Source organism: Neofelis nebulosa, chromosome 12, assembly GCF_028018385.1.
Source record: "Neofelis nebulosa isolate mNeoNeb1 chromosome 12, mNeoNeb1.pri, whole genome shotgun sequence".
NCBI classification, from domain to species: domain Eukaryota; kingdom Metazoa; phylum Chordata; class Mammalia; order Carnivora; family Felidae; genus Neofelis; species Neofelis nebulosa.
The window spans coordinates 48,057,766-48,201,944 of NC_080793.1; the positions used below are offsets into that span (position 1 = coordinate 48,057,766).

Below are 144,179 nucleotides of genomic sequence, written 5' to 3' on the forward strand. Positions count from 1 at the left end.
GAATGAAAACAGAAGCTCCCATGAGTTTTAAGGTCTGAGCTCAAAACTGGTATAACCTCAATTCAACTAAATGTATTTTCAATGCAAGTCATAAATCCAGCATAGATTCAAGGGAAGGGAGGGACAGACGCAACCTCTTGTGGAAGGAATGTCATGTGTCACTTTGTGTCATCTTTGTCCATAATCTATCATAAGAGAATTGACAGAGTTCTACCAGCAGAGAAATAGATGTATGAATTGTGTGATATTAACACAGATGAATAAATACATCTAAATGAGCACTGTTCTTTTTAAGGTAGTCAATTTGGAACCAATGCTTTAAATTTTAGTATTATATCAATTCCCAAAATATTGAGAATTACAAGGTTGTACATAAAGTGTTTTTCCCTTATTATGACTCTTCATTTTGTGACTAAAACAAAGCAAGCAATTAAAGCATTAAACCTTCCAAAATCGTCAATGTGAAGAAGAATATGCTTCTGAGCCAAAGACTCTATAGAAAAGTGATAACACTTATTTCTTTTTCAATTAATTTTTCAGCTAGAGGGGGTAAAAGTCAGATTTGGGTATTTTTGGTGAAAGTCTAGCAACAGGTAGAGTCTTAATAAAAACGAGGAATAAAAACAAGATGGTGACAGAGAAAAAATAACCATGCATTTCTCCTTACCATCTTGCTTTTCCAAATATGTATTTTCTGCCTTTGTTCCATGGTTTAAAAACAAATCAAAGAGCTAAGCACCCGAATGAAGACAATCAGAAGAACAGAACCAAAGAGCTGTGAGTAAAGAGCATAACCAGACACAGCCAGAAATATCTAGGGAAACTAGACCACGGTGTCAGAGGACACGCAACAGAGAAATTTGGGAAGCCGTAACAGAAAGAGTACGTATTTCTTTCCCATTTTTTCTTAAATTTTTTTTTCAACGTTTATTTATTTTTGGGACAGAGAGAGACAGAGCATGAACGGGGGAGGGACAGAGAGAGAGGGAGACACAGAATCGGAAACAGGCTCCAGGCTCCGAGCCATCGGCCCAGAGCCTGACGCGGGGCTCGAACTCACGGACCGTGAGATCGTGACCTGGCTGAAGTCGGACGCTTAACCGACTGCGCCACCCAGGCGCCCCTCCCATTTTTTCTTAAGGTGAAGGGGGATCCTTTATATATTTGGAACTGATAGCATGAAATATTTTCATTTTCTACATTTTATGTGCTGAATGTAGATGCTTGGTACTTATTTTTTTTTTAAGTAAACTTCTTTCTGAAGACTTTGTGTCTAAGGTGCTAGCAAGGGGAAAGTACCAATTCCTATTCATCTCTTATAGGCATCATTCTCTGCTATCCTACGTAATGGAAATATGCTGGCAAAGGCAAATTCTTAAGAAGAGCTAGGACTTAAGAAACTGAGAACATTTATTCAGAGTGAATATCTGAGATGTGAACCTGAAGAAATATGTCTTAATCTAAATTTAATAAAAAACATTTAAAATTTTGAACTCTTTGGGCAAACTTTTCTTATTGAAAATTGATTACATATGTATATTTTTGTTTATTTTTGACTTCTAAGTAGGATTTTATGACTCTGAAAGAAGCAAAGTCTCCGAAGCTAAGGATGATATTCTTAAGTGTCCTCCTGAAAAAACAGAATCCTGAACTAACACCCCTACTTGTCTAGATTGAAATGTTGCATATGAAGGAGACTCGTATACTTTATTTATTCTTAGGGTGAGCTTTTGAACCAAAATCAAATTTAAAACCCTTGGATATATGCCCAACCATACAAAAGGCAGAAATATTGGCATATAGAAGATAAAAATTTGCAAGATGGCACAATGCCTAGAGAAAAACATTACAAAATCTGGGCTCATCCCCAACTTCATTGTTGACTTTCTGCATAACCTTGAAGTTTATCATTTAACTCTTTCAAAGCCTTGTTTTTCACAACTCTGTAAAATGATACTTAAGAAACTAATTTATTTTATTCATACGTAGCTGAATGTACATAGAATGTCTTGCAAGGATACAGAAGAACTTGGCAATACTGGCTGCTTCTGGAGACTGCTCACTGGTTGCTGAGTAACAGACATGTAAAGTGTTTCTAATTGTATATTCATTTACTCCTTTTGTATTTTGGAACCTGTGTGTTTTACACACAGAGATAAGAAGAGGAGAGGGGAGAGGAGGAGAGGAGAGGAGAGGAGAGAAGAGGAGAGGAAAGGAGAGGTGGGGAGAGGGAAGGGAAGGGAAGGGTAAGGGAAGGGAAGGGAGGAGAAGAAAGAAGGGGAGAGGAGGGAGAGGAGAGGAGAGAAAAGAGAAAGAGGAAAGGGGAAGGAAGGAAGGGAGGGAGGGAGAAAATTGTGGCACTATTTACATTCATAGATAACCCCAAGTCTTTGGCTAACTGAAATTTATTTTATTTATAAAATATTCACCTTATTTTGAGAAAATAAGATATTTATAATATGCTTTATCTTTAATATCGTTTGGCATGACTTTTTCATCTTCTATTTTAAATATTGCCTTCCTTATTTTATCAGTGTAGTTTTTCTGCTTCTTATCATCCCACCCTTAATCCAAGAAACAGGGTGCATAGTGCTCCATAAAGTGATCACCATGAAATGAATAGGCATGATGTCATCCTATTATCTATTAATATAGACTCATCTGTTATCTATTAATACTATGTTTCCTATGTAATACCATGTTATCTAATAATATTCCTTGGAATCTTAGAGAACCTTGAGGGAATTAGGCATGCATCACTTCCTAGCTCTCCATTTCTTGATGATGTCACTCCACTTTTGAATACAGGGTGACTCAGGCCAACTCATTTAAGGGTAGAAAGAACAGATGGATGCACACAGGCATCTTAAAAGGAGAACTTAACTCCTTAGGAGAACTTAACTAGGAGAACTTCCTATATCAAGAGGAAACAAAAAGAGAGGTAAATCAACATATGCTGCATATGCTTTCTGTTTGGATGCCGAGGCAAAAAGACAGTGGTGCCTCTAGCAATGAGGAAAAATAGGCAACATTCTATTAAGGTTACTGATTCTGTCTGTGGCCTCTAAATTCACCTGGGTATGGAAAATGTATAGTTACTTGGAAGGAAAGATTGCAAGAAAAGAAGTCTTTGGGGGGCAAGAATTTCCATGCGTAGAAGCCACTACACTTCAAAGACAAGCACCGAATTTGAAATGTTGCTGCACTGAGGCTCACATGTGTGTGTGAGATACAAGCTCAGCCCTCCTCAAGCTTTTGAAGAGGAAGCAACAGGGGGCAAACCAGGAAACATCAAAGTGCCTGCCCTGGACTGCCGGGGAAAGGTAAAACTCAAGTGGCTCTCTTAATCGTGCTCTGTGAGGTGAGGCCACGGCCAGTGGACTGCTTGGAACACAAAGGGCTCTTCTCATTAACTTCTGCTTCTCCTTTTGAAACCTCCCAGTGGACAGCAGAGTTCTGTCAATGAGCTTGCACCCTTATTCCTTAACTGAGAATCACTGGCTGTGCATTGACTACCATTTCATGAGTTGATGCCACACTAGGAGGAAACGTACTGTTGATATCTTCTCGTGAGCTTCCTTAAGAAAATTTCAAAATGCTTTCGACAATTCTTGCATCGCATGCGGTGATAAAAACTCCAAACCCTTTCCCAAAACATTGGACATGATTGTTGCAGTGGTTCACGCAACATTGTTATTTTCCAGGCTCTTACTCTGTGCAGTGCATGTTAAAAGTTTCTCTAAATGTGGCATCCAGGGATGTGACCATTTTAGAAGATCTGGAGTATTTAGCACTGAATAAAGCTGCATGTGGGATGACCAGTGGTCCTGAGGGTCCATGATCAACGTCGTGTTTTTGATTGGCAGCTTATTCATTTATTGTTATTGTATTCATGACTCATTTCCTGAAACCCACTATCTATCTCACACTGTCCTAGCCTTTGTTGCTACAGCAGTGAACAGATAAGAATACAGTTTCTGCGCTCAAAGAATGTTGAGAGGTTCTGATAAAATAGTGACTGTATCCCAATCATTCCATGCCGACTTTGGTCACATGTTTTGTCAATATTCCAAAGTTTCGATATCACCTCCTTGATCTCTATAGCTCTAGTTTATTCCTCTCTCAATTTATCCACCTCACCGCTCCCTTCACAAGATCATGTTATGCCCCTAGTTGCAAAGAAAGTATCAGTTCAGTTCCCATTAGCTAGAAAGAAAAATGCAAAATGCTTGTTTTGCCTACAAACAAATGGGATCTTGGCTTTTCATCCAGGCTTTCTCACCATATGCTCTAGAAGCAATGGGATATTTTGTTTCCTCCTTACTTAACTCCTTCATTAGTGCTGTAGCCCCTTCTGAAAGCCTTTTCTTATGTTTCCTTAGATGTCCATGTGATCCAACTCTTCCTTAATCACCTGTCCAGGTCCGGTCCTCTTTAAAAATTTCCAAATACGTCTCTCATTCCCTATCTGGGAGTATTTGCTCCAGCACCTGTATTCCATTTCATTTTGTTTATTTATTAATATTCTTTTGAGAGAGAGAGAGAGAGAGAGAGCAAGCACGAGCTTAGGGGAGAGGCAGAGGGAGAGGGACAGAGAGAATTTTAAGCAGGCTGCACATCCAGCCCAGAGCCTGATGCAGGGCTTGATCTCATGACTGTGAGATCATGACCTGAGCCGAAATCAAGAGTCAGGCACTTAACCAATTGAGCATCCAGGCGCCCCTATTCCATTTCAGTTTAAAAGATAAAGGCACTTGGCTGTCCTGTAGATATTTATTTTCCTGCCATTTTTCACCATTGCCTACTGAACCCCTTGCAGTTATAGTCACAATGGCTTACAACTGTTTACAAAATTAATATATTGGATTAATTCAATAGATTTGTGTTTTATTGACTGTAACTATGTTTTCAAAAATCAGTCTGCGTCATTATCAACTATCTCCAAACCTAAGTTTTACTTATATCCAAGAAACTATATCCAAGAAACTATTGTGCAAAAAGTGAGCACTATTAATTTCTGCAAGAAAGTCTGCTGCAATGTTTCAACCATTCCTCTTCAATTAAAAAAACCAGTGTATATGGGTAAAAAGTATATGAAACTATTAACAAAACAATGAATAAGTTAAAGGGCAAACAGACTGGCTGGAAGGAGTGGACATCAAAGGGTTTCTACACTCATTGCTCAGGACAGCTTACAGTGTTCGGATTTGTCAGTTTATCGTTTTTGCTTTACTCTGTATTCTGCCATGACATAGCAGAAATCTTGTGTTGCTCTCTGAATATCATTGCTTTCAGAAATAAAGGAAGGGATCTTCCTCTTTCAAACTCCACAATTAAGACACAACATAAAACTGGCTCAACTGTTCTTATAACATGGATCAGAAATGTAGGTTCACTACTTCCCAGCTCACTTTGGCCCTTGCTCTGCTGACTTTTTAGATTTTCTTAAGGTGTTTCCTGAGTTTTACATCAGTTGAAGTCTAGCCCTATAGACCACACAGCAGTTTCATTTGAGCATCCATTGGAATGGCAACAGAGAAGCTTCAGTGTTCCTAGGAATGAAATCTCCCTACTCCGAATCCCCTTCCACGATTCTAAGAATGTATAATATACATATAATTCCTTTAAATAAAGGAATCTGATAAAAATGATAATCCGTATTTATTCAGTTGTCAACTCCCTATGCTGATAGAGGGGGCATCAACAAATTTCAAAAACAGTTGGTTCTGACACTCAACTTATAAATCATATAATGTTCTAATTCTATATAAGTCCTGTGTATACTTAGATAGATTGGTTTACTTTCACTGTTGGCTAGTTTATAAATATTTCTGAAACTGATACAAAATGAATATTATTTTGACTTTAAAACAGTTGTTTTCTTTAATGTTATCCACATTAAATTCAGTAACATTATTTTCATTGGTCTGCAGGTGAATAGACAGCATTCTTCACTGTCAATGATTTAAGTAGTTGGTTTAGATTTAATATTCAGTGATTTAAAAAAATTTTAAAGGAAAATGGTAAGTTCTGTAGAATATTTACTATCACTTAGGCACATGGGGAATAACAACCTTCAGTGAATCTGTATAACATAGAGCTTGTAGCAAAATGCAATGACTAAAATACCAGAAACTATATGAATATGTGTTTGAGAGAGAGAGAAAGCCCCTGTATCATACTTCTCAGTACTTTCTTTTCAGATCTTCCTGTTAGATTTTCTGTATTTTATTTTTATCCATGCCATAGTAATCTTGATGAATGTCAATGAAATGACAAGTTGTTTTCCATCAATCAAAAATGTGAATTTTTGAGGGAGGTGTTAACAAAATGCCAACCCATCTTTTAATATATATGAATATATATAATATATAATATATAATATATTTTTTGTAGATTGAGTCACCCATTTGCCATTGTATTTTGATGGTAACCATGACTACACTATGTGATTTTGACTGTCAAATATCTGCTCATCTCATCTCATTCTCTTCCTATTTACCTCAAGGAGATGCAAAAAACCATTTTGATATAACAGTGCAAATAACAAAATACTGTAGTCAGAGGGATTATAAAAATAAAGGGCCCTCTTCAATCTTCTGTATCCCACGGATTATTTGAAGACTAATAAAAACTCATGGCTTTCAAAAATGATATAAAATATTACCATAAGAAAAAAGAGGCAATAAGACAGTATCTAAACCAAATGATGAATGAGTTGACACATTCAAGTTACACATCAAAAATAAAAGCAACTGATCAGAAACAAAGCAAAACAAAACTAATACCACTTTCAACAAATGAGAGTCCTTCTAGCACTTACCAACATATGGCAAAGGAATATGACTGATTTTTAAGCATGAAAACAGCAAAAAATAATAATAAAGCAAATTTCAAATAAACTAGTATGCAGTAGATCTCATCTCACAGAAACAGCTCTTCAAGGAATGATACAATTTTGAAGTAGAGCTCCTTGCACATCTCAGAGTCCAATTTAAACACTGAAAATGAAGTCAAAATAGCATCAGGTTTAATAATAACCATTCATTTAATCAGTCAACCAGCATCCTGAACCAGCTCCTGCCAACTATTACAACTTGTAAATATCAAAACCACCAAACAATTCAGTGTCTTGAAACATTATTCCCTAGTCTACTGGATTCAAATCCTGTGTTTTTTACTGGTTTTGTAACTGTGGGTACATGATTTTAGTTATTTTTGCCTCACTTTCTAGATAGTTTGATCTCTTTGCATATTCTACAAATCTCTGATTATAAGAGTAAATTATGAATCTGTTCAGGATCGCATAAGTATCTTACATTTGACTCATGATCCTTTCTTTAAACACTTTGGAAAGATAAAACTTGGGGAAGAAGAAAAAAAAAATGAAAGAAAGAAACATATACTTAGAGCTACATTTGCTAGACTTCGCAAATAAAGTTATAAGATGCAAAGTTACATTCAAGTTTCAGACAAACAACAAATGATTTTTTAAGTGTAACTATGTCCCAAATATTACATGGGACAACCCTGCCTTATCATCCTACTTAGACCAGAAATAGAATGAGAATTAAAAGCAGGTAAATGGGATGAAGCCTGGGTCTACTTGTCACTGTTGTCTGGAAATAGGTGGAATCAAGGATTTTGGTACTAACTGGACAAAGGCAAATAAAAGTTTCATGTAAAAGCAAGGTCAAATGCATTCAGCATGAAGAGGAGAACACAGAGTTCAAAAATAATAAGCCAAAACAATTCCTGTCAAAATTCGCCTCCAATTGCAAAGTAAGTGAAGAAATATAATGTAGAGATTAAAAAGACCACAGTTTAAACACTTAGTATATGAATTTTATCAGAATAAAATTAATTTAGTGTAACAGTCGAAATATTAGAAACTATTTTGGAACAATTATTATTCTTAAGTTATACACACACACATACACACACACACACACAGATGCACACACACATACATACATAGATTCTATTAAAGAGGAGTAGGACATGATTAAGACCAAAATAAAAGACCAATAAAAGACCAATAAAAAAATTGATTGTAAAAAGAATCCATTATTGGGGTACCTGGGTGGCTCAGTCAGTTGGGTGCCCGACTTTGGCTCAGGTTGTGATCTCGCAGTTCGTGGGTTTGAGCCCCATGTCGAGCTCTGCACTGACAGCTCAGAGCCCAGAACCTGCTTTGGATTCTGTGTCTCCCTCTCTCTCTGTCCCTCCCTTGCTAGTGTTCTGTCTCTCTCTGTCTCTCAAAAATAAATAAGCGTTAAAAAAAAGAATCCATTATTAACATACTAAAAGCCATTGAATTATATTCTTTAAATGAGTTGTATTACAAATACATATACATATAGTGAGAGAGAGAGAGAAACACATTAGAAAACTAAAAGAATTATCCCAGTATGCAAGACAGATAGATAAGGAGATAAAAAAATATTGAAGACCACGTACAAGCCACTTAGAAGGGCATGGGTGATGGGTATTAAGGAGAGCACTTGTGATGAGCACTGGGCATTATATGTAAGTGACAAATCACTAAATTCTACTCCTAAAAAAAATAACATAAAAAGTAAAAATATAGACCAAAAAAATTTTAAAAAAGAAGGGCATTCTGATATCTCAAAAGCATAGCGAGAAAAGAAGGCAATGAAATAGTATCTTCAACAATTCTGAGAGAATTAACTGTGAACCTTGGATTCAATACACATACCTATCTATTTAAAGAAAGATGGCCAGAGAACGCTTGGATTTCACCAAAACCTTGTTCATTCTCCTACGCACATAGCTAGACTATTACCCCCTTGCTTGCTTGAAATTAGGTGGAACTGTGTCTGAGTTCTGGTCAATGAAAGGTGGTTTGGCTTATATACATCACTTCTTGGTATAATATGTAGTTAAACAATCCTTCACTCTTATTTTTTTATCCATATGCTTTCATGAACTTGGAATCCTAGCAAATGTTAGAGACACAGGATAAGAAGGAATACACAAATCACCAAATGGAAGGCTGCTTGTTGAATACTCAATTCTACTTAATATGAATGAGAAATAAACTTCTATAATATTAAGCTATTGAAATTAGGTTTTGTTTGTTATAGCAGCAGACATAACAAAAACATTCTAGGATAAACAAAAGCTGTGTTTACATCCAAAAGGCCTGCACTAGGAAAATCTAAAGAACAAACTTCATTGAGATATAAAAAGAAGAGTGAGCAAAGAGCAAGCACATCTATTAATATGTGGACAAATCTCTATAAATATTGATTGTATATAACAATAATGCCTAATATAAAAGTATAAAGGCTTAACTTAAATAGTGGATAAAATCCATATGTGGGAGCATAGAAATCGGAATAAAAGCATATTAAAATCTTTGTATTACCGAGAAGGAGGGTTAAGATATTGCCATTATACATTGTTAAATATACATGTTAAAATATCTGGACTACTAAGAAAAACAAGAGACATTTTGTGTGAAATTTCTAAACATATAAGAGAAAAAATGGGAAAAAGAGAGAGAGTGACAAAGAAGGAAAGAAAAAAATCCATTCAAATAAAAACAAGGAGAACACAATTGATGAAAACAAATAAAAATTACACAATAAAATAAAATAGTAAAATATATTTGCATGCAAATGTAAATACAACAGATTTAAACCTAAAACCTAAAGAATATAAAAATAAAATTTGAAAAATCCATCTCTATATTATTTATGGAATTCACATAAAACAAAGGTTACACAAAAAAATAAAAGCCAAAGTATAAGGATATGCATATGTCAAGAAAATGCTAAAAAATATTATGAGAGATCAATTGATAGTATAAGGAAAAGGCAAACTAAAGACGGGATAGGTCACTTAGTAATGAAAACAAAGTTTCAGTTTCCTAGATCGATTCAGTTCACCGTGATGACCTAAATTAAGTAATTACTTAGTTAAATTTTTATGGAATATGACCCCTTAAAATTAGAGAACATACATAATTTTCTAACACACATGCAATGTTAAAAAACTGAGTACGTGCATGACCACAAAGCTCATTTTATCAAAGTTCAAAACAGTTGTATTTTGAAAATGATACGATTATACAACAATGCAATTAATTTAAAATAATATATTTAAAATTTAAAAACATAGTTCTAACATCTCATGCCTCAAATAAGAAGTCATATTTGAAATCAGAAACATATAGAAGTCAAATAAAGCATATAGAAGTCAAATAAAACATATAGAAGTCAAATTGGCATTGTGGGATGCCAATAAAGCACAAACAGAAGGAAATAAGAAATTGCATAGAAAATAAGAAAGGATCAAATTAATTAGCTAACCTTGGAATTTAATGAGTTATGAAAGAATAAGAAATCAAAAAAAGTAGAAGAAAATAATTTAGATAAAACAATTGCCTTAAAAAAATTTTTTTAATGTTTATTTATTTTTGGCAGAGAAATGGAGACAGAGTGCCAGCAGTGGAGGGGCAGAGAGAGAGGGAGACACAGAATCCACAGCAGGCTCCAAACAGGCTCCCGGCTCTGAGCTGTCAGCACAGAGCCTGACACGAAGCTCCAAATCATGGACCGCGAAATCATGACCTGAGCTGAAGTTGAATGCTTAACGGACTGAGCCACCCGTGCCCCAACAGTTGCCTTTTTAAACATTTTATTTATTTATTTTAAGAGAGACAGAGAGAGCATGAGCAGGGGAGGAGCCTAGAGAAAGGGAAAGAGAGAGTCCCAAGCTGGCTCTATGCCCAGCGCAGAGCCCAAGAGGGGGCTTGATCTCACAACTGTGAGATCATGACCTAAGCTGAAATCAAGAGTTGGGACACTTACCCAACTGAGTCACCCAGGTGCCACAGAAAACAATTTTCAATTACATATTCTATAATTCAATTACACAAATCAGAGACAATCAACAGTGAGATATATAATATGAGGAAATTGGTAAAAATGATACGTTTCTGCAAAATTAAGCAAGAAAATAAAAGAAGACATAAATAAATGGTATCAGGAATGAATTTTTTATAACCACAGATACCGTGCAGATTAAAACAAGTAGATATTAGGAGTAGATGCTACCGTCTACCATAAGCAAATGGGTTTAAAGTATAAACAAATAATTGATAGGAAAGTAAACATCTTACTTCAGTAAAATGACTGAGATCTAATGAGTTTATAAGAGAGTTTCACCAATTCAATGCAATTTCAAAATTATATGCTCTTCTAGAATATATAAAAAGAGGAGCTATTCCCCAACATTCTCATTTATGTTAGTTGCAAAACTTTATTGCCAAACTAGAGAAACACAGAATAGGAGAGGGAAATCATAAGGAATTCTCATTGGTGACTATAGATACTAGAGATAAAGAAATTTTAAAGAAACTATTAAAAAAGTTAGCATAATAGTGTTTATTTTAGCTTGAAAACTTGATTTCATATTAGGTAATTGATAACTGTAATTCGCTATTAAATTAAAGGAGAAAACCCATATACTCTGCTCACTAGATGCAGAGGATATTGAATAAAACCCAAAATTAACCATGATTCATAATAATTTTAAAAGTCCAGGGGCAGTTGTGTGCCTCAGGCTGAGCGGCCAACCCTCGATATCGGCTCAGGTCATAATCTCACGGTTGGTGACATGGGGCCCCTAGTCAGGCTCTGCGCTGATGGCATGGAGTCTGCTTGGGATTTTCTATCTCCCTCTCTCTGCCTCTCCACTGCTGGCACATGTAGGCTCTCCCTTTCTCTCTCTCAAAATAAATAACCTTAAAAAAAAAAAAAACCTTTAAAAGTTCATTTAGCTAAATAGATATAGAAATAAACAGTTTTAGGGACGCCTGGGTGGCGCAGTCAGTTAAGCGTCCGACTTCAGCTCAGGTCATGATCTCGCGGTCCGTGAGTTCGAGCCCTGCGTCAGGCTCTGGGCTGATGGCTCAGAGCCTGGAGCCTGCTTCCGATTCTGTGTCTCCTTCTCTCTCTGCCCCTCCCTGCTTCATGCTCTGTCTCTCTCTGTCTCAAAAATCAATAAACGTCAAAAAAATTAAAAAAAAAAAAGAAATAAACAGTTTTAAACTGACATTTGCCTACAAAAACATCTGACACTATAGATACAAATGATGAAACAACAAAATCATTTCCTTTAAATAAGACACAGATGCCTGCTTCCTCTTTCTATTCAACATTCTAATACAGCTGCTATTAGTTCAGAAAAATAAGACCAAAAATTAAAATTATGGCAAAGGAATTATTGCAAAGAATTGTTACTTGCAATTAATACATTTTTTTTTTCTATGTAGCACATTCAACAGAAATTACAGATTAGCTTAAAAAACATTTAACAAAGTTTCTGGGTATGTAATCAATATAAAAGTCACTTGATGTTTTATTACAAAACAAAAATTAGTTTGAAAATTTATTTAAACAATAAAAAAATTTTACCTTGTCAATAGTACTCCAAACTGTGAATTATCCAGAAATAACATTAACAAAAGATGTTTAAGCTCTTTAGTAAGACAAGTATAATAAAAAGATGTTAGGGAAAACCTAAATTAAATAAAAAACACACTGTTAAACAAAAAGCCTCAATATTGTAAAGCTATCATTTCTTCCCAAGTTATTCAATAAGTTCAGCATGCTTCAAAGAAAATTCCTAATATTTTTCTAGTGGCACCTAAGTTGATTCTGGAATTTTTATAAAAATAGACTAAAAATAAAAACATTCTGAAGTAGGACAAGACCTACTGAAATCCAAGGTAAATAATTTAGTATATTATTATTATACTATATTATACAAAGAATCAGCAGGTGAAATATCATGGGGATTTAATAGGCAAAGCCATTAATTTATGAAAAAAATTTGATTTTGATAGAGTAGACTTTACAGTACAGGGGGGGCTTGATGTATCATTCACGAAGTGGCCATGGGAATATGTGTATATATGTATAAATGAATAAATAAATATCTTTACCTCACACCAGACACAAAAATGATTTCTATGTAGATTAAATATTTAAATGTGAATGCCAAAAGTATACACATTTAGAAGACTGTGTATAGACACATACACATACATATATATTTATAATCTCATGATTCCATAAATCTCATAAGGAAGGAGTTCTTAAACAGGAAAAAAGAAAAGAGAACAAAGGAAATAGTTGACACCTTTCATTAACTTAGGTGTCCAAGAATGTCTTAGAATTCTAATTTTCTTGACAGAGAACTTGAACAACCTTTACTACATTTATTCTAGAGTATTTATTGCTATTAGAAAATGTAGGTTATATTTTCTTTTCTGTAAGTACATTTTCTACTGTTTGCTGTATTATAAAGGAAACTAGAAAAAGGAAAGCTAATTAAATACAAAATAAGCAAGAGAAAGGAAATTATACAAAAGAGAACAGAAATTGAATAAATAGGAAAAAAAAGCATAACAATGGGGATGATTTTTAAAAATCTGAAGCTACTTCTTTGAGAGGAACAATCGAATGGATAGCCAAAGTGATTAGAATAAAAAAAAGAGAAAATTCAAATTATCAATATCAGGAATGACAAGTCCAGTATTGTTAAGATGTCTCTTATCCCCAGTTGATATGTACTTTCAACTCAATCTGAATCAAACCTGGCAGATTTACGATTCTACACCTATATGCAGGAAATAACATGATTTTAAAATATAGAAGCAAAAAATCAACAGAACTCTAAGGACAACTGAAAGAACGCACAATCGGAGTGCGGGTCTTTAACATACATGCCTGAATAGCTGATAGGTCAAACAGAAAAGTAACCAGTATGAGGATTCAAAATATAAAAAATACTATTGATCAAACTGACCAATACAAAAAATAAAGATTTGAAGCACAAAGACTTTGAAAATAACATTTTAAGGATTTACAATAGCATGAAAAAGATCAAGTACTTTGTGAGAAGTCTATCAGACTGAAAATTACAAATGTTATGGAAGATATTTAAAAGGACTCAAAAGGAGAGATAAATCATCTGCATAGATTGGAAGATTAAATATTATAAAGATTTCAATCGCTTTCAAATTTGTTTTTACATTCAAAGCAGGATGATTTTGACTATTTCAGAGATAACATCCATAACATTTAGGACCAAACAGATGTTAAGTAAGATGGAGAAAGATGTGATCAGATTTCTGAGGTTTTAAATCTGAATGGCTAAGAAAATAGAATGACACTGTATCATGTTACCTGTCCCTTTCCCAATTTGAGGTAAGAAAATGCTGACAAATAGAATTATTCATACACTTGAGGTTTCCATACAGATGTCAAAATTATTCTGAGAAATTTTGGAATGGGACAAAGATTCTGAGGTAAAATCTCCAAACATCGCTGCCCCATTGACAAGTTAGTAGAATTTGGTTGCAAATCCAATCCAGAGTTAAGTCAGAATTTTCTTTATAAAATATACCATTAATTGAAGCTCACTGTTCTATTAATTTTACTAACACCTCAAAGAAAGCATCAAATGCCTCACCAGGACTTTCCTAACAAAAATGCAAAATCTAGTTGTATTGAGCAATTTGAAATTTTTAAAGTATTATTCTATCTGTCATGGGCAAGACATTTTAAAAAAATAATTAAGAAAATAATGGTTGATGGAAACGGGAGAATACTGAAGAAGTTGTTAAAAATTAGAGTTGGGTTGATAGAGTTTCGGAATCCATTTGTGCACATGATGTTCATCTAGCACTGCTGTCGTTTTAAAACTTTTTTAAATTTTAACATTGATTTATTTTTTGAGAGACAGAGACAGAGCATGAGCGGGGGAGGGGCAGACAGAGAGGGAGTCACAGATTTCAAAGCAGGCTCCAGGTTCTGAGCTGTCAGCACAGTGCCCTATGTGGGGCTCCACCTAGCGAACTGCTAGATCATAACCTGAGCCAAGTGGGATGCTTAACCGACTGAGCCACCCATGCACCCCTAGCAATGCTGTTTTTGACTCTCAAGTAGCAAGGATGCCTGAACAACTGTGGCTTTATTTGTCACAAATCCCGTCCATATATTATGCATGGATATATTTATACACACACATTAACATACATATATTTTATGGGTATATATACACATTAACACACATTATTATATATAAGTATTAGATAAACATATATACATCATCTCCAGTGTATATGGTATAATCTTTTATTACATAAGGTTTTCTTTTATTTAAAAAGTCATTCACAGGGCGTGTGGGTGGCTCAGTAGGTGAAGCATCTGACTTTGGCTCAGGTCACGATCTTGCAGTTTGTGAGTTCGAGCCCCGCATCAGGCTCTGTGCTGACAGCTCGGACGGAGCCTGGAGCCTGCTTCGGATTCTGTGTCTCCCTCTCTCTCTGCTCCTTCCCCCCCCCAAAAAAAATAAATCAACATTAAAAAAAAATTTTTAAGTTATTCACAAAATACTGTATCCATCGATTAGGTTTCTGTCATATAGCTTAACATGTTAGGTGTGTGGGATTCCATTCTTCCATTTAAAAGTCAACTGGATTTCCCAGAAGTTTAGATGAATTTCTTCTGTTCTTAATCTTTTCCACACGGAAGATTTAAGTAAGTCATCTGACGCAGCAGGTTGGATTACAACCACATAATGTATGCCTTTCTAAAGTACTGGTGTCACACACATGGTTTTTATTTCAGAAGCGAACAAGATGACAGGTCAAAGAAAGGAAAGGAGGGAGAATTCTGCAAATTGCCAAGACCTTGTAACAAAGACAAAGTAAGAGAAGTCAAGCATACCAGCTTGTGATGAACTACTATTTAAGCACATTGCACTTCACGGGCCGAGCTACCCTCAGCCCTCTGGTCCTGCTGATGAAAGTTTCTTCACTCTAGGCCCCTAGATGCTGGCTGACCCTGAGTTGCTCCCAGTGAAACAAACTAGGATTCAGATGATAAAGAATTTTAAAATTGATCACAATAGACATCCAAGCACAAAAGATACGTGTGTGTGTCGGGGGGGTGGGGGGTATGTGTGTGTCTGGATCTATGAGCAGGCACGCAATAGTTCAATTGAAATGCTTTGTCATTTAGTATTCCTAAATTCATGGGACTTTCTGTCATGCTTTTTCTCTATCAATGATATTATAAGGGTTAATCCACAATAATTTTATATATCATTACGATAGATATTTTATGACCAAAAAATGCTGGGAACCGCAATCTAGAATACGATAATAATTGATCATATTAATGAGGAAAGTGTTTTACAGTGGATAATAATTATGAACTTTATATTAGTAGATAATCCTTTAATGATTAATGTAAAATCTCCTAGGTTTTACAGTCTACCAAATGCTTTCCCGTGTGCTTTCTCATTGGATTTCCAGCTAACTTAGGAAGTTTTATTATAATTTTATACATTTGATAATATACATGTGCAGAAAACAAAGTTCGGTGAGATTACACAGCTTACTAAAATATCATACTTTCTAAGTCTCTGACTTAAAATTTTTTTAAATATTTATTTATTTTTGAGAGAGACAGAGACAGAATGAGAGTGGGTTAGGGGCAGAGAGAGAGGGAGACACAGAATCGGAAGCAGGCTCCAGGCTCTGAGCTGTCAGCACAAAGCCCGACGACGTGGGGCTCGAACTCATGAGCTGTGAGATCATGACCTGAGCTGAAGTCAGACACTCAACTGACTGAACCACCCAAGCGCCCCTCTAAGTCTCTGATTTAAAACCAGGTTTCAAAATTAGATATTCACTCTACACATACTTTGCTTTTTTTAATACTGTGTGTTTTTATGGTATAATGAAGACATTAACAGGTCTTTAAATTTTATCTGTAGGAAGATTAACACTCTATCATGCCAAGGTATTCAAACCCTTTAAATTCTATTTTAACCCAAAAATGGGGTACAGAGGGAGAATTGGATTAGTTGGTAATGGTGGCATATTCTGACCATTTTGTAATTTTAACAATCACCCCTAGCTCTAGTTCTCTCTTGGTCTTTTTTTTTTTTTTCCACAGTAAAATATCCTAGGCTCTTGAGATGCAGTGAAATTTGAATGTAGGTAGAAAATGGATTTGTGAAAGCAGTGTGGAGGTTCCTCAGAAAATTAAAAATAGACCTACCCTATGACCCAGCAATAGCACTGCTAGGAATTTATCCAAGGGATACAGGAGTACTGATGCATAGGGGCACTTGTACCCCAATGTTTATAGCAGCACTCTCAACAATAGCCAAATTATGGAAAGAGCCTAAATGTCCATCAACTGATGAATGGATAAAGAAATTGTGGTTTATATACACAATGGAATACTACGTGGCAATGAGAAAGAATGAAATATGGCCTTTTGTAGCAACGTGGATGGAACTGGAGAGTGTGATGCTAAGTGAAATAAGCCATACAGACAGAGAAAGACAGACACCATATGGTTTCACTCTTATGTGGATCCTGAGAAACTTAACAGAAACCCATGGGGGAGGGGAAGGAAAAAAAAAAAAAAAGAGGTTAGAGTGGGAGAGAGCCAAAGCATAAGAGACTGTTAAAAACTGAGAACAAACTGAGGGTTGATGGGGGGTGGGAGGGAGGGGAGGGTGGGTGAGGGGTACTGAGGAGGGCACCTTTTGGGATGAGCACTGGGTGTTGTATGGAAACCAATTTGACAGTAAATTTCATATATTAAAAAATAAAAAAATAAAAAAATAAAAATAAAATAAAATAAAATGGGATAATAATAGAGCATACTTAAAAAAAAAAAAGAAAATGGATTTGTGTGTGTGTGTGTGTGTGTGTGTGTGTGTGTTATTCACAATGCTCTGTATGAAAATATCCTTAATGAAAGAGGATCAGAGTTTTTCACATCATTATAACAAAACAGAGCATTTATGCAAATATATCCATTGAGTGTTTCCATTATCAGACTATTCTTCATTGATTCATACAACAACAATATCAACTTGATACCCTAATGACTTAAAAAGAACACTTTCCCTTGAGCAAATAAAACTCAGTGACTTGTTTTGTTTTTGTTTTTATTGCAGCAAGATACTCTGGACCCTCTGGCTGTTCTACAGCTGTTTCCATTCATAAAAGTAAAGAAAGGTAAACTAGACCAGAGGTACAAAAGATACGGAGTATATTCTCTTGCTTCATTCAGTATGACATGTCAACAGAATAAACGTATGCAATATCAGCTCTACGGTTGTTGTAAACGTCAGCTCAGTTATTTTATGGTGAAATTCTCTTGTAATTCATAGATTCATTTTAAACCATTTATTGAGGTGCAAGCCATTGTGAGCTATAAAGACTTCATAAGATTTAGAAGACAGTAAGCAAATGACTGAATCATGATATAGTAAATCTTATAATAGAAAAGTATACAGCACACAAAGTGAAATGAGCACAGATATTTAAGGGGTAGGATCAGTGTTTCTCAAAGGAGGATGTATATATGCTTTGTCGTGAAAGGTCAGAAAGAGGAAGTAGCATGAGCTTGGAAGCATTGAGGTTAAAAACATAATCTAAATCGGTTGTGTTGTAATAACTGTACATAAACCACTAAGTCTGTTAAGTATGTGTCGCCATGACGCGAGGCAAAGTCATGAGATCAGCAGAGGTCAGATCATGGAGTTATATGACAGGCTCAGGAATTTCGAGAGGGAAGAGCAGCTGGTTGAGGAGAGTCAATATGGATTCAATGTGGAGAATGGAAGGGTGAGGAGAGAATAAGAACAATGAGAATCAACTTGATCGTTTCAACAGCACAGGTAGAACATACTGTAGACCTAAACTAAGGTGATAGCCATGGGCAAGGGAAGAGTGGAAGGAGATAGAAGTATCAGGACTTAGAAACATGAAATCATTCAAGTGTCCATGGAAGTGGTATTTGTAGATTGGAGTTTAAATATCTTGAGTTTTCTTGTTTGCTTCTTTAGTTGTTGTTGGATGGTGGTATTACAGTACATTGTAATCCTAAAGAGGGTAAAATTTGACTTCATACTTCCTCCCATTTTTCCAATATTCTGGCTTTTCTTTTGACTTGCTGCCTACTTAGTTTTCCTCAGGCTACCGCTGTATTTCTCAAGACTACCCCTAGCGACCTGAATGGTAACCTAAGCTCATAACCGTCTTTCCCCCTTTATCACTTTATTTTTGTTCCAAATGGCACCTCCATGATGCATGGACATTATTAACATGCAAAATCAGAGATCTCCAAGATTGATTCACATGAGAATCATCTGGGTTACTATTGTGAAAGAATAAGAATTAGAGAAATGAGACATATAACCAGGCATGGGCTTTATATGGAATTTATTTTTAAAATTTTCAGATATTAATTCCCCAGCAGGTTCCTGTGTTTTAAAGATAATTATTTCACGAAAGTAAATGCAGGCTTACAAGCTACTTTAATACCTTGGTTGCCACTAAAACAGTCTTTTTCATTTTTAGTTCAGTATTACTTGTTAAGGAACACATAACTTATAAGAAATATTTTGTAAACTGAGGGAAAGCATCTTATTAAGTTTAAAGTACCAGGCACGAAAGCACTTTATCGTTAGGCATTTTCTCTGTGGGAGGAGAAAGGGTGCATTGGATTCTGCCACCTCACATTGTCCTTCATTATTGTTTCCATCTGTTTTTAGTGTTAAGATCAGCTGCTCTGTCTTCATTGCTAAGGCTTCTTTTCTACAGTTGATCTTGTGTGTCCTCCATTCTTAACCTCAAATGGCTCCCATCTAGAACCTTTTGTGTAAGAAGTTGGGTATCAACAACTGTGTGATTAAATACAGAATCACAGTTTTCTTTGTTTCCAGAACAGGTAATGCTCTCACTGAGGATAATTCTTCAGTGAAGAGCCTAATCTGTTGCTTTTCAGATTAGATATTCAGTTGAGGTGTTACAATAAGAAAACCCTGGAATTTTGAAACATTATCAATATGCTTTGAGTGAAACAGGCATATGTTTTTATTATCAGCATTTGTACCACCTGCAAAAGATCTACTTAGGCTTACCCATCCACTAAGTATATGTTCCCAATTCAAATCAGTCGTTGCTAATTATGGAAAACTAAATTTAATCTGCACACTCAACTTAGTTTTCAGAGTAAATACTAACAAACTCAAAGCCATGGCTTTTACCTTACATGGGAGAGAAAGGAAATATTTAGCGAGGGTCAACTGTGTTCCTACCATATACACAAACATGTTGGGCAATACTATTACCCTGTTTATCAAATACAAAATTGGGGCCTACAGGAATAAATATTCTTTTCTAAAGTTGCACAAATCATAAAGCAGTGAGATTTGAAGTTTCTCCAACTGCAAATCCATGTCCTTTTCATCAAACAGCTGTGTGGAAGCCCAGGAGACATTAGTCAGGTGGCAACACCCTCTTTCTCCAGTTCCCATCGCCCGGCTGTTCTTGGGATCATCTACATTCTGATCTTCTCAACCTGCTCCTCCACTCTCCCCCAACCCCACAATGAGATGACATCTGCCTAGGAATTGCAATGTGTGCTTCTCACTGTTTGGATTCAGGGTAATGGCAGTGGGAAGTGGCACAAGGTGGGGAAGAAAGAATGGTCTCGTCGTTTGCCACCAGCACCCATATTCCTGCAAGATTTCCTCTAACCCCTCTTCTTCTGACTTAGTACCTTTTCTGCTGATATGCTGATAAAACAGTGCTACATTACATTCTGTACCCCAACTATCTACTTTTCGGCTAATCGTGACAACGCCTAAGACAAAAGCAGTATGAAGACTTGAACACAAAAGCATTTTTATATAGTCGCTAAAATAAATGGTGTAGTATTAACTAGCTAAGCATAACTGAGGAAAGAAAAACCATTTACTTTAGTAAACTATACTATTAATTTTTTCCTGTTCAAGAAATGTAATAGTTATTCTGCTTATCCAAATGAAGATGGGAACATAGATGTCTGCACGAATTTATTGTCAATTTATTTATTTTCATGTCTAGGTAAGCTTTCATTGAAAACAATGAACTGAATTTTAGATACAATAGGACGAGCCCCACTCAAAACTAATTAAACAAACTGCTGACCACTTGTACTCCAAAGAAAATACGTATGATCTTTAGGGATTTGTAAATTCTCTAGGGTCTCAGGAAAGTCATGATAAATGTACTTAATAAAGGATAATTAAAGTGGAAGAGGCAGAAATGGATGACCTATCTGGTTTTAAAATAAAACTTACCAGTTACTTGTCGTTTAATTATTTTATAGAATTATTGGATACTCATCTAGTCAAGTTTATCTTGTATATTGCCTCTTCAGTCCTTCCTTCCTTCCTTCATTTAATGATATGACACACACAAAAAATACCTGACATAAAGCAAACACGTTTCCTATGTGTCAGGAACTGTGATAGTAGTTGGTTATAGACTGATGAATAAAACACATGTGTTACCCTCATAAAAGCTGGAGTCTGGCTAAAGAGAGACATTAAAGGAAATGATGATGTAAAAAATTTTTTCCTTATAATTGTTAGAAATGTCATGATGAAAACAATCACTAGATGCCATAATGGGGAAAAGCAAACATTAAGGCTATTGAATTGGGCAGTTTTATGTGTCAGGACTGTGATGGGTGCTGAAATATCTGAGAGATGCAAGATGAAGCTATTTTTAACAGGGAATCAAATAAATAGAATACCGAATGATCAGCATTAGGACAGAGTTATGTATATATATAATCAGGCAGACACTCACAGGGGGAATACCTGACTGAGAATAAGAGGAATAGGGTCCCTATGGATGCCCTGAAGAACAGTATTTAGCCATGTAGAGAAGACTTAACAAGAGGCACAAAGGTAAAGCAAGTCACCGTTAACAGCGAACTGTAGCACAAGTGCTATTCACGGAATTGGCAAGTAGCACAAATGGAGAGACAGGTAAAGCCAAACCAAAAAGAGTAAGAATCTCAATGTCCTTCCTGACTGTGGACACCAGATATTATCGGTCTTGCCATATAATCAGAGTTGCACCATGTGCACTCTAATACATGGGTCCCAGAGGGCACTTAAAGACAGGCTTTTCACAATGACTCTAAATTCCCTAGCATATTTAATCTTATCAGACACTCATCTTGGTATGGCAGAGATTTCAGTGTGTGGAGATACAAAGCATTTGGGTTTTTTTTTTTTTTTCCTTTGAATGTAGCAGCTACTTACTGCCACCATGTGGAAGCCTAAGTTTACTTAACATGAATATCTAAATGCAGGTTGTTTTAGACCTACAACTGGAATGTTAATTTCTACAGAGATAAAGGAAAATCCAGAGGGCCTTTCAATGAAGATCATCTGTGTCCTCTGTGAGTCTTAGATTTAAACCTTATGGCATTAGATTATATATTAGGCTATTGCCATCTCTGCGTTATAGTGCATTGCAAGTTGGGCTTAAGGTTGAATTTGTTGTGCTAGTTATTAATTGTCTTGTTTTCTTATTTCAAATTACGTAGCTTCTTCTATATAGTCTAACACTGAATGCTTAGCAACTTCCCATTCCAGTAGTGTGCCTCTTTTGTTTTTCAAGTAAGAGCTGATTTCTTGAAAATCTTTATTTAGTGCTATCTCCTCTAATATAATTTTAACTGTTTTATTTCCTATAAATACTGAACTGTGTAATCATAAATTCCTTTCATCGCATTCTGTGTCATGTACAATCCCTGTTGTGGGAGAAACACAGCTAGTTGAACCTAAGGTGTTATTTGACCACGGGTTTAATCTCTTGAAGGTTACCAGCCCAAACTGTAACTTAAAAAGCACACAGATAAAAAATAAGATCATTTAAGGGCTAATATTGTATGTATGTGGTCTGTTTATTCTAGGACCTGAATCTTACAACTGCAGTTAAATTAAGCCTACCATGGGGTGCCTGGGTGGCTTAGTCCGTTGAGCCTCTGACTCTCAGTTTAGGCTAAGGTCATGATCTCATGGTTTGTGGGTTCGAGCCCCACATCAGGCTTCACGCTGACAATGCCTGCTCGGGATTCTCTCCTTCTCTCTCTCGCTCTCGCTCTCTCCCCCTTACTCTAAATAAGTAAATAAATATTTTTTAAAAAATAAGACTACCTTGTCTGGGAATCCCTCTGTATCAGTTCAGCCATGGCTGCAAGGTAGAATCACTGGGAACATTCTGGTGCTGGCATCGGTCACTTCTAAATATTCCCCAAGTAATTCTAATATACAGGTAGAGTTGGGAACCCTTTTTCTGTATCAAAAAGTTTCTTTAATTTGGGACATTAAAAAACTAAAAGATTTTATTGAAAATAATTGGGGCTCAAAAATATTGAATGATACTACATATAGCTCAATATTCAGATAATGAAAATATGCACATGCAAAATGTAACAAAACATAAATTTCCTACTTTTCCTTCCAAGAAATTGGAGAAATCCCTCAGGTAGATGTAGCCAGGAGGATCGACTCAGTTTCAAAATATTCCAGGTTTATCTTATGATTATGATTCAGATTCCATTGTGCTTCTTCACTGAGTTTTAGGATACTCCAGCATCACAGCAATCTATAGCTGAAGAATTAGTTCACTATATCAAGGTGTTCATTTCCGCTTCGAATCTTATCTTTCTATAGTAATTCCAAGTTTTATTTTAATTAACAGAGGGTTCATCTAACAGTAAGGCCTGCTTTCTCTATAATGAACTTCCAACATAATGAACTTCAAAAATGTCAGCTCCTCTTTTTATACAACTGAGGCATCTTTGGGCATATTTTTAATGTACATTCTACATTCAGTAACCTCGGTCATATATGGGGAGGGGGGATCTTACAATAATTCTCCCTTTTGCAAGGATCAAAACTTCTAAATTTCAAGCTGAAAATGAAATAAATTTTCCTTCCCTATTTCGTAGGATGAAACATGGTGGCCATGATATTTCCTTTATGATGTAATTTTGAGTTATCCATGGCTGCAAATATGCAATTCTCACTATTTACTGGGATAACCAGTAGATTTTTCCATTTCTAACTTAATATCAAATCATCGATTGTTTGCCTTTGGAATTTATACTTCCTTTCTTATGGTCCTTTAATCCCTCATCCCCTCTATGTATGTCATTCTAGATTGATATTTTCAAAAAGTGCTGGTAAACTGATTTACATAAAATATTAGCAGACAATTAAATCCCTCCTTCTTCCAGTGGCATAATGGACTGTTACAGACCAAGGAAACTTTGATTGTCCAAATAATGAATCTCTGGGAGTAGGACGTACTTTGGAATGGCAGGTTTGTTGAAGCCAGGAGAGCAAATATTTTGTGATGAGATTTCATTTCCAAAACTTCTCAAATCACTTTATTTGCTTATAAGACTTGCCTTGCTCTAACTCAAAGTTGGGTTCTCAAACATTTATAGGTCATCTAAAATATGACCTGGGCTGAGAATCTGTAACATAAAGCCCTCTTCTTAAGGGCATATATGTAAAAAGATAACTCAGAAAACAATGTGATAGAGATATGGCTCAGGTTTATAGGGGTCCATGTAAGCACATACATGTATGCCATCTAGGGTTAGGGAAAGATTCTTGAGAGAACATACCTAAAGTGACCTTTAATTTTTTTGTTTTAATTATTATTTCTTTTTAATTTGAGAGACAGTGTGAGTGGGGGAGGGGCAGAGAGAGAGGAGGAGAGAGGATCCGAAGCGGGCTCTGCGTTGACAACAGCAAGTCCAACGTGGGGCTCGAACTCATGAACTATGAGATCATGTCCCAAGCTGGAGTGGGACATTGAACTGACTGAGCCACCCATGTACCCCCTAAAGTGGATTTTATTTTAATTAATTAATTAATTAATCTATCTATTTATTTATTTATTTATAATATATGAAATTTATTGTCAAATTGGTTTCCATACAACACCCAGTGCTCATCCCAAAAGATGCCCTCTTCAATACCCATCACCTACCCTCCCCTTCCTCCCACCCCCCATCAACCCTCAGTTTGTTCTGAGTTTTTAAGAGTCTCTTATGCTTTGGCTCTCTCCCACTCTAACCTCTTTTTTTTTTTTTCCCTTCCGCTCCCCCATGGGTTTCTGTTAAGTTTCTCAGGATCCACATAAGAGTGAAAACATATGGTATCTGTCTTTCTCTGTATGGCTTATTTCACTTAGCATCACACTCTCCAGTTCCATCCACGTTGTTACAAAGGGCCATATTTCATTCTTTCTCATTGCCATGTAGTACTCCATTGTGTATATAAACCACAATTTCTTTATCCATTCATCAGTAGATGGACATTTAGGCTGTTTCCACAATTTGGCTATTGTTGAGAGTGCTGCTATAAACATTGGGGTACAAGTGCCTTAAAGTGGATTTTAAAAGGCAAATAGAAATTACTCCTAAGAGGAGAAAGATTATCCAAGTGAATGAATCAATTTAGCAAAAGCAGAAGCAGCAAAGTCGGAAACACATGCTACTTTTCCAGAGCTACAACTAGTTTGGCATTTCTGAAATATAAAATGCAAGGCAGAAAGTTCTAGATGTGAGGCTACTGAGGAGCCTATAAGAGTTACCGGCCATATTAAATATCTTGAAATATAATCTTCTGCCAGATTATTTTCAAATTGTGCCTTGTGGTAACCTCTACAGAGACATCGGCAAAATAGTGAAATGTGTTCTGGTCTCACCTCTTTTTCAACTAGAACAGCTTGGTTTTTATTTATTAATATTTATTTACATTAACACTTTATATTTCACTTAAAGTCTTTTGAGGCTAAAACCAAAAAATCAAACCTATGCTGTGTACTGTAAGGAACCAGATTTTTTTTTAATGTTTATTTATTTATTTTTGAGACAGAGAGAGACAGAGCATGAGCAGGGGAGGGGCAGAGAGAGAGGGAGACACAGAATCCGAAGCAGGCTCCAGGCTCTGAGCTGTCAGCACAGACCCCTACACAGGGCTTGAACCCAGGAACCGTGAGATCATGACCTGAGCTGAAGTTGGATGCTTAACCAACTGAGCCACCCAGGTGCCCCCAGATTTTTTTTTAAGCAGAGGATTATCATGATCATATTTAGGTTTTAAATAGATCTTTCTGATATTCCTTGTGAACTCAAGGCTAAGCCTAATGGCTGGGAGAACTGTTAGCAGGTCAGGCCTAGAATATTAAGTGACTTGCCTGAAGTGACTGAGATTACAACAAATAAAAAGTTGAGATTACTTTGTTGATTAATTACTTGATTACATCCCTACATCTCCTTCCCTTTGTTTATAAAGGATATGCCCCTAGTGAAATCATAACTGAAGCAAGATAATTAATATACATTTTAATACTGTATATTTGTTTTTACATTTCTGAAATTATCAAATTCCCATAGCCAGTAACTATACTAAGAACTTGTCTTTGATTCCTACGTTTGCTTTTACAGTGTTGTCTGGGTCTGTTTGGTTCTCTTCTGAAGAGTTGACTTGTGGTTGCCTGGGGCAATGGGAGAAACTGGGCACATGTCTCTAGCACTTACGAGGATAAGCCCTGGTTTTTCACCTGGTTCAGGTTTCCAAACAGCACCTGCGATTAAGTCCCAAGGCACACGTGCATTTTAAGCTTCTCCTTGCATCAGATTTGTTCAAGTCCCACTGACCAAAGTCAAGTTACATAATCAAGCCCAGATTGAAAAGGTAGAGGAAAAGACTACACAGCTTTAAGAGTCACATTGCAAAACAAATGCATTTAGAAATCACAGGAACTTGTGGCCAAATTTTTTGCATTCTACCACGAAGAATGTTTTGACCAAATATTTTATTTGAAATTACTTCTTTGAAAACTCTCATATGATTGTCTCTTTGATGTTTCTTGAGAGCACCTTAATATCCCTTGATATGTAGATAGTAATATCACTACTATGGAGGCACTGATATTCATAGACTATTCTGACTTGAACTGGCTTTTCTTGGTTTCTTTACATTTTGTCCATGTGTCTTATAGCTGCCCTTAAATCAAGGGCCATAAACAGAGAGAAAAATTTACTCTTTTTGAAACTAACTTTATTATGTCTAGATTAACCTACAATTTTGACTTTATCGAACACTATGCTCAAGCAATTGAAATAGCTGTCTTAAACTGACTACAAATATAAATTATGATTAGCATCATTCTTAATTATGATTTTTATCTCTTATAATCACAAGATTGCATTCATACAATATCCTTTTTTAAAACTACTCAAACTGGCTTCTTTGCTGGGATTTTTGGGAAGTCAAACACTGTCTTCAAATTATATTGTTTTCTAAATGTATCATCTGGGGCACCTGGATAGCTTAGTAAATTAAACATCCAACTCTTGATATCAGCTCAGGTAGTAATGTCACGGGGGTGGGATTAAGCCCCACATTGGGCTCCATACTGAGCATGGAGCCTGCTTGGGATTCTCTCTCCCTCTCTCTTAACCCCCATCCCCAGATTGCATGCTCACTCTTTCTCTCTCTGTCTCAAAATAAATAAGCATTAAATATATCATCATCTAATTCCCCCGCCCCCAGCCCTTAGCCTAATTTATCAGTTCATGCTTATGTTAAGTGTTCATGGGATTAGTAACTTATTGATTGAATGTTAAACGTACAAAAAATCTTAGGTGTAACATAACCCAAAATCCTATTTTTTTGATGTAAAAACTAAGGTTTAAATAACTGATTTCTCTAAAGTTATACAAATATTTATAGAAGATGCACAAATCTACTTTGGCTTTCCTATTTCCCTAATATATATACACATATGTGCTAAGATATGTCTCAATAAACAACTATATTTTATATACTCTGCTTTTCTAAAAAAAGATGCTTCCAAGGCATGGTTAAATTTGATGCTTATTTCTTTGTAGTTTATAAAATTAATCTTTGATTTTAAGCCATTTATTTTAAGGCATATACTTAATCAGGCTAGAAGTCTTATAGGATTTTCTATGCTCCTATGTATTCTTTGATCTCTTAAGTATTTCAATTTTGCTAAATAAAACAAATCAGTTTCTGTGTTGCAGGTATTAAAGTCCATATTAGGTAACATATCTCAATGTGTGGTCCAATTATTATTGAATGACTCACTGGAAAAGTGGTCATTGTGGGGAATTATCTTAAGAACATGTAGGTCACCTGTCCCTCTGGATAGCCTATAACCCATTGTTGGATCAAGCCATACCAACCAAAAGGTAAGGGTTGGGCCATCTAGTCTTAGAGCCCTGCAGGACTTCTTTGATAACTTGCATTTTATTTTATTTTATTTATTTTATTTTTATTTTTATTTTTATTTGATAACTTGCATTTTAGTGAGAAGTGAGATTTCTTGGAATGTTACTATAAGATGACATTTGTTGTTCTTTGCCAAGTGATTGTTCATTATCTTCTATGGAGCATAGTGTCTTATTGATGGGCTATTAAAAAATGATTTTAGAGCTAACTGCAAGGAAAGAAAATGATATAATCTCTTGGAATGACTAATTAAAACCATATAGCTAAAAATGCTTCCCTTTTTCACTTTGATTTTCAGGAAACTGAGAGCAAAATATATGACTCGGCTATATGATTTACATAAGTCCTTAAGACTTGTTCAGTTGTGTATTGTTTATGTCCCCTTAACATGGCCTTTATTTTCTGATATATAGTTTTATTACCCCAAACTGGATACCACATTTTTTAAATTAGTTCTTATCAGCTGTTCAAAGTTCACTATAGAACAAAGCAAAACTTGTAAGTATGGATTGAATAAATGAATGGATGCACACATTCATTAAGTGCACATGTTTTGAATAATTACTCTAACCAAAGTATTTTCTTATGCTATTATGTTATTTCTTCTCCACAGTCTTATAAAATATGTACTGTCACTTTAGACTACAAAACTGGAATTTCAAAGGTTCAAATTGCTGCCCAGATTCAGGTCAGTAACAAGAAATCAATCAACCAACACTAAAAATCAGGATTCCAATTACAATAGTTTTATTTTTATTGTGCCATGATGCTAATAAAATACCCTGTGAATCAGAGATAAAATCAGATGCTGAGGTTGAATGCTCTAAGAAAAATCTGCACACCACTGTGAACAGAAGGTGGGTTTCTACTTTCTTTGCATAGAATTAGATATATATAAAATTTTTATAGACAATATATGATACTATAAATTTTATTCTGAAAGTTCCATAGCTAAAGTTGATTTTATGGTGCATGTTTCTTAACATGCCTGTGGAAAATATGCTACCAACATAGTTCTATTCTTAAAGGAAAGTACATTAAATTATTTTGTGATTTTTTTGCAGCCTACAGATTTACTGTTCAGTCTCTAATCTTGTATTTAAAAAAACACTTTTTTACTTTAGACATCAAGTTCTTGCTGATTAATAAATAATAATAATATTTAAGTTTATTTATTTATTTTCTTTTGAGAGAGAGAGAGTGTCAGCAGGGAAGGGGCAGAGGGAGAGAGAGAGAGAGAGAGAGAGAGAGAGAATCCCAAGCAGGTTCCATGTTGTCAGTAAAGAGCCCAATGTGGGGCTCAAACTCACAAACCATGAGATCATGACCTGAGCCAAAGTCAAGAGTCAGACGCTCAACTGACTGAGTCACTCAGGTGTCCCAACTACAGTGGTTTTAATGGTAATAATAATAGTTACAGTTTTCTTCATGCCTAACTATCAATAGGCATGCTGTTTGTCATTTCAAAGAAGGGAAACGGGTTCAGAGTGGGTACGTATTGTTCTGAGGAAGTCTCACGCATACAACGAAGAGCAAGGATTTGAAATTGCATGTGCCCGACTCTAATTTCAATATTTACTATATTACAACTACTATTTACCATCACCACCAAAATTTACATAATGCTTACCCTAGCTAGATACCATCTTAGAATATTTATGTACATTATATATATTTATATATATCAACTCCTTTAATCCTGAACACAATCTCAGATGTATCCCCACTTTAGAGAAAAGGAAATAAAGACTTAAGACTTTAGATAACTTGTGCAAAATTACAACTAGTCCCTTACACAATCCATACTCTATCCCAAGCAAGCTGACTTAAGAAGATAAACATTGATCCTCCATGTTAAATTCTCTCTACTGCAGTTATTGCTTCTGTAGTTTATTGTTTATGTTGTGGTTTAATTTCCAGGAAGGAGTGTGTTCTCATTTCATGTAATGGAGCCATTTAAGCTTCATCTGATGCATTTACCCCGAAATTCCTCATTTTTTTTCTTGTTTAGTGGTCATGGCAAGTTTATTTGTAAATATTGTAAAAATGTCATGGAAAGAACTTGAAGAAGCTGCATAGCTTCTTGTATACTTTTGTTAATAGGAAAGTACTCTCTGCAACACTATGATTTATTTTGCTGAATTTTAAAGGTCACACTGTACATTTGGCAAATGGTAGGTTTCCAGTGAATATTCAAGGTTCACATTTTTAAAGTATTTTCCAGGCAGAAAATTAAAAAAAAAAAAAAAAACCACTTTATTGAAGGTAGACTGGCTGTTGTTTAAATGTCCCAAACTTTGATATGAAGAAAACCATAAATTAATTTGGTAGCCAAGAACACAGGATCTCAAACATGGTCCAGATACAATTTCAAATGATTCATGTTTTTAAAGGTTTTGGGGCTTTGATAAGGACTTTTTTAATATAAATTATAATTTGGGAAATTAAAATTTGTTACTTAAAATCAACCCACGAAGTACTGGGTGATGTATGGAATTGTTGAATCACTATATGTACACCTAAAATCAACATAACATTGTATTATAACTATGCTGGAATTAAAATGAAATAAACTAGGGGCGCCTTGGTGGCTCAGTCAGTTAAGCGCCCGACATGATTTCGGCTCAGGTTACGATCTCCCGGTTCTAGATTCGAGCTCATGTCTGGCTCTACACTGACAGCGCAGGGATTCTCTGTCTCCCTCTCTCTCTGCCCCTCCCCTGCTCACATGTGTGCACACACTCACTCTGTCCCTTAAAAATAAACATTTAAAAAAATAAAATGAACCCAAGATTCTTATTTTTTGTCACATCTGATCTCTTTTATTTATTGATTACAAAGAATATAATCATGGAAAGAAGGGTAATGATTGATTTAAAGCTGAGCTAAAAATGAAAAAGTGCTATCAATTATACAAACAAATATTGAAAAAAATACTTGGAAGGAAATTTGCTTAAATGTATAGTGAGATTTTTTTTTTCCTAGATGGTAGGATTAGAGTTGGTAGTTGATTGTTTTCTTCTTTACACTTTTCCGATTTATTTACTTTTCCTACAATAGATATGTATTGTATTTAGAATCAGAAAAAAAAATCATGTCTATTACTTTAGATGAAATGGACATTTCACAAGCTAAGTTGTACAACTGCAAGCTAAGAGTCTGCATGCTATTTCTAGAACCAGATCCTTTAATATATTAAATAAAGTGGTAATTTTATCTTGATTTCACACTGGAGCCTAACCATATAACCCCTTGCTGTAATTATTTTAAAATTAATATATATTATGAGATATTTTAAGAATAGAATAGTACAGGGACAATAGATCTCATGTGCATACTTCCAAGGTGTAATACATGTTAATATTTTACCCTATTCACTTTATTTTCAATAAAATCTTCTAGTTGGAAAAGGTGCCTCCTGAGCTCCATTCGATTTGTCTCCTATTTCATTGGCTCTCCAGGGAATATAAAATGCATATTTAACTTTCAAAATCTAGTTAGAATCAATATTGTATCACTTCAGTTGCTATGTGGAGACTTACCACCAACTCAATTCCCTTTCCCTCTCCACACAACGTTGTAATTGTCGTGTATGTTACATCTACATATGTGGAAACACCCTATCAGTTAATGCTATACACATTTCGCTTTAAACTGTCAAATGTGGGCAGCTCTTTCTGCCCATGGGTCCTGCTCTGTGCTTTAATAAAATCACCTTTTTGAAAAAATAAATACATAAATAAATAAATACACTGCCAAATGTGTTTTGTAAAACTCAAAGGAAAATAGTTTAAATTTATCTAGTTAGTATTGTTTTTTGGTTTTTGGGTTTTTTTTTTTTTTCCTATTGCTCTTCATTCCTGATTTTCCCAGTGTCCTTCTGGTATCATTTCTCTAGGGCCTAAAGGTTTTCCTTTAGCAACTGTTTTCAAACAAGTGTGATAGGTATAAATTATCTTAGCTGTTCTTCACCTAAGAATATTATTTTTCCTTCCTTCCTGAAGGACATTTCACCAGAAATAGAATTATGGCATGGCAGTCCTTGTCTTTCAATATTTTAAAACTAATGTACCACTCCTCCCTTCAGTCTCCATGAGAAATCTGCTATTTTGAACCATTGTTCCCTTATTGGTAGTATGTCACATCTGGATGCTTTCAAGACCTTTTCTTTATTTTGTGTTTTCAATATTTTGATTACTATGCACCTAGGCATGAATTTCTTTGGGGTTATCCTGTGTAGGGTCCTCTCAGAACCTGTTGAATTTAGAGGTTTACGCTTTTGCGATACTTAGGAAGTTCTCAACAATTATTTCTTAAAACTATTTTTAGCACAACACTTTTTTATCACTCTTTCCGGGGGCCCTGAAGACACAAATTTTCATCCTATTATTATTGTTCAACAATTCCCTCAAATTGTGTTCACGTTTTAAGATCATTATTTCTCCCTGTTTTTCAGACTGGATCATTTTTATTGATCTAACCTGAAATTCACAGACGATTATCTTAATTTTGCTATCGAGTCCTTCCAGTGAGCTTTTTATTTTTGTCATTGTAATTTTTAGCTGGTAACTTTCCATTTGGTTCTTCTTTATATCTTTTCTATTTCTGCAGCTACATTTTATTTCAAATCTGTTTCAAGAGCGTTCATAGTTGCTCACTCAGCATTTTTAAGATACCTGCTTTAGAGTCTTTATCAGATAATTCTAATATCTATATTGGGTTGTCATGGGCATTTGCTGATTATCTTCTGTGGCACAAGTTGAAATTTTCATGATTCTGTGTATGTTGAGTAATTGTGAATTGTGTTCTAGAAATTCTGAATAATAAATTATAATACTGTGGGTCCCATTTAAATTCAATAGATAATGTTGATATTTTTGCAGGCACTTCACATGGTTAGATTCAAGCCACGATATCCAACTCAATGGTGTGGGCTAGGTTTTAACCATCACTTTTCCAAAATTTTGTCCTGCTCTTCAGATCAGTTGCCCATATATACCACCCAGATTTCAACCTGAGGACTGTGTGGAGGTATATACATTAGCTCAATATTCTAACTTAAAAACATTTTTTTAACGTTTATTTATTTTTGAGAGAGAGAGAGAGAGAGAGACAGACCGTGAGTGGGGGAGGGGCAGAGAGAGAGGGAGACACAGAATTTGAAGCAGGATCCAGGCTCTGGGCTGTCAGCACAGAGCCCGACGTGGGGCTTGAACTCGGGAATGGCGAGATCATGACCTAGGTCAAAGTCTGACACTTAACTAACTGAGCCACCCAGGCACCCCTCACTTTTCTAATTTCTATGCCAATTAGGATCAGATCCACACATTTACAGGTCAGGGTTACTTTCAGTTTTCTGGCTTTGGGTAGCTGGAGGCACTTTATGTTGCAATCAGAGGGAGAGAATGGAAAAAGGGGAACATGTTTGGTTTTGTGTAATGAGAAATCTAACAAGTTAAATTCACATGATGAAAGCAAGAGAACATGAGTATGTAGAAGAGACATCAAAGTGAAAATCTCCATTCAGCATTTGGAATTATAAGTATGTCTCTTAGGAGAAATCAGTGTTACACGTATTCTCAACAAAGCTAGATTCCTAGAAGTATACAGTAGTCTTTTATAGCCAACTCTCCACGTTAAAATCTGTGATTTGGAGCGAATATTTTCATGTGTTCTTCAAGTGACCAATTTGTAAACAACGGCAGTAATGTATTTCCAAAGTCCCTTTTAGGTCTTAATGAGAGGGCTTATAGGCTTGCCAATAATAATTAATACATGTTTCTTTGACTCGCCACCCTTTGGGAAAAGAAATATCCTGTCCTTTTACAACTGTGCTACTGCTATGCTTTTGAACCAAATGGTGCATATCTCTGTAAGGGCTGGAGGACTTACTATGAATCTCAAGGGCCCTTGTTCACATTTGGCTCCTTTGAAGTGCAGGACATACACACGCACAGCAGGCACAGTTACTGGACGGAGACCCTGCTGGGTAGTTAAGTCTCTGCTTGCTGTGTCTAAACCATTTGGCAGGCACAACGGCCTTCTTTTCCTTCACAAGCCTAAATTTGTCCCATTTGGAAAGCAAATAGTAGACCTCTATCAATGCAGAAAATCACCCAATCATGCTTACGGGCAACTAAAACAATCATGCAAAAGTATGAATCAATTTAGTATCTGAAATTTTATTTATAATCATTGAGCGCTTATCTCCTTTCTTTTTCAGACCATATCTAAAAGATTAGATATCAAGGAAAGGTGAGTATCCTAGCGGATAATACCTAATGTATTTTAGCAATGAATACTTTCAAAACCTAATTTATCTTATTTGGTCCTACACATCACTGTATGGAAGATAGGAAAGTCATCCTCCAGAGAACTTCAAAAATTATTTTTTTGAAATGCCAATCTGACCATAGTTTTTCCTTGCCCACAAGAATTCAATAGCATCTCCATAAGGCCAGCTGGATAAAGTCTACATTTATTTGTATCATAAAGAATCTTTCTATTCAAAGATCAACAGTATCACCTAGGAGTTTGCTAGAAATTCAGAATACCAGGTGCTTCTACAGACTTTTGCAATCGTGGTCTTCTTTGGAACCAGAACCTTAGGTAACTCGCACACATATTGAAATTTGGGAAGTACTATAGGACTCTTTGTAACATTCCCCCAGTCTGATACTTCTTGCCTGGTATCTAGTGATCTTTCTTCCCATTCTCCAGCCAAGCCTGAGTGTCCTAAAGTCCAGCCACACTAAAATCATTTGTCTCTGAACTGCCCTTTCCTTCAGGATCTACTCCTGTTTCTATGGCAATCTCCTACACCTTCATGCCAAGTTCAAATGTCACCTAACCTTCTTCATGCCAAGTTCAAATGTCACCTGACCTTCCTCTGAAAGAACTATTTTCTTCAGGTTCTATATGCTCTGGCACTCTTGTCCTCTCTCTGTTATTGCTATAGGATTGTACTAATGCATGAGAGAGCCAGTATGGCATGATTTTGTAGAGTTAAGCTGTGATATCAGAGTCCTGAGTTTGCCCTGCAACACATATTAGTTATGTGACCTTAGGGGAAGTCATTAAATGCTCTCAGTTTCAGTCTTTCTGTATACAATACATGAATAATAATAGAATATATTTCATTGGGTTGTTACAACGTTTAAATTAGATCACGAATACAGGCTCTTGTCCCTGTCACATATGGAGCACTGAACAAATGCTTCTCACCATGACTATAGATTTACATGTTTATTTCCTCACCCGACTACATGGACTGTGCATTGTTAAGGGCAAATACTACATGTTAGCCATTCTGTTAACCATCTTACCCTCTTTCCAGTACATAGTAAGCATTTTTAAAATGAAGAAAGTGAGAAACCAGTGACTTGCCTAAGAATACACTGTGAAGTTATGAATAGCATCAGGGTTAAAATTCTTGTCAGTATATTTCTAGTGTGGACTCATCCTTCCGTCTAGTCTCCCCCTACACATCTTATACACAGTGCCCACATTCACATGCATACGCATACATGTGTGCATTTACACCAACACATCCATACACTCTCCAAAAGTTTTAATGTGGATACTTTAGAATTATCTAAAGGCAAACAGACATTTCAACATATTTGCATGAACTAACAAAATGGTCACAGACAGATATAAACACATGCTCATAAGAAACAATAAAAACTGGAGATCAAAAAAAAAAAAAAATCCAGGGGCGCCTGGGTGGCTCAGTCAGTTAAGCATCCGACTTTGGCTCAGGTCATGATCTCACAGTTTGTGAGTTCGAGCCCCGCATCGGGCTCGGTGCTGACAGCTCAGAGCCTGGAGCCTGCTCCAGATTCTGTATCTCCCCGTCTCAGGGCCCCTCCCATGCTCATGCTCTGTCTCTTTCTGTCTCTCAATAATAAATAAACATAAATAAATAAATAAATAAATAAATATCCAGGAAAGTCCCCAGGAAGAGCTGAGATCAAGTTACGAGGGCTTCAAATGCCATACCAAATGCAGTCTATCAGGGAAAGATTCAAATTAGGATTTCAGAGACAAGAGAATAAATATAGGTAAGATTGAGGCTAGAGTCAAAGCACAACAGGAATAAGAAAAATGTGATCCTAAGATAACGCCATTATTTGATGCTCACTGTGTGCTCTGACACACACAGAAGTGGGGCTAAACAAGTTGGGACTTCCTTAACTGGCAAGGGCTTATCGAACTTTATTTCTCTCTATCCTGCAAACCTCAGTGTAGACACGGAAGTTTGCATGGCTGCTTCCATCTCAGACAATGGAAGGGATACTTAAAGAAGCACTATTTGCTGACAGCGCTTGCAAAATCCTAGATAGAGATGGATATGGAAATTATTAGTTAAAATGGTATCTCCTGACAAACCTCAATGACCCTCCAGCCCTGGCTGAGACAGGTCAGGAGGACCCATTCTCTCCATTACCACCACCGTTTCTGTCTAGCATTGTTAATGTACCGCATGTGAGAAGACTCTTAAGCAAAGCGTTTATGCATAAATGATGTTTTTCCGGCTTGAATCTTAGTTGCTCTTTCTCAGTAGGATATTTTAGTAATACACGCAAAACTGAGGGGATAATAATAGCTCGCCTTTGTTAAGCACTTACTAGAAGCCAAAGTGACTTGATTTTTTTTTTTTTGGACACATAATCTGTAACTGTTTTTTTTGTTTTTTAAAACCTGAGCTCATATTGATAATCCCAATTCAAATTCAGGAGCCCAAACTCACCATCCTCTAATACCTTACTTCAGGCTGAGAAATCTAAGAACTCAGCAACATAACATAATTCATTCATTTTGTTCCATCAAACACATACAATAGTCTCAGGATAATAACACTAACACCACACCTATAATATAATTACTGGAAAGAGTTTAAGAGTTTTTTTTTTAACGTTTTTATTTATTTTTGAGACAGAGAGAGACAGAGCATGAACGGGGGGTCAGAGAGAGGGAGACACAGAATCCGAAACAGGCTCCAGGCTGAGCCACCCAGGCGCCCCAAGAGTTTTTATTCTACTCTTTCCACTCTTAGGATGTACAGGTGAATTACATATCTTAAAACGCTTGAAATGACTTCTTTCTGTGTGATCATGCCACCAAATTGAATGATAGGCTTGTTTATCTCATTGGAGGAGTTTCATTTTATGGATTGCTTGTATACATAATTTTGTTGTCAAATTATTCAAAACATGTATATGGTTCCAGAGTCAAATCTACAAATCAATTAAACTCAGAGAAGTCTAGCTTTCTCTCAAGACTTACTATCCATTTATTCCTCTAATATGCAACTGTATTTTTTCCCCAATAGAAAACTACTTCTGCTTTTGGCTTTGTATTTTTATTATTTTAAAAAAGGTAATATCTTCTCCACACAGAGACTCACCCTTGAATTCTTCCCGTCATTGGATAAACCTTAGATTATTATACACATCTTTGTACATCTTATTTTATTAACCTTCTACACCCGATTTCCCAAAATGGGCAAAATAGGCATTTAACTCTTATTAATGGGTCAATGTGGGAATCAGATGAAATAATGTGCAAAGAGAAGCAAGCCTAATTGCCATATAATAGTCATTCGGTTACTGTTGGTAAAAGTTGAATACGGAAGGAGACCGTATGTCCATTTTTGACATGGCGCATGAAAAATCGGAAGAGATAAGCAGTAACTTTGTCTTCATATTTGGTGTGTGGTCTTGACAAGCCTGACAAGGGCTACAGGGTATAGGCCCATCTGGTAAAATTGAAAATTCTCAGGAAGCAATCCATCCAAGTGTGGCTTTTACAAACTGCATGGAAGTACATCAAAAAGCTAGAGAAGAATTTTCTGTGTCTAGTTTCTGCAGTACTTGCTGTGTCCAAATCATAATCTTTAATCTGTCAAGACGTGCATCACGAAGAGTCATCAGACTAGAGCCGATTTCTTGGCAATAAGATGAATCTTATTTTCAGATAAGAATGCTTTTATCCTACAGACATCGCATTCTCTACTTGCCTCGGCATTTCATTTGAAGAGTTCATAGCACCCATATTTCTCACACAGCAGAAGAAAGGAAGGTCCAAAGGGTGGAAGGAAGGGAGAAATGGAGGGAAGATAGGGAAGAGGGGAATAGAGGAAGGTAGACGGAAGAGAGGCACGGGGAAATTTATCAGTTACTCGCTGTGGTCAACATATCTCATTCATTCCTAGATTGGCTAAATAATGATTATTGTGGGCTTACTCTGAGTCAGATACTAAATCAGATATTACAGACATACCGGCATACGTGATAAACATGGTCCCTACCCTCAAATTGCTCATATTCTAGTGCTGGCCACACACATGAGACAAAATGAACAGGTTATGTCACCATCCCTTCCAAAACCTTCTTGCAATTTTGTTATAATAATCGAAATAAAAGTAATATTACCGTGGCTTCGAGGCCACACTTTACCTGGTCCCTGCTTAATCCACTGACATCGTCACTTATTGCTCTGTCATTCCACCCACTCCAGACATACTGGTCTCGCAGACACAAACACATCAGTCTCATTTCCCACTCAGTGTCTTTGCATTTGCCTCTTGCTTCTTCCTTGCACGTCCTTTCTCTAGATATTTACATATAACACTTACTTGCTTCTGTGGTAAGCATAATAATGGATCCCATCTTAAAAGATGTCCGTGTCCTCATCCCTGGACCCTGGGAATATGTTATGATCCAGGGCAAAGGGGCTTTGAAAATCTGAGTAGTATTAAAGGACTTGAGATGGAGAGTTTGTCAGAGAAAGCTAGGACGATGGAGGAAGGTAAGAAAAAGGTGATGTGATAAGACTTGATCCATTCACTTTGAAGATAGAAGAAAGGAGCCCTGTGCTAAACATGTGGACAGCCTCTAGAATATGAAAACAATGGGGAAACAAATTCCTCTGTGGGATCTTCAGAGGTATGAAAGTCACCTGACACTAATTTTATCCCAAAAACACCCATGTCAGACTTCTGACCTACAGGAGTGTGAGATTCTGTATTGTTCTAGGCCACTAAATTTGTGGTAATTTGTTATAGCAGTAATAGAAAACTGACAAAACTTTATTTAGGTCTCTGGAAAACATCACCTCCGTAGACAGGCCTTTTGTAATATATGTATCTACAACAATCTTTATTCTATTACTCTAACAATTTGCCCCTCTATTTTTCTTCTTCTTCTTCTTTCTTCTTCTTCTTCTTCTTCTTCTTCTTCTTCTTCTTCCTCTTCCTCTTCCTCTTCTTCTTCTTTCTTCTTCTTCTTCCTCTTCTTCTTCTTCTTCTTCTTCTTCTTCTTCTTCTTCCTCTTCCTCTTCTTCTTCTTTCTTCTTCTTCTTCCTCTTCTTCTTCTTCTTCTTCTTCTTCTTCTTCTTCTTCCTCTTCCTCTTCTTCTTCTTGGAAATTTTATTTATTTGAGAAAGAGAGAGAAGGTGCAAGCACTAGCAGGGGAGGGGCAGAAGAGAGGGAAAGGGTGAATCCAAAGCCAGCATGAGCAGGGGAGGGGCAGAAAGAGAGGAAGAGAAAGAGAATCCAAAGCAGGCTCCACACTGTCAGAACCCAGCCCGACATGGGGCTCGATTTCTCGAACCCCAAGATCATGACCTGAGCCAAAGAAATCAAGAGCTGGACACATAAGTGACTGAGCCACCCAGGCACTGTAACCCCTGCTTTTCTTCTTAATGACTAGCATTACTTAAGATTATGTGATCTGTTGCCTTTCTCTCTCCCGGCCATCGTGGCAGCTGCTTTTGGTTGGGTCCCTCCCGCACCAAAGGCAGGAATATGGTGGCTGCAAAGAAGATGAAAAAGTCACCGGAGTCCATCAACTCTAGGCTCCAACTCGTTATGAAAAGCGGAAAGTACATGCTAGGGTACACGCAGACTATGAAAATGATTAGACATGGCAAAGCGAAACTGGTCATCCTTGCCAACAACTGCCCAGCCTTGAGGAAAGCTGAAATAGAAAACTACGCCATGTTGGCCAAAACTGGTGTTCATCACGACAGTAGAAATGATACTGAATTGGGCCCAGCATGTGAGAAATACTACAGAGCATGCACAGTGATGATTATTGATCCAGATGAGTCTCGTATCAGTCGAAGCACACCAGAACAGACTGGTGAAAAGTAAATCACGCAGAATTTTTCTTTAAGAAGACCAGAGCTTGTTTTAAAACAAAACAAAATTATATTATTTGTTTATTGTTTCTCTCTCTCTTCAACAACATAATATAAGCTCAATGAAGGTGGTGAATTTGTTTATGATTCTGGACGCCACCCACAACCTTGAACAACGTCATGCACATGCTAAGTGGCACTCAAAATAACATTGCACGAACGAATGAATGAATGAATTTCAATTACATAAGGATGAGTGCCAGGTACTCTAGTGGTATATGACAAGATAAACCACCTTGTCTGAAGGTTCCAGAAAAGTGTCTTGGGGTTCAGTAAATTTTAAACTGCTTTGAGTATTTTAATTATGTATTTATAAGCTATCCTCCACAATAGATTATTAAGCTAATGACAAAGACTTGGTTTTATCTGTCCCTGTATCCCCTGCCCACAGTAGGCTGTGAGGAAATGCCTGTTAAATGAATGTGCACTTGCTTGACAATTTTTGAGGCAGTCACAGAGGACGTTGATAAATGTTTGTGTTTCAGCTGAACATTACTACCTTCATAATGGATGAAATAGTTTGCTGTTTTCTGCTACTGATGATGTGACATAAGCTGGTTGAAAAAGGACATTTTTCCAGAATGGACAAACACATCATTATATCAATGTCAATAAGGAAAGAGAGAGAGAGAGAGAGAATACACCCAATTCAGACAAGCACTCATTTTTTTCTCTTGAAAACAACACCAAAGTTATTTGTTTCAATATTTTTTCAAAGAAGGAATCCAAGTTTTTCATAAAAGACCAAGAAGTAAAATGAGGTGTATTAAGGCCAGACTGAACACATATAAACTGACTCTCTAATAACCATCTGGTTAACACTTTTCTGGAACAGTTGCCAATAAGTGGACTCTTTTTCTTAGAAAGGTGTTTGGGATCACTGTGACCTGATTCTGGCCATGTGCATTAGGTATTTACTTTCTGCAGATTTTTCTTCCGTCACACTGCCAGGCTCCATGTTTACTGATGGGCTAAATGCTGGGCTCTGTGTCTGAGCAATTGCTCCTGTTCTTCTGCCTCACTCATTCCCACTCTTCTTGTTCTTTTCCCATTTACTATTTACTATAATTTCTACCGCTCCATGGTAGACATGTGCTTGTTAATTACGCCAGAAGAGAGCTCACTGTCTATTTTGACCATGCATGGCAATCATTAGCAAAATTAACTGGTTTGTATTGACTTGATACTGTTTTGTTAATCACGTGTTTTGTGACTTATGTTCTCTGACGGCACCATGTGGCTGTCCTTGGGTCTGTGCTATTTGTATTCACACACAAAACAAAAAAAAATCATTTTTAAAAGCACCAACAAAATTCCCTCCAATGTGTGCATATGTAATCATTTTGAAGTCACTTTGGGCATTTTTACAACCATGATGCAGTTACTTAGATATTTTATAATACCAAGATTTTGTAATTATTTATTTTATTGGTTTTGGAATATCTATAAAAATAACCTTTATCTCTCAAATGTCAAGGGAACAGGGAAGCTTGAGAGAGCCTATTTTATTTTAGTAGACAGGGCTCTGAAATGAACTCACAGGAGAACATCTTGGGTGTCCAGTTGATTTCCTGGGACTTGAACAAATACTTCATTTCATAGAAATGAAACCTGAATTAAAGATCTTAAAAGACAGGAAATATAATTTCCCATCTGGTCTGATCAGACACTATTCTTTACAAATAGGCAAAGTAAACCCATTAAAATATAGTTAGAGCATGTATTCTGTCTGCCGTCTGAAGGCTGACCAGTTCACTCACAATAACAGCCTACATGACTTTGAATGTTATGTGCCCACCCCTGCCTCCATCTGTCTTGCCCTTACATATGTGACCTTGTTTCTTACCAGTCTCACCCCAGCCGCGCTGGCCTCAGGGACATGTGAATACACTAAGCTGGATCTCCGGTGAGGGATGTGTATTTTCTGTTCTTACTGCACACATTTCTCACTAAGATATTTTCTCACTCTCATTGATGTCATGTCTCTGGACAAATGTCACCTTATCTGGGAGACTTTCTTTACATGAAATAAGTACAGCAACTTCATATGATTTATCTCACAAGGATGTAAGTTTTCTTTAGAAACCCCTTTCTGAGGTAGCTTTCACAAAAAATAAAATGTATGATTTTTAGATCATATAATTTCATACTCAATTTGATTAATGTATACATCTTTATAATCATCAGTATATAATCATAATGTACAAGACTTTCAATCACTTCTCAAAAAGTCCTCTTCTGACCAGGGGTGCTCAAACTCCACTTCGGGACCCAGGCCCACTGATCTTCCTGATAACATAGATTAGCGTTCCCTATTCTAGAAATGAATACTAACGGATTCATAGACTAATCGCTCTCTTGTATCTTGCTTCTTTTCCTCAACATGTTTTTTTTTTTTTTTTTAATTTTTTTTTTTCAACTTTTTTTTTTTTGTTTTAATTTTTTTATTTTGGACAGAGAGAGACAGAGCATGAACGGGGGAGGGGCAGAGAGAGAGGGAGACACAGAATCGAACAGGCTCCAGGCTCCGAGCTGTCAGCACAGAGCCCTACGCGGGGCTCGAACTCACGGACCGCGAGATCGTGACCTGGCTGAAGTCGGCCGCTTAACCGACTGCGCCACCCAGGCGCCCTCCTCAACATGTTTTTGAAAGTCATCCATGTTATTTGTGTACCAGTAATTTGTTCGTTTTTATTGCCAAACAGAATTCCATTGTATGGATTTACCACAATTTATTTATTCATTCATCTGTTGAGGTATTTCAATAATTCCCGATTTTCATGATCATCAATAATACTATTACGAACATTGTATACAGATCTTTCCATGGACATATATTATCCTTTTCATGGGTAAAAGTGGAATTGATCAGTCATATGATAATTATTACATTTAACTATTATTTAATTAAACTGATTTATTTTGACATATAGAGTCACATAAAATTATAAGAAATAATACAGAGATATCCCAAGTACCTTTTAGTAAATTTCTCCAATGGTAACTACGATACAATATACAACCAGGAAATTGACAATGATATAATCCATAAATCTTATTCACATTTCACCAGCTTTAAATGTACGTGTGTGTGTGTTTATGTAGTTTTATATGATTTTATCAGTTTCAGGTATGTGTTTCTACCACCATATTCAAAACAAAACACAGCTCTATCATGACAAGGATCTTTTTTGCTGCCTCTATGATAAAAACCACCTTCCTGGGGCGCCTGGGTGGCTCAGTGGTTAGGCGTCCGACTTCAGCTCAGGTCGACCTTGCAGTCCGTGAGTTCGAGCCCTTCATCGGGCTCTGGGCTGATGGCTCAGAGCCTGGAGCCTGCTTCCGGTTCTGTGTCTCCCTCTCCCTCTGCCCCCTCCCCCGTTCATGCTCTGTCTTTGTCTCAAAAATAAATAAACGTTAACATTAAAAAAAAAAAAATTAAAAAAAAAACCACCTTCCTTCCCCAATCTCAATGTCTATCTGATCCTTAGTAACCACTAATCTGTTTTCCATCTAAATAATTTTGTCATATCGAGAATATTATATAAATAAATCCATGGAGTATATAACCTATTGATACTGTTTTTTTCTCTCTGATAATTCCCTTAAGATTTACTCAAGTTGTTGGACCACCCTGGGTGGCTCAATCGGTTAAGCGTGTCAGGTCATGATCCAAAGCTGGTTCAATGGTTCAGGCCCCATGTTGGGCTCTGTGCTGACAGCTCAGAACCTGGAGCCTGCTTCGGATTCTGTGTCTCCCTCTCTCTCTGCCCCTGCTCCACTTTGCACTCTGTCTGTCTCTCTCAAAAATAAAGAAACATTAAAAAAAAAAAAAGATTCACTCAAGTTGTTGCTTATGCCATAATTTGTTCCTCTTGATTGCTAATTAATATTCCAATTGTGGTATGGATGCACCGCAGTTTCACCACTTACAGAAGAACATGGGAATTGATTCCCATTTGCGTTTATTATGGATAAGACTGTTAAGAATGCTTTTGTGTAAATATAGTTTTCATATCTCTGAGATAAATGCTAGCATGAATGCCAATTGCTGAGGGGCGCCTGGGTGGCGTCAGTCGGTTAAGCGGTCCGACTTCAGCCAGGTCACGATCTCGCGGTCCGTGAGTTCGAGCCCGCGTCAGGCTCTGGGCTGATGGCTCGGAGCCTGGAGCCTGTTTCCGATTCTGTGTCTCCCTCTTCTCTCTGCCCCTCCCCGTTCATGCTCTGTCTCTCTCTGTCCCAAAAAATAACAAAAAATAATAATAATAATAAAAAAAAAAGAATGCAATTGCTGAGTCATATATGGTAGTTGAATGTTTTATATGAAATATCAAATTGTTTTCCAGAGTGGCCTTAGCATTTGTCCTCCCATGAACATTGTATGAGTGATCCAATTTCTCCGTATCTTCCCAACATTTTTAAAAAATTTAGCCTTTTGGATAGGCATGCAGAGCTATTCTACTGTGGCCTTAATTTGCTTTTGGCTGATGGTAATGCTGAACATCTTTTTATGTGCTTATTTGTCATCTGTATATCCTCTTCAATAAAATGTCTGTGTATGACTTTTGCTCATTTCTATTTGGACTGTTAATCTTATTGTTGAGATACTTTTTTTCTGTGTATACTCTAGGTCCCAGTCTTTTTTTGGATACGTGGCTTACAAATATTTTCTCAGTCCATAGCTTATTCTCTTCGTACTTTTAACAAGGTTTTTGGCAGAGCAAATGTTTTAAGTTTTGATGAGATCCAATTTATTAGTTCTTCTTTTTATGGGTAATGCTTTTGATATCAAGTTTAAGAGCTCTTTGCCTAGCCCCAGAACCTGAAGTTTTCTCTTATTTTTTTCTAAAAGTTTTACAGTTTTACATTTTACATTTAAATCTGTGATTCATTCTGAGTTATCTTTTGTATAAAGTGTGAGGATTAGGTCATGGATTTATCTTTTTTTGTTGTTTCATTTATCTTTTCTCTTTTATTTTCTTACTTCCAACATTGTTCTTCTTCAATATTGTATTGGCCATTCTGGGTCTTTATCTCTCCATATAAATTTTTAGAATCAGTTCCTTGACCCTCTTGCACTGTTGGTGGGAATGCAAATGGTGCAGCTGCTCTGGAAAGCAGTGTGGAGTTCCTCAGAAAATTAAAAATAGACCTACCCTATGACCCAGCAATAGCACTGCTAGAATTTATCCAAGGGATACAGGAGTACTCTGATGCATAGGGGCACTTGTACCCCAATGTTTATAGCAGCACTCTCAACAATAGCCAAATTATGGAAAGAGCCTAAATGTCCATCAACTGATGAATGGATAAAGAAATTGTGGTTTATATACACAATGAATACTATGTGGCAATGAGAAAGAATGAGATATGGCCTTTTCGTAGCAACGTGGATGGGAACTGGAGAGTGTGATGCTAAGTGAAATAAGCCATACAGACCGAGAAAGACAGACACCATATGGTTTCACTCTTATGTGCGATCCTGAGAATCTTAACAGAAACCCATGGGGAGGGGAAGGAAAAAAAAAAAAAAAAGAGGTATAGAGTGGGAGAGAGCCAAAGCATAAGAGACTGTTAAAAACTGAGAACAAACTGAGGGTTGATGGGGGGTGGGAGGGAGGGGAGGGTGGGTGAGGGGTACTGAGGAGGGCACCTTTGGATGAGCACTGGGTGTTGTATGGAAAACCAATTTGACAATAAATTTCATATATTAAAAAAAAAAGAATCAGTTCCTTGATATCTACAAACAACTGCTGGATATTTGTTGGGATTGCACTGAATCATGGATCATCGTTGCGAAGAACTGACATCTTGACAATATTGAGTCTTCCTATGAAGCACATGAAATATTTCTCCATTGATTAAGTTCTTCATTTCATTCATCAGAGTTTTATAGTTTTGTTCATATATGTCTTGCACATATCTTTGTTAGACTTTATACCCAAGTATTTTAATTTTTTGTATGCTAATGTACATGATATTGTGTTTTCAATTTCAAATTCTACTTTTCCATTGTCGGTATATAAGAAAGCAATCGCCTTTTGCATATCTTCGTATCCGGCAAATTTGCTATATAATTGCTTATTATTTTAGGAGCTTTTTTTTAATCCTTTTGAATTTTTCTATATAGATGATTATGTCATCTGTGAACAGACAGTTTTATATCTTCCTTCCAGTTTGCATACCTTTTATTTGCTGTCTTGAATATTGTATTTGGCAATAATTTTATTATGATGTTAAAAAGAGTGATGACAGAGGAAATCCTTGCCTTCTACCTAATCTTAGTGTGAAACTTTCAAGCTTCTCACTATTGTATGATGTTAGCTATAGGATTTTTGCAGATAGTTTTTATCAGGGTGAGAATATTCTCCTCAACTCCTCGTTTACTTAGAGTTTTTATCATCAATGGAGATTTAGCACTATCTTTTTAGATTATCATATTGGTCTTCTAAGTTGTCTTCCTACCATTCTTGATCCTCTTTAATCTATTTTAAAATAAGTGCAGGGGTGCCTGGGTGGTTCAGTCGGTTGGGCATCCGACTTCAGCTCAGATCACGATCTCAGGGCTCGTGAGTTCAATCCCTGCGTCGGGCTCTGTGCTGACAGCTCAGAGCCTGGAGCCTGCTTCAGATTCTGTGTCTTCCTCTCTCTCTCTCTCTGCCCCTCTCCAGCTCGTGCTCTCTCTCTCTCAAAATAAATACACAATAAAAAATAAAATAAAATAAGTGCAGAGTGATATTGGTAACATTTATATCAGAACTCATTAATCAATACACCCCAATAAATTCCCTCTCTAGAGAAAAGCCAAACACCTTACAATGACCTACCAAAACCTAAATGATCTGGTCCTCTCCCTAGTCTTACAAGACTTTGATATCATATCTTTTTACTTTTTCTAGCACATTCTAGATCTAACATCACTGATAGCCTTTCAGTTCTTCAAGTATTTCAGCCATTCTATTTACTCAGGGCCTTTGCCTCGGTGTTCCCTATGCCCAGAATGGCATTAAACCAGACACCTGCTTGGCTTCAGATTTTTACATCAGATTTTCCCTGAAGCACTTCTGGCCATCTCTCCTACCCCCAATCTTTGCAACCTTGTCTCTGGTTTACTTTTTCCCTTTTGTCACCTTCATTGCCTATGTGCCACACGTGTCCATGATCTATTGCCACAATAATGCTGCATAACAAATGACCACCAAGACTCAGTGGCATACATGAGTCTGTGGGTGGCCCAGATAGCTCTGCTGATTACTACTCGACTCAGTGTTCTTGGCTAAACTAACTTATCATCTGAGTCTACCTTTGGTTTGGATAGGCGCATCTTAGTCTAGGATGGTGTCTCAGCTTATTCTCATGGAGAAGAAATATTCAGAGACAGAGTAGAAATGTACAAGACATCTTTGGCCAAGGTGTGGAACCATCACACTGTCACTTCCAACACATTCTGTTATCCAAAGCAAGTTTAAAAACTAGCCTGTATTCAAGATGTGTGCAAAGCCACATTGCAAGGAGGCTTAGATAGAGTAAGATAATTAGTTAAAGTCAAAAAATCTGGTCAATCTGCCACATTTCACGATTATTAATATACTTTGCTTATCACCTTCTGCCTTGACAGAACATAAGCTCTAAAAATTTAGGCAAGAGTTTTGTCTATTTTATTAAATGCTTTATCCAAAATGCCTATCATTTTTTTTGGCACACAGAAGGAATTCAATAATTATTTGTTGCATAAGTGGATAAATGGAGACCTCTTTGATCTACAACCTTAACCACCTTTACAGAGACTGTAAGCTCTTTGAGGCAAATACTCTGAAATCATTTTTTTTTTAATTTTCAACACTTGAAACAAAGGAAGGCATATAAAGGGTATGGAGTAAATTTTTTTTGGATAAACAAATGAGTAATAAATGAGTAGGTCCTAGATGGGAAAATGAAATGAAAGGGAAATCTTCTAATGGTATTAGTTTGTTCTTTTAGATGAATTTTTCCAAGTGTTCTCTTCCGATTTTAAATAACTTTTTGGAAATAGTCTTTCTAATACAGAATGGAGGTCATGGCTTTTGAAATCATTATGGCAGTCTTCAGGTGTATTTGGCATATAAGATTAGAAAGAAGCATCTGCATAAAGCTATGAAGAAAAAACATGAACATTAAGATGTGTTATGTCCACCTAACTGTGTAGATTAACATAACTGTAGAAATTAAACTATGATTTGGGTGAGGACTATATCAAAAGTTTCATTATGATTAGCATGACTTTCTCATGATTGACTTTACCATCAAGGTTTTGCCAAACTTCCAGACAGAAGAGCCTACTGGTTTCATTTAAATCCACTTTCAATTAAATCCAGAAGTATCATTACTTCTACTCTAAAATTACCCCAGAGATAATCTCAATCTTATTCACTCTTTGACTCTCATGTTAAAGGACGCAGTTTGGAAAAAGTATACTTAGAATATTCCTGCATCTTTATCTTTCTGAGAGGTAGATAATTTTTTTATAGAATGGTTTTAAAAATCCAAAGTGTTAGAGCCATGTGCACTTCCATAAAAGGCTCACTGAGCCATGCATTCTTGATTTCTATACTTCTATATTTATGTACTTTATATATATGTACCATACTTTCATAAAATGCCTATTTTGAAAACTATATTTATGTGTATAATCTTACTTAGGGAAATTAAAACACTTGAGAAATACTACATCAAATTTTGAAACCAATCAGAAACATAGATCTGTTCTAATTCCTATACCTCATAAAATCTATTTATCAATCTGGACTTTCTTATATTAAATTAAGAACTTGAATACATTTTCAAACATGCCCTACTTTTAAAAAAGGGACTTAATCTCCTTTCCTCTGAGTGTTATCTTGGCTTCCCACGTCTCCTCTTAGCCTCTTCTTCAGCCTAGTGAAAAGGTTTGTGGTATAATTATAGATTTCTTCATATACCCAGTTACTTTTTCTACCATAATAAGGAACAGAAATTAAATCAAAAGTTCATTATTGGGACACACTCGTTTTATTCTTTGTACTACCTGCATTTAATTCTCATAAATGCTGATATATTTACATTTTGTAAATCCACATTCTACATTATTTGAGGATAATTTGTATATATTCCCCATACATTTCAAAATCAGTTTGTCAGGGTGGGGGAAAACACAATACGACACATAGGATAAAACACTAGAGATGACTCCAGTGTGATAATATTTAAACATAGTTATTGTCCATAGCTATATACAATATCTCTCAGTGAGAGACTAAATGATTGGCCATGTAAAAGTGCTGATGAGAATCACTGCATATAGAAGTTAGTTTTAACTGACTGCCAATGTTGTTACTTTAAAGTTGTAAAAAGGCAGAGTTTCAGGAGTGAATTCAAAAAGGGCTGAATTCATTTGACTGCACTGTTTCAATGGCATAAACATGCAGCCCTCTTATTCAGGCCACTAGCTAAGTTCTCATTTCACGAGTTAGACATTCCAAGACAAAGCAGAAAGAGATGTCGTTAAAGATTAGACTTGCAAATTTCAGAATGCAGAGTGTCAGTCTAGTGATGTTAAAACATCCATTTAGAATAACTCACAGAGTAACTGCAGCATATTACAAAGTGGAATCATGAATATGCAATCAGCAAATGGTTCTGGAGCCTGATCACCATCTCTTGTCAATTACAGTAGTCACTTTCTGTGATGGTACCTTGGCACTTTGACAGTGATTATACGTTTACATGATGTATTGCAGATATTATGCTTCAGTTGTTTACAGAATAGAACCATATCTTACTCTTTCACTGTAAGAATAGGAGTGTTTAAGTAAGGAAAATATTCCTCATAATAAATCTTCCATTTAAGTCATTCATGCATGATCAGACTGGGAATAGTCACATGATGACCACTACCACATGACAACAGCAACCCCCTTGCTCCTTCTTCGTGCTATGCCTAAAAGTGAAGTAACCTGCGAGATTTTTCAGGTTGACTAAAAAGAAACGGCATAGAGGATTAATTCACAACATAGTGCCCATCACTCTAGAAAAGCAACCTAGTCAAAAGAGAAATCTGTTTTGAAATGTAAAGCAAAGTTATAAGACAGACATATAGCTGTCAGTCAGGGCAAAATTATCTGGATCAGATATATTTTGGCTGATTCTCTTACCTATGAAAAATTGCTTATTTGCTTATATGTAGGTATCAAATTCGCCTAAAAATGCAATCTCAATTGGTTTGCTTAGATAGTAATTTTCTCCAATGCTTAGTTGCCTAAACTTCAGGTGAAAGTACGAGGGAGACTGAATAATCAGATAATTTCTCAATTTGCCACTTAATTGTATCACTATATTAATATAAATTTTAAAACTTCATTATCTTTTTTAAGTGTTTATTTTATTTTTGAGAGAGAGAGAGAGAGAGAGAGCAAGTGGGAGAGGGCCAGAAAGACAGGGAGACAGAGGATTCGAAGTGGACTCTGCTCTGACACCAGAGAGCCCTATGTGGGGATAGAACTCATGAACCATGAGATCGTGACCTGAGCTAAAGTCCGACACTTAATCAAGTGAGCCACCCAGCACCCCAGAAACCTCATTATTTAAGACTGCTTTAGGGTATGTAAACCTATCCATTCATATTTCTCTTAAATATTGAGGATTTTGCTATTCATATATATGTTATGTATAAATGTTAGACTTAATTATTTGTAATTTTCTGCCCACATAAAGTTTCACAGATTCAACAATTTATGTTTAGCTATTGACTCAGGAAGTTCAGAAATTCACAGTTATGGAACACTATAACTAAAATAAACTGTGGAAGTCATATTGTTGAAATCACTTTACTCTCATCACCTTCCTGTGCAAACATTTTTCAGATAAGAATGGAATTTGGTACAGGTCACATAGCTAAGGTCAAAACCAGATCTTCAAATCAGAACTCTGGTTTCACAATCAAGTATCATTTTTACCACGCCACAGTCTTTTTATGTTTAATGGAATGGTATAAAGGAATAGAGGGAGAGGGAGATAAAAGGGAAGAAGTAAACTGTAGGACAGTGTCTCCCTGGAAAAACTAAAGCCTTAGATCTAAACATAGAATTGTGGAATGATCTAGATCTTGAAATGTCCCCTCACAATAATGGGATATTCCTCACAGACAAGATGAACTAAACTGTGGTACAGGACATTAAACAAAACCTTAGAAAAAAGAACAGAGTACAGAATTTCTAAAAATAAGTACTAGCATTTCAGCTCATCTTTTTCTGTAACATTTCTCCACAGTCCACGTCCATCAGGCTACATAAGAGGTTATATCACACAAAATAACCGCTCACAAAATAGTGCTCATTTTTGGGAAATTGTTTCATATCCAATGGGAAAAGAAGTTAAAATCACCAAGACTGTTTTAGAGAAAAGAGGATCTGAGAGCTGCTGTTCAAACATGAGTAAAAAAAAAAAGAATGGTAGACAATTATTCTCCATAGGTATGAAATAGGAAAAAACAATAGAGCCTGGTATGGGAAAGGTAGACAAAGTGCCCAGCTCTGGAGGAAATATTCATGAATTGAAATGATTTTTCCCTAGTCATTTTAAAATATAGAACAACTTGTTCTGAATAATTCAATAATATTAAATTTCAAACATGAAATTAATTCAAAGGCATAGTTGAGACTGTAGACTAACAAAAACAGAGAAGGACACAAAATAATAATAATCTTAAAGTGACAGGTAAATTAGAATCACCAATGAACATCACAGTCATTATTAAAATTGAATCTTTTCATAGAGGAAAAGACTGAAATAACTCTGTCCAATGTAGGCAAAGATATTAAGTCAGAGAGAACCCAATAATAAGGAAAGCAGCTAGGCTCAAGGAAAAGAGGTGTGTCTGAAGGAGAAAACAGATCAAATGAAATGGAAGATACATTAAAATATTTATGAAAAGCTTAATACCTAAAGTGAGAAAAGAACTAAATCTGTAAATTGAGAGAGTATAGTATTCTAGGAAAATGTAAGATTGGCCACAAAACACCAAGATGTTTTATTTAAGCTACTGGTGAAAGATAATAATCAGCAAAAGGAACAAGACAGACTAACATCAGAGTTACCATAGAAATCACCAATGCTAGATGACAAAGAAATATTTACCAATGTTGCTCACAACATTGTACTTGAAGTTCTGGCGAGCACATTATGCCAACCAAAAAAAGCCAACTGGGAGGAAGACATACAACTTTTTCTTTGCAGATGGCATGATTGTCTATGTAGAAAATAAATAAATAAATAAATAAATAAACAAACAAATAAATCCCAAACTCCTAGAACTAAGAGTGAATAGAACGAAGTTGAAAGACACAAGACTCATATAAAAAAGTTAACTGTTTTCCTATATACCAGTAATGAACAACTGGAATATCAAATTTTAAAAATTTACAATAACACAAAAATGAAATATTTAAGTAGAAATTTAACAAAACAGGTGCAGTATCCAGCTGTGGAAAACTTCAAGATTCTGAAATCTTGAAAGAAATGGAAGAAAATCTAAATGAAGAGATTATCCATGTTCATGGATGGAAAAACTCCATTCTGTTAAAATATCAGTTACTCTCAACTTGATCTTCATGCCGTCTCAATCAAAAAGCCAGTAGCCTATTTCACTCATACTGACAAACCAGATCTAAAATTTTTATGAAAAGGTACCAGATTTTAAGACCGCCTCTAAGGCTATAGTAATCAAAACAATGTGGCATTGGTGAAGAACAGACACTTAGACTAGTGGAACAGAATAGAAAGCCCAGAAATAGACTCAAAGGAATAAATTCAACTGATCTTTCAGAAAAGACAGGCAACGCAACAGAGAAACAATAGTGTTTTCAACAAATGGTGCTAGAACAATTGTATGTTCATATGAGGGTAAAAAATCAACCTAAATACAAACCTCACACTTCACAAATTTACCTCGAAACAAATCATAAATGCAAACGTAAAATGCAAAACTGCAACACTTGTAGAATACGTATGAGAAAACCTGGGCAGCATTTATTTGGGGGGCAGTCTTTAAATATAAAACCAAAACACGACACATGAAAGAAAAATTAATAAACTGGACTCTATAAGAATTAAAAACGTCTGTTCTGCAAAAGACGGAAGAGAATATAAAGAAAATGAAGAGAAAATTAAAGAGAACATGAAGAAGAGCTACAGACTGGAAGAAAATATCTGGCAGTACATATCTGATAAAGGATTTTTATCCAAAATATACAAAGAACACCTGAAACTCAATCAGAAACAAACAACCTGATTTAAAAATTTGAAAAACGATCTTAAGTGACACCTCATCAAAGAAGATATAAAGAATGAAATATACGCGTGGGAAAAGATGCTCAGCACTATTTCTCTAGGAAATTGCAAATTAAAACAACAATGAGGTACCAGTACACACCTACTCAAAAATGAAAGTCCAAAAAGCTGACATTACCACTTCCTGAGAAGGATGCCGAACCACAGGAACTCTTAATCATTACTCGTGGGAATGACGAATAGTACAGCCACTTTGAAAGACAGTTTAGCAGTTTCTTACAAAGCCCAACACCGTCTTACTATCTGATCTAGCAATCGTGCTCTTAGGTATTTACCCAACCGATGGGAAAACTTATGTCTACATAAAAACCAACATGTAAATGTTTATAGCAGCATTATTCAAAATCACGTACAAAAAACTGAAGGCAATCAAGATATCCTTCAATAGGTGAATAGTAAACACACTGTGCTAATATGCATACAATAGAATATTATTCAGCAATTAAAAAATGAGCTATCAAACATGAAAAAGGCATGAATGAATTTTAAATGGATTATGCTAAGTGAAAGAAGTCAGTCTGAAAAAGCTGCATAATGTATGATTACAATTATAACATTGTGGGAATGGCAGAACTATATAGAAGCAAAATGATCAGTGAATGTCGGAGTTGGGAGGAAGAGGGAGGGATAGGTGAATCACAAAGGATTTTAAGGCTGTGAAATTATTCTGGATGATACTAGGCATTTGTTTAACACCTGTAATGACCGACCACAATGACATTGTACGCTTGTAAAAACCCATAGAATTTTAAAGCATAAAGAGTGAACTTAATGTATGCAAATTAGAGAAAAATCATTTAAAAGATTAGGGTCTCCTGAGAGGAAACACAGAATGTGATAAAATTATCTATCTGCAGTATAAAGGTATGAAGCAAACTCACCTAACAGGGTGGGGGAATCATATACTTAAGTAACTTTGGAAATGAATGGAATTTGTAAAAATGAGGAGAAAGGAAATTGTACATAAATCCTATACTCTTGTTCATTAAGTTGTTTCCCACAGGGTACAGGTTAATGATTCTGATCGCTGTACATAAATACTAAGATTGAACAATTAAATAAATGGACAGTGAGTGGTGGGTGCCAGCTTTCTCCTCATTGGAGGGAAGTCCAAAGTCAGTGAGGAGAGTGGGCTCAAATGTTTCATCTGGTAATGGATTAGAGTTGCAGCTATCAGAATGCGCTCATATTTAGTTTATAGAGATAAAGAAGTTTATATACATACATTTGCTTGCTCTTTTAGCTGAAAGGTCCCAGAAGCAGTGACACCCCAACAGCAATGAGCACACCTAGTATTCAGATCTTGGTTTCAAATACCAAGATCTTCTCCAGAGAGAATAGAAGGGAGGAAAAAAAGTATTATACACTAAGGTTCTTAATGAGGAAGTAAAATGTTATTGGAACGTGGGATGTGATACATTAACAATATATATATTATAAACCTTAGAGCAACCCACAAAAAGCATAAAATAAGAGATACAGTGAAGAAACTTATGATGGAAATAAAATGAGATAAAAATACTAAAGCCAAAAAAGGCAGGGAAAAAAAAAAAAGAACAGATGGACCAGCGTAAAACAAATAGCAAGATGGTAGATTTAACACACAAACCTACAAATAACAAACTATACGGGCGCTTGGATGGCTCAGTCAGTTAAGCATCTGACTTCGGCTCAGGTCATACTCTCAGAGTTGGAGCTCTGCATCGGACTCTGCTGACAGCTCAGAGCCTGCAGCCTGCTTGGGACTCTGTGTCTCCTTTTCTCTCTGCCCCTCCCCCGCTCATGCTCTGTCTCCCTCTCTCTCTCTCTCTCTCTCTTTCTCTCTCTTTCTCAAAAATAAACATTAACATTTATAAATTAAAAAAAATAACAAATTACATAAAGATTGATGACTCTAACTTAAAATCAGGGATAGAAAGAAAAATTAAAGGAGCCCAATCCAACTGCACGCCCTTTAAAGACACACATAGAAATACTTAACAAAACCAAAATGGATACATTATTGAAGAGAAAATTGCAATAATAGATACATACATACATACCCATATGTAATAAAGCAAGTAGAATAAGACATTAAAAAGTTACATTAAGGAGTCAGTTGCATGATGTTAGACAAATAGGTAAATGGAAGAGAAAAGAACACCTAGAAATAATCCAAGAACACACAGTCACCTGAATTAGTTACCTGATTAGTGGGGGAGAAATGCCCTTTTCTACAGTGATGTTAGAATGACTAGTTAACCATATGGAAAAAATTACAATCCTTAAGATTTATATTAGACCATACTCAAAAATGAATTGGATCTCGGTCCTAAATATAAAATTAAAACAATCAAACTTCTGGAAGAAAAACAGAAAAATATCTTCACAACCTGGATGTAGGCAAATCTCTCTTGAGCAGAAAAAAAAAACAAAAACAAATATAAAAATGATATACTGAATTTCATTAAAATTAAGAAGTCTGTTCCCAAAAATCATGATTAAGAAGTGAATAGGCAAGCCAAAGATTGGGAAAGATATTAAAATACAAGTATGTGATAAAAGCTTTATATAAAGACTGTATAAAATTCTCCTACAAATCAACAAAGCAAAGACAAAGAATCCAAACTTAAAAATGATGATCAGTTACTTCATGAATTAAGACATTCAAATGATGAAAAGGAATTTGAAAAGGAACTCAACATCATTACTATCATTACTCATCAGAGAAATACGAATTAAATCCAAACTGAGATTATGATTATGCACTCACCAAAATGTTTAAATAAAAAATGATAATATTAAATATCAGTGAAAATATAGAGAAAATCCAACCCTTATGCATTGCTAGTGGGAAGAAACATTTTTACAACCATTTTTTTAAAAACACTGACATCATCTACTGAAATAGAAAATAGGCTACTATGTGATATAGCAATTCCTCTCTCCTTGGTACATACTCATAGATATGTGTATATGTCCACAAAAGCACATGTATAATAATGCTGATATTTTTATTCATAATAGCCAAAACCTAGAAACAATTCAAGTGTCTAACAACAGAAGGCTAGATAAAGCAATTATGGTATTTTCATACAAAGTGATTCTACACAATGATATTAAAGAGAAGAAACTACCAATATAGGCAATAACATAAATGATTTTCTAAAACAAAAGGTGTGCGAAAGAAGCCAGACACAAAAGAATGAATATATTATTCTTCCATTGATATAATATGAAAGGCAGGGAAAAATCACCACATTCTATGTGGCCATGCTGTCTCTAGTTAGGAGCCCTCTAGAAGGATCTGACCCTGGACTCCAAGTCTCTATTCATGTCCAGATCAGCAACTACCCCTGGTGGGAAAGTGGCAAGAAATCTTAAGTTATTCCATCACTGGGGCACCTCGGTGGCTCAGTCAGTTAAGTGTCTGACTTCGGCTCAGGTCATGATCTCGCGGTCCGTGAGTTCCAGCCCTGCGTCAGGCTCTGTGCTGACAGCTCAGAGCATGGAGCCTGCTTCAGATTCTGTGTCTCCTTCTCTCTTTGCCCTCCCCCACTCTCTCTCTGTCTCTCAAAAATGAATAAACTTTAAATTTTTTTTAATTTAAAAAATTTAAAAAAAATTAAAAAGTTACTACATCATTCCCTGGAGAACTTGTAGCTCCTCTCTATTGCTCCCACGGACCCTTTCCTAAATGGGTCTTTTCTTCCTAAATCCTATGAAACTATGAATCCTATGAAATCCTAGGAATTCAATTATACTTTTCGAGGTTTGGGCTTCATTCTTTACACTCTCACCCATCCCAGCTTTACAATTAAACAAAAAATCTTGAAGGGCAAAATGTCTCTATGTTTGATTCTTCTCAACTCTCCAACTGTGTTACTCTTCGCTGTGGGGTCTTGAAACACTCCCCTAGTTTCTCTGTCTTTCAGTCAGTGCCCTCTGCATGGCCTTCTCCCAGATTCTTAACGCACACTAAGGATTAGGCTGACCTCAGAGGGATGCAAATCCTCAGTTCACACCTTAAAATTTCTTCCTTCTTGGTAAATTTCACACCTTGAGCACTCCTTGCTTCCACAGCTTATTGATGTTTTAAATTATTTATCTGTGTGTGTGTGTGCATCTGTGCGTGTGTGTGTGTGCGTGTGCATCATTTAGGAGGTTTTTCTATTATTTTTGATGGCAACATTCTTGTCTTCCCCCACCACCATGAATTCCCACACTTAATAATACAAAAGGTTTGACCCTGTTTTAATACTAAAAACAAAATTATGATGGCCTCTAGCCCTTCCAAGGATATTTGAACCTGAATAAAGAGACATCTTTCCAAAGAGCTTCGCAGCAGCTGGGCCATACAGGAATGGGGATTTGCTTTAAGTAAATCATTTATAACTAGCAATTGGAGAGAATATCTTATTCCCAAAACAATGTGCTGCACCCGTGTTGGTGAACGAAGCTTAGGGAACTGTTACAAACAGTTTTCTGTAGCTAAAGATAGAAGACTATGAAATCCAAGTGACAGCCTGCAGCTTCATTACAAATACCACCTGATTGAATCATTTTGAGGGGCCGTCTGTCTTCAATACTCACGTGTGCTATATCTTAGACTGAAGAGGGAGAAAATTAGGGAACTTTCAGAATGAAAACTGATTTCATAAATTACAGCCCAGAAAATAACAAAAAGAGCTGTCATGCCCTTTAGCAGCTTTTCCTTTAATTTCTGCAGAATCTTTTGTCTTCAACCTTTGAGCCTCGCTATTGTCTCCATTGTACTCAAACCAGGGCTTTTTTCTTCAGTGCAAGTGCTGGAAAAAGATACATGATGATTTTTGTGCTGATTAGAGGGGAACTTGCATGTACAGATAACTGTCACAAGACCACAAATTGCACAAAACTAAATATGTAAAAGCCCAAGAAACATGGAAGCAAAGGAAGGACTATTAGCAAAAATATGGTTATATCATCATATTATATAATAAGCATATGAAACAAAGACCTGATCCATTAAGCTGTCATCAGAAGGCCAGTTATGTAAAACTGTGGCCAAATGTCAGGTGTTTGGATGGGTAGGAATTATAGTGTCTCAAACTTCATATTTAAAAGAGCATCCCATTAATATAGAGAAGATTTTGTGACTAATAACCTCTTAAAGACTTGTGTGATAAAGATTTTTATTCAAGGTATATCATTACTGTTTGGTTTATTTTAAAACATGTCTTTTGTCGAAACCCATACAATAAAAGGGAAAGTATATATTGTTGTTTAAAAGTTTGAGCTATGCATTTACATACACCATGTACATCTATGCAACAGGCGTGGCAAGGAATACAAAAAAGAATAATAAACGCCATCTACCTTGAAGGAATTTAGGTGACATGTTACACACATTGAAATGGACTTGTTTCATTAATGAAACATGCTGCAAGACAGGAAGTCCAGGATGTAAAAGCACAGTGAAATTACTTGCCATCAAATATAAAAGATTTTAAGGAAAGAAAGGCATCTCATATGTTTTTATGAATGATTCATAATAATTGCAGTGGACTAACAGTGCATTTAAATGACATATACAAGTATAATGAAGAAAGTAAATAAAAATATTGCCCCAAAACACATATCCAGGAAGCCAAAAGAAAAAAATCACTGAGAAGTGACCACTCTTCTAGGACTTTTTTGGTGCATGTATGTATATACATAAAGAGATGGATATACAAATGATATTTTCACTGGCTCTAAAGAGCTGGGTTATACTTTAAAAACCTGTTTTCTGGAGTGACTGGGTGGCTCAGTCAGTTAAGCTGATCTCAGCTCAGGTCTTGATCTCAGGGTAATGAGTTCAAGTCCCAGGTTGGGCTCTGCTCTGGGCATGGAGCCTACGTAAAAGAAAATCGGTTTTCCTTAAGAATCCATTCTCTAAATACTGTTGTGGAGAGGTAGGGGGTAAAGAGCAGACTTCTAACAACCCCCATCCCAAACCAATTCACTTTCCTTCCTGCGTGCCTATGGAATTAATTTCTTAAAAAATTATTCCTTAATGGTTCAATAATGTAAGGAGAGAATGTTTTGGTTTGCAATATTCAGCATTAACGTTTTTTGGATCATGGTGTTCTTTTTTGATCTTAAAATCCAGTATTTAATCATTTCAGAGATTATTTATTATTTTATTTAACCTTTGAATCCATTATAATTTTCTTTTCATTCATATAAACATCTAATCCAGTGATACAAACTATCTAATACTGGAATAGGTATTTTATTGATTTATCTCTAATTTCTTTTGTTTTTGTTAACACAAAAACTTCTTCCTATCATAATTCAACTTTAGTTCCTTGATGTTTCTAATTTATTTTTTAAGTTCTTTAATGATAATTTTTTCCTAAAATTTATTTCTTTAGGGAATCAATACCTTATAATGTAAATATATACTTACATTACCTCAACTAATTTCCCCTTTGAGAATAGATTTCCTATGCCCTTTCAAAGCATATGACATGAATGGTCCTTTTTCTTCAGTTATATTTTCTTCAAGACTGGCCTTTTTTCTTCCCTATAATGGTATTTTTTTTCTTGAAATTTAAATTTTTATTTCACTTTACCCACATGTTCTTACTAAGTAACAGGGTATTTCTACATTGATTACGCCATATCCTTTCATCTTTTTTCATGTTTGAGTGGCTGTATTTTCTGTTCTAGTGTGGCTACATTCGTGACTAATTTTCTACTGCATTGGGTGCTTGCTTTTGTGTTTCTTTTCATTTCGGTTTGCAAAAGAAAGATGGCTTCTTTCTAATCTTTTTCCCATCCAGAGTGTATGTAGACAGGCTTATCTGAGAATTAAGAATTTTTTGTGGCCTACTCTGAATTATAAGGTATTGTTAAATGCTGTGCACTAATGCTCACTCTTCTTGGGAAGACTGGGATAGTCCTCTTATCCCATTCAGATGATAGGAGGGGGTGGTGGATAGCTCCCCAGACAATGGGGACAATGGACACTTCTCTCACCATCCACTTGCCAATTTTTATATATTTCTCTCTAGCAACCATTTCCATCACTTCCCAGTGAAACAAGAGAAAGATAAAAGTAAAAAAAGAAGTTCTGCTTCTTCACTGCAGTGTTGGAATATTCTTTAGAAGGTTCAAGATTTTATACTCATTTCAACTTCAAGGGGGAGGGTGAGCTCTGTAAGTCAAGCCATCATGTATTCCTCAGTTCTGCCCCAAAGCCTAGGTCCTATTCCTTGCCCCACTTCAACTGTAATTGCTGGGAAACTTTATTGTTTTTTATCTTGCTTTGGGGAATTTATTTTGTAAATGCATTTTGGGCAGTGGGGTTCACCCTCAAAATTCTTTCAGTAATTCTTTCATTCGGGTTATTATAAACAAAATGAAGATTTCTGAAAATGATTAAATGATACGCCATGGACATAAAATGATGCATCAATTACTAAATATTTATATTAATAATAATTAAACAGAGAAAAATACTAATACTATAGAATGGAGTTCTCACATTAAGGAACCAGAGAAAACTTTCCATTAAATGACTCAGGGAAATTAGTTGCTACTGTGTATGACTCAGTCATCTTTCCATAATAATATCAACCTACTTTCCTTTTGGAGAATACATGACAAACAACCTTACATAAAATATATATGGCAAAATCCCTGAACAAAGACAGAACATGGTCATCTAATTTCCTGGCCATTATAGCACTCAAGGCATGTGGCATACTGAACTAGGAAGATCAAGTGGAGAAGCAAAGAGAGGTATAAAATACTATGTTTGTGAGTTGTGTCACAAGAACGAAGGGATTAGCTTTAAGAAGAACAAAGAGCCACTATATAGATTAATATATTTTTGTTCTTAAACAAAATGTTTATTCATATTTATTTTGAGAGAGAGAGAAAGAGTGTGAGCAGAGGAGGGGTAGAGAGAGAGGGAAAGAGAGAGAATCCCAAGTAGGCTCTGCGCTGACAGTGCGGGGCTCAAACCCACAAACCGTGAGATCATGACCCAGCCAAAATCAAGAGTCTGATGCTCAACTGACTGAGCACCGAGGCACCCCTAGATTAATGTATTTTTCATTTCTAACGCATCCTATGTCATCAAATGATGCTTGAAATGGGAGAAATCTTAAATCATAAAAGCAAAGGATACTTTTAAATATTCAACTTGCAGTGAGAATTCAAACATCATCTGTGTGACCCTGGCCACTTTGTTTATGCTTTCTGAGCATCTCTATCAGAAAGAGTAAAATGTCGAGATAATGACGCTTATCTTACAGAAGTGTGATGAAAATGGAATATGATATAAATGTGAAGATAGGAGCACAATGCTGGCATATAAAAATAATCAATAAACCATACCACATAATAGTAGTAAGAGAGGTGGTTGAATGATTCGTCACTACAACTACTTGTATTAATATTATTTGACCCTCTGAATAAAGTCAATAATTTTCATTTTTTCCCCAGTTTTGTCAGCAATGGTTAATTCTTTTTTTTTAACGTTTATTTATTTTTGAGAGATAATTTGAGATATTTGAGATATCTTTTATCTTTTTGAGAGATAATTTGAGATATTTGAGAGAGACAGAGCACGAACGGGGGAGGGTCAGAGAGAGAGGGAGACACAGAATCTGAAACAGGCTCCAGGCTCTGAGCTGTCAGCACAGAGCCCGACGCGGGGCTCGAACTCACATACCGTGAGATCGTGACCTGAGCCCAAGTCGGACGCTTAACCGACTGAGCCTCCCAGGCGCCCCAGCAATGGTTAATTCTTGACAAATGGACGGTGGGAGACACAATGTGGCAGGTGGGGGCTGGGGCTAGAGTAGCCTTACTAAAGCAGTATGTTTTGCAGTCCATCTTCATGGAGAATATGAATAATTTAACTACTCAATAAAATTACTATCGAAAATAAAACTAATAGGCAAAAATTAACCGGAGAAAGTAAAGAGATAAACTAAAATCCACTCCCCTCCTAAGTAGACTTGGTCTTTAAAAAAAAATTACGTGTCATCCTGGATATCTAGATCCTAATGAGGATGCTTCCTTAGATTATCAAAAAGTTAGAAAGCAGAACTGAGTATCACTCAACTTTTGCATGCTTACAAAGATAATATATACCACTGGTTCAGCAAACCACCTTTCTTCCTGTCGTATAGTATAAGGATGGAAATCATTTGTTTTGAAACTCGGGCTACAGAGTCAGCCGTAGGCAAAATTGCGAAAGAAGTCAAGATTTTCTTGCCTTAACGTCTTCCCTTCTAGTTTTGGCTCATTCCATTATGTTCTATTCCTATATGTTCTTCAGTATCTAGCCATTTTCTCCAGTGAGCCACACAAGCCTGGCCTTCCCAACACTCTAAACGTGGGATTCTAATAATGCCGGTTTTCCTTTCCTTAATTTGAAAACTTGTTTAGATCATTCTTGTAGAGCCTTGCCCCTGATTTTCAAGGTAACAGCTAGCTAAGGGAATCATTTATTAATTAGAGTTTTTTGTCTGCTATCCATCTTTGCCTCCCCCCCTTGCAAGCTCTATGATGGGAAACATCTAATTATTTAGGACCTAAGTGACAGCACTTTGCTTGGTATGTTTACATTCATGATCTCATTTTATTCTTGGAATAAACCCTAATTATTTTATATATGAGAAAGCCAAGGCTCAGCAATGCATATAAACCTCAAGATCACACAAATGCTAAATGAGGTGGTTATGGACTTAACATAGGCTGGCTGATTCAAAAGTCCAGAGATCATCTATTATACGATGGTAATAACCTTCATGTGTCCAATCAAAGGATGATACATAAATGACTGAGCCACATGGCAAATAATTCAGAATGTTCTTTGATAGTTATTTTCGTCTTCAGATTGCCAGTGGCTCCTTTTATCAACAGATTAGGCAGTGTACATCCACATATCGATATTAAATTAGATAATGATCAGAAATTCTTGGTGCTTATTTTGTTTTGCTTCTTTTGTTTTGGATTTTGGTCTCGGTTTTGGTTAGTTTATACTATTTCTTTCCATTTCTCCAAGTAATATACATTTCTACTAAGACATTCTATGAGGGAAGAAATGCTTTATCTTTAGTCATTAAAAATATTATGCTAGAAATACTGGCACTCCAAATCTTTTTAAACTAGAATAAATGAGTGCGATGTGGAATAATATTTAAAATTTCAAAATGTTTTGCATATTGATTAATACATGCCAGAAAAACAGAAGAGTTTTGGCTGGAAAAGTAAAATCATAGATATTTTGGACATTCCCCAATATAAACGCCCCACTGCCTTTATCATGGATAGAATAAATATGATCACATTTGCTTTGGAAAGGAGAATCTTTCTTCTCACTTGAGAAATTATAATTTTTTTTAAACATAGCTGAGTTTCTTTTCCATTAGTTCTAAACTCTTAATAATTCAATTTTTCACCAACTGTCTCTGAAATGAGTACCCAAAGGTTTCTATACATAATAAATGGCTTCCATGTTCACAGTTGCACCAGCAGATTATGATGTACTATTACTTCTTTCTTTACTGGTATGTTGTTGTTGTTGTTTTAGTAGTATTTTGTCCTTGGAATTAATCTCACAAAATACCCAGGGAAGTTTTGGGGTTTTGTTTGTTTTTGGTTCGGTCTCGTTTTTTCCTTTTTGTCAAAAAGCATTCTGTCCATTACTTTTTCTTAAAAGGAAAATAAAAATCAACTCAAACAGTATTTAATATGCACACATATTTCCTATATTGGCCTCTTTACTGAAGTAAAATTTATACATAGCGAAATGCGTAGATCTTAGGTGTTCAATGAATTTAAATGAATACATTCACTCTTGTAACTAACTCCCAATCAAAATATAGGATTCATGAAAGTTCCCTCATGATGCCTTCCACTCAATCTCACACCACATAGGCAGTCACTATTCTGGTTCCAATCACTGTAAATTAATTTTACCTGTTTTTGAACCTCATATAAATGGAATCCTAAAAAACGAACTCTACCCGGCCCATCTTCTTTCACTCAATGTAATTTCTTTGCAATTCATCCATGTTGTTGACTGTGTCAGCGGTCCATTCTCTATTTACTGCTGAGTAAGTATTCTCCTATTTATGGGTTGTTTCCAGTTTGAGCTTAGAGGAAATTAGCATATGCCACCACAAAATATACCACTTCCACATAAGTATCATATGAGCTGGAGGCAAATGAAAATCAACGGATGCATATCAAAGACCCCACAGCTTCCCTATTTTGCTAAAAGTAGAAAATTTTGAGAAATGAAGACTGCAATAAATCCCCTCTCCTGAGGAAGTTTTATGGCCACAAAAAAGATGGAAACTCAGCGCCTGTCAAGATGAACTCACGCAAACAAACCTTTCTCTTGTAGTTTACTTCACAGCTTGCCACCCTGGGAAGTCCAAAATCCCTGTTTCTTTGTCTAAGGATGGTATACAAGCCCAAGTTCTAACCACCACCTTGAGTTACTCATCACGAAGGTTTCTTTCATGTGATGTGTGACACATTCATTAACAAATTCTGTTTTCTCTTGTTCCTCTGTCTTTTCACAGTCTAATTTGCAGGGCCCCAGGAGGAGAATCTAGGGGGACAATGGGGAAAAAGAAATTGTTTTTGCTAGAGACTGTTGTGTTTAAAGCTGCTATAAATACTTTTATACTAGTCGTTTTGGGCACATATGTATTCCTTTCTCCTGGGTAAATACCAAAATGTGACTCAGTCTTGGTGTGTATTTACCTTGAGAAACTGCCAACAAATTGTCCAGAGTGACTGTCTATTTTATACTCCCACCAGCAATATATGAGAGTTCCTAGTCATCTTATACCATCACAGGCATTCATTGCTGTCTTTTAAGTCTCAGCTGCTCTAATTGGTACGAGGAAGTGTCTCAGGGTGGGGAGTAAATTGTATTTTCCTCGAGCTCTCTTTACCTGGAAGACATCTTCATTAACTTATTGCAACTTGTATACCTTCCTTTACAAAGTCTCTTTCTTTTAAATTGTTTTGTAATGTTTACCATTTATTTGTTTGTTTATTTACTTTTAAGAGAGAGACAGAGTGTGAATGGGGGAGGGACAGAGAGAGAGGAAGACACAGAATATGAAGCAGCTCCAGGCTCTGAGCTGTCAACACACAGCCTGACATGGGGCTTGAACTCACGGACCATGACCTGAGCCGAAGTCAGACCCGTAACCAACCGAGCCACCCAGGCTCCCCTACAAAGTTTCTTATAAAATTATGTAGCATTGTTTGACTTATCATTGATCTATAAAAATTATAGTGTGGTTACAAATCCATATATACATATAATTACATATAATATTATAATTATATAATTATAATATATTATAATTATATAATTATAATATTATATAATTATAATATTATAATTATATAATTATAATATTATATAATTATATAATTATAATATATTATATATATTTATATATATATTATTTATATAATATTTTATAATTATATAATTATAATATATTATAATTATATAATCATTTTTGGTATGATTATGCATCCGTTGATTTTATAATTATATAATATTATATATAATTGAATATAATTATATATAATTATATTCAATTATATATAATATATAATTAAATATAATTATATATAATTATATTCAATTATATATAATATATATAATTATATATATATAATATATATAATATAATATCATGCACAGGAAGCACTGAAGAATCAGAGATGCTAAATATATTATATATATATATATAACAAATTTTTCTCCAAGTCTGTATCTTGCCTTTTGTCTTAAAAATGTTTTTAATGAGTAGAAGTTTTAATTTTGAATAGAGTCCAGTTTATCAACATTTTGTGTTTAGTATTTTTTACATCCTCCAGAAAGTCTACATATTCCAAGTTCATTAAAGTGTTCTCCTGTGTTTTCTTTTGGAAACTTTATAGTTTCAGCTTTTACATTTAAATACCTAGTTATTCTAGCACTAGTTGCTGAAGCTCTTCTTCTGTCCCTGTGAGATTATCTTGTGTCTTGCCTACGTGTAGAATCTTTGCTCTGTTCCATTGATCTGTCTGTTCATAAGTCTATGCAATACTGGCCTGATTACTTATACTTAGATATGAAATTTAGGCAGTTAATGTCTTTCTATGTTATTCTGTTTTTCAAGTCTGTTTTGGCTATTTAAGGTCTTTTGCATTTCCATATAAATTTCAGAAACAACTTTCAATTCAATATTAGGACTTTGACTCCAATTGCACTGAATCTAAAGATCAGTTTGGAGATAAACAAATCTTCACAAAATTGACTCTTCTAATTCATGAATGTGATATGTATATATATGTTAGATCTTTAATTTCACTTTAGCATTCTTCTGTAGTTTTCAATGTGTAGGTTTTATATAGATTTTATTGGGGCGTCTGAGTGGCTTAGTCGGTTAAGCATCCGACTTTGGCTAGGTCATGATTTTGCGGTTTGTGAATTCGAGCCCCGTGTCTGTGCTGACAGCTCAGAGCCTGGAGCCTGGAGCCTGCTTCAGAATCTGTGTCTCCCTCTCTCTGTGCCCCTCCCCTGCTCATGCTCTATCTCTCTCTGTCTCTCAAAAATAAACAAATGTTAAAAAAAATTATATATCTTTTATTAATTTTATTCCTATTTTGGTTTTGATGGTACTTTTTAAAATTTCATGTTCCAATTATTTGCCGTTAGCATACAAAAATGCAAATGACTTTCATATATTGCCATTGTACCTTGTGACCTTGCTAAGTGTAAGTGATAGTTTTAGTATTAATTTTTGACATACTTAGAATTTTTTACATAAGCAATCATGTTGTCTGAATAAAACTCATTTAATTCTCCCTTTCCAATATGTATTTATTTATTTATTTTTATTGCTTGTATCTGCTGGCTGTGATCTCTAATACAATGTAAACATAAGTAGTGGAAGAGGGCACATTTAGCTTTTTTCCCAGTCTTGGGAAAAATGATTCAATAAGCAATTATTAAACGTGACATCAACTATGAAGTTTGGTTTTTTTTCAAAAAAAATTTTTTTTTGAGAAAAAGAGAGGGTGTGCAAGGGGAGGAGGGGCAGAGAGAAAATCCCAAGCAGGCTGCACACGCAGCACAGCACGCACAACTGTGGGGCTCAATCCCGCAACCATGAGATCATGACATGAGCAAAAATCAAGAATCAGATGCTCAACCGACTGAGCCATCCAGGTGCCCCATAAGTTTTGTGGATGTTCTTTTATCAGGGAGAGGAATCTGCCTTCTAATTCTAGTTTGATGAGAAATTATATCATGAAATGTAAAACTTTGTCAGATACTTTCAATAACATTTTTGGTATGATTATAGGATTGTTCTCTGTTAGTCTACTCATTGGTGGATAATATTGATCAATTTCAAATATTAAACTAATTTTGCCTCTCCTGATACATTCTACTTTGTCATAATGTATTTTAATTTTTCTTCTGTAAGATCTTCTGATGTGTGTTAAGTTTTCTTGGAATGTAAATTCCTGCTCTCAGACTCCCAACTTTAGTTAAGCAATATCAACTATGTTTTCCAACCTGGGTCCAGAAGGCACGTAACTTTGCTTAGCACATCAGGGAGAGTGACATCCCATCTGTTCCCCCACCACTTTCCCCATCCTTGAAATTAGGCAGGACTACATTACTAGTTTTTGATCAGTGGGTTGAGTAGCAGTCACCTGTGTCATTTTCAAGCCAAAGCATAAAAGAGCTGATGCATGACCCTCTAGCTTACTTACCTCTCCTCTGCAAATAGCGAGGCTGGAGTTCTCAAGCTCCAGAGGGTACAGTTATAAGATGATGGTGTTATTCTCAGCCCACTTTCCAAAAATCCATGTGGAGCAACCCCCATGATGGCTCATATTATGTATGTACCCTCAACAGAAAATAAACTTTATTCTATGCAGCCACTGAAGTTTTAAGGTTGTTGGTTACTGCAGAATAAGGCAGACTATTTTGATAAATACATTAGGGAACTTTGTTATATAACATTCCTGTCACAAATGAAATTAAAATAATTTATCTCTGAATAGATCAATGAAGGATTTTTATAGCACATGGGTCAGAAATGTACCCTGAATAAATATCAGCACCAGCAATGAATGAAATCAAAAGCATAATGATGGAAATAAAAGTTTTATTTAATTGTTAACATTCATGAAAGTCCATAGATCTCAACTTTGATGCAGTAGTAAAGAAAACTGTCTCCAAAAAAGCAACAGAAATAAATTATTTTGTTAATTTTTTTCATTCAACATGTATTTTGACTGCTGACTGTACTCCAGATTATTCTATGAACAAAATAGTTAAGTACCCTTTCTTGCTTATGAAATGCTTAGTGATACAGAATTATTAAAAAAGGAACATCAGTCCCAAAATGGAGTCTCATGTCCCCAAGATAGCAAACTAAGACTTAACTGCAGTTTTTGCCACTTCTAGAAATGTGACCTTTAACCAGTCTCTTGAAATTACCTGATCAACACTAGTAAGGTTTTCTGCTCAATAGACCCTGGCCCTTCTAGCAAAGAAGGGTGAGCTTGTCGGAAATAATCCTTTCTTTTCTCTATGACTTCCTGTCCCATCTCCTCTGTTTTAAAAAACCTCCCATTTTGGACAGCTCCTTTGAAGCTCCCTTCTATCTGCTACATGACATGTTGCCCAATTCATGAATCCTGAATCCAATAAAGCCAGTGAGATCTTTAAATTTTCTCAGTTGAGTTTTGCTTTATAAATGATATTGATACATCTGCACTTAAAGGAAGCTCAGTATTTACCTACAGTGATATTATGGATATGAAATATCCATTCACAATTGGCTTCACTGTCCCCTCTCACCTTATGTTGAAATATTTCACCACTTTATTCCTCTTTCCTATTTATTTATGTAATCTCTACAGCCAACATGAGGCTTCACCTCATGACCCTGAGATCAAGAGTTGCACACTCTTCCAAATGAGCCAGCCAGGTGCCCCCTATTCCTCTTTCTATAAGCAACAGTTCTAGGTCCCAATGAATTGTCAAAAGCCAGGGTTCCAAAGGTGGAAGGGAGACAATAATGGTTAGCACTGCTCCACTGTGTAATCAGTTCTTTAAAAAAATCCCAGAATGGATTATAATTTGAAAACCTGCATTAAAAAATGACCTGCTACTTATATGCAGTCCCCTCAGCCATTTGGGAAAGAGTACAAAAATCAAGAATAAACTTCCACATTTTTTTGTCTTCTTCAATGACCTTTACATGGCTTAAACTGCACCACATAGCAGGGGAGAAAATAAACACCACTGGTTAATAACTAACCAGGGTTACCTTTTGGTCTCAATTCTAGCTCTAATCCATTAATGGAGAAGGGAAGGCAACAATTCCAGAAAATAAAATGCCCAAAGGTAAAAATGACGCTTTTCTTTGTTATCACTCTTAATTCACTTTATCATTGATGTAATTTAAAGGTACAGAGCGTCATCTGGACCTGCCACAATGCTAGATAAAGAAAAGGGCTCAGGGGTGCCTGGGTGGCTTGGTCGGTTAAGCATCCAACTTCGGCTCAGGTCATGATCTCACAGTCCGTGAGTTTGAGCCCCCGTGTCGGGCTCTGTGCTGACAGCTCAGAGCCTGGAACCTGTTTCAGATTCTGTGTCTCCCTCTCTCTCTGCCCCTCCCCTGTTCATGTTCTGTCTCTCTCTGTCTCAAAAATAAACAAACATTAAAAAAAATTTAAAAAATAAAATAAAAAGGCTCAAAATATGGCAAACGTAAGAGACTAAATCTATCCAAACACTCTTGCCGCTGGTTTTCAAATTATAGATATGCATCTGCTTTTGACTTTGTTAGCTGCCTTGGTAAAGGCACTCTGCATATATACAAAATCTATATTGGTGCCTCGCTGTGAGCTGTCAAATGATGTCACACTTGCTAATTCATGGACTATTTATCTTGGTGTTTACGCTCCAAGAAAATGATGGCTGTTTAATTATACCACAAATGAGTTTTGCCAGTCAATTGTACGGCAGATGTTATTTACTCCCGGAACAACTGTCAAAAGACCAAAACAGCCATCTAACAAATCAAAATGTACTGTATTGAGTTACATTTCACAGGCAGCACCTCTACCATCTAGCCACAGGCTTTGCATTATGGTAAAGATGGGAGGGGCAGCATCATCCAGGATAATAGCCAGCCAGAAACCCACTTGTCAAAGTAAGTAGGATTAAAAGACACGTAACAGAGTGTAGTCGACCTGGAGCGGAAACAGGGAACTGTCAATAAACATTTATAAAACCCTTCAAATGTGCTTAATGTTATGTATTAGAGCGTTCACCAAATCATTCCATGATGGCAGATGGGAAAGAGGAAACACCCATCTTCTCTATTCCTCTGGTGACTGAACTGGTGTCAATGAAATATATGTCCCCTCCCCAATTTATGACGCTATAAAGGTGGCAAGAATGCCTCTAGCTGGATGGTTACCATAACTTGAATCTAGGAAGCATGCTACAATAAACTTGTTCTGTGTGTTGTCTGAAGTTTTCTAAGCTTGTGGGAGCATTTTATTATGCCTAACACTTGCTTCAAATAAAACTTGCCAGTGAGCTCTGCTGTGGCCCTCTTTTATGTAGTGTACTGGTATCATGCCAAGGTTTTTAATAAGGACAGAAAATAAGAACTCTTAAAAGTTTAAAGCCCAATAATCTAGGAACTAAAATCTGATTAAGTACAAAATAAACTTTCTACAATTAAATGATTCAGTGGCAGATAAAATGGAAGCAGAGCCCAAGAAGTAACTCTTACCAATTTAATTTTGCATCCTCCACCAAACTGGGATGATGTCTTTCTGCTTAGCACAGAAACATTGAGGCCAAAAGTGGTCCTCGTTTCTTTCAGCCAGAATTACAGTCCATTGAGAAAGATGAACGGCATGGCTCTCTTACTGGGGGTAATTTGAAAAGGGTTTCCTACGTGACCCCTGTCCATAGCTCATTTCTATGTAGCATATTGGTGTTCGTAAGAGAAGTGATTTATAGACCACTAATGTGCTCCCCTATATCTAATGTATTATAGATTCTGCCCAGTTCGCCTACCTCTGGGAGCAAGCAAAATGAAAGTCTTGTTCAGCCAGGAGACATAAGCTACCTAGTTTTGTCTCTTCTGGTACTTCATGCGGTAGGAACCTTGTGTCTGAGACACAGCATCTGGCAGCTTAGAAACACAGTCTGGCAGGGAAATGGAGCAGCTAATAGCAGAGCTGAGAGAAGCTGTCAGATTTTCATGCATTTATTTTTACATTCTAAACCAAAATGATGAGAATTTAGTTAAGCCAAACTCTTACCTTGGCTTCCTTCTTCCTCCTTTTTTTCCTCACACATGTCTCTCGTTTATTATTATTATTTTATGGCAAGGACCTAGTTTGCTAGCTACTAATTCCTATAGACTGAAACTATGCTGGGATTATGGGAGAGAGAAGTTACTTTTTTAACTTTGCTGAGGAACAAGGTGCTACTAGAGTGAATATTAATAAAAATATTAATTATGCTCTGATAATACTGATGAATGAAACTGGCACTTATAAATCACGTTCTTGCCAAAAGGAATCACGCCTTCACAATCATGTTACACAGGCCACTGTGTTTCTCTGAATTTACTAACCAACCTACGTCTCCTCCTACCAGATGGTGTTTTTTTGTCAACTTCAGTTGATATAAACACGAAATTTTTGATAGCTGCGATCTCCTTTTCCTTTTCCTTTTCATTCTTTCCTCCTCACAGCAATAATAAATATGCATAAATATGTTGTATAATACATCCGTGGACTCTAGCATAAGGCAATAGCTATACAATAGCTGCTTGAACTTGGAAGCAAATTATAAAACCCATATTGTTAGCCGATTAGTTTCAAACCCTCTATCATTCAGTCTTAATATACCTTTGACTTAACCAGTATTGGACACATAATAGGCTCTAAGGTAGTATCACGCACAGGGGGTTACAAGAAGTAAGCATAATCCCTACCACTGGAGATCTTACAGCTAAAAACACGGCAATATAAAGATATAGACTAAGTAGTGAGCCAAATATGGTTTATCTTCTTGAAGAACAGATATTGCTCAAGTTTAAGGAATTATGGCTCAAAATTGGAAAATCAAATAATTTCATTACGGAAGATGTTAAGACATTTGTATGTTAAAACAAGTGTGATATGCTTTAGCATGAGGAAAAAAGGTCTTATTGAAATAGAATATCAGAGGTGAGTCAGAAGTGTCTATTTTTTGAAGCTCCACCTATGATTTTAATGCACAGTCTACTGTAGAACATGAAATTGAAGCAAACATTTATGAGACAGCACAAGACTAAGAAATTAACTGCTGATGGAGAACTAAACATGGCATTATTCCTCTGCCAGTAGAAAAGTCTTCTTGGAGCTGTCTGAGGAGAGTTGACTATTAAGTATGTTTCCAAAAACAGACCAGCATCCATTTGATTTCCAGTTAAATTAATTCCTCAAGACAGAGCACTGAAGACACTTGGCAGAGTTAGAAGAGTCCAGACTTTGGTATGAGACAGATCTAGGTTTAAATTTTTTCTTTGACTTGCTGGTTGCATGGCTTCCGTTAGATTTTTCAGACTTTCTGAGCCTCAGTTTCTTTATCTTTAAAATATGAATATCCTTCCTCCTTCAAGAAATTGTAATGATAATTGAATAAGATAGTGTTAAGTGGTCTATAAGTTACTCTAAAATACTTCAACATATATAGCGTGATAAAACTGTTTCTGTATTAGTTTAACCCGTATCTTCGAGACAGTTAGATATCCTAATCAGGAAAATACATTTCAGGGATGGTTAGCTAGCATTTAATCAAAGCTTTCTGGAAGATTTTCACTCAAAAAAATGACCTTGTGATGAAGTCTTCTCTTCTTAACTTTGCTTCTTTTATGCCTCCCTGCAAAGGACCATTGATCAAGTGTTCAGCAATATACGAAAGGCAACTTAGAAATAGAATTCCTGAATCTGTTCTTCAATAAGATGACAAATTCATTGAAGACCACAGAACACCTAATCCCAAAATCAGCTGAATATTAAATCATTGGACACTGCAACAATACAGTTAGTATGCAAATAGTACAAATAGGACATAAGGGCTCAATTTCAATTTCCTGTTACTGAGCACTCAGTATGGATCAGGTTACAGTTTAATTCCTAGAGTTTACAATAATTTGAACTGATACTGTCATTGTCATGAGAAAAAAAACACTTTTGCTTAACTGTGTTTTCCAAGCTTTGCTTAAATAAAACCATCCATATGTTTGGGAAGTTTTGCCATTTCATTAGTATTAACCATGTAAAAAATCCATGGAATAACAGACATAAGACAATAGACATAATGTTTTTTTTACTCTTGAAATACAGATACCAGTAAGAACAGCATATTCTTCCATCTTCCACATATGTGAGGTGTACTGGACATGTATAGAACAAATTTATCTAAGAAGATAATTACTCAAGTGGTAGAAACATGACCCAACACTCAAACTATCAGGTACTAAAAGTTTGTTTCCATTATAATAGGAACTTTATGATAATCAAATCTGTTTCAATGCGCCATCAAGAGATAGAAGTAAAATCTCCCTTTGTGTTTATTTAATATGGATTTTTTAAAGGATATGCAAACATGGGGCACCTGAGTGGCTCAGTTGGTTGAATGTCTGACTCTTGATTTCTGCTCAGGTCATGATCTCACAGTCTGTGAGTTCAAACCCCACATCGGGCTCACCGCTATCAGTACAGAGCTGGCTTTGGATCCTCTGTCCCCTCTCTCTCTGCCCCTCCCTCCCCTCAAAAATAATAAACATTAAAAAAAAATAAAGGATATACAAACATGAACTGCAAACATAGATTAAATCACTTTTATGTATTACTAATTATTTTTCTCAAAATACTAATTAGCAAGAGATGGGATCCATATAGAGAGAAGGGAGCAGAACAAATGCTTTATATACAATCACACCTCTTAAAATTGACCTTCTTTTATTTCCAAATGTCTATCTGATATCTACACTCGAAGTCCCTGGCCAATCTCATACTTAGCAGGCCCAAAGAGAAATCTGCTATCTTACTCCTGCAACCCTAAACCTAGGATTCATCTAAGACTCTTGTGCATATTCCTTAAATCTCTCCATGTCATGTTATCTAATCAGCTTCCAGGTTCTGGTGATTCATCCAATTTCACATTTCTGGAATCTTTTTTCTCTACCTCATCCCACCTTGCCACTACTCTTTCAAACCCTGATAATTTCTTGAGAGGTTTATTATAACAGTTTCCTAATTGACAGTCTCACCATCCATCAGTTCTTTAAACTTGCAAGAGGCCTTACACCCTTTCCTGTCACCCTGACTCTTGCTTACTAATACAAACAGAAATGTATCTTGCAGTCACCACCTAAACCAAATGACAACAGGGTAGCATCAGCAATAGTGAGATAACGTCATAATGCAATGCAATAAAAAACAGCATAGTAGTTTTGTTGCCAAAAATATATCATCAAAACCTAATTGTGAGGAAATAATCTTTGAAGTTCAGAATGAAAAAAAAAATAATAATAACATCAGGAAAAAATCTAATCTCTGTATTGTAATTGGCTGTTTGCCAAGAAAAGGGGCCATACAATTTGCTTTCCCCTTTTTGTTCCTTGTTCAGTCAACTCTTGAATGTGAATTTCATTTTGTGAAAGGTATTGGGTTAAACATCTTCAGAGATATGCTGGGTGTTTGGCACACAATACTTGCTGTTTGGAGGAAATGCATCCCTGGTAGCTTCTCGTGGGCAGAATGCACGGCAAACATTATCCACAATGAATGTTCTGTCACAGGGGGGACTGGGCAGGAGCATCTGTTAGAGTCTTTTATGACAGATCAGTATATAGGCAATGTTGCCAGCAAGGGTTTTTCTCCATTATAAAACAACAATCTTCTGTAGAATTGGAGTCACTAAAAGCAGGAAAACAGCTTGCTTTATGAAAGATGCTACCTTTTCTGCAGCCAAGAAATCACCGATCTGATGTTAAGTTCCTGCTATTAGTCTTTCTTCAGCTGTGCAGGTGGCAACTGTTCCGTGTTCCAGTTCAGCTCCCCAAGGTTACAGCTGTGAACTTGGGTAATGGTTGTGCTTATTCTCTGCCAGCCTTAAAAGTCTTCAGGGTAAAGCTTTTTTTTTTTTTTTCTTTTTCTTGCCGCTCATTGAAAAGCCCTTCTGAAGCAGATGTGTCTCTCCCCATCTTCTGCAGTTTCTGTGTTTCAGATTAAGTTTAGCATTTTCTGTTGTTGTTTGTGGGCTTATTTTCTAACTGCTGATGACATAGCCAATTTTGAAGTTAGTTTCTGTATATCTGATATCTCTTGTCTTGTCCCTAGTGAAAAATATTCATGGTATACTTGATGTCAGATAGCTTTGGTCCTGAGCATCACAAACCACTATTGTTTATACAGTAGTGTATGTTTGCTATTGCCACACCAGCCTGGGTTTTAAAATTTAGATCCCAAAGACCATAATAGCCCTTATTTTTACTATTTGTATACTTTCCTGGTATATGTTTCAGGGCCTCCAGCTCTTGCAAAGCAGCTTTCTTTGATCCAGTCATTCTGGGGACTCTCCAAGTGGTGTCTCATAGTTTTCTTGAATAAGTCCTCTTATTATACAGCATGCCTCATTTTTTTTCTCTCTTGTGTTGGCCTCCTCAGGAGCATCAGGCATCCTTCTCTTTGGTACAACTCCACCTTCTGATGTGCTAGAATCCCCACAGGTCTCAAAGTAAGGCCAGTATATTATCTCGAGTCCCAAGGCACCAAAAATCAAACTGTCTACCTAAAGAATCTCTCTCTCATTTCCTCCTTTCTTCCTTCATTTCTATCTGCAATTACCAACCCATCACTACTATAAGGCTAGCACCGTGCTAAGAACAGAAATAGAATAATTAACAAGAATGTTATGGCCATGGCCTTATGCATTTGAGCTATCAAGGTAAAAATATTAAATAATCACAAGTAGTGTTATCATCAAAGAATTATAGGGTACAATGAAAGCAAGTACATGGGCCCAAGTCCAAGGGCCAAAGGGCCAAAAAGGCCTTCCTGTGGAAACCAAGAACTCAGACGTGAGAATAATTTAACTCGGCGAAAGGGAACAGGTAGTGTTCTAAGTAGAAGGAAGATTATGACCTCAAACTATCACTGTATCTGCATTAAGTTTGTAACCTGCTTTTTAATGCAGTGAGGTACATATGCCAATATTTCATAGATAATTTTAGTGAATACATTTTAAATTTGTGCTTGCAATAAGTTGTTAAATGAACTGCCACAGACCTATCACACATTTGTCAATTGATCCATCAACTACTGAATATGAGATATTAAAATCTCTGCTTAAAATGGTGGAAATTGTCCATTTATTTTATAGTAATTCTCCATATATTTTAAAGCTATGTTAGAACACGAATTCAACTAGTGAAATTAGTTCTATGCTTATCTAGTAATGAGTTTTAACCTAAATTCTCTTTGTCTAAAACAATACAGCTACATCAAATTTTATTTTACTTTGACCACTGTTAAGTCTTTTAACTTGCCATTTGAACATAATTAAACAATAATTATGTCAATATTACTATTGTGATCTTATGTAGTCAATGTTTATTTAGTTTACCAAGGTATTTATCAATATTGCTGCTCATTCTTTTTCTTTGAGTCTTAGAAATTTAATTTGAGATCATTTTTCTACTGTCCTAAACTTATTTCTCACAATTTTTGTTACTAAAGATCTATTAGAAGCCATGAGTTTTTGTATTCTAAAAAAAAGTCTTCATCTTGTTCTCATTTTTAAAAAATCTATTAGTAGGTATATGATTCTAAATTTGAAAGTAATCATTATACAACACGTTTAAGATAGTATATTATTAGGGGCGCCTGGATGGCTCAGTTAGTTAACCATCTGACGCTTGACTTCAGCTCAGGTCAAGATCTCATGGTTTGTGGGTTTAAACCCCACACTGGGCTCCATGCTGATAGTGCAAAGCCTACTTGGAATTCTTTCTCTTCTCTCTCTGTCTCTCTCTGTCTCTCTGTCTCTCTCAAAATAAATAAATAAACTTAAAAATAAAGATACTATTTTATTAGACTAAACCTAAAATAGGTCTTCTATGTAAGTTCTCTCTTTTGTTTCCATTAGGTTGGTGTTAGTACCTTCTCTTTGTCTTTCAATTTCTACTAGCTCACTGTTATTTGTCTAGATGTGGATTTCTTTCTATTTACTATGAATATATTGGGTTTTCTGGGCCTGAGGTTGGTATCTTCTCTCAATCCTGGAAAAAAACTGCAGTCATTATCTCCTCAAATCTCGTTTCTGTTCTCTCTCTATTCTCGTGGACTCTGATTAGATGAATGTTCATGTTTCTCACTCTATAATCAAGGAGTTTTAACTCCTCTTTCATTTTTTTTTCTTCTCTTTTTCTCTGGCTATATTTTGGATAATCGCCTCAGATCCCAATTCCAGTTTACTGAATGCTCTTTTTAACGTTGACTATTCTTTTCAATGTTGACTATTACTCCATGTAATATGTCCTTTATTTATTTTTTTAAGAGAGAGAGAGAGAGAGAGAGAGAGAGAGAGAGAGAGAAGCAGAGAGATATGGAGAAAGAGAATCCCAAGCAGGCTCCACACTATCAGAACAGAGCCTTATGTGCAGCTTCATCCCAGGAACCATGAGATCATGACCTGAGTTGAAATCAAGAAATAGACACTCAACCAACTGTGCCACCCAGGTGCCCCTCTCCTGTATTTTCTCATCTTTATATGTTTCATTTCTATCATTTCTATTCTCTATTTCTAATAAGAACCATTTGGTTCTTTAGTAAATGTGCTTGGTCACATTTATAGCTTCTTAGCTCATGCTCATTAAGTGGCTCTTTTATTTTTTTTATTATAAAAAATCATTGTGTATTCTTTCAATAATTGCAATGCAAGAATCATCTGCATGTCTGACTCTGCTCTGTTTTCCCATTGGCTTGGCTTCATGAGCCTTTGTTTCCTTCTGTGGTATAGTTGGTTCTCATCATTCACTGATCCATAGTTGTGGATTTGTTTACTCACTAAAATGTATTTGTAACCTTAAAATCAATACTCATGACACTCTTGTGCTTATATGTGTACATGTGCACAGTCCACAAAATTGTGAGTCATCTGACAAGCACATTCCCAATCGAGGTCAAACGAGGTGATGCTCTGCCTTCTTATTTCAGCTCTCCTACTGTAAACAAGTATCCATTTTTCAATCTGTTTAGTGCCAAGTTTTTCACATTTTTATGCTGTTATGTGTGTGTGTGTGTGTGTGCGTGTGTGTGGTGTGTGTGTGTCTATGTGTGATTTCACAGTTTAAAATGGCTCCCAAGTAGAGTACTGAAGTGCTGTCTAGCATTCTTAAACACAAGAAGACTTCAGTGTGCCAATGGAAAGAATATGTGCATTAGATAAGCTTCATTCAGGGGCACCTGGGTGGCTCAGCTGGCTAAGTCTGACTTCAGCTCAAGTCATGATTTCACAGTTCATGAGTTCGAGCCCCACATGAGGCTCTCTGCTGTTAGCAGAGCCCACTTTGGATACTCTGTCCCCTCCTCTTTCTGCACACCCCCAACTCTCTCTGTCTCTGTCTCTTTCTCTCTCTCTCTCTCTCTCAAATAAATAAACATTAAAAAAAAAGATTAGTTTCATTCAGCCATGATTTAGGATCTGGTTGGCCATGAGTTCAATGCTAATGAATCAACAATATATACCATGGTGTCTTTGAATAGAAACAAATATAATAAAAGCTGATATACTGACTGGTTGATGCAAATATTGTAACTAGAAAATAGGAACCTAATACAAATGTCCCTTAAAAACAATAGTTCAGTATTTGCTAAATCAGTGTTTGTAGCAACTCCATACAACATAAGTGCCATGAATAATGAAAATCTATTGTATGTATTTATGTGTTTTTATTTTGCTATGGGTTCATATTCATTGGACTTTACCTATTGAATTAGTCCACGGAAAAGTTATATTTCTCCAAAAATGGTTTGTATTTTCTTCTGCCAATTAGTTTCCTGGTAGCAAGGCTTTAAATAAAGCTATCTGCTTAAGGTTTCATAACCAAACAGTTTGAATCAATTCAAATCATACAACTTTGTGAATAGCTATTTATGTTTAAAGATTTGCTATAGAAACTTTTTTTTTCATTCTATGATGAATCAGGTTGGGAAATTCAACTTTCCTTTTGTTAATTTACATTTGCTTAGAAGGTATAGCACTTTGAGGGGCCCAGATTTATTTGAGAGTCTACTATTTTTCCTGGCTTGGCCAAGGGATTTATTATGTCCCACACTCTGCATAATTGCATATCTATCAAAATTTAATCTCAAGTTTATCAGTTTTGGAAGATTCCCTCAAGAATCATTCTGATTTTGGTACTTGTTTCTATTCCAAGATTCCCACTGTTGCTTCTGTTTTTTTTTTTCTTTGTAGATGTTTTACTAAATATAAGATAAGAAACTAATGTTAAAAAAGATTAAAATAAAAAAGTTTAGCTTTCTTATTTGTTTTCCTCAGGAGGTGTACTCAATATAGTAGAAACATGGCTCCTCTTTTCCAGAGGGTTTATAATTCCAAGCTAGGGCTAAATTTTTAAAGTAGAAAGAGTTGTTGGCATGGACTGAAATCTCCCACCAAATCTTTTTTAGCTTTTTAGTTCTGTGACTTAAGGCAATTTATATAATTATTTTATTTACACTATCTATCTCTTCAAAATGGGAGTAAAATGGGTTAAAATATAAAATGAGATAATGCATGTGAAAATTTATATCATAGGGGTGCCTGACTGGCTCAGTCAGTTAAGCGTCCAACTCTTGATTGGGCTCAGGTCATTATCTTATGGTCATGTGATCCAGCCCCAGGTTGGGCTCCATGCTGGGGGTGGAGCCTGTAAGATTTTCTCTCTCACTCTCCCTCTGCCACTCCCCTGCTCACTCTCTCTTTCGAAAGAAAGAAAGAAAGAAAGAAAGAAAGAAAGAAAGAAAAGAAAAAGGAAACTTATATCATAGTGCTGTTATATGTTTGCATTTTAATTGAAGGAGAGAGTATGACCCAATAAAAAGTTCCAGAGCTTTGCAACAAAAAAGTATTGGAATTTTTATCATGTAGGAAAGCTTCAAAGAATAAAGTGAGTTGCCCTTTGCATATTTCAGGGAATTTCGATAAAAATCTTGCTTCTTTCAAACACTTACATGCAATCATACACTTTATACTTAATTTCTGTTCCTTTTTAAGTTTATTTATTTATTTTGTAAGAGAGAGAGAGCGTGCACACACACAAGTGGGGGAGGGGCAGAGAGAGGGAGAGAGAGAATCCTAAGTAGGTGTCCGCACTGTCAGTGCAGAGCCTGATGTGGGGCTCAATCTGACAAACCGTGAGATCATAACCTGAGCAGAAATCAAGAGTGGGATGCTCACCCAACTAAGCCACCCAGGCACCCTGACTTATGTTTTCAAAGCAAGGAGAATCAAATTATAAGTATTCTTCTGCTCACATGATAAGAATGTTGCTAACAACACTTAAATTGATTAACTTTATGTTGACTATCATGTTGACTCATGCTTTTGTTAGGTTATCAGTAGCGACAATTGTTACGGTTAAGTCCTATGTTTATTGAAATAGTGGTAATATTAACAAGTAAATATCACGGCCAAGTTTACAGTCGTTATTCAATGTTTTAGTGTTCAATCAAAAAAAAGAACAAATGTTACACTTTTATTAGCATAGACTAGGCTGCAGTACAATTAGAACCAAGTATGTTTGGTGATTCAAACAAAACAGAAGTTTATGTCATAATCACATTACCATCTAACATGAGTTTCCCTAACTGGAAGGTAACTTTCCTCCATGTGGTGATCCAGGGAGTCAGACCCTTTCTATCTTGTGGATTCAGCATCTCTTTAAGGCTTGTTTATATTGAAGCCAGTAGAAAAGATGGCACCCCTCCTTCTTAGTCTCTGAACTGTTTTACTCACAACACTCTGATACCAAATGTGTGGTGTTTTTCCCAGTGCAGAGAATTCTCTAATTCTCCAGACACTCAGTCTTAGTATCCTACAATTCAATTCAATTCTGACACTAACTATGCAGAGTTAGCATATATCTCACAATGCTTATTAAAGGTTTATTCCCACAAGACTCCTCCCACTTCTGATGCTAGCTGCAAGTCCCAGGGTGTCAACAGCACTTCTGATCAACCAGCTATAAATGAGGGGTCCCATGTTACTCTCCTCAGGTTTGATAATCTGGTAGAATGACTCACAGAACCCAGAAAAACACTTTATCATTACCAGTTTATTACAAAGGACACAACCCAGAAACAGCCAGATAGAAGAGACACATAGAGCAAGATTTGGTTGGGGAAGTAACCCATCAGCACTTGATGTGTTCACCAACCAGGAAGCTCACTGCATCCTGTCATATAAAGGTTTTTATGGCATGGCCAATTGAATCATTGACCATTGGTTGATTCGGTCAACCTCCAGGCCCTCTCAGTAGGTGGGGCTGAAAAGTTCCAAGTTCTTTTTTTTTTAATTTTTTTTCAACGTTTTTTATTTATTTTTGGGACAGAGAGAGACAGAGCACGAACGGGGGAGGGGCAGAGAGAGAGGGAGACACAGAATCAGAAACAGGCTCCAGGCTCCATCAGCCCAGAGCCTGACGCGGGCCTCGAACTCACGGACCGCGAGATCGTGACCTGGCTGAAGTCGGACACTTAACCAACTGCGCCACCCAGGCGCCCCGAAAAGTTCCAAGTTCTAATCATGCTTTGGTCGTTCTGAAAACCATCCCCACCCTCAAGCTACCTAGAGGCCCACCAAGAGTTGCGTCACTAGAACAAAAGAGGCTCTTATCATCCTCCCCCTTAGAAAATTCCAAGGAATTTAGGACCTCTGTCAGAAATGGTGGGCCAAATATATATTTCTTATTGTAATCACAAGGGCTTAGGGCCAAAATGGTGCAGATAAATTTTAGTCATATTTCTTTGGTTAGAACCCAATGATATGGTGAAACCCAACTGCAAAGGAATTTGGGGATTTTAGCCTGTGTACCTCAAAAGAAAAGAAACTGTATCTTTTGGAACATACGGTATTTTCTGCCAAACCAACAACAGGTAATAGTATCTAGAGTCAAAGCAAAATTTTCTTTTACTCAGATATCTGAAATAGCACTAAGCCTCTTTTCTATATAGTCCAAATTAAAATTGGTGTATAATGCACTTAATCATTACGAAAATAGAGTAGGGTAAAGAGTAAGTGTTCTTCATTGTACATAAATTTCTGCTTAGCGCATGAATGGTAAATTTAGTATATATAATTTATGTATTATAGCTATGGTTTCTGATTGTTGTTTCTCTTTTAGCTCAAAGTAAAGGTTCTGAATATATGCATTTTAGAAGTGACTTTTATAGTGAGTATAAGTTCTTAAAGAAAAACTGTTTCATTGCTGGAGTTCCCTGACCCAGAGAATATGTGAATAAAATAGCTAAAATAACTCTAATGCTTGGTAGCAAAAAAAATAAAAGTCCATTTAAATCAAATGCCAAGTGCCAGACCTGGGCATAAATTCTTTCTGGGAGCAAAGGAATGCAGAATGACAGCTAAAGGATCGTGTTTTTAAATGATATGTCGTTTCGTCAGGGATGTCTTTGTAATGACTAAGAAGCAGGTTAATAAGATGATTAGAATGAAGGCTAAATATGAGGAAAGTACAAAGACTTTCCTCGTGTCACTCCTCAGAGATATGTGGGTGGCAAATATTATCTGTGTTTTGTCGACTGAAAAATGGAACAGTTTATGCACTTAGAGACGTCTCACTGGCATTCTGATTTTTAAACAGGTATAGAGTTTCCTTTTATAGATATTTGATAGTTATTACATCAGCTTTACACTCTTGGTGATATTTCCAAACAATAGCATATCTAGGGTTGCTTAGATAATCAAAGTTTCACTCTGTCTTATTTTTCATGAACGCAACCCCCTTTAGGTACTAAAATGGTGGATAAAAATGAACGTGTTACACCTGACCCTTTTAAGACAATCTGTAAGATTTAAAATTTGTTTGTTCGTTTGTTTGTTTGTTTTAAAGAATATTTGTAAGACATGAAACTAATTTTCATCCTTAGTATTATCGGACCCTAAAACTGGTGCCAAAGACATTTACCATCTGCATTTTTTAGATAAATGCAATAATATGCAATAATATCCATGAAAGCCAAACCTTTACTGATTCTAATGAAATAGAAGATGGAAAACACATTCTTTAAACTTCCATGTTTAGCTCTATGCTAAATTCACCAGTAAATACTACCTAATGCTGCACTGCATACAATTAATGGAACTCAAAAAGACTTACTGAATTAAGGCCTCAGTGTTCAGAAGTCAAAAGTTAACATCCTAACAGCAATGGTTTTCTCTCTGCCAATTGATAGGTTGAGGTATAAGGATCGTAGTGGTCTCATCTCTAAGCACTGCAATCAATCTTCTCTTAGATCCCTGTTAATATTATTCGCCTCTACACTTTCTCCTCTAACCAAATTTACTTTAATCCATATCTACAATTATGGCTATTAGTAGCAATATTCTGAGTTTGAAAAAGAACTAGAATACTTTTTTCATAAATAATATACAATGAGAATATTTGCTATTCTAATCAGGACGTCATCCCATACTGTGTATCTGTAATTCACAAACAGCTCACCAAAATTCTGCAAAACCCAAACATATTTACACAAGAGTGGCCAAAATGTCACTTGCTTTTATCAATATCTTTAGGAGAGTAGATAGAAATGAAATTCATCAAAGATAATTACTTTACTATCACTTTTAGAGATCAGTTGTACAAGAGTAAAACTTTAGCAAAAACAAATAAAAGGACGTATGTTAATAGCAGTACATATATGGCATTTTTAAAACAAATTAAATTAATTAAAAACTGGATTACATTATCTTTGTTTGCCTTCATATCCCTTCTGGAGCAATTTGTAATCATCTATCTTTACTTAAGAAATGATGCAATTTAGTTTTATGACATTTTGTGTTAAATGCATTTTATGAATATGCAATTTAGAAATTTGACATAATCTTAATAATAAATTATGTGTTGCTTTGTATAGAATGGAAGTTGTCAAAATAAAACTTTCTCATATATGTGATACATATTTAGCCTTTGATATTAGCTTCGTCTATTTAAGGCTAGTAATTATCAATTAAGTTATCTTTATAAGCAAATAAATCTTTAATAAACTTACTTTCTGGATTTCATAACTACTTTTTTTCCAAGCAACATTCATTTCTCTCTTTTGTCCATTATAATTCACTTTAAGGAATTAAGGCTTTACTTATTGCACACTGTGATGACTCCATTTGGATTCAATTAGCAACATTTATGTCTTAGGTATTTATTTGTCCTCATTTTATAATTTGTGTTATAATTCTATATCAACTAACAGTTAGGCATGAAAAGTTGGTTATAGTAGCTGGTTAATATCTATATGTCAAGTGATTCTGTATTTATTTTAAACATATTTGTAGTATTCTTTACCTTTTGATATCTTCTATCATCACCGCATGAATTCACTGTCATAGCACATGATGAATTTAGCATAAACTCTCCCCTAAAAAAATACAGAAGCAATCAAAGTTGATTTTATATTTTATTTTATTTTTTTATCTTAATTCCATCCCTGGAGTACTGCCATAATCCACTTATTTAGATTTTTCAACCATCTCTCTTTAGCTGCTTTTTCCAGAGTGAGCTCAGTCACTCTTCCTTCCAACTACATCCAGAGGTTGCTCTGATCTTGATAAGATTATAGAGCAGTTTGCAAACTTCCATGGCTTAGTCACAAAGGATGACTAAGAGTTAAAAAATGAGAAGTAGGGAGGTGAGTATTTCAGCAAAAGGTAGAGATATGTAAAAGAGTGTGTTTGGAGTAATGGTAGAACTTCGGCCTAAGGTATATGAGGATAATGACAAGAGCTTATGTAGTTTTGCTTTCAAATACAAGGAATAATAGTGTATCTATATATATCCTATCTATAAATATCCTATTTTATGATTGCTAATATATACCTCAATACAGAAAAGAAGGAAGGAGAGAAAGAAGGAAGAAATGAGGGAAGGAATAAAGGATAATAAAAGGAAGTGAGGAAAGAAGGAAGAAAGAAATTGTAATTGTAGGTGACCTACTTGGATCCAATAAGCAACATCTGTGTCTTAGATGTTTATTTGTGCAAATTTCATAATTTGTGTTGGAAGGTAATAAGGAAGGAAAGAAGGAAGGAAGGAAGGAAGGAAGGAAGGAAGGAAGGAAGGAAGGAAGGAAGAAAATCCTATATCCTGAGAGTTTCCCCTGGTCAATAAAATTTTCCTGATAGTGGTTCAGCTCCCATAATCAAACCTCATCAAAATGCACTCACACAATCCCAACTTATTCTATAAGACCAATGTCACCCTGTTACCAAAGCCAAGCAAAGACATCACAAAAAAAGAAAATTACACACCAATATCTCTCATGAACAGATTCAAAAACTTTCAAAAGAGTATTAGACAACTGAATCCAAAATATGTATATTTCTTAAAGTATAATTTATGACCAACTGAGTGGACTTCATTTCAGAAATGCAAGTTTGATTTAACATCTCCAAATCAATTAACCTAATATATCATAATATATATGATTAAAAAACACGTGATTATCTTAATAGATACAGCAAAAAGCATTTGACAATCCATCCTACTCAGGATTAAACAAACCAACAACCACCAACAACAAACCTATTACAAAATGTGGACCAGAGGGTAATTTTTAGAACTTCATAAAGGGCTTCTACAAAAAACCTACAGGAATCATAATATTTAATGGTGAAGACTAAATGTTTTGCCTTAAATTCAGGTACAGGGTAAAGATACCTGTTCTCAACTCTTCTATTGAATATAATACTGGAGTTTCTAACTGGGACAATTAGGCAAGAAAAGATAAGAGGCACCAAAACTGGAAAGGAAAAAGTAAAACTGTTTTTATTCACAGATATCATGTACGTGTAGAAAATTCTAAGGAATCAACACACACAAAATATTAATAAACAAGTACAGGGGCACCTAGGTGGCTCAGTTGGTTAAGCGTCTGACTTCGGCTCGGGTCATGATTTCATGGCTCGTGAGTTCGAGCTCTGCATCAGGCTCTGTGCTGACAGCTCAGAGCCTGGAGCCTTCTTTGATTTCTCTGTCTTCCTCTCTCTCTGCCTCTCACCCAGCCCCCCACTTGGCATTCTCTCTCTTCCTCTCTCTTACGAATAAATAAACATTAAAAAAATTTAAAAAATAGACAAGTACAGCAAATTTGCAGGATACAAAATCATATTTTAAAAATCAACTGTATTCCCATTCACTAGCAATGAAGAATCTGTAAATTAAATTAAGAAAAGAATTCCATTCGTGACAGCATCAAAAGGAATAAAACACTTAGGGATACATTTAACCAAAAAATGCAAGAAATACACATGCAAAAATTTTAAACCTTTGCTAAGGAAAAAATGATCTAAATAAATGGAAAGACATTCTATATCTTCATGAATTAAAGATTCAATGTTGCTAAATTGCTAATTCTCAGTGATCTGTCTGTAGATCAATTTGGTTTCTTTTTACTTGCTTTTTATTTTGCTTCAATTTGGTTTCTTTTTACTTGGTCTATTTATTTTGCTTGCTTATTTTCAGGTACTAGCTATACTTACTTAGGATATGCATTTCAAGTGCTTCCCAGTGACATAGCTTTACTAGGCTGACATAGCTTTACAACACATAATAGGCAAACTATTTCTGTAAAGATCCAGAGTATATATTTTGTGGGCTATACAGTCTCTATCACAATTACTCAACTTTGCTGATATACACAGCACGAAAGCATCCATAGACAACATATAAATTAATGACTGTGGCTATATTCTAATAGAAGTTTATTTATAGACACAGAAACTTGAATTTCAGATAAATTTATGAGTCTCTGAATATTATTCTTCTTTTGATTTATCAACCATCTAAAAATATAAAAAAACACTTAGTGTGTATGTATATATGTGTATATACATATGTATATACATATATATATATATATATATATATATATATATATATATATATATAGTTTGTTTCCGCTTACTTTTTTTCCATATGTTTAGAAAATACAGAAGGAAGTTATAGGATCTTGACACTTTCTTAAACACGAAAACTAAGTTTTTATGGCAGCCTATATAGGTGGTGCAGGGTAAGCAAGTTAACCTGTTTTTTTGTTTTGTTTTGTTTTTGTTGTTTTAAGAAAGGCTCAATGCCCAACATGGGGCTTGAACTCATAACCATGAGATCCAGAGTCACACTCTACCGAATGAGCCAGCCAGGCACCCCCAGTTAACCCTTTCAATTCCACATACACTTGGCACTAGATTCATTGACCATAACTTAGAGCTGGCAATCCTGGCAATCCTTACAGAACAGACTCAGGTTCACTGACACAAAGAAGTGCAGGGACAGGATGGTATTCAGAAATTGTTTTTCTGAAATATCTATTCTTGCAGCTTCCCCAGCAGATTGTTTTTGTTTCCTAGCTTTATAACAACATCTATAATTTTGCAATATCCTAGTGGTACCTAGTTTGGTTAAATATCTGGCTTACATTTTATTTTACTTTTCAGTAAGGGTCTGTTCAGATCTCCCCACTGTGATCTTATCCTCAATGGTAAGCAATCATGTGGTCTTACTATAATGTCTGTACATAGTTGCTTCTAAAATTTTATTTTAAAAATTTTACTTGGTAAGAACATTTAAAATGAATTATACCCTCCTAGCAGGTTTTTACGTATATGATACAGTATTGTTATCTATAGTCACAATGTTGTACAGTAGATCTCTAGAAGTTTTTCCATCTTGTGTAACTGAAATTTAAACCCACTGATTAGGATTGCCTCATCTTCCCCTTCCTTTAGCCCCTCACAACCACAGTTCTAGTCCTTACTTCCATGAATTTGACTAACGTAGATATCTTACATAAATTGAATCATGTAGTATTTAACCTTTTGTGCCTGGCTTATTTCACTTAGCATATTGTCCTCCAGATTCTACCCTGATAGAATAGGCCAAAGTCAGCACGGTAAAAGGCATATATGTACTAATAGAAAGCCCACAGATTTCTGAACTGAGGGACCAGAAAACAGAGTTAGTTGTAACTTTGGCCTTTGGAAATTAGAGAATCCTAGAAACAAGGAGAGCTAGGGAAAGTGGCAAATTCTCTAGGCAACTAGTGCACAAAATTCTGGCTGACCCCCAAATTATGTATGCGTGGAGCAGACTCAGAGCAACTCAAGGACAGAAGCACTGAACTGAGGTTTGAGTTGCCACCCACTGCAGGGGAGGGGAAAAATTAATATACTTCTGAGGAATTTAACACAATCTGGAATCTCCATAGCATAATATTCACACTGTTTGGGACACAATCCAAAATTAATCAAAACACAAAGAATCAGAAAAATGAAATCCAGTCTCAAAACCAAAAATCAAAAACCTAGACTGTCACTGAGATAACTCAGATGTTGGAATTAGTAGGTAAACATTTTCAAGCAGATATTGTATTACTCAGTGAAAATAAAGTGAAATATACTTCTGTAAATGAAAAGTTAGAAAAATCTAATCACACAACGAGAATCATAAAACAGAATCAAATAGAAGCTTTAGAACCAAAAAAAGATTTAATTTAATTTAATTTAATTTAATTCAGAACACAAATTAAAGATTCACTTGATGGAATCTGTAGAAGAATGAAGATTACAGAAGCAATATAGAACTTGGAGATAAATGAACAGAAATAATTGAATCTGAAGAACAAATAGAAGATACAATGGAAAAAAGTGTCAGAGTTGCAGAGTCATGTGGAATAATAACAAAAGCTATAATATGCATGTAATTGTAATTACTAAAAAAGAGGAGAGAGAGTGAGGGAGAAGATATTTGAATAAATAGTAACTAAAAATGTCAAGAGTTTGGTGAAAGATATACTTACAGATTCACAATGTTTACATGTTCCTTAGCACAGAACAGTATATTCTGAAATACTTTTTGACATCTATATAAATAATTCCTTCTTCTAGCTTACCAAAATATGAAATTTGCCTTTGATGGATTAATTCGTAACATGGAAATCAGATAATTAGGCTGTATTGTGTCCTACTAAGGTGTTTGACAAAATTGTCCCTTCCTTGATTAACTTGAGAGAAAGTCAACATATCTAGGAAAGCACTAAATGATATATTGTAAGAAAAAGGAGGGTTATGGTTATGATGTGGTGTCTAAAAATTGTAAATGTCTGTCTTCAGAAAAACTAAGACTTGACTGCTCTTTGGGGATATAGTGTAGATTATAGTGCAGAAACATTACAATGCAGAAATTGGTTGGCTATAAATATTTTATCATGTAGGAGAAATATAGGATAAACTAATGTTTTTAAACATATAGTTTATTCTTGACCTTGTGTTGTGTATTTTTTTTTCCTTACTTCTCTTTATTTTAATCCCATTTTTTAGGACAGAAAAATGAGATTCAGTGAGCATAAAACAGCACAGGTAGCAATAGTCAGTGTAATTCTAAAGCCTCTCATGTCTCACACATAACAATACAAAGAAGAATAAATGAATACATACTTATTTTTCACAATAAAAATAACACCAAAAATGTAGCAAACGACATCACAGATTGCATACTGCAGAGTACAGAAAATAGTATGCCTAGATCGCCATTTCAAAACCTGATAATGCAAGAAGCATATATGGGTTTCTAACAAATCTCTATTTCTGCATATTCTCTGTTTTTAGTAGTACTGCCCCAGAGACACTACAGTGGTCTCTACAACACATAAAAATATATCAAGTAATTTGCTTGCCAGTTAATCCACTATCCAAAGAAGCATAGTTATATGCTTCCAAGGATTTATAAATACCTGATCAAAACAGGGATGTATGTATTTCAAATAGTTAATTATCTCAAGAAACATTTTCTCAGGCACTTAAATCATAAAGTTCAAAACCTATTTGTTTCCTGGAATTAAGTAGAACTGTTTAAAGTTCTTTCTTTTTCCTCTAAAATGGCTCCTAGAGGTTCGGAGCCTTACTTCTACAGAGACTCTAACATATTTTACTATTCAAGAGAGAACATTTCTAGTGCCATTACCAGAAAAGCATAGAAATATTTGGGCAGAGTGTGTTCCGTGATAGTAAGTTTATACATGACTAGAACACAAAAACAATATTTAACTTTCATCTCTGAGTTTAGTGAAGTGGAAACCATGCAATTTTTTCTGTCAATGCTTACTAACTTTCCTGAGTCTAGAGGAGCTCTTCCATAAAATGGGTTATATAACTAAAAGGAGAAGTTCAAGGAGGTAGCAGAAAAACTAGACAGTCGAGCCATAACATTCTCTTTAAGAAAGTGAACTTTTAAAAAGATTCCTTTTGAACCCTAAAATTTTTTGTGCAGGTGCATATTAATATGTATGAATATCTAGTAATTTAAAAATATGTCACCATTCACAACTTTGTATAGGAAGCTACTACTTAAAGCAAGGAATTTTATTCTCATATTTTAAAAGCCTTAGTGTAATAATCAGAATCAACACATAGAAAACTGTAATCCTCAAAATATTTTAAAGTTTTCCTCCCCCTTGAGGAAGCTAGTTTCAATACATAAGGAAAAATAAATAACAAGTATTTGATTTGTCACAGAACACAGAAATAAGTATTGCATATAAACCTTGGTGTTAATGGTATGAAAATAATTATATCCACATTAATGAACATGTCAACAACATTCCTATTTTTTAGTTTATCAATAACAGTGAAGATGAGTTCCTTAAAGTATAAGGGTAAACATAAGGCTCAAGAATAAAAAGGGAAACTGGGAAACTGATGCAGCCCTGTCACAGTTTTTAAATATCCCTGCATCGATAGATAAATATAGACCCAGCAACTAAATAGGAAAGCCAGAATCCCATGAACAACCTTTACAGTGAAATCAGGTAGTAAGGTATCCGCACGAATTCCAAGATATAGTGAATGGGAAAAAAAGCAACAACAACAGACAGAAGTCCTACCTCATATCAGTGTCTTTGGGGGAGAAAACAAAGAAAGCTATAGGGAATCTGATAGATCTGAGAACAACAGAAATACACATAGCCAACATGTATTTATTAAAATCACAACAGATCACTCACATGCAGCAAGTAAAACTGGGAAGTTTACCAACTTTAAAATTGGGTAAGTGCAGGGGTTTGTGAGAAGATGTGAAGAGTTTGGAGCAGCCTCTCAAAAGTAAACATTCAGAGCTCATTGCAGAATAGCAAAAGGACATTAAGAAAATGGTACAAAACATGAAAGATAATAAATCAGGATTATAAAAATTCTAAAATGAGATGACAGAAAACAAAGAAACATTTCACATATGAAAACCAAACTGGAGGGAAAGCAAGAACAAATACAACACATTACAGCTGTAAGAGAAATAGAAAGTGAAAAAAAAATCTTAAAAATAAAAATAATTAAGAAAAAGGAAAGGAAAGGATCTGAGATAAGTGATAGCTGCTTAAAACAGTAAAACAGAAAATCCAAAATGGGTCATGGCAGTCTCTGAGGACAAAGAGCAAAACGACAGAACAGAATAAATACCGGCTCAACTATAATTCAAGTAACTTTCTTGAACAATTAGAAAAAAAAATTGAGGTGACATCAGTGAAAATGACTGGGTAGGGAACTCCAAAGACCTGTCCTTCCTCAAAAGAAGTAAATAAATTGGTTGGGATTGTCAGAAGCATCTTTATTGGAACTCTGGAAACTAATCAAGGGTTTCCAGCAACCAGGCAAATATTTAATCAACAAAAAAAAAGGAAACAGCTGAGTCTCAGAAAAAAGATTAGTGGAGTTTTAATTTACACTGGCCCCAACACCCTCTCCCCAGCTGTGCAGCAGCCTTGAAGACAGCAGCCACCATTCTCAGTAGAGACCATAGTTTCCTAGTACTAGAGGGAGCAGAATAAACCTTATAAATAAAACTTACCCTCAAAGAATTTTGACTCTTTGTTTTGAAATGTCTTGTTTTTACCTCAAGGGTCAGCTCAAAGGCTTTGCCTTTATTTCATTTAACTCTGAATTCTCTGAGAACTGAAGTGGCTACTTGGGAGTGTATTTGTCAAAAATATTTAAAGTCAAATGCATTAGCCGTGTGCCCACTTGGGGCAGGAGATAATAGTTGGGATGAATAATAGACTAACCTAAAAGCTAGGGAGAACGGCTAGGGAATGATATACTTTTGGAACTAAGGGCTTTGGAAAGCTCCCACATATTCTTTGGAATCTAGAAGACCACAATTTGCCCAGTATTGGCCACATACTCAGAAAAGGTCCATGAGGCCATGAAGACCCCAGGTTCTTTTCCCTGCCTGACTTTCAGGCTCTGCAAAAGCAGAAATGAAGCATGAGGCAAAGTTGAAAACTAACTGCCTAAGTGTGGAAGGTGCCCCAACACAAAATCAGAGCACAACTGCAAATATTTTTGCAAAAATTTGATTTTTTCTTTCTTCCTAGGTTTTTACTGAAAAGCACTGTCAAATTATAAGTTAAATACTATAATAACAAAATAGAGACTTCAGGGGCCACACACAACAAAGAATATAGACTTTACAAAATTAATGTGGAGAAGTCACTAAACAATAAATGAAAAACTACAACAAGCAAAACAAATTCCCTGGGGAGGAGAAGAATCTAATACTGAAAGGTATACATTAAAATATTCAGAATGTCCAAATTTCAATATAAAAGTATGAGACATGGAAAGAAACAAGAATGTATGACCCATTCACAGGAAAAAAATTAACAGAAATTCTCCCTGAAGAAGCCCAGACATTGACCTTACTAGACAAAGATTCTAAGTCAACAATTTTAGATATATTCACAATGCTCAAGAAAAATATGGACAAAAAACTAAAGGAAATAATGAAAACACTGTCTCACCAAAAAAGAATATCAATGAAGAGATAGAAATTATAAAAAGGAACCAAATAAAAATTCTGGAATTAAGGAGTATAACAACAATAATAAAACATTCCTTAGATGGGTTCCACAGCATATTTGAGAAGGCATAAGAAAATACCAGCTAACTTGAAGATAAATCAAATGAAATTAGGAAATCAGAGGAACAGAAAGGAAATAGAATAACGTAAAACGATGAACTGTGGGATACCATCAAATAAGTCAACACACTCATAATGTGAGTTCCTGAAAGAGGAGAGAGAAAGGAACAGAAAGAATATTTGAAGAAATAATGATCAAACATCCCAAATATAATGAAAGGCATGAATATGCATATCAATGACTTTCAAGTGGGATAAACTCAGAGATCAACATTAAGACACATTCTGATAAACTGTTGAAAGCAAACACAAGGGAGAAGCTTGAAAATAGCACCAATCTTCTATAGTATTAACAGCTGATTTCTCATTAAAACTACAAAGGCTAGAGGACTATGAGAAAACAAAGACTGTCAACCAAGAATTATATATCTGACAAAATTATACTTCAAGAATGAAGAGGAACGTAAGATATTTCCACATAAACAGAAACTGAAAGTTAGTTATTAGATATGTAGAGATGCCCAAGAAGAAATGGTAAAAGGAGCTGTTCAGGCTGAAATAAAAGTACACTAGGCAGTATCTTGACTCCACACAAAGAAATAAGAACATCAGTAAAGGTAATTACATGGGTAAATCTAAAATGTTAACATTAATGTTATTTTGGTTTTTAATCAACCTTTCTTCCTTCATGATTTATAAAATTAAATTAAACAATATTCGTAAGTCTATATTGATGGGCAGAAAAAGTATAAAGATGTAATCTGTGACATAACAACATAAAAAGGGGTGGCTGGATAGGAACAGAATTAATGTACACTATTGGAGTAAGATGTTACTAATTCAAATAACATTGCTATCCGTTAGAAGATATTTGTAATCTCCACAGAAATCACTAAGAAATTAACTAACAATCATTTAGTACAAGATAAGAAAAAGAATCAAAATGCCAGCTAGAAAATAATTATCTAACACAAAAGAAGGAAGTAAATGAGGAATTGTGGGACAAAAAAAATATGAGAATATAGAAAGCAAAGAGCAAAATTGCAAAAGTTCTTCCTTACCAGAAATTATACTAAATTTAAATAGGTTGACTCTATAATTAAAAGGTAAAGATTAATACAAAGAATTTTTAAAAACCCAACTATATGCTGCCTATAAGAGACTCACTTCAAATTCAGTGACAAATCTGTTGAATGTTAAAGGATAAAAAAACACATTTCATGCAAATAACCAAAAGTGTGCTGTAGTGGCTATACTAAGCTGGAGTAGCTATCCATATATCAAACTTTAAGTCGATCTAGACTTTAAGTAAAAAAGTGTTACAGAATAAACTGAGAGGAGGGGAGATGGGTGGGGATCAGCTTAATGGGTAATGGGTATTAAGACGGGCACTTGCTGTTATGAGCTCTGGGTGTTACATGTAAGGGATGAATCACTAAATTCTACTCCTGAAACCAGTATTACACTATATGTTAACTAGAATTTAAAGAAAAACTAAAATAAAATGTTACAGGAGACAACGAAGGATATTGTATTATGACAAAAGTACCAGTCTATGAAGAATATACAATAATTATAAACACACATGTAATAACAGAGCTTCAAAATATATGAAGCAAAAATTGACAGAGTTGAAGGGGGATGTAGACAGTTCAATATTAAGAGTTATAGGACAAAACAACTAGACAGAAGATAAAAAAGGGAATTTGGATGTGACAGCTACAAAACAATTAGACCTAACACACAACTGTAGAACACTCAACAGTATAATACACATTCTTCTTAACTGCACATAGAATATTCTCCAGGATGGACCATAAGTTAGTCCACAAAACAAGTTCCAATAAATTTAACAAATATGGAATCATACAAAGTACCTTCTTTAATAACAAATTAGGTTACAGTAATCCATAACAGAAGGAAATTTTGGAAACTTACAAATATGTGGAAATTAAACAACTCATTCACAAACAACCAATGGGGCAAGGAGGATATCAAAATGAAAGTCATAAAATACTTTGAGATGAATTAAAATGAAAACTCAACATATCAAACTTATAATATGGAGTGAAAGCAGTACACAGGGGAAATCTATCTATATCTGAAAACACAAATTAAAATTAAAAAAGGTCAGAAATCATTAACTTAAACTTCTATCTTAACTGAGTAAAAAAAAGCAAACTAGGGACACTTGGGTGGTTCAGTCAATTGAGCATCCAATGCTTCACTTCTGCAGGTCTTGGGATTGAGTCCTGCATTGGGCTACACCCTGAGCAAGGAACCTGGTTAAGATTCTCTCTCTCTCTCTCTCTCTCTCTCTCTCTCTCTCTCTCTCTCTCTCTCCTTCTCTCTCTCTTTCTCTCTCTCTTTCTCTCCCTCTATCCCTCTCCTCTGTTTGTGCTCTCTCTCACTTTCTAAAATTAAAAAAAAAAGAGCCAACTAAACCCAACACAAGCAGAAAGAAGGAAACAATAAAAATTAGAGCAGAGATAAATGAAAGAAAGAAGAAAAAAACATAATAAAATAAAACTAAAAGTTGATTCTTTTATCAGAATAAATAGGAGGCTATTACTACCAACTGTACAGAGATAAAATAGATTATAAGAGAATACTATGAATTAGTATCTGAGCAAATTAGACTACCTAAATAAAATGGGCAAAATTTGTAGAAACACACAAACTATCAAAACTGACTTAATAAGATATAGAAAATCTGAACAGACCTGGTAAATAGTGAAGAGATTAAATCAATAATCAAAAATCTTCCAAAAAAGAAAAGCCCATGAAAGGTGCTTTCTTTCAATGGTGAAATCTACCAAATGTGTAAAGAATTAATACCAATATTTCTCAACTTCTTTCAATAAGTAGAAGAGAATCAAAAACTTTCTAACACATTCGTGAAGCCAATGGTTACACACACACACACACACACACACACACACACACATACATATATATATACATATATATGTATACATACACACACAATGTCATTAGAGATAGTAAAATGCTTAGGAATATATTTAATCAAGAAGTTGCAAGATTTGTAGACTGAGAACCACAAAAAATCATTGAAATACATTTTAAAATGTGTAAATAAATAGAAAGGCATTACACGTGGTTGTGGATTGGAACACTTAATATTGTTAATATTGTTAAGATAGCTTTCTCTGCAAACTAATAGACCAATTCAATGCATTGACATCAAAATTGCAATAGCCTCTTTTGTTGAAATGAACAAGCTGATCCTCAAATCATACAGAACTGCAATAGACACATAATAGCAAAATACTCTTGAAAAAGAACCAAGCTGGAATATTCACATTTTATAAATTCAGAACTTACTGTACATCAACAGTGATCAAAAGTGTGCTATTAGCATAAAGAGAGATATATAGGTCGGTGGAATAAAATTCAAAATCGGCATCTATGGTTAACTAATTTTTGATAAAGGTGCCAAGACTATTCCATTTAGAAAGAATAAAATTTTCAACAAATAATTCTGGGAAATCTGGATATCCACATGCAGTAGAATAAATCTGGATACCTACCTCACACCTTATGCAAAAATAAACTCAATGTAAGAGCTAAAATTACAAAACTCTCAGAAAAAAACACAGGGTAAATATTCATGACTTTGGATTTGGTAATGTATTCTTAGATATGACACTAAGGACACAAAGAACTAAATTAAAAAACAGAATATTGGACTTTAATGAAACCAAAAACTTTCATGCATCAAAGGACACTATCAAGATGATGAAACTCAACCCTCAGAATGGGGGTAAGAATTCTTACAATTCAATAAGAAAAAAAGGAAAACAACCAGATTTTAAAATGGACAAAAAATCTAGACATTTTTTCAAAGAAGGTATACAAATGGTCATCAAGAATAAGAAAAGAATTTCAACACCATCAGCAATCAGGGAAAAGAAATTAAAACCACAGTAAGACATCACTTCACACCCACTAGAATGCTATAATAATAAAAAAGAAAGAAAATAAGTGATGATGAGAATGTGGAGAAACTGAAACCCTCATGCATTGTTAGTAGGAATGGAAAATACTACTATTGCTATGGAAAACATTTTGGAAATCGTTCAAAATTTAACATAGAATATATGATCCACCATTCCACTCCTCGGTATATACCTAAGAGAAGCGAAAACAGGGGTTAAAACAAAGACTTGTACAAAAAATATTGATAACAGCATTATTTTAAATATCCCAAAGTAGAGATGACCCAAATGTTTATCAACTGAATAAATGACTATATAAAACATGGTGTATACAAGTAATGGAAGATGATTCAGCCATAAAAAGGAAAGAAGTACTGATATATGCTACACCTTGAAACAGTCTACTTAATGAAAGAAGCCAGACATAAACGTCCACATATTGAATGATTCCATTTATATGAAATGTGCAGATTAATCAAATCCATAGAGATGGGTAACAGGGGCTAGTGGGAAAGAGAAGTGACTGCTTAATAAATATCAGTTTTATTTTGGAGACAATAAAAATATTCCATAATTAGAGGAGATGATTATACAACTTTGTGAATTTACAAAAAAATCACTGGGCCGTAGGCTTACAATGGTCTAACTAATGAATTTTACGGTAACTGAATTTTATCTCAAAAAAACTGAAATTGCACATAGGAATTGCACATAGGAATCGCACATAGGAATTGCACTGAAATTGCATAGGAATACTGTTCCTATGAAACTCCCTGAGTACTTTACCACAGAGTAAGCTTCAGACAACAGAAAAAATTTTAAAAAAAGATATCAACACACAATCTGATGATTTAGAAATTCATTAGAAAAATATACTTACCATAGGACTAAAATGAGAATTGAAAGAATCTAATATATAATCATCTATGTGCTCTAATAATACATATATAGCATAGCTGTAAAAGTTGAGTCCATTTGTGGAGTTTATACTTTTCCGGAAATGTGTCTGTTTCACTTAAGTTTTCAAATTTATTGGCACAAAGTCAGCTGTACTAATCTTATATATTTTAATATTTGCTGAATATTTAGTTTCATCTTCTTTTTAATTCCTAATATCATTCATTTGGGCTTCCTCTTTCTTTTACACTTTATAGGTCTTGCCCAAGGATTATGGTTTTTATTAGTCTTTGCAAAAAGAATCACTTTTACCTTTGATAAAAGCCAAATATATTGTCTCCACTAATTTTGGCTCTTACTTTTATTGTTTCATTTCTCATACTTTGTCTTTATTTTTAATCATTTTTTAAATATCTTAAGTTCAATAGACTCATTAATTCTTAGCCTTTCTTTCATTTTAAGGCTACAAATTGCCCTCAAAAAAGCACTTTATCTCCTTCTCAAAGTTTTTATAACTATTATTTTAACTATCATTAATTTTCCATTATGAGTACTTATTTGGACTTGCTGCAGCTCCAGACATTTTCCCCCCTGTGATCAGCATGTGAGCCAATAAAAATCAGGACCCCACTGATTATTGATATCTCCAAAGATGAAACGGACTCCAGCATCTCTTAACTCTGCATATTATTTCTTGTTACTTGTATTCTTTAAGGAATTCTGTTGCATTCTTTTTTTTTTTAATTTTTTAATGTTTTATTTATTTTTGAGAGAAAGAGAGAGTGAGCAGGGGAGGGACAGAGAGAGACGGAGACACAGAATCTGAAGCAGGCTCCAGGTTCTGAGCCATCAGCACAGAGACTGATGCAGAACTCAAACTCATGAACCGCGAGATCATGACCTACGCTGAAGTCAACTTTTAATCAACTGAGCCACTCAGGCTCCCCAGGAATTCCATCGCATCCTGCCACACAGTTGAAAATATATTACTTGGGGCGCCTGGGTGGCGCAGTCGGTTAAGCGTCCGACTTCAGCCAGGTCACGATCTCGCGGTCCGTGAGTTCGAGCCCCGCGCCAGGCTCTGGGCTGATGGCTCGGAGCCTGGAGCCTGTTTCCGATTCTGTGTCTCCCTCTCTCTCTGCCCCTCCCCCGTTCATGCTCTGTCTCTCTCTGTCCCAAAAATAAAAAAAATAAAAAAAATAAAAAACGTAGAAAAAAAATTTTTTTTGAAAATATATTACTTTATGCATAGGTCCTTTTTCTGAAGTTTCTATACTATTACTAAAAATAAAAGTATAGCAGTTACTCCTATAAATATCTGTGATACTCTGCACTTGTAGAGAGCAGAGGTTGCTCCTCAATGTTCTTTTTCTTCAGCTTGAAGACCTAACACAGTGCACTATATATTGAATTGTGAATAAACGAATGAATGTGTTTCTGTTTGGAAGAGCTTGGTGAGTAATTAGAAATCAATTTAAGAAAATCTACAGAATATCAACGACAGCTCACCTACTTTCTAATATGAACAAATGATCTAAATTTTCTATCATTTTAAAATTCTAGAATCAGATTCTATTGAAAATTATTTTTACCTAGTGAAAAAGCAAGCCTCTCTAATTTCTTAAAACAGCCTTGAAGAGGGCAATAGTCACTCTTGTTTTAGTTGCTTTCTGAAGGGACCAGAGTCAAATATCACAAAAGAAATTTTGGTGTTGTTTTTGTTTTTGTTTTACAAAAAGAGTTTCTGAAGATTATTCTTTACAAGTACAACTTTAGTTGCAAATTTTTGCCTTTATCAATAATAAAACATCAGGGGTGCCTGGGTGGCTCAGTCAGTTAAGCATCTGACTTCAGCTTAGGTCATGATATCACGGTTCATGGGTTTGAGCCCCGTGTGGGGCTCTGTGCTGCCAGTTCAGAGCCTGGAGCCTGCTTCATATTCTGTGTCTCCCTATCTCTCTGCCCCCTCCCCTGCTCGTGCTCTGTCTCTTTCTCCCAAAAATAAATAAATATTAAAACAAAAAACAAGAAACAACCCTGGCCAGTCAAGAAGGAAAACACAAAGAGATACTTTTACACAGCTTCAGCACAAAGCTTATTTAACATACACACACATACATACACACACACACACACACACACACACACGCACACACACTTCATGCAGGACATAGACATAATTTCTTTGTTGGAATCTGCTCAAAGGAGAAACTTAACTTCTTGTGTTAACCTAAATACCATGGGACTTTTAATGACCATGCTTCTTTATGTCTAATCTAAGAGATGAGGCCTCCTAAGGGATATCAGTTCCCTAATATCCCACTGAGGCTGTGAATCACCAGTGACTCAGACACATACCCCCTGGTGAATCCCTCACACACACTTTTTAGCTTTTTAAATCTGACAGATCAATTGTGTAGAATTGCACAGGTGGAACATTGCACAGGCTTAAGTTCTTTTTTTCATGTTCCCTCTGCCACTCTCCCCCTCATCGTCAGACTCATCCTCCGTGCTACTAAGAGAGATTTTGTTTTTAAATCTCCTATTTCATTCCCTTCATTCTTATATCTCCTTCCCTTCTACCTCTTTCCTTGTCCCTCTCTCCTTACTTCCAAAACACATATTTCTTTCTGTCTTTCTCCTTTTCCTTCTCTGCTATTCTCTACAGTTGTTCAGTGTTAGTATCGAACTTCTCGCCTCTTTCCCTTATCAAGGTTCAATATAATCGACTCGGGGAGAGGATATACGAGTAAGATGTTCTTCTAAATCTTGCTTCCTGTTGTCAGGCTGAAGGAGAAAAGAGGATAAATCTCAGCTTCGGTTGTTGTAAAATGTAATTTCCTTAGGCGCTTCAATTTGATCTTTTCAAGTTTTGTTCTAAAGCACATGCATTTATTTCACTTCTAATTGATACGTGTCCTCCTGGGTCAGAGTTCGAGTCTTCCTAGAGCCCAGAATAACTTCTCTCTACCCAATGCTGTCTTTGGCCACTGTTTATGCTCTCTCTTGTCAAAGTCGCAATATACTTACTTCCACTTACCACAGTTGGTCTCTCTTCCTTTCCCTTCACAGTTTCCATGCTGAGTAATGTTTTCTGGATAAGCCAAATCTATTTTTTTCTCCTGCAAGAATAGACACTAGGGATCTAATTATGGTAGTCACAACTTCTCTAATAGATATGTTAGTTTTGAGCATGATATATGATGTTTTTAGGCGTCTTCAGAGAGAACTGAATTCCCAGCTCAGTCCTGTGATTTTACTGCCATATTTCTGTGGCCATTCTAAAGAGTGGTTGATTTTAGTTGTATGGTTAAAAGTGTTTTTTTTTTTTAATTTTAAATATTTTCTTATATATTGTCACTAACGTTAACTGAACATCTATCATGTACTGGGTGTTGTTCTACGTACTTCACAATGTGATTATCATTTAATCCCCACAGAGACTCTGTGCAATTGGTAAAATTGTCCACATTATACATCCGCGGAAGTGGAGGCAGAGAGAGAAGTCTGCGGTCACATGCCATCTAAACCCTGGTGGTCTAACCCCAAGTCCTCACTCTTAATAATTACTCCACAGCTGCCTGCTTGGATAATCACGATGAGCTTGATTTGGGGAATTTCACATTTAAACAGCAAGTGCCAAGTGCTTTATTATTTGGTTAGTTGCCCTTCTTATCGGCCCTGAGGAATACAGAAAATATTGTCATTTAATTTTATGGCTGGTGAAAATTAAGCAGTTTGATTTTAGGTTTCTTGATGTTCCCCAGTAATGATTCCCAGTCTGCTGCTTTACAGACCAGCAAGCATTTTACTTCCCCAGATAGCATGAGGCATTTGGATTTTATTATTAGAAGAATAGTCATGGCATCATTATTAATGCAGTATTTTTAAATTTCAGATTAAGAAAAAGCAAAAATTAGAGAGGTCTAAGGAAAACTGCATGTAGCTATTCAAGTACATTTTACAAACTCACAAATAACTGCAAATAAAAACAGAAGAGTGCAAACATTCTTTATGCAGAAAATCCCCAATGTATTTAAGTAGCACTTCTAAAGCACCTACTATTTGCTGAGCATTGCGCAAGGTACAATAGGGAAAGTGGCATCAATACGAAAGGGACTCCTTTCAGATAGAGGGATTTATGAGCGTCACTTGTGTATATAACCGGTCATGCTCAATGCTCTCTCGGGGGTACGGTTGATGACAAAGAGAACTCAAAGAATCATTATGGGTGTCATTTAATAACAGAACACGATACCTCATAAATGTCAATTCTTGTCTCAGTGGTCTCACACACAGACATGGAAGAAACACAAATATGAATAGAATAGGAAAGAAAGCAGTTAAATGCAAATGGAAACTTCTATGGTGGCCAAAGCAAATAGTACGATATAAAGAAGGTCAGATTCATGACGTCCTCCATTAACCAGCTCTTCCGGAGTCAAATCCTTGTTCAACACTAGGGATAGACTTTTGACAACAGAACTCAGTAGCATCCTCTAAATACTTGAACTAATGTTTATTTTAAGGCTTAGAGTTAAGAAAGAGAGATATTTAAATCCCACAGTTATTTAATATTATCTGTTGAGAAGGTGACTTTCAAATTTTCCCCTTAAGCTCCTCACTGCTATTTGCTGACATCTCGGAAGTCTTATAATGGATGATAAAGAAATGAGTCATAAGGGCACCTATTTCCAGACACTCAAAGGGCAGAGCAGAGAAAGTGCTATATTTCCCAGTTGAACCAACCACAAAGTTCCTGGAAAGCTTATTGACAGCTTAACCAAATGATTATGGCAGTTTTAATTCCTTGGACTGTTTCCGGCTTGCCCTTCAGTAAGTAAGTGGAACTTGGACAAGCATGGGTTTGCAGTGTCATCATTGGAAGAGGAAATGTCAGTGCATTTGTTGTTCCAGAAGATTTAAACCCCCCTGAATACAATTCATCATATATGTCTACTCAGAGAAAGGCAGATGGAGAACTGAGAAGATCAGAAGTTGAGAGAAGTGGACAATTTTTTGTTGTAAAGGAATAGAAAAAAAAAAGTGAGTTTGGACTTCTTTTGTCCAGGAGCTGATCTCTGTATTTCACCTTACTTATTCCTGGAGACAGAGAATTTAAGACACGTAGTGCCATCCAGTCCAGTTATTGACGTGGGGCTGTTTTATCACAATGGCCTGGCAGTTTATCTAGACCGTAGATGGACATGTCTAATGACAGCAAAGCCCGCCATGGAAAAGAACCACTCATTCCACTGCTTTATAAGTCAAACAGTTTGAAAATAAATAGGGGCTTTCTTATTTTGAGAAACGTCTATCTTTCTTAATAGTGGCCCTGGACATACCTCATATATGTGACTAACCCTTCACATTTTTTGAGATAGCTGTCAGTCACACTCAACCATCCCATTTTTCTGTGACTAAACCCTCAAATCTCAGTGGTAAATAGTCTCAATTCTTTAAGATATTGTTCATAACATACAGTTTTTAAATCCTTTACTATTCTGGTCACAGCTTGGATGTGATTTTAATTTTCAATGTTTCTTAAAAATGTGTTCAAAACAGTGAGAAAAAAGAAAAGCAACCTCTCACCCCAAGGCAGGTTTGGTACTACAGACAGGCCTCTGTGTGGACAGGAGCTGGCCTGGAACTCACTGCAAGGCTCTGGCGTTCCGTTGAACATAAACAATGTCACAGAACACCAGCATAAGACAAGGCCACTCTGACCATGATGGATTAAGCTAAAACCAATACCACTTTGTAGACGTTAAACAGAGATGACCCAAAGTCTTTTATCCTAACTCATATGAGTCCTTGCTGGTTATTTGTTTGTTTGTTTTTTCTGTATTAGCTACAGCTTTGGCCTCACTTTAATCCTCCTACTTTCTCAGTAAGAACTAATAAGATACCCAATCATAAAGTTGGTGATGGCACACCACCAAGGCAAAACACATTTGATATAGGATCTGAGAGACTAAGATGAAGTAGTACCACTACTATTATTATTAATAACAACACAATAAAATTAGAGTTAATATTCATTAAGTGCTTGTTCTAGATTGTGGCAGCCATGTGCTAAATAATTTGCCTATGTTCTCTCTCGTCAATGGGTACAATTTATGAAGTAAGTAGAGCTATATTCATTTTACAGATTAAAAAAAAGTGAGGCTTGTGAGACGAATTCGTCCAAGATCACTAAAGGTAATAATTAAGTATTGAAACCAAGATCCAAAATCCACCCACCAAAATTTTACTCACTGAACTGAAGACCGTGAGTGGAGCTTACATTCTTCAAGTGCTGTGTCTAATCAAAATAAGGATGCCTTTTGAAATCCGTCTGACCAGAAGATATCTGTACTGCAAATCTTCAAAAAGGTGCAAGTGTGCCTACTATGAATCCTCTTACTACAGAAAGAATCCATGCCAGCCTTGGATTAAACATCTCTCCTTTGAAGGATTTTCATAAAGTTTGGATAATTTTTATTATTTCCATTAACTCAGTTCCAAATACATCTGCCAATTCTTATATGCCACAACTAAAAGGTTTTTCTGTAGCAGCCAAATTATCATTTTGTTCCATCTTTTACTAAGCTCCCACTGCCTCATCAAAAGTTGGAAATACTGGTACCCAAATTCTACCGTATAATCATGTTTATCCTCCTGATCTTACTCTGACCAGGAAGATGATGCTGTTTTATAAAATCTGTTGCAGCCCACTTCTAGAAATTCTAATCTGCCTGGTGATTTGTATTGATTAAAAAGTAAAGATTATAATCTAGTCATCTTGTTGGAAAGGGTTAAGAGCAAGATTACTCATCACATACACATTTTCCTTCATGAAAATTCACAAATTACAAACATTACAAAATTATAAAAATAATTAGCAACGCTTCACTGTACCAAAGACACTGGGTGAAAAACTCCAAAGCTAATGCTTAAAAAAGGACTCCAAGTCCTTCCTCGGGGAAAAAAAAAAGGCAATCTGTACAGTTCACCTTTTCCCAAAGAAAGTCAACAAGCTCTGTTAGTGATTTCAGAAAATAGCTAATGTAAACAAATGTCAACTTCTGAGAATAAGAAAGAATTTACTTGTTTAGTTACTAAGATACTTAAAATTATTTGGCTCCTGTATTGTTCCAAATGGTGCCAGGCTGAAAGCTTTGGGAATTGAAATCATTTTCTCTGAGTATTCTGGATCATGTATAATAAAGGGCAGCTTCAGGGCAAATGACTCCACCCAGAATTTGAAAACAGTAGTACAAATTAGCATAGCCCACAGGCCAATGATCTATGAGAAATTAGAAATAATGCTGGAGGCAACTGAGATGGGAGTTTGTTAATGTCATAGAATGGGAGATATGGACAGAGTCTCAGATATAATTACATAGCTGTATAATTTTTCATTTAAATGTATCTCTTATCCATTTACTGTAAGCTGAATGAAGACAGGAAGCACGTCAGCCTTGACCATTTTTGAAAAGAATGAGAGAATGAAATAAGGAAAATCCACCAACTGTCTTGCAATGTACATCTATTACTTAGTGTGCCCAGTATTCAGTCCACATTTATCTCATAGCAGAGCTCCTCTTTTCCCAAGGGACCTACACGTTTTCTATTCTCAGCCCAGGTTTCAGGTGAAGTTAACAATCCCACCCCTTCTCATTTGATTAAAGGTCCGTTACATGATCCAGTGCAAACTCATCAGCAAGCTCCATCTCTGTAAGTACAGCGATCTATTTGGGGAAGGGCATATGACGCAAAAGAGATCACTGCAATTAAATCCCAGGGAACCGGGGGGAACTTTTAGGCTGGGGTTCTTGCTTGTATGAAAACCTACGTGAACCACATGGTAAGTTCCTCCCTGAGAATCAAGTTAACACAGGATAATAAAGAGCCACTAAAGATGTTATTAAAAGAGTTAATAATATACTCTTCCTTGTACAGATGGAGGAACTAGAGTTCAGAGAAGGGAAGTACCTTACACTTCCTTATGTGCAGTACTTTGTCATGAAAGAATTATGACTACAAGCATGGCTCCTAATTTCCAACTTCTTCCACTATGCCAGGCTGCCTTTATTGAACAATGCACTATGCTTACTAAAGCCATGAAAGATTTAGAAAAGAGATACCTATCATTTTATATTTCAACCAAAGCAATAGTTTTCTTGGAGAGAAGAACCCAAAAACTATTTCTACAGGATGCACCCCTTTTCCTCAATTATGCTCCTCCAAATTGGAAGCAGGATATGAGCCTCCAAGTTCATTTGGCCACTTAGCTTTCTGCTGAGGCTGCCCAAAGAGGAGCCAATTGTGCCCAAAGGGTAGTCTAAGAAATAAATTAAGTAAAATTACTCATTGAGATTGTTATTGCCAGAAACAGCACTTGTCCATTTGGCAGGTAATTTGTAGTAATGTTTAGTAATTGATAGCAATTTCTAGTAATTAAATGTTGAGCCATTTCTTCACTCAATATTGGTTTCACTTAGTGAACCCAGTACTAAGAAAAGGAATTAGTGTTTGATGGCCATATCTGCCATTTAAATGCTTTACTAAGCAGAGGAAGTAACAGAGTTAAGGAGGAAGTGGCTAATGTACAGGGTTGTAATGCCTAAGTGGTTTTGTATTAAAGTAAATATCATATCCCGTATTATATGATTAAGAAACATTGGGTTGATGAAAGAAAAAAATACATAACTGGAATGCATTGGACCTTTAACAGATATGAATTTACAGCTAATTTATTGCTTTTGGAGTTAACTCCAAACTCTCCATATTTTCTACAGGGATAAAAGAATTTAAATCTACTTAAAGGTTCTATGAATGACATTTGAGCACATTATGCTAATTGTCATCGTGATAACTTATGGACTAACAGATCAGAATGGAATTTCTCTTGCTAGAATGACATTTCCTTTGCAGTGCACTTTCATTTTAGATGATCAAGGAGTAAACTCCTAACAGGGCACCTGGCTGGCTCAGTGGGTTAAGAGTCCAACTCTTGATGTCAGCTCAGGTCAAGATCTCAGGGTTCTTGAGTTCGTCAATGTGTAGCTTGTTTGGGATTCTCTCTCTCTCCCTCTCTCTCTCTCTCTCTCTCTACTCCTCCCCCACATGCACGCATTCTCTCTCTCTCTCTCAAAATAAATAAATAAACTTTAAAAAAAGATAAACTTGTAACCAAGATTCTATCTATATCATATTGAATATTATACAATTGTTAAAGGGCTCTACATAATTACTGAATTGACAAAAATAAGCTCTGATTGACTTAAAATACCATAAATCTATTTCATATAAATGTATAAAACTTAAGAAATAAGTTTAAGTTGAGGGTTTGCAAGTATATACGTCACAAGGTACAAATTTTCAGCCAGGTGTTTTATTTTCTCTTTGAAGTGCTGACCACTCACTGGATCTACCTTCATCTCTGTTTCTATCTTCTTCCTTTTTTTTCCCCATTTCCCCCCTTTTTCCAGTCCAAATGACAACAGTAGCACCTCGTGCCATATTGTTTATTGTTGTTTCATGACCTACTGCTCAGAGTTGTTGTGGTTTTTTTCTTTAGCAAAAGCCCTTTGTATTCATACAGCTCTAATAATTTAAGTGCTGTAGTGTTCAACAATCTTGAGAAGTCCACAGGTCTCAGACAAGCAATTTTCAGTAGTCATTCCTTCTAAGTAAATAACGAAAAGTTTGCATATTAGTAATTTAAAATCCTAAATATTTCAAAGCGCACAGAGATGAAGAAATCACTAATTAATAGCAAATACCTGAATTACCCTCAATCGGTGATTATGGACAGCTATACAACTTTTTCTTCCAGACCCTTTTCATAATATGGGTATTTGTGGTCTGGGATGATTTTGAAAGACAACCAAGGGAAGGAAGTTTCTTTCCTAAGCCCTTGAACTCTTGAATCCTCCCGGGTTATTGATCTATTTAAATGCATACTGGCTGAGCTATCATCAAAATGTAATAACCTCTTTTGTCATTGAAACCAAGCAACTATATTTAGGACAGGAGAAATCCAGTTACATAACTGCCTTAAAAGGCTCTCTCTCTCTCTCTCTCTCTCTCTCTCTCTATATATATATATATATATATATATATATGATTAAAAATATGGTTAGCTCTACATAAAATTGTGAAATAAGGGAAGTTAGCTTCTAGTTTCTACCTACTTTATATCTCCTCTTTCACATCTCTCTTTCCTTTTCCTCCTGTAGCTCAGAGCATCTACAATGCTCCAATCCAGCTACCTCCCTCCCACATCATTCTCTTCCTCTAGCAACATCATGTATTCTGAAATAATTACTCTTTTCATCTTCACAGAAAATAATTTGGAAGGACAAAGTAATTCATTTTTGGTATGAATAGACATATCTTTTAAAAGGGTTTGCCTTTTCTGCCTATCTGGCCTCAGCCAGTCCCACTAGGTAAAGATTGAAGAGATGTTATGTTCTGGAACCCACATAACATAACGAATGAGCAGAGAACCCAGTTTACAGCAAAGCAGGTACAAACCCAAGCTTGTGACCATGGGATGAACTGGTCATGTAATATACAGCACCACCCGGAAACTGGTAAAACATCAGAACTGAAGTGTGAGCTTGAAAGCAACACTTCCTGAGGATGAAACACAATCCTCTAGACTATGGTATATCCATTGAATCAATAACATTTTATATGTTGCTGTGCCCCCCAAAGGAAGAATACACGGCTCTAGGAACCAAGAGCTGGAAGCACAAGTGGTCTCCATGAAACCATTCCCAGTAACCCACTTGGGTGTCTGCATTTCCTATATATTCAATTCTGGGCTCTGTAAGTTCAGAAGTCTTGGTCCCCAAAGGGGAAACACTTCTGCCACAGAAGATAGCAGAGTTCCCCCTGAATTATAAACTGTGACCACCATCTGGGATCAGTAGGCGAGAAGAGCAGGCATGGCCCTGGCAGGGATAACCAGGAGGACCATGACGATCAGGAGGAGACCAGGATGCTCTACACGATGGGAAGAGAAAGGACGTGTTTGACACCTAAGCTGGTTACCTCCGTACTCCTTTGCTGAAGAGTAAATGGGCGAGAGCAACAACCCTGGCCTGAGAAGAGTCTGATGACCAGGGGCTCAGAACCCTTTGCACCAGCAGAGATGCTAGTGGAGAGTAAGTGGAATATAATATGGATGGTGGAAGTAAGAAATGATGAGCATCGACTGCCCCCACCACCCTCCTGATTAGCTGCAGTGGTACTAGCTGTAGCCTCCCACTTCTTTCAAGTTTCTCCCATGAAGATCTATCTAGCAGAATCCTGAGAGAGCAGCTTCCAGAATTTTTATGAAGACAATCCAAGCAGGCGAGAGATGGACCATGGTGAACACTGATGTATTGCTCAAACTCCCCTTCAAAGGAGAACTTGTTCCCCACCAGCAGCTGGGAGTGCTGACAGCGGTCAGTCTTCAGCAGTCAGCCCTTTCAGGGGTTACCTCAGCTGCAAGAGCCTTCTTGGTGAAGGGGTTGCTCCTTCTCTAGGTAGCCTGCATCCAAAAGTAATCTATGAGGAACTCAAAGGTCAGGCTATTGGTCTAACTTGAAACAACTCTGAGGGCAATCCTAACTCCTGAACTTCTCATACCGTTGGAGAAATGAATAAAGTACCGCGCCAAAAATATCTGACGGGACTAAAACAAGCTCTGGTCTCTAGCTTAGAGACCCCTCTTCTGGGTTCTTCTTGCCCTGTTTGCCGCGAGTGCCCAAAACCCCCACAGATACGGAAGCTGACAACTATAAATTACCCTTCTCACTTGCATTCGGCGCTCAGATCTTTGGAGAAAAGGTCTCCTCTGAGCCCGCAGGTGTTAAATAAATCTCCGATCCACCAAGATCTCCGAGTGCCGCTTGGTTTTTCCGCCACCGCTCCAGCCTGGTTCCGTAACAATATTATCAACTGTGTTTGTCACTGAGCCTGCATCCTGACTCAGCTTATTTCTCCATCATACTTTCCCTCCTGAATTCTACAGGTGTTGATTGCAAGAGCACTCCTTAGTAAACATCCCATAAGCTAAACTCTGTTTCAGAGTTTGATTCCAAGCTGTGCACATGCCAATCAAAGTAGTTAATTTGCACAAGTATCCCAGTTGATGAAAATACATATAATTTATTTAGGCAATAAGGGTTTAGGTTAGAATCCCAATGTATTTCTCAAATCTTTTACAGGATATATAAACAGGTGACAAATCACTGACCAGCTCTTCAACCTTCTAAAATATTCTACCAGCTGACCAACATTCTCTTTATAGGCCTTACGTGCTTTTTTTCTAAGTTTAAGATATGTTCAGAGTAGGTTTAATTTCAATGTAGATGGCTATCATTTTGAATTATTTTTAAAAGGCTTTTCGGGGCGCCTAGGTGGCTCAGTCAGTGGAGCGTCCGACCTCGGCTCAGGTCATGACCTCACAGCTCGTGGGTTCGAGCCCCACGTCGAGCTCTGTGCTGACAGCTTACAGCCTGGAGCCTGCTTCAGATTCTGTGTCTCCCTCTCTCTCTGCCCCTAGCCCACTCGCATTCTGTCTCTGTCTCTCTCAAAAAAAATAAATAAACATTAAAAAAAATTTAAATAAAGGCTTTTCACTGTACTTCCCCAGCCCCAAAAAAGGGCAAGCCTTAACATGTCCTAATGCCACTAGGAGATGGAATATCATTTCTCAAATTTTGCTTTTGCACCGTTTAAGTAAAAGTTTAAGAGATTATCCAACTTTGTTGTAAAAAAAAAAAAAAAAAAATTCTTGCATTTACATTACATCCCAAGCACTTATCAACTCTGTTACTATTTGAGAAACAGCAGAAGCCAGTTAGTTAAAGATATATATTCTAGATTATGTCTCAGGCGTTGAAAACCAATGCCCTAACCTATTTCATTTCCCAAACCTTATTGTTGGATACATTTTGTTGTAATTAATGACTTTTCTATTTTACCTCTTTTTCATTTTAGGCACTTTTTGTTGAAGTAAAACATATAAAGAAAAATGCACTCATATAAACTGTGTGTTTCATCATATTCCACAGAGTAACACAATTTTAAAAGTATGACCCAGATAAGTAGAACATAATCAGTATGCAAGAAGCCCCTCTCATGCACTTTCCCAGTCACTACTTACTGTCTTCAAAGACAGTCACTATCTTTACATCATCAAGTAGTTTTGTCTATTCTGAATAGCTTGTAAAACAATCTTGTAGCATATGCTTTTTTGTATCTGGCCTCTTTTACTCAATACTCTGTTTCTGAAAGTTATCCATATTGTTAAATTTACCAGCACCTCAATCATTTTCATTACCATATAATATTTCCTTCTATGGACTGTCCATACATTTTTCTTATCTATTCTCATTTACACTTCTTTCAATTTTGCTGTCATTTCCATGAAATGATAGTCTTCACCACAACACCCGCGAGGTTTATTGTATGTAGTAGGCAGGCAATATTTATCCTTTACCGACTTGTTTTTAAGTATACGTCAATTTCTTGAAGGTGAGAACATACCACATAATAAAATAACTGACATAGACTATTTATTATTTTCATGGATTTCCTAAGTAATATAAATAAGATAGGTAATAATAACAACAACAACAACAACAACAAGAACAACATTTATTGAGCACTTATATGTGCCAGGCATTTTGCTAAATGTAATTTGTGTTTTAACTTGTTTAATTTTTATAGTAACCTGCTTTATAGATAACCAAACAGAGGCACAGAGAGATTACACAACAATATACCAAAGTCCACACAGCAATTAAATAGCAGTCAGGATTCCAACCCAGAAATCTAGATCTAGAGACTGAGCTCTTAATATCTTCACTGCGCTTTCTACATTAATGGATATTCTACATTGTACACCCTTTGTTGTACGTTGTGCATTCCAAATTAAGGCCTAGAGAGTTCAAGCAATTTTCCCACTGGGCTAGAAAATGGCGAAGATAGGGTATGAGTCAAAGCAGCCTGGTTACAACTCCTAGGCACCTGCTCTCTGCCACTCCCCTTGAACCATAGTGATACCCATAGTATTTATCATACATCCCAATGCATGATGAAAGAGCAACACATTTTATTGAATTACCGAGTAATTAAAAATGTATGTACTTAACATGGTGAAATGTACTTTAGAAAGATAGTATGAAGGAAGGAAAGAATAAGGAAAAGGGAAGGGAAGGAAACAATATTTTATATTGCACCCACGATGATTTAGGTCAGTGATGGCCAATAGGTTACAAAGCTTCAATCATTTGGCAGTTACTATCTGGAACTCTAAGATGAGGATTCCGAAGTCCCACTAAAGCCTAGGGAGGAAAGAATTATGGCTATAATTTAGAGGAATAGGGCCCAGGGAATCACATTAGCACATATTCCATGTGGATACCATGTTCTTATTAAGGATGATATACTAGAGACTTTCACAAATACTACTTCAAATAATTTACATAAATATCCTGAAAGGTAGATTTAATTATTCTCATTTTTCACACTTACGTGGTGAACATTGCATAATGCATAGAATTGTCAAATCACTGTGTTTTACACCTGAAATGAATACAATATTGTATGGCAACTATAAACATTTGTGAGGATACTGAATGGTAGATTTAATTATTCCCATTTTTCAGATAAAAAAATTAAATGAAGCCATTGAAGCCTTGGTCTTTTCTTAAAACATAATGATGGATTAAAGAAATAGACAAACCACTTCCTGACCCTAACTCATAGCCTTAGTCGGTGGCCAATCAGTTCAAATTCAGGCAGCTTCCAGAAAATCATGGAGAGAATCAAAATGAAAGGATTTGCTGCTTCTTCCCCTCCCAGAGGAAAGAAAGTTTTCCAGAAGGTAAACCTTGTCAGCTGGTTACAGGTGTTCTCACAAAGGACCATTGGTGTATGGTTTTAAGATAAAATAGCAGTGTTTTCCAGGTCAGATAGGTGTCCAGATTCAGGCACTTGATAAGTTTACAAACAATTTTCTGCCCATGCTCCATATGATTCTAGACCCAGAAGTACTGCTTAGTATCTATATAAAACACCTTCATTTTTTGTTCAATAGAGAGTCCACTATTCCGGAATAATTATCTCCTTGCCAGTTGCACAAATCTTAAGGAGGTAGTTTTTGCAAGAATGGAAAAACCTTTGTTCCCTACCACTATCCCTTAATACTCAGTAATCCTGAGCACCAGGAGTATAACAGAGCAATTAACTTCTGACAATGGTATAAATTTAGGCTTGTTAAAACAAGGATTATTAATATTCCCTCGGGTTATCACCCTGACCTAACTTACCCAACCATAAAGTACAATAAGACACAGACCTGTAATTTTGTGGCTCACATAAAATGCCCAAGGAAAGAGAGAAAAAAGAGAGAGAGGGAAACACATGAACATAGTATAACAGCCTAATAAAGTGAAATGCATTAATCATACTTTTTAAAGACCTGGGACTTTGCATTTTATTTTAAAACCAATAATTGCAACAATACTACAATGACTGTGATAACTTCTTACAGGCCATGATGACATTGTACTCATAACAGACTGGTCATTTAAATTCCAGAAGCCTCAGCTCTAGGCTTTATCTGCCTTTCTTTTTTTTTTATGACTTTCTATCAGCTTCTCTGATAGAAAAAAAAAATCCAAAAATATTTAATTGTGTCATTGCAATTTAGTGCCTCTATCTTGGAGGTAATGTTAAAGCTAAGGGACTGTGGTTCTCTTCCATGCATTTTTTTCTTAAGAAGCAAGATAAATCTGACAAGTAAAGCAGAGAAGTGAGAAATGGAGATGCATTGGAAAGAATTCCAGCTTTTGAGATTTGAGTTCAAAACTAAGCTTTGTCACTGAATAGTTGTAGGACTTCAGCAAATCTCAACTTCTCTGCACTTCTCTGTCTCCTCATATGTAAAATAGACAAGAGATGGGTGCTTGGGTGGTCAGCTGGTTAAGCATCAGACTCTTGATTTCTGCTCAGGTCATGATCTCATGGTTTGTGAGATCTAGCCCCACATCAGGCTCTGCGCTGAGTGGGGCACCTGCTTGTGATTCTCACTCTCTCGCTCTCTCTCTCTGCCACTCCCCCACTCGTGCATGCCCTCTCTCTGCCAAAATAAATAAATATACTTAAAAAAATAAAGATGGGGCGCCTGGGTGGCACAGTCGGTTAAGCGTCCGACTTCAGCCAGGTCACGATCTCGCGGTCCGTGAGTTCGAGCCCCGCGTCGGGCTCTGGGCTGATGGCTCGGAGCCTGGAGCCTGTTTCCGATTCTGTGTCTCCCTCTCTCTCTGCCCCTCCCCTGTTCATGCTCTGTCTCTCTCTGTCCCAAAAATAAATAAAAAAAAAATAAAAATAAAAATAAAAAAAATAAAGATAAGAACACCTGCACAATACGGTTTGTGTCTCTATCCCAGAGCACAACACATAGTGAGTACCTAATACATTCAAATAGTGGAGTAATTACATTAGGGGATCATATAAAGATATATTAGGCATCTGGCACATAGTAGGACCTGAATAAATCTGTGGCTGCTAAATCCATGATGTATCAATCATGACAGTTCACTAGTGCTGGGTGGTCAGCAATATTTTTGTGAGGCAACAAGTAGAGCTTTTTCATAAAGTCAAATCACACGTACAAAGAAAAACGAGGGGAAAGATCAGGTCAGAATCAATTGCTTGGTATATGTATTGCTATATACTAATTATTTAACTCATGGTTTTACCCCATTTAATTTTTTTTCTGTTTTCTCCCACTGCAGGATCAGACTGTTAATACATTTAATGAGGCAAAGAACCAGAGCAGTATATCTGAGCAATTAAATCCCCTTCATTCAGACAGTAATAAAACCTGCAATTGTCTCCTTTCTGCCTGGCAGAACAACTTCATAGTTTATTGAACAAGTGAGATTTTGATCCAGCTCTAAGTCCTCTCCTCAAAAGTCTCTGAACTTTGTCGTGCTCCTCTAACTCCCTAAATGGATTTTTTTAATGGAAAGGGTCGCAAATCGATATTATCAGGACATGTCCAGGTTCAGTACATTTTCCAGGCACAAGTGTTTTTTGCAACAATCCCGGTGAAACACACTTCTCTCACTTTCTGCTCCTCATCAAAATTTGCCTCCCACCCCCTTTTCTAAGTATGAAACAAGCAGAGTGCGTCCAGGGACAGCCGTGTTTTTACTCTATTGTAAATGTTGCATTCTTTATCAAGTCACCTCCCTTATCAGACCTTTGGACAAGAAAATTCTCAACTTCATTAAACATACTTCACCTGGCACGTGCGATCATAGAAGAATGGAGAATATGAACCGGCCTCCTTTCATTTTGAACTTTAACGTTTACCATCTATTGGCACCAAGTAATGCCTTTTGGAGTCATACACACATAAAGGGGGTCAGGAGAACTGCAAAGGGAAGCTCACGAGAGTGCCACACAGTGAATAAAAGTTCAGAAGTCCGGTTAATGGAGCCGGAATTCTGCTTCCAATTAAAGAGGTTGAAAGAAGGATTTTGCAGTCTTTGAGTAAGAAATGTTTCAGAAAATGGTGACAAGTTACCCAAGTTCTCTGGGCACATGATAAAAGGAAACAGGTACAAAGGGCAGAATAAAGGACTTGGTAAACTTGTTAACAAGAAAATGGGTTCTATGGTTACTTGTAAGTGAATGAGGTTCTTATCTGTCTCAGGGATTTGAGCAGATGCGTATAGTCTATTGCCTTCTTAGGACACTTCTGAATCCTGTGGATACAGCATCAGGGAGGAGAAGACTAAGCATGAGAAGAAAAGGGGGAAAAAGAGAAAGGGAAAAAAAAGAAACAGTGGAGGAGCAAAAGGAGAAAAAAAAAGAGAAGAAACCGAATCAAGATTACTCTGCATTTTAAAAAAATTGCCTCCTCCTGTGGCACAATGAGATAGCAAAACCACATGTAACCATCAAACTCTTTCCCTCTCTCTGAGCCATTGGCTGAAGCCATATTGTTCTCTGTGAGCAAGGCATCTTAGCTATCCCATCTCAGTCCAATTATAGTAAATGTTTCAGGTCCCCCCCGCAAAAGCAAGCGGCCCAACTCACTGTGCTATAAAACACCATACGCTAACAAGAAAATGGAATTCATCATCACTTCTCAAGTTGAAAAGAGCTTGTGGCACAGAAAATTATATGAACATTAAAAAACACACACGCAAACAGCACATTTACACATGCATCTATTAATATCAATTCTGGACAGAGGATACGCCTCTAGAAAGCAGAAGTGCCTGAAATTACCAATCAAAACGTAGCATCATGGAAACCTCTCTCCCTTTCTAAAGATAAACAAACAATTCAATACCAGCTTCATAATGACCACATATTTTCAGCCACAGCAGGTTGCTGCCTAGTCCCCGCAGGAAAATGACAAATGAATGCTGTTTAATATTTTGCTTGAACAGTTTTTTCTTCCAGAAAACTATTTGCAATATGATAATGAGAAGAGCTTCTCTGCAGAGAGGAGCATTTTGTAAGGATGACTACCTTTCTAGGGCATATCATCTGATACACGCTTTGTTTATCCAGAGCGAATTCAGTGGTTAAAATGATTAATTGAACCCATTTTGTGTTACTCATACTAGCTCTTGCAAAGGAGGTGATTGCTATTTTTTTCTTAGTGACTCATACAAAGACGCCAGCAGTACACTGGCAATAACAAAATGACATTTCTAAATTTAGCAGTTCATAAATCTTATAAGATGCCAACCACATCCAGTCTGCCCTCCCCCGTGCCCGTCTTCCAGTACTTGTATTCATATGTGCAAAAGACCTAATGTGTATGGAGACAAGACAGAGACTTCCTCAGGGCACAGTTCTCTGCTCCTCCCTCAGTACTTACCAACACCTCTGTGCACTCTGGTCGGAGCAATGTGTATATTTCCCAAATGATAGCTTTTATTATCTCATTAAGATGCTAAATTTGTCTGGTAAAAACATATACAGAATGTGTGCGTGTTTCCAAAAGAGTCCAATTCAATGAGTTATTTTCAAGGGACACTGTGAAAATGAGTAAATTTTCTCCTGTCCTCCTATGTTATCTGTTCCACGACATGAAATATGCAGTAACTTCACAGCCTCAGGAAATGAAAAATTTTTTGCCTCTATCATTTTCTGTGGTTTGCACAAGACACTAACCAAATGTATTGTGCCCTCCTGATGTCTTTTGCCCATTGTTCTAAGACTTCAGGGCTACTATTGCCCTCCATATTTTACCAACATATGACTCACACAGATAGTGTACAAAAAAGAAAATATGAGAGAATTAGGGTTAGTGCACTGAACATTTACTTGGCTGAAAATAAAGGTTTCTGAGCAAAGTGACATGCTGGTATTGCTTTAAAAAATAGCTAATTTTAATCCCTCCCTCACACAACCTCTTCATCACGGAGATCTTCCCATCATTGAATCAAAGAGTCCACAGTAATATTTTCCATCGACTTGAAATGACTTCTACAAATGGGGAGTATGTCATAAACTGTTGCTTCTCCTCTATTTTTCTTCATACCTCCTGTTAAAAATACATCCTTCTTCAGGTCCATGACAACAATAAAATTGTCATTTAACAGTACATGCAATCAGCAGATGTGAGATGAGTGTATCAAAAGCCCAAAATCAACAAGAAAGTTCTTTACAAGATACTAGCCTCTCAGTAGACAAGATGAGGTGCAGAAACACGCAAATCACAAGAAATTCAAAACTTTATTTCAAGTAGGGAATGCACATTTTGTGATTGTATGGAAGGGTGGGTATTTCCAAACAACCTTTCCCCATTCACATTTTCTTTCTGTCTCTTTGTTAGTATTATGGTTCTACAATTCTTCTTCTAGTTTACCTACTCCTAATTTCTCCTGTTCCAAACACTTTTTACTGTTACAGCTCTTAGAATGAAGCCAGCTGGATTAATTTTCTTCAATAGTGACTATATTCATTTCATGGATACACAATAAATTTAGAGAAGGTTTCCTGAATGAACGAATGAATAAATAAATAAATAAATCCCTCTAGAGTACGTAGTCCCTTATATTGGAAAATATACATATCTAAGATATAAAATTTTGGTTGATGGAAGTGACTAGATTAATCAAAACTTTCATCTCTTTTTGATATGTTCTACATCTGCATTGGTAGAATTGTCCTTAAGACAAGGGATTCTCAGTTACTCGTTCTTTTTGTTTTGCCTGATGTGTTTAGTGTTTCTATTACACCAAACAGAAAATTTTATGTTTTAGAGCTGAATAAACAGTTCTTGACCTCAAGTATCTGAGATAATAAATTTCAAAGACCCAGGGTGTGACATATTATGCCTGGTAACTGACTCAAATAAGTATCCCCATGAAAAGAATGTAAACTCCATTGAATGCCTTTGCCTCTTCATCAGTAAGGCATCTGGAAAACTGAATCTACAATAATAATAATAATAACAATAATAATAATAATAATAATAATAATATAGGCAGCTGAAACAAGTGCCCCCTTTGGTTTAAGAAAATACAATAATCAGCTTTCCAATTGAGTGAAAGATATTGGTTACTCCTTGGTTGGGAAGTAATGAGTCAGATTTTATTTCTACAAAAAAATCACATGATTTCCAGGCTCCTTCCTGAAGATCTACAGGCGATAAACAAAATTTTCAATTAGTTTTGATGATGGATAAGTCCACACTCTATGTTTAAGACGATTGTTTTGCTAAAGTTTGCTACTGATAAAATTAGAACTACTTCTCTCTACTCAAATTTTCAAACATGAAAAAAATGGAATGTTACCCTGAATTTTTCTGTTGTTCTTACATCTGAAAATGTACATATATGTCCTATTTTTTTCATGTTTTCCATTTTACTTATTTTAGAGAGGGGGCGAGAGAGGGAGAGAGAGAGAGAGAGAGGGAGAGAGAGGGAAAGAGAGAGAATCTCAAGCAAGTTCCATGCTCAGCACAGAGCCTGACATGGGGCTCAATCCCACAACCCTGGGATCATGACCTGAGCTGAAACTAAGAGTCAGACAGTCAACCAACTGAGCCACCCAGGGCCCCACATATGTCTTATTTTTAAATGAATTTTAGATATTGATGGATCATTTAGAATCTAGGAACCATGGATCAGGTTCCTTTATAACAACTGGTTCACCTACCTTGATCTCAAAGCAATTTACCAAATAATGGGTTGGATGTGTAGTTTTTTTTTCTTTCTTTCTTTCTTTCTTTCTTTCTTTCTTTCTTTCTTTCTTTCTTTCTTTCTTTCTTTCTTTCTTTCCTTTTCTTTTCTTTCTTCCTTTCCTTTCCTTTCCTTTCCTTTCCTTTCCTTTCCTTTCCTTTCCTTTTTCTGTTTATAGTCTATGGTGGTTCCTGCTGTGAAATAGTAATTTGGCTTTTCATTAACCAGTTACAAAAATCCTTCCTACTTCCTTCCCATATACTCTCCCTGAGAGAGAAAAAATGTTGGCTATATGCTAGAGATATACAGGATTGTCAGCAAAATATCCATATGGTCTGTTTGTCGGTATAGAACTTTAAAAGGGGGGGGGCAAGTTTTTATTAAAGACATCTTTGTATAAAGATGGTAATCTATTAGCTCTGTGTGTGGGAGGTAAGGGGAAGGAAGCACTGACTCAGGTCTCAGGTGTTGAAGAAAAGCCAATGTCACAGGAAACAATGATATGACAAACTGGCCTACATTGATTAAGTTGGGCTATTTTCACAGCTAACTTTAGTAAATTCAGGGTGGCAGAAAAACTAAGCTGTCAGTCCAATTCTACCCTCTGTCCCCAGATATCACATTTGGCTGTAGAATTCCAGAAAAAGCAGATGCTCACTCTGCCCCTGATACAAAGTCACTATTTACTGGCATCAGTGCAATTTATTTAGGCTACTCCAATCCCTTTGGACTCAAAGCTATCAGAATAAACGAGGAAATAGACAGACATGGCTTGTCATGACCAAACTCCTCAATAAATGGGAAGGCACAATGCCTTCTACCTAAACAGATGTTGCAAAACAAATGTGTGAAACCAGTGTAATTTTGTTTTCCCTTTTTCACTACCCCTGGTGGAGCTTCCTGTGACACAGAAATTCTAAACCTACACTGGGCAAAAAATTGGTACTTTGATCCACTATAGTTATAATGTATGTCACAGAATTTTCTTCCTCTTAAATAAGTTACAGGTATTTCTTTGTTAAAAAAAAAAAAAAAGTAAACCTGAGATAATTAAAAAGCAGCTGAATGAGGTACTCAAACCCTAATCTCTTTCCTTTATAAGAAATGGGACCAAGCAAGCCATCATTAAATTAACCATAGAGAAGCAAAAGAGACGAAAGCTCATAATACTAAAAAATAATACTATTCAACTTCGTGCCAGGATCTAGGCAGCCAGAGTGAGAATTTAGTTCATAGCATATCCCTGCCCTGTGTTGTAAAGCAGTGACTACATGGTACTATGAGGGAAGCAGGGAAATGATAATGCTTCTTATTAATAAAAAATAGACCTAGAAGAGACTTTAGAAATGATCTAGAACAACATCTGATCCTGACAATAAACAGACTGGGAGAGCGGGAAGTTAGTGATCTGCCTATTGGCAAACATTTCCTTAGAAACAGAGCTATGGTTGAAGGTTAAGACTTGAAAGGGTAAAGGCTCTGGAGCCAGATGAAACTCTGTTTAAATACCACCTATGCCTTGAGGAAAGTCACTTAAATTCTTGAGCATAAATCCTCTTCCTGTAACACAGAGTTATTTATTAACACCTACATTTGAAACCTCAAAAGTTAAAAGGATAAAATGGGATGATCCAGTCCACAGATTATCAAATTACAATATGAAAAAAAATGGATCCTCAAATTACAATATGAAAAAAAAAAAAAAACGGATCAGAGCTGAGAAAAGTGAACTCATCTCCTCATCCAGAAAGGGCCTGACCAGAGTTACCAATCACATCTAAAGATGGGAGCAATTCTTCAGGTCTGGACTGGTCTGTGCAAAGGCATGGAAAAAGAAGAGACTTAAACAATTGTTGGCCATGACATTTCATGCAAGGTCCAGGAAAAGAATACCTTGTGAGGTTCAGCTGAAGATTTGATCCTCTGGACAAATAAAACACATGCTATAGAAATGGACACATTAGATCCTGAAAGCCTGATGTTGTCAGCATTTAAATTTTATAAGCAATCTCTCCTTTTCTGTTAGGTACCAAACAAACTTCTGTAGTAGTCTGAGTACTTAGAAGAATATCTGAGTACTTAGAAAAATATCCCATAGCACAGGCTTCCCATAGTAGTTTGGTTTGAAAAATTAATAAATTTATACATTATATTCATGAGAACTTTGCTAGTATGAGTCATCATCCCTGAATCTGATCAAACTGGAAACCTTAATGAAAATTCCTTTTTGAGCCCATAAGGGTTAAAGACAAGCCTTTGGCTGTGAATACACAACATTCAAGGTTAATCTCTATGTTTCCATAGCCTGCTAGCATTTCCCAGATGACTCCATTCTGAATTTTCATTTACCATATAGCTTTCTTATTTAATAACCATTTTAAAAAACTGTTGTTGGAATGATTAAGAATATATTATCTTTAAAACATACAGTGCAAAGGTTTGGAATATAATAAGTCTCAATAAATGTTCCCTCTCATTACATTTTTAATCCAATGCACTTTCTTCTATATCGCTCTTATTCCAAGCATGAGCTCCATATGTATAATTAATCCAAACTAATGGACATTTTCTGATTTTGAAAGAGATCTAAAAACTAATTCATTTTCCAACATAAAATAACCAGTACATTCAATGTATCAGACATAATGCCATCTGTTGAAGATTTCAGTAAAAAGCAGGATGCTTCTCTGATCTGAAAACACTTACTCCCTCTCTAGTCTCTGAATTAGAGTACTGTGTGATTATTGCAATAATACAAGCAGCACTGTTGTGTGAGATTGGATGTAAGAGTAGAGCCTCATCTAGCCTCGGAGAAGAGGGAGAGCTTCTTAGAGGAGGCAGTGATTTAAATTTTTATAATAAACAACAGTAAGATCTGGGGGAAAATGGAGCAGGAGAAAAAAAGAGGCTAAGAGTAAAGAAGTGATAATATGAGCAAAGACCCAGAGGTGAGAAAGAGTACATAGTGCTCAGGGCATTTAAAATTATTTAGAAAGATTTGAGAAGTGGCTATTTACCCTGAGATAATATAAGCCATTCATTAAAGGGTTTTGAAGCACCACAGTAATACTGTGAGTTTTCTTTTTAAAAAACAAACCCTTGGGGTGCCTGGGTGGCTCGGTCGGTTAAGCATCTGACTTCCGCTCAGGTCAAGATCTCACGGTCTGTGGGTTCAAGCCCCACCCACATCGGGCTCTGTGCTGACAGCTCAGGGCCTGGAGCCTGCTTCCGATTCTGTGACTCCCTCTCCCTCTGCCCCTCCCCTGCTCAGGCTCTGGCTCTCCCTCTCTCTCAAAAATAAATAAACATTAAAAAAATTTTAAGAAAACAACAACAACAAACCCTCTAGCTGCCGTCTGCATACTTGAATAGGAAAAGTAATGCTTGAGACAAGGAAACTAGTTAGTAATTCATTGTATAATCAAAAAAGGAGATGATGCATTGAAGACATGCCACAGAGTATGGAAGCATGTGGCCTGATTTGGTAAGTATTTAGTTGGTAGAACCTCTAGCACTTGGTAGGTTTGGGGTTATGAGATGAAACAGGATAACTTCTGGGATTGTTGTTCAGGCAATTGATTGGCTGACTTTTCTCTCCATTAACATGAGGAGCAGAATAGAAAGAGGGAAAGTAGAAGTAGGGGAAGAATACAGGTAACAGGTCAGCATGTGTTATGTTGTATTTGAGAGCCCTACAGATCATCAACAGTCAAGCTGACGAGGAGAAATGACTACGCTAAAGATTTTTTAGTTATCAGCATATAATAATGTGGGTTTGCATGAACTCATTCACAGAATATGTATAATGAGGAGATTATATACATATCTCCTGGATATTTAGTTAAATAAACAAGTAGACAAGAAATATATTCACAGGGGCATAGAAATGTGTGCCTGTCTGCCATCACTGACATGTCATTGGCAAAAGATGTGGCATCACTGGTGTCATGATTTAGTTCTTATACATAAGGAAGCCTGCTTAAATCCATTTGAGACAAGAAATAATTTAAGATTACCAATGGCATGTGCAATAAGCAGAATAATACCTCCCCTCAAAATCCTAACCCCTAGCACCTGTGAATATATTACCTTACAAGACAAAAGGGACTTTGCAGATACGGTTAAGACTAGGGACCTTGAAATGGGGAGATTTTTCCTGGATTATTCGGCTCAGTGCAATCTAAACACGTGAGCTTTAAAAGTGGAAAAACTTTCCAAACTGTGGTCATCAAAAGATAGGTGATGATGAGTAAAGCAAGGTCAAAAAATGTGACATGAAGACTCAACCCACGGTTCCTGACTTCAAAGATAGAAGAATGTAGTCACGAACCAACAAATGTTGCGTGCCCTCCAGAAGCTGGGAAAAGCAAGAAAACAGAGACCTTCCTAGTGCCTCCAGAAAGGAACATAGCCTGGATAACATGTTGATTTTAACCCTGCAAGACCCATATCAGACTTCTAACATTGAGACTCCTATGAATAAGCTTAATAATAAACTTCTGTCAACCAAGTTCTGTTTAACAGTACGAAAGAGGTAAAAATCTGGCTAACCTTGGGACTGTTAAAATCACAATATAAAAACAATGTTGAGGAGTAACAATGTTTTTCAGCTGTATTTTTTTTCACACATAGAAAATCTGGACCCAAAGAAAAAAATAATAATTGTGAAGGGCTTTGCTACACAAAGTTAATTTTCTGAAGACAACTTGAGAAGTAAAATATCCCTAATGGTATGGAAAGGACCTGTAATATGAATAAATGATTTCATGCAGATAATTCCAATGATCAATGCAGAACAGGGACTACTTTGCTAACTATTAATTTAGATACTGTTGCCAATATTGATTCACATAATTTGCGTTCCACCAATTGTTCAAGAAGTAATCTGTTCTCTTTTTAAGGTTCTCCTTTCTCCCATTTCATATCAACGAGTGCCAGAGTTTTCAGGTGCGTTTTTGAGAAAACTTTGAATGTCCATTTTACCTTTTTAGTGAAGACTGTATCATATTTATTATTCTCAAGTGCTGTAGTCATCCAAATGCTTAGGGTAGATTCATTTTTGTCCGTGATTTCTATCACATATACAGAGCCACTTTTTTCAGAATAACTAATCTTCTGTTTTCTTCCACTCTACATTCTTCATAAGGCATATTTCCATTGGTTGTAATGTTTTCATGTTATTGTTATCTCCTGACTACAAAAATGAAATTACGTGCCAATGGAGCAAACTTTTCACTCTGCACATAAAAGTTAATGGCTTTTAGAACTCCAAGCGTTTCAATCAGATAGTTTTGCAGCTAATATTAAGTTGGCTTCTTGGATGGTTGACTTAGAACAGCGGCTACCCAATGTGATGATACCAATTCAAGTAGAAAACTGAAGTGATAATTATCATTCATCAATAACTGCCTGTGAAGAAACAGTAATTACAGAAAAAGGCTAATCTTTCTCCAACTGAATGTATACTTAATAAGAATTATAAAATGTTATTGTTTCACAAAGGCTATCTTTTTATGAGATATATTAATCTTGAAACATTATAGACATGAATATAAAAAACACAAAAAAGGTGTCTTTTTTAATTTCTAAAGAAACTGCAGTAAATAATTTACTAAAAACAATTTTTAAAGAATATACCTTTGGGGGCACCCGAGTGGCTCAGTCGGTTAAGCATCAGACTCTTCATTTTGCTTCAGGTGATGATCTCACGGTTCCTGAGATCAAGCCCCACATGGGGCTCTGCACTCACAGCACAGAGCCTGTTCGGGATTCTCTCTTGTCTCTCTCTGTCACACCCCAACCCACTCATGCTCACTCTCTCTCTCTCTCTCTGTCTCAATACTGTCTATTCTAAACATTTCTGTCTATTCTAAATAATTCTGTCTATTCTAAAACATTTATTTGATGTTTTTCTTTAATGACCTAAATGATAATTATCTCTGATCTCATCAAAGAAGTTCATGGAAATTGTGTAGACAATTCCCACCCTACCTCTCAAAGGAGTTTTAGAACTTGGCCATTAGATCTTGTTCACTCCTCACAGAAGGGTAGAACTGACCTCCTGGTAATCCAAATGGCAAAAACACAGATACTGTGCAGTTACTGGTCTTTGCCAGATGATAGTACAGATAGACACTCAAAGTTAATCAACAGGAATCGGACTAAACACTATTTATTTTATCTTATCTTATCTTATCTTATTTTATTTTATTTTATTTTATTTTTTGGTACAAAAAAAAGGTGATTTTATTAAAGCATGGACACAGGATCCAAGGGCAAAAAGAGCTGCCTTAGGATTGTGAGGAGCTATTGGTCTTACATACTTTTAAGTTGAGGGGTAGAGACAAAGCAAGTTTCCAAAAAGATTTTCATATATTAAAGAAGACCTAACAGGGGCGCCTGGGTGGTTCAGACAGTTAAGCATCTGACTTTGGCTCTAGTCATGATCTTGTGGTTTGTGGGTTTGAGCCCCGCATCGGGCTCTGTGCTGACAGTTGAGTCTGGAGCCTGCTTCAGATTCTGTGTCTCCCTCTCTGTCTGCCCTTACCTCCTTGCACTCCACCTCTCTCTCTCTCCCCCTGTCTCTCTCTGTCTCTTGAAAATAAATAAGCATTAAAAAAATTTTTTTTAATATTAAAAAAAAAAAAAAGAAAAAGACTTACAGGATCCTGAAGGTCTGGCTATTGTCAAACTAAGGTTGCTTTTTGCCTCTGGCAAGGCCTTGACATTAAGACAGCTGGGAGTTCCTGAAGGACTGGCCTACTCTGACTGTCTCAAGCATTTACAGTGGCTGCAAATTGTATGGAAATTTAATTTTATAAACACCATTTTAAAGAATCAGATTAAGACAAAGTGGTGAGTCAGTTATTCTGACATTTGATTTGGTGATTGAAGACTAAAGAAAAGTTTCCGTAGAGACTAAAAGGAAAAGGATGTGATATGATCAATCCATGTTTTGTATTTGCTTAAGCTCAGTCTTCTTTATGCACAACACACATTAAAACATAGTCTACAATTTACATGCGAGTTCTGTCTCTTTTTTTCTTTTTGTACGGGATACTGGTACTTAATAGAACCATTTCAGAAAATTCCTTCACACTTCAGTCAGACAAATTTCATTTTTAGCACACATTTTTTTTCATGTATCATTGCATACAATTTGAAATTGCTAAATTAGATGACAATTTCTTTAGAAGTCTTAAAAATAAAGCAAAAGTGCTACAAGAAAATGACATTAAAATTCTTTTTCTCCTACAAGTTACTTTTGGGCTTCTATGTATGTTCTAGCAATCAGTGCTCTAAAATATTATTTTTATATTTTTTTCATTTCCTTTACTTAAAACAAAAGTTTAATATGGTTAAACAAATAAAAAAAAAGTTAGGTTTCTGTTGAGATTTGCTATTAGGATAGATGAGGAGAGGACCCAGGGATAAATGAGCAGCACTGAAGAAAAGGAGAGGATAGGTAAGAGGCCCAGCAAAGAGGGGTGAGTGGGCCAACAGCCAAACTGAGGAGGCCCAGTGTGAAAAGCTGGGGATCTCATAATGTGTCCTTCAGCCAAATGAGTCACTGGTAAAGGAAAGTCAGATTGGGATGGGATACACACTAAGGCTCGAGACCATCTGAGAGAATCAGAGACACAGAGAGAGAGAGAGAGAGAGGAAAAGAGAGAGAGAGAGGGAGGAGGGAGTGGAGGAAGGAAGACTAGAAAGGCAAAGGCTAAGCCACAAGAAAAGTTTATTAGTCAATGATTTTATGGTTATATGAGGTAAAATGAATTGGGGACCCGTGTAGTTGCCAATAGCTGATAGATGGAGCCAAATTCATGATGTTTTGTAAACTAGGCTAATTCCCAGAAAGGAATGAGCCTTGGTGCGTTCCCTCATTTTTCCCGGTTGGCTCCATCTGAGCATTAGATATTCAACTGTATTTGTCACCTGGAACCTCCTGTTCCAAGTTACCAACACCTGAAAAGGACCTTTTCCTTCAGAATTTATAGTCAAATCAGAAAGGTTCATTGAGAGTGGCTGAAACTGTATTTGGGGAGGAATATTAAGCAGTTTACCAGTCAATACACAATGAATCAGGGTTCACTGGAGCAACAATTCGTCCCTGGCAAAGTAATACGCATCCTAGAAAAAATTCTGGCAGTTGTTCCAGAAGAAGCTGCAGGTAGTTTGAGGGCACCGTTCAGGTCGGGCTAGTGTAACTTGAAGGACCAAGTTCAGATGTGTAGCACACGATGTATAGACTCATTCACAAACCCATATGTGTAGATATATTTAAGTCACAAACTTGAAAGTTAAATTCAGGTATTAATTTTAATCCCTAGCCAAGGTAGGATAACAAAATTATCTCTATCATCACCCTGTTTAAATCACTTTTTCATCACCTTGGCTTTGCATTATTCATGAATCTGCTTCAACGATCCATATGGTTCCAATTTGTATTCCAATCATCACTTCCTTATTATCTCAGCTTTTATACATAATTTTTAGTGTCTCTGCCATCATTTTGCTCATGTTCACATTTGCACTTGATCAACTGAATATCTGTAACATTAGCTACTGTTATTTTTAGGTTTCTACTACCCAGATGTAGGCAACACTAGCATTCAAGGAAGGGTGTATTCTTCAAAAGCGTGTTCTGCAAATTCCAGCTACGTATTTTGCAGAAATGACTGTCCCCTTCCCTTTGCAAACCAACCTGTGCTTATTTTGAAATAATAGGGATGGGTTTGCAGATCACACTGTTTGGCAAATAAGGAACAACTATCTGAATGAGTACAATTCACAAAACATAAAAAATAAAAAGTAAGTCCTCTGTACTGCGTAGACATCATTAATTTTCTATTATCTGCTATTTTGCACTACAACACCTTCCCATGCCTGTAGTAAAGAAGGTAGTTTTACTCACCAGTCATGAATACAGGCACTGGAATCAGCAAGCCCTGAATGTGAATTGTGGCTTTGTCACTTACTAGCTGTGTGACCCCAGATAGGGTATCAAATTATGAAGTCTCAGGAAACTCATATGTAAATGTCAATAATAATCCCTATCACCAAACAACTTGTGATGGAGATTTTACGAAAAACCATATTCAAGCTCTTAGCACTAGGTTTGGTAAATACCAAGTCCTCAAGAAATGATGGCACTTGATATTTTTTGTCAGTGTTGATATTTTGTCAGTATTAGATTGTTTACCTCTGTTATGTTAGGACTACATAAATATAGAAGGCTACTAACAATTTATAAAATTAATGAAGTCGCATCACTGTATGTGCTTGGTCTATAACCAAACACGTATTTGGAGGTAAGTAAGATCCTTACTGACGTGGATTTACATAAAATCTGAATTGAACCCTAATGAAGCAGATACAAGAAGAGAATAGAAGCAATGGTAAACCAGAGCTATACAGACGAATGCTAATCACTAACTATTTAATAAATGTTCCAGAGAAAACTTGGGCCTCTCTCAGGATGACGCCAGGTTCTTTTTGGCCATGTCAGGCGAGAATAACTTGAGTGACTGTAGTTTACAGAGGTCTGCCATAGTATGAGCTCCACGAAGTATGAGTTACTGGTTTTAGGCATTCTTTAGGAACTCATATAAAGAAAGAATACTTAGCAAGCTGCTACAATCACCTTTAGAAGAAAAGTGGCAAGATCCAGTGCAAAATAGACACTGAAACAGAATCTATCAAGTTGGCTTTTCCTGACCATTGCTCTGCAGTTACATAGATTTAATGTTAGCATGGATTTTCTTTCATTATTACAATAGTTCACTCACACCATACAGCAGAGACTCATTCTGCAATCGAGTCCTACATCCTGAGAGATCTCAAGATATGCAGACAGAGATAAATGTATTTTCACAAGTGAAATTGTTCTTTTGCAATCATGGATCTATCCATTCCGTTTGGCTTTTTCACTGAATTTTCAAATCAAAGATGAAGCCAAAAAAAAAAAAAAAAAGAACTCTCTCAATAACAGCTGTCAAAATGATGTCATAAAAAATATACAGCTTTGAAAAAAAATGAGAAAGCTTTGAGCACTAATACATGTACGTGTTGAATCACCAGCACCCTGGTTATATACCTGAAAGTAATATGACACTCTATGTCAACTATACGTCAATAATAAATTTTAACAAGTTTTAAAAAGAAAATAATTTTTTTAAAAGTCTTTAAAAAATATAACGCTTTAAAAGGGATGGTTTATTGTATTTTTGTTATGATATTAACAAAACGATTTAACATGATAGGCTACAAGGGCACCTGGGTGGTTCGGTCGGTTAAGCATCAGACTTTTGGTTTCAGCTCAGGTCACGATCTCACGGTTCATAAGATCAAGCCCTATATCAGGCTCTGCGTTGTAGGGATTCTCTCGCTCTCTGCCCTTCCCTTGCCCATTCACGTGTGTATGTGTATGTGTGCTCTCTCTCTACAAATAAATAAATAAACTTTAAACAACTAAGTGATAGGATACATTGTCACATTTCACACAGGGACATCAGGAAATTAATTAATTAATTAAAAGTGTGCATATATATACACACATATATACATACACACACATCCATGTATCCTATGGATACATACCTATAGTATGTTTGGCAGTGGGGGATGGGGCATGTGTGTGTATACTGGAAATACTAAGAATTGTCACTGTTTTACTCAGGAAAATTTGAACTCCCTGAAGGTTAGATGAAATTGAGAAAGTGTGCCTAAGGAGGTGAAGTTATTACCTACTTTTTCGTTCACTGTAACCTCAATCCATTGTCTCAGATTAGAATAAACTTTCAGGTGCAGTGGTATAAGCACACATCAAGTAAATCCACTACGAGTACAGTTTATCACCATCCCTAGAGATTGCACACTTAGGATACAACGAATTGAAAATCGTTGGTCACCAACAGAGGGTTCAGAAATACTGCAATGTTATTATCCAATTTTTAAAAATATATTCATTCATTTTTCTCAACTCTTAATGAGTGGCTACTATGTTACAGAATTTCTGCTAGGCCTAGAGATATAGATGTGTAAGACAAAAGACCTCCATCAAGTACATTTTTGTCTTCTGAGAAAAATGTAAGTAAACTAAAGGGTCACCACCACAGGCTGTAATAAGGACCGTAGTAAAAGCATGCAGATACTGAGGGGGATGGAGAAGTGGCTTCATCCTTAGCCTGAGCGTCAGGGAATGCTCCCAAGCTGAGTCAAAGAATGAGTAAGTGATGTGGAGAACCTGTCAAGGGCTTTCCAAGCAGGGCAAAAAGCAAGTGGAAAGCTGGAGAAAGTACTGGGTAATTGGGAAATAGCAAAGAATTCAATATGGTAGAAAAAGAATACATGTGAGGACATTGTGAGAAATAAAACTGTGGGAAAAGGAGGAATGTTCTTACATATTTAACGAGCTGCTCAGCCTAGGACAAAGCAAGAGCACAGTTCTCCACACATTAAGAAGCAATTCATGTGAGAAAACATAAATCAGTAATTATGAGCATGGGCTCCAGAATCAAACTGTGTTGATTAGAATCTTGGCCCCACCATTTATGAGCTGAGTGGTCTGGAGCACAATTTTTACCTCATGTATCTCATATAATCATCTATAAAATGAGGATAAAACAGTACTTACCTTACCGCTTGTTTAAGATACAAAGGATTAATACTTACAAAGTAAGTATTTAAAAGAGTAAATAATAAACTGTTTTACTATTTTTATTAAGAGAATAAAGGAGACAAGTTTCAGAGGAGGCAAGGTTGTTTGGTTTAATTAAGTCACAAGAACCAATTTCATGGGGTCAGAATACGAAATGGGGCCTTTTTGACATATTGATCCGGGAACTGAGTAGGGCTTTGCCCTGAGGGAGGAAAACACTGGAAGCTGCATTAGTCTTTTACTTTTTAATGGAAATGACTACATAATGTCCATTCTTTTGAAAAGGAAATGATATGGAGAAAAGATAAGGGAAAACAAGAAATCTAAGTCATGAAATGGAACAGGACACTAGAAAGAGAATAAAAAATTATGAGCGAGCCCTTCTTGTCTTCCCCCAAAATCTATCCATCGTCTTCTGCCTGTGAATGCACTATCTTTTACTCACATCCATATAGAGTAGTAATACCTTTTAAAAGTCTTCCCCCAAGCCCAGAACTGTTCCCTGAGGGGATTAAAATTGCCAGCTCCAGGGATGCCTGGGTGGCTCAGTAGATTGAGCATCTGACTCTTGATTTAGACTCAGGTCATGATCCCGGTGTCATGGAATGGGGCTCTGTGCTGAGCATGGGAGCCTGCTTAAAATTCTCTCTCCTTCTCTCTCCCTCTCCCCCTTTCTCTCTCTCTCTCTCTCTCTTTCTCTCTCTCTCTCTTTCTCAAAAAAAAAAAAAAAGTGCCAGTCTAGACTGACTCTGTGCGGTGTTAGACAAGGCAATATAAACACTTCATGGAAAAGGCTTAAAATTTATTTCAAAAGTTAAGAATTCAGAGACTTTACTACCACCATTAATTAATGACTCCAAGATAGAAATATTCATATATTTTCACACACACACACACACACACACACACACACACACACACACACATCCGAGCTTTAATACTGCAATTCAATTCCTGCACTAAGTATTCAAAATTAGTGTAAATTCCTCAGGTTAAGGTACAGTTCCCAACAAGACTATTTTCAGATGCCAACTGTGAGTTTAGAAGTCCTCAGGCAATCCCCACTTCTGACCAACTTGCTACATATTTGGAGGCTTTCATGATTCCTTCAGGTTTGATAGTTTACCAGAACGACACATAGAACTCAGGAAAGTACTGTAATTATGAAAATAGTTTATTACAAAGGATATAAATAAGGACCTGCCAAAACAAGAGACAGTAGGGAGAGGTCTAGGATGGTTCTGAGGATCTGCTCCCTAGGGAATCAAGACATATCACCCTCCTAGTAGGTTAACATGTTCACCAACCAAGCCTCAGTGTCCACAGATTTTATTGAAATTTCATTATGTAGGCACAATTGATTGAATCATGGGCCACAAGACTGAACTCAATCTCTAGTCCCTCTCTTCCTCCCAGGGTTGAGAGCATGTAGTTCAAAGCCCTAACCCTCTAATCACATGGTTGGCCTTCCTGGCATGGTCTGGCCCAGTCCTGAGTCAGCATGGTAGCATAAGCTATCCAAGAGTCCACCTTAAATCATACCTTAAGTGTAAACTCAGTAGTCATACCAGGGGCCTATCATGAACAACAAGGACACTCCTATCACTCAAGAAATTCCAAGGGTTTAGAAGCTCAGTTCCAGGAGTCTAGGACAAAGGCCAGACAAAAACTTTAATTACAAGATGCACGCATATACATGTGTGTATATACATACTAAGCGTACAGAGTTACTTAAATGTCAGGCAGTTCAGAACTTGATAAGCTTACATGTACTGTTGCAGACACTGAGAGAATAGGGAATGTCCCCGAAATTAAAGAACTTAGAGTTTGATTACTGAGCTGGAGTGAGGGCAGCATGATGCCAGGATATCTGGTAATGTTAGGTTCTGGGAGGAAAAGACAAGCATCAAAGACCATGAGCAATACAACAGGTGCCCATTAATACAAACCTTTGCCTGGCACCAGCCCTGGTGGGCTCGTCATTCTTATGCTTTCTCTAGCATAAACCTAGTAAAAAGGAGAATGAGGACAGAATTCCATTTCTCAGCAAGTCTGCCCTCTTTAACTTAGCTTCTCTTTAAAAGACCTAGAAAATTATAACCCTTTGAAACATTGAAATTTTGATTCACTTGGAAGCTTTTATTAAGATATAATTAATAGTTAGGAGGAACTTTACTAGACATTTGGGATGAATTGAACCATTGCCTAATTACCATACTAAGAAATTCCTTTGCAAAAAAGGCTTAGGTGTCCAAATCACTTAGGAAATTTAAAAATATAATTTTAAATGAAGAGTTGTGGTGTTTTTATATTGAAGCTCTCCAAAAGAATTACAAACTGGAAACTATAAGCCTAAAAATGAGTATTTTAAAACCATCAGCACACTGAGTTCCCTATTAATTGAGCATTTTTATATATAGTGAAAATTTAGAAGAGCTTAAGTTTTTCATGAGATAAGACCTTTTGAATTTGAAATTTTATTTTATTGCATTGCGCTTTTAATTTATCGGTTAGTGCTATGTTAATATATCCACTTACATTTCAACATTTTTTGCAAATGCCTTTTACTTTTAACTCCCCGAGAATCTCTAAAACAAATGATAGTGAACAGGCAAGGCACTCGGGCTCCACTTGTCTAACCACAGATGAAAAAAGGCATTAAGCGGAGAAAATAATCATTAAAGGATCTTTTACAGTTGGCTGAGGGATTGTTATGATTGGGATGGGAGAGACATTAAGTTGCACATTACTCAAAGCAAAGTATAATGATATATTTTGCAAGTTAAAGAGGCTTTGCATTCTACCAAGATCATTTTCAACAAGACAGGGGAAACAGCCGAGCAGTTTCAGAGTATCTTTTTATCTAAGTGTGTTGAATTTCAGCATAATTGATCTCTAATACGTTTTAGGAGCTGCGTACGCATGCCCACCATGAATGCAGAACCTGTTCAAATATCCCTACACTGTCTGGCACACTTCGACTCGAATGACCTACTCAGGTATTTAGACCAGAAGTCCTTTTCCAACAGAAAAGTATCAACCTACTTGATACCTCGGTAAAAGCTCAGTACAGCTCCAGTCTGTGGTAACGATCACATCATAACCTCTTGGAAGGGGGCTGAACAAATGTTGGGTAGGCAGTCAGGTGACCACATTGTGAAACTCTTTCAATGCTGTGATTCAAGTTCTCCAAGGCCACAAACAGAAAAGGAGTATGATCACAGTAAGTGGTCTTTGGCACATAATCCTTACAAACGTAACTGGAATAATTCAAACCTCACAAATCCTTGTTTTCTGGTTTAAGAACCTCCAAGATTTCTCAGATGTGGTTGTGCATGCCCCTTATAGTGCTCTTTCTCACTGATGACACCCAAAGATCCCGTTCATTTACTCAGGAAACCAAAGTTCAGAGACAGAAAGAAACTTGTTCAAGGTCATAGTTCTCAGAATGAATGAAACTGGAAATTTAACTCACATTTTCTGACACCAAAGCCATTGTTCTTTCTCCTACACTGTTTCCACCCTAATTGACATACAAAATTGGGCTTTATCTAAGGTTAATCTAACTTTATAACCACTAGACAAATGGGATCATCTTCCCCTATCTCTGAAGGTTGGTTCTATTTTGATTCTGTTGTGGTTGAAAGGTTTTATTATGGATGTCCTGGGAGTTTATCCTGATCTGAAAGAATTCAAGCAATCAGCCTTATGTTCAGTTAATGAGTAAAGTTTAAAGGAGTACTTATTACACACAAAATTCCATTCCAGTCTCGGTGGAAAGGAAGACATACATTTATGAATAGAATCATCAGTCTTACACTCATACACAAGTCACATATACAAGGGCATCAACCATGCTATTGTAGTAGTATGGAACTGGGAGCAGTTTAATAATTTTCTGACCCATCCTATGAGTTGTTGCAATTTCAACTTCTGAAAGCCTAGCTCTAGTCACCCCAAAGCTCCAAAACTCATCTTTTACTTTGTTTCCTTTGCTTCTTACCTTTTACTAAATAAGGGTGACATTTTTCATTTACCATCCACTGAGCAGTTGCTGGGTCTTTAGGAATATGTATATAATTTATACACCTAAAACATTAATAATATATATATTTATGTCAACCTTGGAGAGTACAAAGGGTGATAGTATTCCAGCAATGTTTTTACATCCCTCCCCCATAAGATTTACCTTTTTACCATGTATCACTCTACTGTACAAGGAACTTAGAACCTATCAGAAAGGGTTAAAATATAGTCTACGTTATAATTAGGAGCTTCCTTTTCTCATGCCTTCTCAGATTTATTTCTCAAGATGGATCCACATATGAGAAAAAAAAATTTTCTAATTATGGTGATTTTGTCCCTGGGGGTTGTAGAATGGGAAGGAAACTTGAACAAGCATTGCCCTTCTGTAAACCTGGATTCTTAATGCCCAACATACATCTTCACTCTCAGCCCATTAGCCATGTCTTTGTTTGTCTGAATTACAACTGGAAACAGGGTTAAGTTTCTATCCATAGTGATTCCAGGACCTATAAAATCAAAGAAGGTAGACAGATCAACAGATCAGAAAGAGTGTGCCCAGGCATAGAGGAAAATTATTTGATGGTTCCATTTTCCTCACACAGGAGAAAAAGCCTGACTTTCAACTACAAAGTACCATCTTTCTGTATCAAAATGAAAAACTGAGGTAAATAGGCAAGTCAAACATAGTAACTAGAGACCCAGAAGGAGCAGAGGAGAAAAGGGAAATACGACTAACTTTACATGCCTGCACAGCCAAACCATAGCATAGCAAGCTACTACTCAACAACTTAAATCGGCATCACCCTTTATATTTTTCAAGGTATTTTATGTATATTATCTCACTTAAACTGAATTTCCATCACATTTTGACAGCACTATGATATCAGAGGTATTTATATGTTAGTTGTCCAGAACCTGTGAATATTTTTTGTTACTTAGCAAAGAGCAATTTTGATTGCAGAAGGAATTAGGGAGATTACTTTGGATTATCCAGATGGACCCCAAATAATTCCAAGGATCCTTAAAAGTGGAAAAGAAAAGCAGAAGAAGAAAGTCAGAGAGAGATATGACTACTGAAAGGCACAGAGAGATGCAATGGCTCTGACGATGGCTCTGAAGATGGTAAAAGGGTTACCTGAAAATCAAGGCAATGTCTTTATAGCCTTAATGAGGCTATAAAGTCTAACCTGTTTCCTTTTCTCATCAGTTTCTAGACAATGTGGGTAGTGTCTAGAAGCTAGATGAGAAAAGGTTTAGATGAGAAAATATTAGATTCTATAGCCTCCATAAGGGAACATAACCCTGATATTGCCTTGATCTTTGGGAAACCCATGCCAAACTTCTGGACTAGGGACTTTAAATAATAAATGTGTATGGCTGTGAGACAATACATGTATGATCATTTGTTACAGCACTAATAGGAAACTAATACAACACCCTTGAGAAATTTTTACAAATACTCCCTATTACAGCAACTACGTTCACACCGTCTCTCCTCCACTACATGTGTATTCTTTGTGGACAGGACTGGTTGCCTTGCTCACTGGCAGTGTGAAATAAATGTGTAAGTAAATAAGTATCCACCATCAGTAAAACCTACCCTCAGTTTGGGGATTACCAGAACAGTTTCCACCTGTATCCTTGTTTCACTTGGTCCATTCAAACCCTAATGGGGCTTTCACTTCCAAGATGGTAGTAAACATTTCAGATGAGAGTTGTCACCTTCCAGAATAATCCTCCCCTTTACTCGCAGGGTAAATATGGATTTCTTCCCAGACCACATCTGAGAGTGTCTGTAGTCTGGGAAGAAATGGCAAGAGTAGAATAATATGATGGACAAAGAGGTCCTCTTGTCTTGGATAAATACTTTAATTTTTTTTTTTAATATTTATTTATTATTGAGAAACAGAGAGAGAGCATGAGCAGGGGAGAGGCAGAGAGAAGGGGAGACACAGAATCTGAGGCAGGTTCCAGGCTCGGAGCTGTCAGCACAGAGCCCAGCACGGGGCTTGAACTCATAGACCGTGAGATCATGACCTGAGCCTAAGCCGGACACCTAACCGACTGAGCCACCCAGGCGCCCCTTGGATAAATATTTTAAAAAGCGGTTGCCATTGCAGAGATGAGGACGGCGTCTTCTTTTAATTGCCTTACTCACTTTCAACCTAGAACATTTAGCACAGTATTTAATTTAAAAAGAGTATAACTGACCTACTTCTTCCTTTTTAGTCTGTGGTTAATATTTTAGTCTGTGAGTCAGATTTGCAGATTTCTGTATCATACTTTGGCGGTTACATATCAACTGCCACTTTCTGTGAGTTCTGAGATGACCAAGTTCATGTTTCATCCATTTAGTGCCTGGCATACAAAATAAGCTTAAAATATATTTGATAAGGAAAGAAGGAAGAAGGAAGGAAGGAAGGAAGGAAGGAAGGAAGGAAGGAAGGAAGGAAGGAAGGAAGATGAAAGCAGGAGAGGGAAAAAAGGAAGGAGCAAGCTATGATACTAAGACATGACCAGTGATACTAAATGTTAAATATTGAAGAAAGCTGAAATTTACAAACTCACACAATGGAACAATGGCTGCTAGTCCAGAGTAGGTCTTTACATAGTTGCTCAATGGCTCTCTAAATTAGTTAAATTGGGGGAGGGGGGGAGGGAGGGGAGGGAGCCTGGGTGGCTCAGTCCGTTAAGTCCAACTTCGGCTCAGGTCATGATCTTGCAGTCAGTGAGTTCGGGTCCCGCATTGGTCTCTGTGCTGACAGCTCAGAACCTAGAGCCTGCTTCGGATTCTGTGTCTCCCTCTCTCTCTGCTCCTCCCCTACTCACGCTCTCTCTCTCTCGGTCTCTCAAAGATGAATAAATGTCAAAAAAAATTTTTTTAATTAGTTAAATTTTTGTTGAACAAATGTATATCCAACTTTTGAAGTTTAGTTGATCAGCATATTCAGGACTACTGCATATTCTATTAGTGAACCTTTAACTTTTTATAATGGGATAATAGATTAGTTGAAGACTTCAATGCAACATGTAGTCAGGCAATAGGATGGCAACATTATGTGAATTGGAAACATTCTATCCCTTCTTGTGAGGACAATTTGCACTTTACCTTATTTAAAAATAGAGACTTGCAATCTTATGTTGAAAGTGGGAAAAATCACCTAGAAGTTGCCAATTTTAGCATGAAAATTCTGCTATAATGTGAATCATATGATGCCCCAAGATTGTGCAAGAAATTGTTTCCTTGCAACTTAAGAACTTTTAATATTATTAGCAATGACTGTGCCAAACCATTTTTAGACTTGGCGCCTGAACTCCTACCTTTTTTACTCTACCACAGATGCTGCGAAAACACTTCAGGTAACCTACTTTATAGGATATTAGTGCACCAAATTGTTCCATTGCTTGAATTTCCCGTTAGTCTCACTTCTCTTTGGGCGTTTTTTTTTTTTTTTTAATTTTACAGGTTTTTTTTTAGCATGCAAAACTGATTTATTCCTTTAAATCACTGACTTTTTTTTAACCAGATGATCTTATAACTAAGTTCATACTGATCTGAGGTTTTTATAAAACAGAGCTGTTTACCCACTAGCTGCAACTATATTTTCCTTTCTTAGTGATTAAAACTTCTAGTGCCATATGCTCATGCTTGTCTAAGTTGTATCCTTTTGGGTTTTGGCCTAAGTCTTCCCTGCTGTTGGCAAACAAAAGGAAATGCTTCCAATATGTAGGGTTCCCCTCTTGTGAAACCTGTAAACCCAAAGGGGACACTCACTTTTAGAGGTGGATTTAGTTTTAAATTACCTTTCCAAAGTAGGTAATTCTCCAGACTCCCTCTCAGATTGATCTGCCAAGCCAGCCACTTTGTTAGCATTAACATGGCTTCTTGAATTTGAGAACTACAGACGGCGAAGGCATATAAACTTAGCGGCAGGAAAATCAGGCATCTATGCGGATTCCTAACTAGCATGTATTATGAATGTATCCCTCACTTGCCTTTTAAATGCAGGCACAACATGCGACCTAAATGATTGACTAAAGGAAATCTACTGCCAGTTATACTTGCCCATCTCACTCTATTCAGCAAGTTCTCAACGCTAAAAGAAAAAACATATTTCTTCCTAAGGAGGTCACAGATCTGAATACTATTAATGAGTTGAGCATAAGGTATTTTCTATTAATAATTTATTTTATCACTGCGGTTCCTTCAGTCTTTCTACATCTCTGTTCTAGTTTCCACTTTACTACTGTATTTACAGTACTCACAAGTGAAATTACGCCTACCTTCTTTCATTTTTTAAGTCAGCGTTTCCTGATTTTGCTGCCTCTGGCTCAGGCAGAACAAGCAGTTGGCCCTGAAAGTGGTCAAACGTTTACCCTCCTCACAAAAAATGGACAAGATGGACGTTCTCTTCATTAGGTTTAGAATTCAGATTCCTCTTTCTTGAATTTTTACTATTTCATTTTATTAACAAACAAATTGTGTGACCTCTCTTAGTCTCTGTCATTTTTAAAATAAGCATAAGATTTGTTTTCATGTATTGCAAAGGAACTATGGAAACAAATGTAGTCTAGTTAATTGAGATATTATTCCTATTTCCTCCTAACTCAGTATCCTCTAATGGGCACTTCTGTCTTCTCAAAGTTTATAGCCAACCACATCGGGATCTGAATATTTCCACAGTGGACATATTTAGAGCATCACCATTTATTTAAAGAAAGCCAGTAAATTTTTTTTTTTGAATGGAGAAAGATTCTTCATTTAGTTGTTTCTGCTTATCACAAAATTTAATCCCTACCAATGAAAAAAACATATGTTGTATTAGAAAGTGCATTTGTCATGGGATGCCAGATGGCTCTGTCAGGTAAGCATCCAACTCTTAATCTCGGCTCAAGTCATGATCTCATGGTTCAAGGGTTCAGCCCCACACTGGGCTCTGTGCTGACAGTGCGGAGCTGGTTTGGGATTCTCTCTCTGTCCCTGTCTCTCTCTCTCTCTCTCTCAAAATAAATAAATAAACTTTAAAATAAAATTAAAAAAAGAAAGTGCATTTGTCACCAAGTTAATGCTATCACCTGCATATCACTCTCCCCAGAATGGATGGCATTGGTGGAGGGGGAGGATGGGCAGAGGATTCAACATCTGTGCTGCACAATTGTTCAAAAAACTAAACATTTCAAAATTATTGTGCTCCAGACACACAATGCCGGAAATTCATGGGAGAATTAAATATCTAAAATACTTAGCATACCTACAGAACAGCTTTGTGTTTCTTAAAATTAAATAAAACAGGAGCACCTTTTAAATTTCAAGAGTAGAACATGTCCATTTTAGAAGTGCTAAAGACAGTAAAGACTTTTGTAAAGAAGTATATATAAAATTTAATCCTTACAAAAACTGTGTAAGTATTACTGTTCCCATATTATTGATGAATATACTGAAGTACAAATGAAAAAGGTAATTGGCTCAAAGGTCAAAAGGCCATATCTGGTAGTTATAGAGACTGAATTGTTATCACATTGCTTATTAGATTGTTTAAGACAAAAAAAAAAAAAAAACAACCAAAAGATATTTTATTGCTCTGAATTTTCCTTTTTACTTGGTTTATTATTTTCAGTCCCATTGTTAAATTTAACTTTATTTTTTTAAGTTTATTTATTTATTTTGAGAGAGACAGAGAAAGTGCAAGTGAGGGAGGGGCAGAGAGAGAGAGGGAGAGAGACAATCCCAAGTAGGCTTTGTGCTGTCAGCCCAGAGCCCAACACGGGGCTTGAGCTCACGAAACGTTGAGATCTTGACCGGAGCAGAAATCAAAAGTCAGGCATTTAACTGGCTGAGCCACACAGGCGCCCCTAAAATGAACTTTATTACTACCAGTGTGTGTTCCTCACCACCCTCATCCCAATCAAGTAATCTACAGTCTTTGTGAACATAGGAACATATAAGCAGTTTTCTTCCATGAGCTATTTTTGCAGTTCTGTCCATAAACTAATCCCGGTATCTTCATCACTTTGTAAATGCATCTAAATACACAAAAAATAATAGAGGGCCAGGATAGGATCTCGTTTCACTTTGTTTTGCCTTATGAAAAAAGAGATGTTATTTTCAAAATTTAATTTACAAACATTTTATGTACAATTGGATACATCACATAGAAGCAACCAGAAGAGTAGATTTCCATGCTTCATTCAGAGTTGGGCCATTTTCGGTCATTTTATTTTATAGTTAAGCTTACTATCTTTAGGGTTAGACAGACATGAATTTAAATACTCCTACTATTTAGTAATTATGAAACCTTATGTAACTTAGCTAATCTCCTTCTACATTCATGACCTTGCCCTTAAAATGGGAGATATTTTATTTCTCATCTCTCAGGTTTGTTGTGGAGATTAACTGAGGTAGTAGATATAAAACACTGAATTCAAGACCTAGCTTATGACACTAATTCAATTCTTATATCAAAAATAACTTAAAAGTTCCTAAATGAACTGACCTCCTCCTATTAGGAAGCTCACGTTTTGCTTGAGATGGTGCAATACAATGTAAAGAACACAAAGTTTGAAGCAAATGCCTGGGTTTGAAAGACGTCTCATCCACTTGTGAGATGGGTGACCTTAGGTAAATTGGCTAGCCACCCTACTTCTAAGACTTTCTCACGTAAAAGCACATGGAAATTAACGGTGTTTTTTATGGCCCACTGGGGTAGATGGAAGAAGCTGTTTGCAGCCAGCCCCCTCCCAAGTCTCCCCCTGCCGCTTCCCCTGCTTGGAGAAATCAGCATCTCCGCATAGCTTCGCCTGTTTCCATGTGCTGCAGCAGGACAGTAAGTAAGATCTACTCTAAACCAAGTTCCCAATTTGTAAAAAGAAAACAGCGGTACCAAACTCACAGGGTTTTAAAGGAGACAGAGAGATGTCTGAAAAACAGTTGACACACTGATCAGCAAATAGTGGGTTCTTAGTTATTCTGGCCTCTCACTCCCTAAATTTGCCCTCTATGGTTTAGCTATAACAAGCTACTTAAACATTTACAAGACAGCCATGCTTTTACACGCACCATCCCCCCTGGGAGGAGTGCCACATCAATTACCTGTTTCTGGGCACCAAACTACCCCACTCAGAGCCTGAAAAAACAGCACACATTTATTTTGTATGGGTCAGGAGTCCTGATGCTGATGCAACCTTACTGGGTCCTCTGCTTAGGGTCTCACATGTCCACAGTCAAGGTGTCAGCCAGTGAGCGTTCTCCTCTACAAGTTTGACTGGGTAAGAATTTGCTTCCAAATTCACTCACATTGTTGGACCAGGCCAGGCCATTGGATTGTTATCTACACTGTACCAGCGCAGTGAAAAAGCCCTATCCACATGAAGAAAACAGGCCCCACTTAATCATCTCTTCTCTGTCCCCTTTCCTTTAAACTCCAAGATGGTAGATAACAAACTAGATACATGACCTTCTCTCAGTGCTACTTCTTCCCAAGTTATTAAAGATAAATCCCGGGGCGCCTGGGTGGTGCAGTCGGTTAAGCGTCCGACTTCAGCCAGGTCACGATCTCGCGGTCTGTGAGTTCGAGCCCCGCGTCGGGCTCTGGGCTGATGGCTCGGAGCCTGGAGCCTGTTTCCGATTCTGTGTCTCCCTCTCTCTCTCTGCCCCTCCCCCGTTCATGCTCTGTCTCTCTCTGTCCCAGAAATAAATAAAAAACGTTGAAAAAAAATTAAAAAAAAAAAAAAAGATAAATCCCAATCATAAGAGTTGCCAAGAGAGACTTTGGACTCCTGAACTCTCTGAACTCTCTGCACAGAGATGGAGCGCCTCCTCTTCCTAAATTCACCTGGGCATTCACAGAGGAGGGCAAGGCCTTAAGTCTCAGAGAATACATATTACCAGATGGAATAGCTACCATCAGGATCAAATGAGCCCCCAGGGAAAATGACCAGATGTATAAGGATTGCAAGGCTCATGAAAAAAAAAAAAAAAAAAAAAAAAAAGAAAGAAAACTGAATAAACCATCTGAACATCGGAATAGATGGATCGAGAACCTAAAATAAACATGACGCTTTAGGAGATGAGGGAAGAGATTATCAATATAAGCAAGAACAAAAAACCCTTTTTAAAGACTTGTGGAGGGGCGCCTGGGTGGCTCAGTCGGTTAAGCGTCCGACTTCGGCTCAGGTCACGATCTCGCGGTCCGTGAGTTCGAGCCCCGCGTCGGGCTCTGGGCTGATGGCTCACAGCCCGGAGCCTGTTTCGGATTCTGTGTCTCCCTCTCTCTCTGCCCCTCCCCAGTTCCTGCTCTGTCTCTCTCTGTCCCAAAAATAAATAAACGTTAAAAAAAAAAAAAAAAAAAAGACTTGTGGAAATGACAAGTAT

The 144,179-nt window shown here is 36.3% G+C and overlaps 1 protein-coding gene across 1 annotated transcript; it reads left to right on the plus strand.

Moving 5' to 3' along the window:
* The first annotated feature begins 39,936 nt into the window (after positions 1-39,936).
* LOC131490859 (large ribosomal subunit protein eL30-like) lies at positions 39,937-40,351 on the plus strand. Its single transcript, XM_058693300.1, has one exon. The coding sequence runs from the start codon at positions 40,004-40,006 to the stop codon at positions 40,349-40,351; it is 348 nt and encodes a 115-aa protein (XP_058549283.1). The 5' UTR covers positions 39,937-40,003.
* Positions 40,352-144,179: the final 103,828 nt, after the last annotated feature.

Coding starts and splice junctions, on each gene's coding strand:
- LOC131490859 (XM_058693300.1), top strand. CDS start 40,004: ATGGTGGCTGCAAAGAAGATGAAAAAGTCACCGGAGTCCATCAACTCT.